General features: G+C 44.5%; 3 long non-coding RNA genes across 5 annotated transcripts; 1 reads left to right on the top strand and 2 right to left on the bottom strand.

Annotated features, from left to right (window-relative positions):
- The first annotated feature begins 32,495 nt into the window (after positions 1 to 32,495).
- On the top strand, positions 32,496 to 78,449 carry LOC309533639. Of its 2 annotated transcripts, none has more exons than XR_014220367.1 (4): positions 32,496 to 32,946; positions 33,075 to 33,252; positions 53,408 to 53,532; positions 78,287 to 78,449. It is a non-coding gene; the product is annotated as an uncharacterized lncRNA (long non-coding RNA). The 2 variants fall into 2 exon arrangements; XR_014220368.1 differs by lacking the exon at positions 78,287 to 78,449 and adding an exon at positions 56,064 to 56,812.
- Positions 54,859 to 69,405, bottom strand: LOC309533631. Of its 2 annotated transcripts, XR_014220351.1 has the most exons (4): positions 69,215 to 69,405; positions 63,169 to 63,236; positions 62,033 to 62,105; positions 54,859 to 54,973 (listed from the first exon to the last, which is right to left on the bottom strand). It is a non-coding gene; the product is annotated as an uncharacterized lncRNA (long non-coding RNA). The 2 variants fall into 2 exon arrangements; XR_014220352.1 differs by lacking the exon at positions 54,859 to 54,973 and having other exon boundaries at positions 61,594 to 62,105; positions 69,215 to 69,404.
- LOC309533638 lies at positions 75,929 to 106,775 on the bottom strand. Its single transcript, XR_014220366.1, has 4 exons — positions 106,670 to 106,775; positions 104,330 to 104,387; positions 100,266 to 100,385; positions 75,929 to 78,023 (listed from the first exon to the last, which is right to left on the bottom strand). It is a non-coding gene; the product is annotated as an uncharacterized lncRNA (long non-coding RNA).
- Between the last annotated feature and the right edge of the window lie 37,404 nt (positions 106,776 to 144,179).

Below are 144,179 nucleotides of genomic sequence, written 5' to 3'. Positions count from 1 at the left end.
GGAAGCACAGAATGTCGAGTGTCAATTACAAAAACACACACACCCTGAGATGGAAAGCATGACATGGTCTGCTTGAGTGCCTTGTAATCTATAATAACCTCAGCATGGACCAGGAGTTGGAACCCTCTTAAGGGCTATGGATGCAGCACAAAATTTTGCTGAATGTCCCACTTCTCTCCCCCCCCCATAGAAATCAAACCTCTCTTCTCCCAACCTTTTATTCCTCCACAATAGAAAATTTTGCTTTATTTTCGAGGCCATTAGAAACTAACATATATGTGTGTAAAATAACCATGTCCTGAAGGATCAAAACGGCACTTGGCTTTTTCGTATGTTTCGTGCAGACTTCAGGCTGTAGTTGCCTCCTAATAATAACCTCCTGTCATCTTAAATTATTTAATGAAGTCCGTTACATTGTCTTCAAGCTCTGCCTTGTGGTCATTGTGAAAAATTATCTCAAATATCTTCTGCTGCCTTAATTAAGCTGGCAACTCCATTCTTTTCTTTTCTTTCTTTTTTTAATGATATCCCAAATGTTCCTAAACTATGTGAACAATCTGGGTCAATCAGTGCACTTTACTCAGCACCCAACTAGAGAGGATGATACTTCTTCATGGTGCAGGCCCCTTTTCTGACAAACGGCATGACATTTATTAATGTGGGTTTCTCTATCACCTCTTTTAAGGTGACAGACATCACCCACTCATACAATAAGGCACTTAGCCACAACTTGGACCCACCAAGTCTGCTGTTCCCGGCTAGCTTGTTTGAACAAGCTAGGACAGGGAAGGATCAAGAGGACACATATTTGGCCAAACTGCTCCAAGCAACTCGTCCACAGTCTTCATAAGCTGGAATCAATCCCAGGCTAGATGGTTGATGGTTCATTGGCTGCTTAAGTGGGTCCTGTCATAACATGGGATCTAAGTCATTGTGGAGATGGGTGCTGTTCTCCTCAAACTGCCTCACAGATCTTTACAGGAGGCCTCCAAGGGATGTAACAGACCATCCATTGGTTTAAATTATAAGTAAACTTCTCCCTGATTTTATCAGACCCCCCCCCCTTGCAGGGAGTTTCCCCTGGGCTGTTGCTGCTTTGGCATAATTTTGTCCGACTGCTGCTTCCTCTTTAGTCCCACAGATTGACCTATGCAATCACAGGTAAATACAGTGCATGAGATGATGGATGTTGTGTGACCAATCAGATTGGCAATGTGATGGCTGTAGTCAAGAGTACAATGTTAGTCAAGAGTATAATGAACTGAACAATGGTCTCAATGTATCCTGTAGGTTTCCCCGCTTCCTGCAGCTGATTCAGGGAAGGGGAGGTGGCGATTAATCCAACTTGTTTCAAACTGCTGCAAGCACATTGTTAAAAACGTCTTCCAGCCTATCAATTTCTTTGACATCTGTCATATATCTTAAATCAGATCCGCATCCCGCCCCCGTTTCTGATGAAGAAAGGGAGCCATGCTGTAAACATCCTTTCATTCCTCATAGCTCATGTCAAAAAGAATCATAAACTTACTGCAACAAGCCTAATTCTTCATTCAAAAACTGCTTATAGTTATGCATGTATCCACCATGATATGTTTTACAAAGAACAAATCTAGAATCATCTTGAGGCTTCCTAGTAAGTTAGTGGCAAAGCTAAATGAAGCTAGACACTCCCTGGCTGAGAAATAGGTCTGACTTTGGGCAGATTCACACCATACATTTAAACCACATTCAATGCACATTTAAAGCATATGCTTCTCCACCCAAATCCTGGGAGCTGTAGTTTCCCTTTCAAAGAGCTACCATCCCCAGCAGAGCTCTTGGGGCCCCCCAATAATTGTGTTCTTTAAATGTGCATTAGATGTGCTTTAAACATATGGTGTGGCTCCCCAATTTTTTTTGTAGTAATCCACAGTTTAAAAGATAACCTACCATTATGGCAAGTTACTACTACCACTACTAATTTTTTTAAAAAACCTGCTGCCAGTAAGACAAAAGAGCCAAAATAGTCTTAAGAAATCAACACATGTGCTCTTAACTCACAGACATTCTGATAAGACAGCGCTGTTGGTATTGCTTCATGTCTTTCTGCAAGTGGACTAGTGGGCCCATTTTGGTTTTTGAGAGAGTGCTGGGGGCACCAGTCACAAAATGGCTGCCATCGAGGGTCTGTGGCGTAACACAAAATGGCTGTCGTGGGGAGTCTCCCCCTCCTGCTGTGACCCTCTCCCCCTGGTCTCCCAGAACACAGAGAGGAATGAAGAGGGCTGAGTAAAGAGAGACAAGATGAAGGAGCCTTAGGCTGCTGGGAAGGAATGGGTGGAGAAGCCATAGAGAGAAGTGGGAAGGTGAGGCCCTTCAGTCCTCATAACTACCTCATTGGGGGAAGACCTACTGGGAACAGTTGCTGGGATCACTAGGTCTGCATTGCGTTGGCTTCTTTGAAAAAAGAGTTGACTTCATAGACACCAGGTGTTTTATTGCTGACCTGTCCCTGACTCCAGCTCCTGACACCACCTGTCTGAAAGCAGTGTAGTCAATAATGTGTTACATGGACCACTGATCTGATCATGATGATGATGATATCCAGGGGGTTGGACTCGATGGCCCTTGTGGTCTCTTCCAACTCTATGATTCTATGATTCTATGATATTTTTTAATTATTTTATTATTATTTATACCCCACCCACTTGGCTGGGTTTCCCCAGCCACTCTGCGTGGCTCCCAACAGAATATTAAAAACACAATAAAACATCAAACATTAAAAACTTCCCTAAACAGGGCTGCCTTCAGATGTCTTCTAAAAGTCAGATAGTTGTTTATTTCCTTGACATCTGATGGGAGGGCGTTCCACAGGGTGGTTGCCACGACCGAGAAGGCCCTCTGCCTGGTTCCCTATAACCTCACTTTTCGCAGGGAGGGAACTGCCAGAAGGCCCTCGGTGCTGGACCTCAGTGTCCAGGCAGATGGGGGTGGGGTGGGGTGGGGTGGAGACGCTCCTTCAGGGATACTGGGCCAAGGCCGTTTAGGGTTTTAAAGGTCAGCACCAACACTTTGAATTGGTCTGACTTAGTATAAGGCACGGTTCCTGTGTTTTTCCCTAGTTTTGCTCGAGACAAGAGTGAAACGAAATTAACTGGAACAACAATGCTGCTTTGGAAGCATCACAATGTAGTTTCCACCAGGAGGTTCATTGTTGTTCCTGTTTTGCCACTTTCCTGCCTACTTTCCACATCGCCATCCAGAACCTGGCACCGTTCTCATTCAGATGTCAGAACAGGATTGAAGGCACTCCTTGGAGGACATGAGTTTCAACTGGCAGAGAGTAAATGATGGATAATGAACTGAAGCGTTTATTTTGTCAGGGCTTTGGCATATCATTTGTTAGAAGGCATCGTCTAATGAATGCCACCCACACCTACCAGCTGTGTCATTGGAGGCTATGCCAGTTTCTGACTACTATTGTTTAATTCCCGCTGTCACTCATTGAAAAGAAATAGATTGCCTCACATGCTCAATGCATGAGAGAGAGAGAGTACCTGGATAGACACAGTTTTAACTCCAATTATCACATGCATCTAGCTGCATGGGAATTTTATCAGATCTATACAATTTTATGAATGTTAGTAGCTTTTGTTTCCTCTAGGTATTTTTTATTTTATTTGAAAGAAGGAAATAGTGGAATAGCTTGTAACTATGGCTTGCTGGAGTAGGAAGAGTTTCCTTTAGGAGCTGAAATGGGAGTCAAAATGGGGGTTCTCATAGGTGTATATGCGTTGGATTTTACAGAGAACTAAAAATAAGTATTTATATTTTTTAAAAAATATGTTATGCCATGGAAAGGCTGAAACCTCACAATATTTGAAGTTATGTGGTTTTGCAAGACCTTCGCCTGGATGTCTTCTTCATTCCCCACCAGATCTGCCAGTTTGGGTGACCTGACTATCAATATTATATTTGTTTCTTGCATGCTAAAGGACTTGCTTTCCTAGGGTTGCAGCCTTTGTTCTGGCAAAATACAGGACAGGAGGGGGATTTTTTTCCACCTGGTTTTGAAATGACTTCAAAGCAATCCATTACAATCCATTGCAGCCTATCAGGATGGCCCCTCCGAAATTTGTCACTCTCTGTCTCTCACACACAAACATTTGTAACTGTCTGTGCCTACCCAGAGCTTAAATACATGAGCTTTCACACACATGTAGTACTGCCCTGCAATACATGCAGGGCGGAGCAAAAAATAAAGAAACAGAGGGGCATATTGTGATAAGGGGGCAAGCTTTGTTCCACATATTAAATTTCTGAAATAAAGAGAAAATATTTTGGGGTGGGGTGGGGATAAGCCTTGTGGGGAGCTACTTATTCCCCACCGTCCTCTCTCAAATATCATGCTGATAACTATGTTCAGAAATGGGGCTTCTGGGTGACACTGACACAAAATTGCTTGTTTCCAGAGCCTCAGAAGAATTGATACTTTTGAATTATGGTCTGGAGGAGACACTTGAGAGTCCCATGGACTGCAAGAAGATCAAACCTATCCATTCTTAAGGAAATCAGCCCTGAGTGCTCACTGGAAGGACAGATCCTGAAGCTGAGGCTCCAATCCTTTGGCCACCTCATGAGAAGAGAAGACTCCCTGGAAAAGATCCTGATCTTGGGAGAGATTGAGGGTACAAGGAGAATGGGACAACAGAGGACGAGATAGTTGGACAGTGTTCTCGAAGCTACTAACATGAATTTGATCAAACTGTGGGAGGCAGTGGAAGACAGGAGTGCCTGGCATGCTCTGGTCCATGGGGTCACGAAGAGTCGGACACAATTAAACGACTAAACAACAACAAAAGAGCTTCAGAATTGGTTGCTCTCTGAGGGACAGGGCCCATTGCTCCCAGGGCACTTCTCTGTGGATGGCTGCCTTAACCCAGCCAGAGCTGCAGGGAACTGGAAGGAACAACATGAAAGTCTTGCCCTGGTTTGCTCCTTCTTGGGGGCGGAATGAGGAGAGGAAGTGAGAAGGAAAGAAGCAACAAGCGGTTTCTCCAGCGGTTTCTCCAGCCAAGCCACCAATGCCTTTCCTGTAGGAGTGGGGGTAGACATTTGAAGAGGATCCCTAAACTTGGGGGGGGGGGAGAGAGAGAGAGAGAGAGAGAGAGAGAGAGAGAGAGAGAGAGGCAGCAGAGCAGAAACACAGAGCAAACTGTACATTATACAAGATGGGTGGCAACCGTATCCTTTATCCATATGGTCCTGACTACAGAGGCCCAACTCAAGTGTCCATAAGTATAATCATTTAGGCTGGCAGGCACTTCTTAGTGGTGGCCACACCACTGTGGAGCTCCTTTCTTATGGAAGTTCTGATGGAACTATGACAGGCCCCTTCATTACAGGCCTTCAGACATGCCCCAGAGACTCATTTGTTCTAGTCTTTCATTATCTGAATCTCACATAAGACTTTCTTTTTCAAGACAGAAATGGGAGTGAAACCTTTTTCTCCTCTACCACAGTTTGGAGGAGTTATTTAAATCATCTTACTTGACTCCCACATTTTCCTCTGGGGGGAGAAAAAAAATCATTTTGCCTTGGAGAACATACATTGGTTCTGCTCCTAGAGACCTAGAATAGTTGATTATATCCTCTCGTGAAGAATGGCAGAAGGACTGCTTCTTTTGGAAGCTGACTTTGCCTTCTGGGCGAGTCCATTGGGCTATCTACTGTTTATTTGGACAGCAGCTGCTCTCCAAGAATTCAAGCAGAATTCCCAGCCCCATCCTTTCTTTTGGAAGATAAACTGGGAAAATCCACATGGAAAGCATGTGTTCTGCCACTCCCCGTTCTGCACACCTTTCTTTTATGAAGGCTAACGCTTGTGCTATGTCACTTGTACTAGCTGTGGTACTAGCAGCACCTACTGACACAATATAAACACTACACAGCCTGAGGGTACGAACCAAAGGGGGGCAGAAAATGTGTTCCTGTCCCAAGAAAAAAAAGCACACGAGAAATAGAACCCACCATAGTTGTGAAGATAATTGGGATGGGTAGGAATCTGGGGTTAAAAAGGAAATATAAGAAATGAAGAATGAGCAGCAGTAGCCATGGGCCGTCTAGAATGGAGGGAAGTTTGGCAAGAGGTGAGAGAACCAAGAACCTCAGAAACTGTTCTGGATTAAATTTACTTGTAGGTGTGGTTTTGGTGATGCGGCTTAATGGCACGGGAATGCCAACGGGAATGGAGCAAACCTCTTTTCAAACACCCCTGGCCTGGGTGTTAGGAAGAGAGCGAGAGAAGCACAGTGATTCTGCAGATTTGCTTTACCAAGCTCAGTGAATTCCATATGCACCGATTCCATACGTTCATTTCCTGTGTTGATTTCATGCAGCTTTTGGTGCATAAGTGAGAAACTGGGTGGTAGATTATCCTTCTTTCCCCTGGTACCTTCCTTCTCCCCCCCCCCCCTTTACACTTTTTATGACACTACAAGTCAAGGGTAATAGCACCAAGAGATTGTGTAATATTTCCTGTATGGGAAGAGGGGGAGGGAACTCATTAGGCCTTGGTCTTGAGCTGCTGCAGAGCAGTGACTAAGACCCCATAAATACTTTCTGTTAGCCTGGCAGCTGCAGGAATAAGGCGCCCTCTCCTCTCCTCTCCCCCACCCCCTCAATCTTCTTCCCAGCCCTTCCTCTATCACTCTTTCTCCAAGACCGGTATTTAAAATGTAAATAAAAAGAAAGCTTTTAGGAGATTTAAGTGTTTCCCCTTGGTATTTAAATTATTCAATTATAACCAAAGCTATTAAAATACAGTTAATTAAAATGGTTAGCGTGTTTTCTTTTGCACTGATCGCAGCGCTGCCCGACTTCTCCCTCTAGCTGTTTTAATTCCTATTAAAAATGATAATGCTCTACTTTATTCATAAATGCGGCAACTTTTCCAACGTGCAATTCTTCAAGGGATCTCTTTGGTACGCACTGTGCTAGCTTGCTTCTTTACCAGCAGTCATGCGGAAATTTTGCTGTAGTCTTCAGCGGTTTAATCGAGGCAGTCGAAAAGGACTCTGGAACCAAAATGGGAGGCATTACCAAGTCACAAGGAGGAGCGGCAGCTTCCCCACCTCCCCACCCTGCGTAAATAAGGATGCCTTATTTTGATGCTGCATAATGTCGTTAGAAGCAGCAAGGGAAGCCCTGAAGTTTAATAAAAGGTGGAACTCTGATAAAGGTTTCATAACTCACGATATTGAAGTCACCAGATTGACACTTTAAATATTTTATTTGAGAGATTTCGCTGCATTCTGGGGGGAATAACTTGGGGCTGCAGTTCAGATGAGCAAGGAAGAGAGACTGACAAAAGAAATTCCTATTTTCCACCATTCTAATAACGGGCTAAAGCTCTTCTTGGTGCTCTGTGGAGAAACATTCTCCGTCATAATTTTGTGATTCTGAGCTAAATCCCTGTGAAGGCTTGCATCATGCTTAGAAGCACAGGAACAAAAGAAGCTGCTTTTTAGTGCTCCAGTGCTCCATCTATCTCAACAGTGTTTTTACATTGACAGGCAGTGGCTTTCAGACAGAGGTTGCCCCCAGCCCTACCTGGAGATGCTGAGGATGGAAGCTGCGACCTTCTGCAGATTCTCTACAACTGAGCTAGAGCACATGGCAATGCCAGATATTGTTAGCAGGTCTGACTGGGTTACCTAAGCCCTCTCCCAGTTGCCATCTGGGCCCTTGGAACCTCTTGCATGGGCCCTTTTTCAATCCTGCACCTTCTCTATCAGGCGTGTTAAATAGTCTGTGAGAGATATTTGCAGGCAGGGCCTTCCTGAAGTGGATGCCCCTGAATTCATCCTAGAATGCACCACTTTTCCTTAGGACATCCCCATTTTCATTGGAGAAATGTTGGAGAGGAAGTTTCTATTTTCATCAGAGAAATGGTGGGGGGTATGGATTGGGACGTCCCTATTTTCCTCTGAGAAATGTTGGAGGGTGTGTGAAGATGATTCCTGAAATGGTTAGAGGGGCAGAGATTTCTGCTCCATTTCATTGGTGCCTATCAGACAAGGAATGTGTGGGCAGTATGAAGAGCAGAAGCACAGACATGTCATTTTTGGTGTGGCCTATGGACACTTTTAAATTAAAATTGAATCGGTGCATTGAGGCTGCAACCCTAGTCACGTACCTGAGAGAGATCCCCTTTGAAGTCAGCGGAACTTACTTCTTAGTCAACAGGTATAGGGTTGCACTGTACATATGGGAGCAGGTGGCACTGTGGTCTAAACCACTGAGCTTCTTGGGCTTGCTGATCGGAAGGTCGGCGGTTCAAATCCCCACAATGGGATGAGCTTGCACTTCTCTGTCCCAGCTCCTGCCAACCTAGCAGTTTGAAAGCACGTCAAAGTGCAAGTAGATAAATAGGTACCGCTGCGGCGGGGAGGAAACAGCGTTTCCATGCGTTCTGGTTTCCATTGTTCCGTTGCACCAGAAGCGGCTTAGTCATGCTGGCCACATGACCCGGTAAGCTGTCTGTGGACAAATGCCGGCTCCCTGGTCCTGAAAGCGAGATGAGCGCCACAACCCCATAGTTGCCTTTGACCGGACTTAACAGTCCATGGGTCCTTTCGCTTTTTACCTTTGCACTGTAACATCCACCAACAAATGTTTCCCATCCCTCTAGCAATGGCTTGTGGTGAGAAGACTTCACCAACTTTGGCCTCTTTTCTTATGTCCAAATAAATGGATGGGATTCGTGTCACAGCCCTCTACTTTGTGAACTGTGCAAATGTTGCTTCTCATGAATAAGTTAAGCTTCATATTTTAGTATTCTTCTTTGGCTGAAGAAACTAAAAGGAGGTCAGGACTGTCGTGCAATGGCCGAGGATAATGTTGACGCTAAGATGACCCGGGTTGACAGATATAACGGGGACAGGAGAAGGCATCAGTACAGCGAAAGTTTTTTGTTTCATAATGCATTGGCACCTGCTGGGCTCTGAGTAGTGTTGCTAAATTCAGCTGGCCTGATGTTACTCCTCCAGCAAGCTGTTTGCAGATCCCCCCCTCCCATACATGTTCAGACTAGGACAATTTGTTCTCTAGAGAACCCTGAGTTCCACCAGGCTGGGCTTAGATGACCTTGTGCGGGCATCTCTAACTCCTCCACAACTTGTTCCCTCCATGTTCAGTAAAAGCAAGATATGAACTTCCCAAAAAATAGTCGCTGATGCTCAGAGCCTGAGCAGAAGCTACACAAAGTGTAAACTTCTCCCACTGCTTCTCTGCTCTGTAGCGTACAAGTTTAGCTCTGATGTTCTTGCCCAAGGGCAACCTGATCCCAACAGATTTCACCACGGACTGGGATTTATTGTTTGAAAGGACATTTGCTCATAGTTAAAACTTCTCTCAGTAAGGAAAGGAGCCTAGATGCTATTACACAGAACAAAGGTTGCAACACTAACCATGCCCACTCAGAAGTAAGTACTCTTAGGTAAGTGGGGTTAGAGTAGCAGCTTCAGTCCCACTGATATCAATAGGACTTCCTCCCAGATAATTAGGCATAGGATTGTGTCCAACATTGTGGTTCAATAGTCAGTCCTGCAGTAATTTTCTTCACATGGCTAGCTGATTCTGACACCAAACAAACAAGGTAATGTGCAAATTGGATGAAGTTCAGGCATATGGGGTGAGATCTGCCTCCACATGCTTGTTGTTATGGCATCTGTGCTTTATAGGTTTTCCAGTGCCCCTAATAAACCAAAGGCTGTAGGGTTGTTGTTTTTTTAATAAAAAAGTTTTGACTAATTTCATTTGTTGTTCAAGAGTATAAGCAAAGCCTGTCATTGCTCTAGGCTTTGTTGAATCAGCCCTATAATGGATATGGTATAAGCAAACTACAATCTGTGCCTTCATCTTTGTTCCCCAGCAAATCGTAGTTTTAAGTGAAGTGAGAGATCTAAATGTTTCACACCTCCAGCCTGGATATTTTTATGATTGGAAGGGATCGACAGGTGTATTCAGGGGTGTGGTCATGGGGAGTCTATGTCATTAGTTGTCATCTCCCAAAGTGGGAGCTACTGCAAGAAAACTGTGTATAAAATCGATTTCATTTCATTTTTATTCTATTATTTTAATTTTTCAATTGGAAAATGCATATTATGATTTGCGTTTACTTTCATTTGCAATCTTAACTGAGTATTTTGGGGGCTGGGGAGAGAAGCCAGTTCAGAATCTTTGTGTGTGTTTATGCATGTGTGAAATTTCAGTAGCCAAGATAGCTGCATTTTGAAAGGTGATATGTCAGGGACAGCAGGTTAGAAATAATATTCCAAGTAGAGCTATTTGAGCATTGTAAGTAATTTTCCATATGTAAGCACTGGAATTTGAAAGCAGCTTAGCTTTGAATAGTCCAGACTCTCCTTGCCTCTGACAAAGTGATCTCTAGCACACAAAGGCTAATGCCACAATACAGTTGTTTGTAGTTAAAGTGCCACTGGACTCTTCCCAGTCTCTCAGCATTTCAAAATTATTATATTATAAAATTATTTAACTGACCAAGGTTTCTACCAGAGGTGTGTGTTTTTAAGCAGACTGTAGCCTTTTTATGAATCTGAAAGTGGCCTTCATGAGTCATCAATCACATCAGTAAACAAAGACCTTCCAACATTTCACAGATGCAAACAAGGACACCCTCATGTACCTAGAACATCCCCCATTAACCCTTCAAGGTGCACTGCTTTACGCAAACATCCGATTATATGTTGCTGGAGGCTCTTCCTGCCTGTTGTACATTGTGCTTTTGGTATATTTTGCTCCTCATCTTGGGATTTGTTTGCCCTTTTTTGTGAGGGGGAGAACTTTGGTTGAATCCCCAAATGGAGAGGCGAGGTGTATCAAATAAGGCTTTGAATTTTGGGGAAGAAGAAAGCCATTAATGGTAGCATGAAGCTTCTAACCTACCTACCTCACTCTGAAAGCTACCATGGCGGAGTAGCAGCAGCAGAACTCTAGCCACTCCATCTTCCTTCCCAGAAGCACTCTGGGGAGGAAGATGGTGGCAAGAGGAAGCATCTCTGCTGACAGCACAGAAGCCTCCCACCATTTAAGTCCCCTGACAAATGTGGTTACCCCCTAATTCACCACCAGTGAGTGAGGCGATGAATTTGGGGTGTCTGTTTTCGTCCAGGCCTATGCTAGTGAAGATCTCCTGAGAGAGGCTCAGATACAAACTTTTAAAAGATCACCTCACATGAGAGGCAAGGTTCAGAAGCCCCTGAATTTGACAAAAGAAAATCTAATCCACAGAAGAGCTGCCAGCTTTCCCCCATTTCCACCTGTCCTTACCACTTCTAAAAGCTCTTTTGTGTTCAGACCCAGACACCTCCCCCCTAAATAATGACACATTTGACTCAAATTTTAGTTTTGGGGTTTGGCAGAATTTAGGCCACAACTTTATTGATTACAGAAAGTGAGTGGTTGTATAGGCTCTGGTTCAACTAGCTCCCTGCAACCTTGCAGGCAGCGCTGATCTAGGGCACCAGTAAAGGTCAGCCCCCCAGATGCTCCTCTAGACTCAGGCACAGGCACAACCCCCTCTCAGGGGTTGACCAAACCAGTTGAGTCCCTGGATTCCTTTAACAGAATACCCTTTACATAGGGATGATGAGACTGTTCTCCCATCCCTATCACCTGAACCAGAGCCTATCTGCAACCTTACAAATTGTGACGCTTTGCTACGCAGCAGGTGAAACCCAAATGGCAACAGCCACTCAGCCAAGTGGGGACAATTCCTGCCGTGCCCCTGTCCCAACGACAGACAACACACGACGGCATAGCAAGGTGAATTGCAAAAATTGCTTAAACCCTGTATGAATTTGCTGTATGAATTGTGCATTGATTTGTAATGATTTTGTCGGGTCTCTGGACCGTAATAAAGATTGATTGATTGCTTAAACCCAACATTGAGGGACCTACCAATCGGGTGTTGTGGCTATCCAATCTTACCCACCCACAACATAGGGTGTCGGTCTCCACGTCTCACCGCAACACGTGCCCTCTTTTAGGGAGGACACAATTTCCCAACAGCACCCTACCTTTCTGGATCTCTCTCTCTCTGCTTCTCTCTTTCTTCCTTTCTCAGCTGGAGACTTCCTGCATGCTAACCCCACACATCTCAATGGCTCTTGCTGTAAGATTGCTAGGTATTCCAGCCACACCACTGTGAGAGAACTAGGTTTATATCATGTGTGGGGATGGAGGAGAAATTTGATTCGGTTCATGTTTAAAGCCGAATCCACCAGATTTGGATGTTCTAAAATGCAGGCATCCTTTGAAATTTGCACTTCTCTGAATTGTACAATGCCATTCTCCAACCTAACAGCATTTGCAAAAATTCATATATTAGAAGGAAATGTGCATACAAGGAGTATACTAATGAATATAACATACTAAAATGCATTGTATTAGGAGAAAATGCTTGCAGAAATGTGTACATTCATCAGAACTGCATACAAAATGTGCTTTTATTATGACAAGTTTGCACTAAAATGTTGATGAATTTCCCCAAGGATTCCCCCCTCATATCCCCACAAATCGCTGTAAAATGTGGAGAGCCGAGTTTAAGATTGGGAAAATGAGAAACGAAGAGAACCAAAACCAAGAGATCTTTCCATCCCTAAGTGTGCCTATGTGTTTATCTGCTCTGCTCCTCCCAACAACTCCATTTTAAAGAGTTCGGAAAAGGCTACCTAATTTATCCACTGCAGCACGTAGCTCGGCACTGTGTACACAAGAGAAGAGTGTGACTAAAGAGCATCTGAAAGAGATTATCGTCGCTTGTCTAGGCACATTCCTAAAACAGCTAGAAAAAGAGAGAGAAAATCCCTTTCTGGAATGATCCTCTCAGCTAATCACTTCTGTTTTCAATTGAATACACACACACACACATATTTGGGGGGCCACTCAGTGACTCAGCTCTTGAACGAAGAATTCAAGGAAGTGGGAGACAAAAAAAGGAGACTGTGTCCTCAGCCTGCCTCCTCTGTTCCTCTCCAGACTGCGCTGCAAAATGTCAGAAGCAAACAGCCCCATGAGGGAGTTTGTTGACAGTTTCCCAAGAAAGCCTGGAGTCAGGAGAGGACGAGAGAATCCTCCATGTCCTTGTACGCACCGAAAAGACAGTTTGGGCTAGCGAGGGATCTGCACCTGTTGAGAGAGTGTAATGGAGAAGTTTGTCCCCTGCTCCTGCAGCGCGCTGAGGAGTGGGAGTCAAGAAGGATGCCCTTGGGATCTATTGATGTCCTCGTGCCTCTCAACTGAGCCCACTCATTCCTGCAGGCTGTTTCCTTTCATTCACATTTCTAGCCAGCTGTCTGCCATCGACTCAATGCGGCCCACCTCATTCGAAGGCAACAATCATGACAACAGTCGAGTTTTCTTTGTTTTTTATCGGCTATAATAAATAAACAGCAAAATAAAAGCCACCTTTCGGTGAGATGATATGGCGTTCACCCTGGCCATAGGAGAAATTAATAATAATAATAATAATAATAATAATAATAATAAGTTTTATTTATATCCCGCCCTCCCCAGCTGAGCCGGGCTCAGGGCGGCTAACAACATGAACTATCAAATTAAAACGCTGAATATGCATGTAGATGGTTTCAGGGGGAAGGAGTGGATTTGCCACTGTGCAATCAGAACAAAATAGAGGGAGCAGGGAAGGAGGACTGCAAAACATAGTTTTTGAATTCTGCCTAGTTATTGGCAGCAAGGGTTCTTTACAGAAATAATCACCTTCTTCCTCCCCCCCCCCAGAGAGAGAGAGAGAGAGAGAGAGAGAGAGAGAGAGAGATTCATCAAGTTTCTGAGATGTTTTGGTATGGAATGTTAATGAACACTATAATTGTTCAGGTGTTAAAACATTCAGCAGACAACATCTCGAAGCAGATTTGGCTTGTGTTGCTGGCGAAAGAAGGCCCAGAGAAGCCTTGAATGCCACAAATCAGAAAGATGACATATAAATCCACTTATAAATGAAATAAATATGGTAGGTTGGTGTGAGAGAGTTTGCATAGGGAATGGGGAATGGACACACAGAGAGGCAGCTTAAAATGACGTGCATTAACCCAAGCTGCTAAAAACCTAATGGAAGAGTTGTTGTGGTGGTTCAGAAGAATGGTTTGTCTAGCTTAGCATTCTCTTTATCAAGAATGGCTAATCAGGCATCATGGAAGCATAGAACTGCACAGTTGGAAGGGACTCTGAGGGTCATCTAGTCCAACCCCTGGCAGTTCTTATGCAGTGCATAATGAAAAGATGGCTTTGCACCAAATACTGGTGCTGTGTGGTGGCAAACAATCTGAGCTACATATCAGGAAGCTCCCACTTGCCTCTGCCACGGACTGCCAGTTGAACACAACCCAAACACGCAAACAGTAATTGTTGCCTTCTTGTGTCCCTCATTGTCACTCCAAAAATGTGCTCGATGTAACATTCACTCCTTTTCATGTCTTCCCTTCTCTAAGCCTCTTTTCTCTTCATTTCTTTCTTTCTCAAATATAGAAAACCAAGCATTGCTGCAAAGCTGTGAATCATTCTTCCCTGTGCAAAAATGTCTCTTTGGGTGGGCCTTTTTGGCTCTCATTTCTACTGCTCTCTTTATGCCCCTGGCAGACTTCCACTTATCCTCTGGATAGTTGCCTCTCGCCTTTGCCCCAGCCACAATTTTTCCATTACACCAGAGGAAAGGGTGTCATGTTTAATTATCAGTGGCATTGTGGTTCTGATACTTCTATCCCATAGATCAGTGTTTCCCAAACCATTCCCCCCCCCTTGAATTAAAATTGAAGGCAGACTTTCTCCTGACACACTGGTTAGTTAGTTCTCTTGAAGCATCCCAGAATATCCTGACTAGGGAAGAAGCAAGGAAAATTGGTTTGCTCCATATTTTGAAGTGAACTGATTTGATCTGCACCCACCAGAGCATTGTGTGGCTCAGACTGTCATAGAATCATAGAATCATAGAGTTGGAAGAGACCACAAGGGCCATCGAGTCCAACCCCCTGCCAAGCAGGAAACACCATCAGAGCACTCCTGGCATATGGTTGTCAAGCCTCTGCTTAAAGACCTCCAAAGTAGGAGACTCCACCACACTCCTTGGCAGCAAATTCCACTGTTGTTCCAAACTGTTGCTGTGGAAGTTTATGAGGCAGTCCAGAAATTGGCTTTCAAGTGTAAGTCTTTCTTTTCACAGGTGACAACCACTCCAGATGGCTGGAAAGTCCATCGGCTGCCATGGTTACCACGTACACATTCAAATTGGGGCTCCCAAAGCCCACAGGAAGTATATTCCATTGTCCCAGGGACTTGTATAAGAAATAAGATGGCTGCCACATGGTGGGCCACATCATCCCTCCACAGTGGGAGCAGCCATCTTTTCTTCCCATGATACACAACACCTTCTGCATTTGGAGGCCACATTTTTAATCCCTTCATGCTGATTGTGGTGGTGGCAGGACTTCCTGTGAGGAAAAAAGACTTTTATACTTCAAACCATAAAGAAGGCTGATCGCCGAAGAATTGATGCTTTTGAATTATGGTGCTCTCGAGAGTCCCATGGACGGCAAGAAGATCAAACCTATCCATTCTGAAGGAAATCAGCCCTGAGTGCTCACTGGAAGGACAGATCCTGAAGCTGAGGCTCCAATACTTTGGCCACCTCAGGAGAAGAGAAGACTCCCTGGGAAAGACCCTGATGTTGGGAAAGATTGGGGGCACAAGGAGAAGGGGACGGCAGAGGATGAGATGGTTGGACAGTGTTCTCGAAGCTAACAGCATGAGTTTGACTAAACTGTGGAAGACAGGAGTACCTGGCATGCTCTGGTCCATGGGGTCACAAAGAGTCGGACACAACTAAACGACTAAACAACAAAGTGCATTTTTTCAAACCATAAACCAGGGAGGGACCCAGAAATGATACAGGTCAGAAATTAACCCATCCAACCATCCCAATTACGCCAACACACAATTTGGGAATTCCTTGCACATATGAACACTGGCTGTGCCTAATTTTTTTTTTTAACAGAGCAACAATGATTGTTTATTTTCCTAACCCCAAATAATGAGCCCAACAAAAAGCCTTTTGATAATTTTATTGCTTTAGTTAAATCAATTTACTTATCAAAACCAAAGGATGACAGATAGAAGGTAAACAACCGGCTTGCCAAAGGAGCACATCCATTTATTAATAAGGCTGGGAGAGCACATGCCCCTTATTTTTAACTCAATTAGTACTAATTAGACAGCATTTGTTTATTTAAACCACGACTTTCTATTATATCAGACGGCATTTCTGAAATATGTATCATAGATTCCCAGTAAGTACACAGCCATCAGGTTGTCAATGATGGGGAGGCACCCACCTTCTGTTCTCATTACCATTGCATTAGATAAAGTAAAGCAGAAGGTGTTTACTTAATCATCGAACAAGAAGCAGGAGTCTGTTTAGGGTGGGACGGAACAGCTGCTGACCATCAGGACCACCAGCATGGGGAAATACAAACCAGGGGCCTTCTGGAGCTGCAACCTCTTTTTGTAAACCACCAATTTCCTGGGCCCCGAGCAGTCATCACAGATTCGCTCTGTCAGATTTTTCTCTACATCTGTATGAACTTCCCATTCCGAAATGTAAATGCCCTCTGGCCTTGTGTTATGGTTGCTGGGACCAGGGTTGACGTACTAAACATTGCAAAAACGGGCACACGCCTCAACTGGACAGCACAACTCTCCTCACAGGTCCACAGCAAAGCCAACTTGCTTGCTCCTTTAGAGGTAAACAGGGCTCAAGCCTGTGTGTGTCAGAAACAGTGTTAAAGAATGCAATCGGAGAGCAGCCTTTATGCAAAATATACCACATTTTCCCGTGTATAGGACTATATTTTCCCCTAAATTTTTGAAGTTTATAATAAGAGGTTGTCTTATACATGGATAGTGCATAGTGCATTTTCTTAATTTTGAGTTCCCCAAAATAGGGGGTGTCTTATACACGGGGGTATCTTATATACAAAAAAAATGGTAATTTGAAAATACCACAGTGCATGCCTAAGACATTTTGCTGCCTGCAAAATGGCAGTGACCCACACCCATGCACACCCACACACTAGATCCAATCTTTTTGGAGTGCTGCATCTTTCAGACACAAATCCATACCTCCACCTCTTACTTCCATAGTTTCTCCTTACTGCATGACAGACCAGGCCCTGAAACACACACGGGCAAAGCTGCATGAAAACGGGTCAGGCCATTCCCTGCTTGCATCCTTCTTCTAAAAGAAAACGTTCCTCCTCACCTTCTCACAATAGCATCTTGGGACTGGCCTCAGCTTGGCTTCTGTTAATTCGATACCTCAGCTCCTCCATTTCATTTGGCATGGTCCATCACCCAGCTGGACTATTCGCTTGACTGGCACAGTCCCTGATCCTGTGGATAATCTTGTTGGTTTTGGCAGAATTCGGGTTTCTTGTTCCTGTTGTCACGATCTTTTCTCATGGCATAGAAAATGCCCCATGGTACATTTTTGGACAGACTTTTTCCCATTTAAAATCATCTGCAGTTTTTATCATCTTTTTCAGTTTTGTGCAGTTCCACTTCGGCCTTAGAAAGTGTTTCTCTGGCATGCCGCCCCCTTCGGGATTGGCTCGGGGATGCAAAGCATCTTGTTTTGAATGAGGGGTGCGGTTTTGAGCAACCAACTTCGACCCCGTGTATTCCTGCTCAGAAGTAGGCTACCCTGAGTTCAGTGGAAATTATTCCCAAGAAAGTGTGGATCACATATAGCAATCCTAAGTGGGGTGTGGAGGTTGCGAAGTGGTGGGTGTGCCATCACTTCCAAAGTCCTGGTAGTTCCTTCCAGTCGGGGTGAAAGCATGAGAGAGAGAGAGAGAGAGAGAGAGAGAGAGAGAGAGAGAGAGGTACCATTTTTTGGTGCGCTGCTTCTTCTTTTAATCCTCCCATTGGCTCCATTGGGGGGAAGGAGAGAGAGTTATCCCAACTCCAGACTGGTGTAGAGGGAGGCTCTGATCCTCAGGCTTCTCCAACAAATAAAAGGGCCTTGGATCCAGTAAACCCAAGGTCTTCTTCCTCCTGGCCCTGCTCCACCAGCTACCACTGCTGAAAGAACTTCCAGTGTTACCTCTATGCCTGTGGGGAGACTTCCATGCGTATATCAGGGGCCTTCATGCTGGACACTCAGAAAAGCTCTTCTCCGCTGGCAAAGAGGCACCTCTGTTCCTTCATAACCCCCTCCAGCCAGTGAATCTGGGAGTTAAGGTGTCAGGCTTCAGGGAACTGGCTTCCTCCCCCGTGGCAGTAAACAAAGGATCAAACGAAAGGAACATCTTACCAGTTAGAATCTTTAATCATCACAGCAAGAGGCAAAAGAACAGGTCTGCATAGAATGGTGGTGCTCCCAATTAAGGGTCACACACCCCTCCATCCCTATTAATCTATGTCACACCTACATCTTGTAATCTGAGCTTGAAGCCTCTGTTCTGACACATTCTGAGCTCTCCGTGACTTTGGAGAAGGGGAGATGAATACTATCCAGAGACTGTGAATCTGTTAAGTCTCTCACTTCTAGTGTTTTTTATGATAGGTATTTCCCATCCAGTATTTCCCAGCTTCTGCCTTCTGAACTATGCCCCTCTGCAAACCACTGTTCCAAATCTATACTGTCCTGCTGCTCCCGGGAAAATTCGGGATCATGGAGAGGGGGTGACTCCCACGATTCTTCTTCAGTGCAGCCCTCCTCAGCACGGTCCCTGACATAAGGCTACACTGCAATCTATTACATGAATCCATGTACACACTATAATGGGCTAAAAAGATTCTCCCAATCAATTTGAGAGAGCAGGTTATGATTAAAAACAATAACAATACCAGTCTTTATTATTATTATTTTTAAAAGAAAGAACTGCAGATGATGAGCATCAACTTCAAAGAGGCATCATCCTTTCTCCTGCACACACCAGGAATGCCTCTTCAATGCAAAATATGTGTGGCTCAGTTAAACAGAAAGAATGTTCAGTTACTCGCTTCGGAAACATTGTCCTTGTTTGTATGCAAATATACACATATTTGATCAACAGTGCTACATCGAAACAAAGCATTAAATACGAGTTCTTCTGATTCACCCACTCAGAAAGCAAAGCTTAACTTCCAGGTCCTTCCAAGGTGTGACGCTATCGCAGTGCAACCTCAAAATCACACGTTTTCTGCTCGAAAGAGCTTAGCGATGATCAGTGTGGCAAAGTGAACTGCTATTGCCATGCTGACAAGAACCTATGTCACAAGAGTTGACATATCCGTGGATCACAAAGCAAGATGGGTGAGTGTGGAAATGAGAGGGGGGAGGATAGCCCACCCATGCAAAATCTAGCAACATTATCATATGTTATGCGCTAGAGCCAAGGATCCATTGCCCTGAATAGAAAAGTTGGGCTATGCAGGTGCCATCATCCCTGACCACTGGCTAGAATAGTTGGGGATGATGGGAACTGTATATGGGGTCCAAAGTTTGAAGAACACTTAGGTTCTAGCCCACTGTTTTCAATAACACCCAGCCAGATTCTTCAAGAACAGCACAAGCAGGCTGTGAAGGCCGCAACCTCCCCCTGTTGTTTTATACAGGTATACTAGTCTGAAGATGCATAGATTTCATAAATATTCTTGTATACCTGTGGTTAACTCTCATAATTACAGCTGAACGTCTTAATGAAGAGCCAGTCAGAGTTTGCAGTCCAAGTAAACAGTCAAGAACAGCTGTCAACAAAGAATATTAAGATGGGAAGCCTCTTGGGCAACTCACATAATCAGGTTGTAGGCAGGCGCAGATGTCTGGCATTGCTTTTTATTGGATATTTCCTTCCTATCTAGATCTACATTAGACTGAATCAGATTGTGTTTACTGCATCTGTGATAATCATCTTGCTCTTCTTATCACCCAGGATACTTGACTTGGACCCACAAATCATGGAAGATAAAATGCAATGCACAGACAACTCTCCCCTGTCTCTGTGGAAACAACAAATACTGTATTTAAAATTATTAGCAGAGAGCCTGTTTTCATGATAGCATCACTTGAGATGGTTTTCTTAAAACCGATAAAACCTATTTCTAAATGTGGTTGATTTGTGGGCAGAGGGCAGAAACTGGAGGGTCATGCAGATGGTCTTTGCCCATGGTAGAGACGTCCAACCATGGATGGAAAATAGAATCATAGAATCATAGAGTTGGAATAGACCACAAGGGCCATCGAGTCCAACGCCCTGCCAAGCAGGAAACACCATCAGAGCACTCCTGACATATGGTTGTCAAGCCTCTGCTTAAAATAATGTGTTGACCTCCCCTACTAGAGGTCCAAAATTATCATTTGTCATGCCAGGGTTTGTGGGAGTTTGGGCAAATCATTCAGATCAGATCCCAGCCTCACAAAAGTGTTGCAAGGCTAGCAGAGCAGTGTGAGGAGCCAAATGTGCAGCACCCCCTAGAAAAAATGTACCAAGGGCCATTGTCCCAGCAGCCTCCCCCCCCCCCACTACACCCCTGAGGGAGCAACTTCATTTTGTGCCCATTGGAGAAAAAAACATATCAAGTAGACAGGAACTAACTTATAGTCAACAAATTCACAGAATATAAGGCCTATCAATAGTTATTAGCCATGATCTCAGATGGGACCCTCCACATTCATTCTTTTTCCAATTGCATGTGATTTTGTATAAATGTATTTTGTATTAATATGCTTTTATGATAATGCATCTTTACTTATACCTATTATTATTATTATTATTATTATTATTATTATTAATACACCACCCATCTGACTGGGTTTCCCCAGCCTCTCTGGGTGACTCCAAACAGAATAATAATAATAATAATAATAATAATAATAATAATAATAATGCGATAGAACATCAAACATTAAAAACTTCCCTCAACAGAACTGCCTGAGAGCCAGTGTGGTGTAGTGGTTAAGAGTGGTAGTCTCGTAATCTGGGGAACCGGGTTCGCATCTCCGCTCCTCCACATGCAGCTGCTGGGTGACCTTGGGCCAGTCACACTTCTTTGAAGTCTCTCAGCCCCACTCACCCCACAGAGTGCTTGTTGTGGGGGAGGAAGGGAAAGGAGAATGTTAGCCGCTTTGAGACTCCTGAAGGGGAGTGAAAGGCGGGATATCAAATCCAAACTCTTCTTCTTCTTCTTCAGATGTCTTCTAAGTCAAATAGTTGTTTATTTCTTTCACATCTGATGGAAGCGTGTTCCACAGGGCGGGCACCACTACTGAGAAAGCCCTTTGCCTGGTTCCCTGTAACCTCACTTCTCACAGTTAGGGAACCGCCAGAAGGCCCTCGGAGCTGGACTATTTTTGTGATGGGACTCACCCTCATCTCTTTTTCCCCTCCTTTTTAAAGTACCAATGGCAGCCATTTCGTGCTGGCACCCACTGCTGATGTCAAGACCACAGTCTTAAAAGTACAGCAGTGCAACAGTAATTTAGTAACTTTGGAAATCTTATCAAACCATATTGGAAAAACTGGCTCTTGGCATTTGCAGGATTGGCAGGAAGAGCAGCTGGTATGTTCTATGGTTAGGATAATATTCTCTTCCTAATTGTGCTGTTTTAAGTGTGCATTTTATATTTGACTTCCTCTAGCAATGTTTTATTTTGAAATCTTTTAAGATAATATTTTAGTTTGCTGTTAATTGTTTTGCTTTAAATGTATTTGGGTTTCCTCTTTAATGTTTACTTTTGGAGCGTTTCATTTTATGTTTTAATGTAGGTTGCAAACTGCTTTGAGATTTTTTCCTTAAAAATATAAAGCAGTAAGAAATGAAATTAAGAAGAAGAAGAAGAAGAAGAAGAAGAAGAAGAAGAAGAAGAACAACAACAACAACAACAACAACAACAACAACAGTGACCGATCCATGACTGCTTTCCCATGTTGGGATTCACAACTTTTGTGAATGCATTTATTTAAGGATATATTTTTCCCTGCCTTTCTGGGACATGAGACCTCAAGGCAGCTCAAAATCAATAAGAATGTGTGTTATTGTTTTTTCAAAGTCGCCATAAATTATTAAGCTCAAACTAAAGCAGAATAAGCAGTTGCAAACAACAGAAATATAAAGCCACCCAAAATGCAAATAGGAAACAGATTACCTCTGATTTAAAAATGTGTTAATATTGAAAGTGTAGGCAAAGAAGATGAATTTAGCCTTTTTTTAAGAAGACAGTGGTGAAGAAGCTTGGGAACATGTGGAGCAAGGGAATTTTGCTGGTGGGACGCCACCAAAGAAAAGACTCCCTGTCTGGTCCACAAATATGGCTCACCTAGAATGATAAAAGCTGCCCTTCTTTACAGCTGAGCACATGATTCTTCCTTTCTCTGAGCCACCAGAGATTATTAAAATTTACTGCTGCTGAGTGAAGTGAACCGATATTACAGGAAAGAGGCCAAATGCAAAGCTCTAGGTGTCTCTATCCGGCCCTCAAGACTCTCTCCAGCCACACCCCTCTCTAGCTGTCTAGTTGGAACGTGTCCTTGAGCTGCGGTAATGCCTCTCATTTGCCTGGATGTAGAGAGATTTGTGTGTACAAAAACTCTGATGTGTGTGTGTGTGTGTGTGTGTGTGTGTGTGTGTGTGATTTGATGGTAAGGTAAAGGGACCCCTGACCATTAGGTCCAGTCATGACCGACTCTGGGGTTGCGGCGCTCATCTCACTTTCTTGGCCAAGGGGGCCGACGTACAGCTTCTGGGTCATGTGGCCAAGCATGACTAAGCCACTTCTGGCGAACCAGAGCAGCGCACAGAAACGCCATTTACCTTCCCGCCGGAGCAGTACCTATTTATCTACTTGCACTTTGACATGCTTTCGAACTGCTAGGTTGGCAGGAGCAGGGACCGAACAACGGGAGCTCACCCTGTCGCGGGGATTCGAACCACCGACCTTCTGATCAGCAAGTCCTAGGCTCTGTGGTTTAACCCACAGCGCCACCCGTGTTCCTTTTGATTTGATGGTAGACTACAGCAAAAAGGGAAAAAAGAAAAGAAAAGAAAAAAGAAAAAAAGGCAAGATTTGCATCTGTTGCTCCACTCATTTTTTTGTCCCTGGCCACATCCACCACTGGGGTACACCTTCTCCACCCCAGCAGAGTTTGTCCATGAGGGAATGTCGCCCTCAGAAAGATTCCCCTGAGTAGAAAGTCCAGAAAGGTTTGCCTAAAGTGGGGCTTGGAGAATGGATCCTTCTTTCCATTGGGAATCCAAGGCCCAATTCACACATCATGCTCAAGTCAGGGTTGATGTGATCAGTCGATTTGCAGTCCGTGTCAGTATTGTGTGTGCTCTTCCTTCCTAAGTATTATTTTAAAACCCACACCTCAAAGCATCCCAAATGCTTCAAGGACCTATTTTCTCACAAAATATAATCTCTAAACACATTTCCTCTCAGGGTCTACATTTCTAAACCAGTGTGATCCCAGGAAGGGGGTTATTATGCATTTTTATTATATGCATTTTGGCTCCTGCTATGATGAAACATCTGAGGAATTCCACAGCAGACCCAGAGAGTTTCACAAAAGCCAGCATAAGATGGTGTTGAAGGCAGAAACTGAAGACACCCTTCCCAGCTTTAACGCCTGCTCTTGATCCAGTTGTTGTTGTTGCTTAAAATAATAATAATAATAATAATAATAATTTATTATTTGTACCCCGCCCATCTGGCTGGGTTTCCCCAGCCACTCTGGGCGGCTTCCACAGAAACCAAAAAACACTAAAATATCATACATTAAAAGCTTCCCTGAATAGGGCCACCTTAAGATGTCTTCTGAATGTCAGGTAGTTGTCCATCACCTTGACATCCAATGGGAGGGCATTCCACAGGGCGGGCGCCACCACCGAAAAGGCCCTCTGCCTGGTTCCCTGTAGCTTCGCTTCTCGTAATGAGGGAACCGCCAGAAGGCCCTCGGCGCTGGACCTCAGTGTCCGGGCAGAACGATGGGGGTGGAGACGCTCCTTCAGGTATACTGGGCCGAAGCCATTTAGGGCTTTAAAGGTCAACACCAGCACTTTGAATTGTGCTCGGAAACGTACTGGGAGCCAATGTAGGTCTTTCAAGACCGGTGTTATGTGGTCTCGGCGGCCGCCCCCAGTCACCAGTCTAGCTGCCGCATTCTGGATTAGCTGTAGTTTCCGAGTCACCTTCAAAGGTAGCCCCACGTAGAGCGCATTGCAGTAGTCCAAGCGGGAGATAACTAGAGCATGCACCACTCTGGCCAGACAGTCCGCGGGCAGGTAGGGTCTCAGCCTGCGTACCAGGTGGAGTTGGTAGACAGCTGCCCTGGATACAGAATTGACCTGCGCCTCCATGGACAGCTGTGAGTCCAAAATGACTCCCAGGCTACGCACCTGGTCCTTCAGGGGCACAGTTACCCTATTCAGGACCAGGGAGTCCTCCACACCAGCCCGCCTCCTGTCCCCCAAAAACAGTACTTCTGTCTTGTCAGGATTCAACTTCAATCCATTAGCCGCCATCCATCCTCCAACCGCCTCCAGGCACTCACACAGGACCTTCACCGCCTTCACTGGTTCTGATTTGAAAGAAAGGTAGAGCTGGGTATCATCTGCATATTGATGGACACCCAGTCCAAACCCCCTGATGATCTCTCCCAGCGGCTTCATATAGATGTTAAAAGCCAAGGAAGGTCTAAAATGTGAACTCATGGCCTGCAATCAGAAGCCTCGATGTCCACTCCTCCAGATTTAAGTCTCCAAATAAGAGCCATCAGGATGATTTCTCCTTCTCAGTTGTCGGTTTCACCCTGGCAGCCTGCCTTTAAGACCTACCACTCCAGATGTGCAGCACTGACCCCGCCTGTCTGTGATTATGTGCTTTAAAATGACTGCTTATGTATAGTCTGTGTTTCACTGTTTCCAAGCTATATGGGAAGTGATGCTTTCTCCAGTAATGGACACCATTCACAGCAGGAGATTTCTTGTTTTTTATTAGAAGCCCTGGGTTACGTCTATAAAGTGCTGAAAGCAGTAGTTAACCATTGCCTCAGCAGCCAGTTCTTCCCAAATGCAGAAAAATGTGCAGGTCAGCATTCTTTGCTCTCTGGGTTTCATCTCTCATGCGCATGGCAAGTGTCTCATTTGGAGCATGTGTGTGTGTGTGTGTGTGCGCGCACGCACGCGCACGCGTGTTAATGTCTGCTAGGGGGAACTGGTAGGGTGATATACAAATAGGAGGCCAGCACACAGAGAAGGACCTCTGATTATGATCTCAGGGTCCAGGTAGGTTCATATGGGGACAGGCAGTTCTTGAGGTACGGCGGTCCTCAGGCTTTTCCCAGGCTTTTTAGGTATTGCTCTTGTTGAAAGTTTTCATGCCGTTTCAAATAATGGGATTATTGTTACTTTTATCCTTGCATTTGCATTTACATTCTGCTAACTGCTCTGACTATGCAAAAGCATTGACTATGCAAAAGCCTTTGACTGTGTCGACCACAGCAAACTATGGCAAGTTCTTAAAGAAATGGGAGTGCCTGATCACCTCATCTGTCTCCTGAGAAATCTCTATGTGGGACAAGAAGCTACAGTTAGAACAAGGTATGGAACAACTGATTGGTTCAAAATTGGGCAAGGAGTACGACAAGGCTGTATATTGTCTCCCTGCTTATTTAACTTATATGCAGAATTCATCATGCGAAAGGCTGGGCTGGATGAATCCCATGCCGGAATTAAATTTGCCAGAAGAAATATTAGCAACCTCAGATATGCAGATGACACAACCTTGATGGCAGAAAGTGAGGAGGAATTAAAGAACCTTTTATTGAGGGTGAAAGAGAAGAGCACAAAATATGGTCTGAAGCTCAACATCCAAAAAACAAAGATCATGGCCACTGGTCCCATCACCTCCTGGCAAATAGAAGGGGAAGAAATGGAGGCAGTGAGAGATTTTACTTTCTTGGGCTCCATGATCACTGCAGATGGTGACAGCAGCCACGAAATTAAAAGATGCTTGCTTTTTGGGAGAAAAGCAACGACAAACCTAGACAGCATCTTAAAAAGTAGAGACTTCACCTTGCCAACAAAGGTCCGTAAAGTAAAAGCTATGGTTTTCCCAGTAGTGATGTATGGAAGTGAGAGCTGGACCATAAAGAAGGCCAATCGCCGAAGAATTGATGCTTTTGAATTATGGTGCTGGAGGAGACTCTTGAGAGTCCCATGGACTGCAAGAAGAACAAACCTATCCATTCTTAAGGAAATCAGCCCTGAGTGCTCACTGGAAGGACAGATCGTGAAGCTGAGGCTCCAATACTTTGGCCACCTCAGGAGAAGAGAAGACTCCCTGGAAAAGACCCTGATGTTGGGAAAGATGGAGGGCACAGGGAGAAGGGGACGACAGAGGACGAGATGGTTGGATAGTGTTCTCGAAGCTACCAGCATGAGTTTGACCAAACTGTGGGAGGCAGTGGAAGACAGAAGTGCCTGGTGTGCTCTGGTCCATGGGGTCATGAAGAGTCGGACACAACTGAACGACTAAACAACAACAACAAACTGCTCTGAGCGTCTCCTTGTGGAGGAAAAAGTAGGATGAACGTTTTTGAAATAAATACAGTGGTACCTCGGTTTTTGAAAGTACCGTATTTTTCGCTCTATAACACGCACCCGACCATAACACGCACATAGTTTTTAGAGGAGGAAAATCTGTAGGCATGCCACCCGTAGGCATTTCCTCCATAACACGCACAGACATTTCCCCTTACTTTCTAAGAGGAAAAAAGTGAGTGCTATGGTGCAAAAAATACGGTAATCTGTTCTGGAAGAAAAAATTGTTTGAAAACCGAAAATTCAGTATGGAAGCCTCAAAACGGAAAACTCAATACAGAAGCCGTGTTTCCTGTTCAACTTCCGAGACGCGTTCGAAAACCGAAGCATTTACTTCCGGGTTTACGGCGTTTGAAAATCGAAATGTTTGTCAATAGAGACATTTGAAAACTGAGGGACCACTGTACATGCATTCGAGGTACCCCCTCCATACACCTATGTATTAAGGCACAAGCTACCATGAGCCATGTGAAGCTTTTCAACAGAGTTTGTTCCTCTGATGGAGTTGATGGACACAGGAACTCTCCAAGGTTGTTGCTGTTTTGCCCTGCTGCCTGATAGCCGTTTAACTGGAAGGTACCAAGGTCTTGAGCCTCGGACCCTATACCAGCAAAACATCTGCTCTGGTTCTGCATTGCAGTCCACTCCCCTAGGGGTGGGTGAGCAGCAGGTCCTGCAGTCAGGAAGCATTTCATTTCCCCCTGCAAAAGTGAATTGCAGCCACCATTGGGTTCAATCATAGTTATATCAGTTGGGAGAGACTGGAAGTGCTTCATGGCTCAGTTGATTCTTCCTGTCCATGTACAGCTTCTTGACCACTCGAATGAAATGGAGTGTTGGGAACTTAAGCTGCAATCCTTATCCCATTTACAAACTCTCCAACATTTCTCTGATGAAATAGGGTTGTCCTATTCCACTATTATTATTATTATTATTTCCTGCCCATCTGGTCATACATCTGCTGGGCAGCTTCCAACATATATAAAAGCATAATAAAACTGTCAGAGCTGCCCGAGGTCCCAGCTCACAAAGGACCAACGCCAGTCCATTGTTATATACAAAAGTCTTTATTGAAGTTCAGTTTCGCTTTCACAGCCGCAGCGTGCAGCTCTACGTCTGAAACTCTAGACCGCCGAAGCTCCGTCTGAATCTCCTCCCCCCAGACACCAGTTTAAGACTCTAGCCTTGCTCCACCTCTTCCTCTGCTCTTTCCTCCTCTGGTTCCGCCTGTCAGCTGGGGTCTCGCCCTTCCTAGACTCTTCTGACGCTGAGTCCCCTGAGTCTTCCCCCTGCCTCCGGCGGGCTTTAGGACCTGGTTCCCAATCCGGGTTTTCTGCTGTCCCACGCGCCTGTACATTTGAACTTGGCGCACGCGCCCAGCCAGCAACCTTCCTCCTGACTGTTACACTGCTCCTGTCACTGCTTCCCCCTTTGGGGAGGCTAGCTGGACCTGACCTCCCCTCCGTTCCCCCACTCTCTGATAGAGGCGTGGTCAGCCCTGACTCATCTTCTTTCCCTGCTGGAGGAGACGCTGGCCCTGACACATGGGACTCTTCCCCCCCACTACGCTCTGGTGGGGAAGCTGGTCCTGATCTCCCGCTGCTGCTTTGGGAGTCCCCGCTGGTCCCTTGTTTCTGGTGTGTCTCCCCTGGGACCCCCTTGTCCTGACCATCGGCGCCTCCTTCTGGGAATCTTCTGATTCGCTGGAGAAGCTCATGGAATCTCTCGGGCCACTGTCATACTCCCCTACGCTGCCCTCAGATTCTTCCCCTTCGCTCTCCATTTCCTCTCTCCCCTGTACCTCTGTTCCTGAGCCCCTGACAAAAACATTAAACTTTTTTTTTAAAACCCTCCCTATACAGGGTTGCCTTCAGCTGTCTTCTAATGGTTGTATAGTTACTTATCTCCTTGACTCAGGGGTCGCATAACTCCATACCCCTCAACATTTCTCTGATGAAAATAAGGACATCCTAAGTAAAAGCGGGACATCTCGGGATCAAATCAGAAACTGGGATGGCTTCTGCAAATCTGGGACTGTCCCTAGAAAATAGGGACACTGGAGGGTCTGCATTTACCTAGGAGCAAGTCCCATTAATTCAGTAAGACTTACATTTTAGGAGACACAGGGGGAAGCTTGCTTTTAAAACATTTAATATAAATACTGCAAGAAGGTTGGTTTCAGTGATGCATTAAACTGAGAGCTGGCCCCACCAAGGAGTAAGCAAAGAGTTTCCTTATTGCATCAACATTCAGTCCGTGCTTAGAAGTGAGTCTCTCTGGTGAAGATTGGCACTCCATTATGTCAGAGATAGAAAACTCTGTATCTTGATTGTGTGTTTTTCTTGCTCCCCAAAAAGCAGTCATATCTGTTTTCAAAATGTTTTCTTTTCCCTCTTTGACCTGTTCCTGGCAGTCTACAACTTAGCGGCTAAAATGTACAATGCAGCATTCATTAGGCTTTCTCTTTAAGGGCTTACCTTTAGGTTTACTCTTAACATTTGATGAAATGGCAACATGGAGACAAATAAGACTGAGAGCAGTTGAAAGCAAAGGAAAAATGAGGTTCATTTCGGAGGGGTCTTTTGTTGTTGTTTCCCCCATGAGGAATTGGTTGAATTGGACCATATATATCAGTGTGAATAAGTTGCAACGGCTCTTGTTGCAGGGGTCCTTGTTCTGGCATTGGCCTGGCCTGGTGTGCATGCAGGCCCACAGCCCAGGTGGGGCTCACTAGCTTAGGGAGTAGGTGTGTGATTCCTCAGCTGGAGTAGGTTCAGGTGAGGGTCAGATGCCTAGTCAAGCCCGGAAGCTGTAACAGGAAAGCCGTCCTGGCCAGGCCTGGCGGTCAGGGTGCCGAGGGCTCATTTTGTGGAGTGCCATGAAATGTGGGGTTTTCACCGCCAAACATTTCAGGGGGGGCTTGTGACAGCATTTGGTGCTGTTTTGGAGTTAATTAGACGACATGGGGTTTTAGCCAAAATTGTGACCCCTGCAGGTTAGGGCATCGAGGGCTTGTTTTCTGGGGCACCATTAAATGTGCCGGGTTTTCAGCGAAATCTTGACCCTGCGGGTTACGGCGCCATAGGCTCAAACGTTGCGGGGGTCTTGATTCTGGCATTTGGCTCTTCTTTAGAGCGAATTGGACGATGTCAGATTTTCGGCGACATCTTAACCCCGCAGGTTAGGGCATCAAGTGCTCATTTTCTGCGCCACCGTTGAATGTGGGGTTTTCATCACGAAACATTGTAGACCGGCTTCTGCAGGCATTTGCCGCCGCTTTGGAGCGAATAGGATGCAACAAGGTTTTTGGTGAAATCTTGCCCCCGCTGGTTTCTGTGCCAAGGTCTCAGTTTGTAGGGCACTGTGAAATGTGAGCTTTTCACTGCCAAACAGTGCAGGGGGCCTAGTGCCCACGTTTGGGCCCCTTTGAATTGAATGGGATGGTGTCAGGTTTTCGGCGAAATCTTGACATCGCAGGTTAGGGCACTGAAGAGTCGTTTTCTGGGGCTTCGTGAAAATTGGGGTTTTCTTCACCAAATGTTGTAAAGGCCCTGGTTCTGCCATTTGGCACTGCCTTTGAGTGACTAGTGGTTTTTTGAAGGACAGGTGTCCCCACTGTTCTTGGTCAGCCTTTGCAATCAGAGAAAGTTCTAGGGAAAGAGGAAAAGAAAATACAGATTTTGACTTAATTCATTGTAAACACACCTGGAATGCACCCAGCTCTGTGTGTCTGAACACAGTCAGGATGTGCATAATCACATTGTCAATTTCATTTCATGAAAAAATAAATGTACCTCAAATTACGCCATGGATTATTTGTGTAGGCCTCATATGCCCCCATAGCTGTAGTCTGAAGGAAAGCAGCAACAGCTTTGCCTAATTCTTGAAATAAGCAAAGCCGTTCATTAATTAGGCTGAACTCTTTAATAATTGCCAGCAGAGTTTACATGAATCAAGGAAAAGAGTTGATGCTGAGAAGTATGTGGCAATGATAACACATTTTCAAAGCCAGGAAAACATGCTGGTGATGTTCACATTAAATAGCTCCCTACATGCAACTTGTGCGATCATCTCTAAATAACTTTGGAGTTCAAGATGGATTCCCACAGTGCAAAAGCTCTTTGTTGACATTTAAGTTCTGGTGGTGGGGTGAAGGGTGGAGATGTAGAAATCCAGATGCTCCAACATTTCTCTGATGAAAGTAAGTACATCCTATTCAATAATAATAATAATAATAATAATAATAATAATAATAATAATAATTTTATTATTTATACCCCGCCTATCTGACTGGGTTGCCCCGCCATTCTGGGCAGCTTCCAACATATATAAAAACATATAAAAACACCAAACACAAAAAACTTCCCTATACAGGGCTGCCTTTGGGTGTCTTCTAAAGGTTGTATAGCTACTTATCTCCTTGTCTTGGAGGGTTTCATGACTCCATATCCTCCAAGATTTCTCTGGTGTAAATAGGAACATCCTAAGGAAAAGCAGGACGTTCCAGGATCAAATCAGAAACAGAGGTGGTTTCTTTAAATCCACAACTGTCCCTCGAAAATAGGCACACTTTGAGGGCCTGGAAATATCCTCCCAGTACCTGCATCACTGCAGCCAACCTGAAAAGGGTTGGGGCAGGGAAGTGGCCAGGTGAGTTCAGGGCTGCACAGGTGCCCCAGCAGAGTCAGTCCAATAGTCCATGCAGCTCCAACTTCACTTCCACCTTGTCCCACCCAAGCCCTGTCCAAGAAAACTGCAGCAAGGCTGGTATCAGAAGGGCGGTGCTGTGTCTTTTTACCACTCGACACCAGCCACTGCTGTTTTCATCCCTTGACTTTCCAAGTCAGAACACTTGTTCTCTTACAGAAACCTGAGACAACCTGAGGAGGCCTGTATTGTACAAGAGAGAAAGAAAGTGTGGAACTCTGTAGAACCAAAAGGAGCTGCCTTTGGTCTCTGGCTAGCTAAACAAATTTAGAGGATGAACATTAATTACTTGGCCATTTAACCGGTTAAATGCATGTCAAAATACAACCTTTACAAAATCAAATGGCATCCTGCAAAACGTCCAATTAATCATGTATAAAGCTGTATGGATATTCTGCAGCCCTTTAGTCATTGATGGATGAAATGGTCAACGAATAGGTTAAAGCAAAAGAGTTATGGAATAACTGGGTTCTACCTAATATTCTCCACTTCAGATTTTTAGACAAACATGGTTATTTCAAGGCAGGTGGCAATATAGCCTTAAAAACACTTCCAATTTCCAATCCTCTCCCAGTAACATATTAACATATAACATATGCAGGAGGCAGTGGAAGAAAGGAGTGCCTGGCGTGCTCTGGTCCATGGGGTCACGAAGAGTCAGACACGACTAAACGACTAAACAACAAAAAATGAGTTTGTGGGTACCACACTCCCCTAAATTCCTGGACCCAGTAGGGGTTGGAATTAAATCCACGCAAATTTTAATATATAAACCAGGCCAGTTTCCTGACCAGAAAATCTCCTGGAGTGATGAGCCAGTAGGAAGACAAAAGGAAAGGAAAGAGCCAATAGGAAAACATTTTCACAATTGCCCTACCAGTGCTGTAGCCTTATGAGGCTTTGCCCTCGGGTGGGAAAAATATTGCGCCTGGGAAAGGGAAGTGGGAGTCAACAGACACTCAAGGAATAGTTTTGGAGAAAAAGGTTTTATTTCTACCATCCATGAACTGGTAGAAGGAGCAAGTGTGATAAGTCACAAAAAGCATGCACGAAGTTCACAGACATGTGCACAAGCATATATATCCCTTTCCAGTTCCCTCCCCCTTTCTCCTCCCTCTGAGTTCCTCTGAGCATGAACAGAAAGCTGTCTTGGGACTCTTGGACTCTTGGCGCCCTTCCCAGGAAAGGGCGAATGAGAAGCCGAGGGGGTGGGTCGAGGAGCCCTGGTGGTTCAGCATGTCCAAGATGTTGCAACTGAATGAGATAAGATTCATTTCTCAGGCCTGCTATGAACAGAGCCTATTCATTAGCCTTTAAAAGTAACATTTTGCCTTTTGCCACAGCATCTTGTGAGAAAAGCAGAGAAGAGCAGAGAAAAGCTGTTTTGGATTTTTAGAAGACAAAAGGAGTTTTGGACAGTTTTGAGGCCTGGTTGATTATTGAAGCCTGGGGTGATTTCAGACAGGATTTGAGTATCTTCTTCCTTCAGTGCCAAGAGAGCTAAAGTTCATTCTTATTTTACCCATAACACAGGAGGTGGAACTATGGCTTAGAGATGAGAGCCCTGCAGAACAACCCCAGGTTTGCTGTTATACCTATTTTGCTGGGGGAAGAGGGGTAGTCCGAGTACTGTTATACATTTCAATGCTGAAATATACTCCACTATAGTTATCTGGTGTATTGATGGAGTGTTGCTGTTGTTGTTTTAGGGAAATGCAGTGCTGTTGGAAGGAGGGGTTGCTGCGGAAATGATTGTAACAGCAGAAGGGCTGCAGAAGATGAAAGGTGTTGGGGAAAGAACTGAAGATTTCAATGGTTGGTGGCCATGTATCATCTGGATACCAGGTCTACTTGTAGATGGGCTGCACATCTATTCACTGAAATAAGGTAAAGTACCCCTGGACAGTTAAGTCCAGTCAAAGGGAACTATAGGATTGCAGTGCTCATCGCGCTTTCAGGCTGAGGGAGCTGACGTTTGTCCGCTCCCTGGGTCATGTGAGCAGCAGGACTAAACCGCTTCTGGCGCAACAAAACACCATGACGGAAGCCAGAGCACACGGAAAAGCTGTTTACCTTCCCGCCACAGTGGTACCTATTTATCTACTCGCACTGATATGCTTTCAAACTGCTAGGTTGGCAGGAGCTGTGACAGAACAATGGGAGCTCACTCCATCATGGGGATACTAACTGCCAACCTTCTGATCAGCAAACAACAGAGGGGGAGATCTGGATTACAAGTTCCTCAGAGGCCAGGTCAACCTAAGCCTCACCATCACCCAACCTACCTGAAATAGTAGACCTATTCTCAGATGCTAGATATAAAAATATAAAAATATGCTGGCACAGTTGTTCATTTGGAGTATATTGGCTAAATTTGTATACCACCCTATACCTACAGGTCTCACTTGGGGGGGGGGGAATCTCATTTGGAAAAAAATATTGTGCATGTGCACAGATGAAAGAAGGATAATAGAATCGTAGAATTGTTGAGTTGGAAGGAATCCGGAGGATCATCTAGTCCACCCCTCTGCAAAGTGAGAATATGCAGCTGTCTCATACAGGGATGAAACCTGCAACCTTGGCATTATCAGCACCACACTCTAACTAACTGAGCTATCCAGCAAGTATAGTAATCTTTGAAGTACACAAACAAATCGAACACTTTGCTCCTCTCTCCCAGCAGCAATCAATGACGTGGAGCAGCAGTCAGAAGCCACCCAGTGTAATGACATCACTTTGTGCGTTGCCATTTTCACCAGCGCTCCTGTGTTTCAGCATCGCTTCTCGTCCTGCTCTTAACCCTTAAGAAGGCGGGCAGGTGGGAGAGGAGCCCGGCTCGTTTATTTCCCCCCTGCTGCTGCAAGACTGACTGGAGGATGGTTATCACGAGAAACAAGTTTTGCAAGTCACAGCACAGGCACAATATGGGCACGCCAGATGCCTTGGGATGATGGATTATAGATACAGACGAGCCGGCGCAAAAGCTTTTGCGTTACTCTCTGTGATCCCAAGTGACAACTCCACTTTCTAAACACACGAAACAGTTCGAAGTGGGCTAGCTGCGGAGGCTGCTTTGATGTCCTGCCATCACACTGAGCCGTGGAAAGCCTTGTTGTCTTCCGTAGCGAGCAGTTGAGGATATCAAAGAGAAGATGGGATGTTAAATTTTTATTGATGAATGTTTAATAGTCTGGGTTGTAAGCTGTCAGGAGTAATGCTGTAAAAGGATTCTGTGCGAATCTTGCTGTTTGCCATAGAGTGTCTGAAAGTGATTAGTCTTTTAAAGAGCCCGTTTCCACCCCCCACCCCCCAACAGCAGATGAAAAATAAATTTATTGTCATTATTAGAGGAAATGCAAATGGGCAATCAGGAGTTTGGCACACCTGTCTTTTTCTAGCGACTGGTGTTGTTAACGCTGTTTCCCCCTCCCCCCCAAAATTATTTATTCCTAGAGCAGCTTTAGCATTTTCTGTACATAATGATGACACCATCTAGAGAGAGTTCAAAGCAATTCACATGTAACAAGGGCACAGTGAGGTAGGACACATTACTGTCTGCACTTGTAGATGGGGAGAGTAAGGTAGTGGCAGACCAGAGGGGCTGGTCTGCCACTAACCCTGCAGCCAGGACCCCTAGGAAACATCGGGTCTCCCTTTCTGACATCCATGGCCTTTGCACTACTGACCCTGGACTTTGTGCAGCGGAGGGCAGACTGGAGGCATGCCGTGGGCAGACTTGAGAAATACACAGGTCTGAAAACGCCATTGCCTTCCCAGTTCCCCAACAACACCCCTACCAAGACAATCCAGAAGGAAAACGATTCCAGTCCTGCACTTAATGCAGTCAATTCCTCTTCCATAGGGAATGGTGGTGCCACAGAAGCATTGCTGTTCTGTAATCACGCAGTTCAAAGATGGAGTTAGCAAAAACACAATCTCCTTATGTGCCAGGCCTTGTGAGCATAGGAACTCCATGAAAATCAGTTGCCCAAAGTCCCCTGCTCCCCGCAGCCACCTAAGTCCCCTCCTCTCCAGGGCTTGTACCCAGTGGAAAAGGTATAAAGCCTTAAAGTGCTGGGGAATGGGGCAGATTATAGCCGTGTGTGATGCCAAAATTTGGCGCTCGCCCCATCGCCTCTTGCTTTCTACTCTATATCATAAGTGGGGTCCCTGAGGCTCCACGCCCAGTGCAACTGAACCGGTCATGCTCTCCTAAATCCACATCTGACCTGTTCATGGGAACAGCCAAACTGTGCCTGATGCCTCAGTGTGGAAAAGAAAACAAAGCATGGCCTCTCTTGAGATTTTTAATAAATATCAATGTACTGCATTATCTCTGATCCCTTTGTTGTTTAGTCATTTAGTCATGTCTGACTCTTCGTGACCCCATGGACCAGAGCACGCCAGGCACTCCTGTCTTCCACTGCCTCCTGCAGTTTGGTCAAACTCATGCTGGTAGCTTCAAGAACACTGTCCAACCATCTCGTCCTCTGTCATCCCCTTTTTCTTGTGCCCTCAATCTTTCCCAACATCAGGGTTTTTTCCAGGGAGTCTTCTCTTCTCATGAAGTGGCCAAAGTATTGGAGCCTCAGCTTCACGATCTGTCCTTCCAGTGAGCACTCAGGGCTGATTTCCTTCAGAATGGATAGGTTTGGTCTTTTCGCAGTCCATGGGACTCTCAAGAGTCTCCTCCAGCACCATAATCCAAAAGCATCAATTCTTCGGTGATCAGCCTTCTTTATGGTCCAGCTCTCTCTTCCATACATCACTATTGGGAAAACCATAGCTTTAACTATATGGGCCTTTGTTGGCAAGGTGATCCCTAGTGAGCATCTATAATAGCCCTCCTCCGGTGTTCAAAGTGAATAGAGGGGGGAGAGTGGTACACACAAGCCCCTGTTTCATATCTCGTGTCCCGGGAGAAGGTCTGAAAGGGAATCCTTAGCACATTCAGCTAAACACCTTTAGAAACCTCCCTGCCATCAGGAGTCCTGACAAGGCATCCCTCTCCAGATATTCCCTCCCAGAGCTGGCATGCAAGGGGTCATGGGGACGGGGGGCTTGTCTTTCCCCATTTTTAGCCCCCATACATTCAGAGCGTCACCTGGATCAGGATTTATTTCTCAGGCAATCCAATTTTGACCTAACCCACTCCTCTTCCTAGTTCTTTCAGGGGGTGGGGAATAGAATCCATCAAGAAGGCTGGTCCTGAGCATCATCACTCACCACCCCTGCCAATCACCTGATGCTACTGTGATGTTAGGTGGCTCATCTTCAAATGAAAGAACAGGGAGCACACACACACACACAACTACAGTGGTACCTCGGGTTAAGTGCTTAATTCATTCTGGAGGTCTCTTCTTAACCTGAAATGGTTCTTAACCTGAAGCACCACTTTAGCTAATGGGGCCTCCTGCTGCCGCTGCACTGCCGGAGCACAATTTCTGTTCTCATCCTGAAGCAAAGTTCTTAACCTGAAGCACTATTTATGGGTTAGCGGAGTCTGTAACCTGAAGCGTATGTAACCTGAGGTGTATGTAACCTGAGGTACCACTATTCCTTTGGAGGCATTGCATGACTGCTTTTGCAGAGGATCATGGTACTTAACGTATTATGGTGAGTATTAATCATGCACCAAAACTCATAGTCGCAAATAAACATGGAAGTATAAGTGCATGGCACCACTGATGTAAATCACCCTGACTAGATTCCCAGGAAGCCAGAGATGGCCAGTAGCTGATGTCCAAAGATGACTTTGGTTTGGAGCTCTGCTGAACTTCAGGATCTGTTGGCGAATCACATCCACTTACAGTAATCAAGGGGGAAAGAGGGCTTGCTGATTGCATTTGGAAAGCAAGCGGCTCAGCTGATGCTGCAGATTTTCCAGAGCACGTTCTACTCATTGAAAACATTTGAACCTTGAAATAGAAATATAGACCTCTTAATTAATTTCTCTGTTATTGTATAATGTGTAAAGAAAACTAATGCACAGATTTTTCCATTTTAATTACAAAAGGGGGGAAATGTGTGTGCAAGAGTGTAACGGGGAGAAGGGTGTGGACTGGGGCAACACAACATTGAATTTCAAAAGTAATTATGTAGGAGGGGAAGGTTTATTAGGCTTCAATAAGCCAGCATAGATGCAGATGGAATATATAATGGAGCACCAGCACTGCGTGCTGCTCTCATTAAGGCCACAGCAGAAGAACGGACACTCCAAACCCAAATGTTTTCGTAGCTTTATGCTTGGCCTAGAAATCCAAGTCTGTTGTGGCTGGGCAGCCTTTCGGCACTGAGAGCCACATGGCACTTTGCACAGTGCGTAATGTCGTAGCAGCTGGAGTTGTAGGAATAAGAATAAGAATATAGTATAGCAAAGCACATCAAGGAGTAGATTCCGTACCATTATTCTGTTGCGGACAGCAATCTTGGCACACACACATTCTAAACAAAGATAAGATGGCTAGGAAAGGGAAAGGGGTACAAAAGGCAGGGGAAGGAGAAAGAGAAACCAGATATTTAAGGGAGAGGAGCTCAGGCACTTGACCTTTTGCATTCACTATTAGAAAGAAGGATAGCGGGACAAAACCTCCCTCTAAATACCAGGTGCTGGAGGGTGGAGATGGTTGCCTTCATAGAGACTTTCAGGAAGCACTTTCTAGGTCACTTTTGGACACAGGGTACTGGACTAGATCAGCTTTTGTCAACCTTTGGATGTCTTAGACGACAATTCCCATTGGCCCAAGCCAGCATGCCAATGCAAAATAGGAGTGTTCTCTTAGGAGTGGCTTGTTGCTGCTGGTATAAAGACTTAAATGGGCATATTCATGTCAAAGCTTCCAAGCAAAAGGGGATTTATTTGGCCTATGCCAGTAACGTTGCTGTAATTATTATTCAATATTAATAAATGACTGCAGCAAGTGGACCACTTGCTTTCAACAATTTAAATCTCGACTTTATCCATGCACAATCGTCTGAGCAGGGCTGATGTAAATCTGAAAATCTCTTTTGAGCCCTTCTTCAGCGCCTGCTCTTGGTTTAGAAGGAAGTATTGCCGCAGCTTGAGATCAATCGATGAAAAGACCTACAGCGACAAAACGGATTGACAACTCGTGGGAAGTGTGTCCTTTGCGTGGTTCAGGGTTGGCACTGGGGAAGAGCAAGGCTCTGGTGCCGCCTGGCAAAAATTCAACAGGTTAAGCCATTTCTAGCATGTAAATCAATAATGAGAAAAGCTTCAGCTGCTCACATTGTATGTGTCTTATTACATGTGTGTGTGGCCATTGATTTATTTTGGGGGACTCTACTCCATCTGCAAAAGGGGACAGACATTTGCATATGACAGAGAGCATATGCAATTTTTATGCAAACCAGTCTCTTTTGCAAGTGGGGAAGAGGGCCCACTGTAAATATAATGCCCTGGGCCAAGAAAATCATGTTGGCATCTCTCTCTCTCTCTCTCTCTCTCTCTCTCTCTCTGTGTGTGTGTGTGTGTGTGTGTCCATGTCTTTAATATATGTCTTTGTGATTGAATTGCAGGGTGGTCTACCTTTGGGTGTGTCTTGTTTCTGGGTGCATGTTTATGCCTGTGTATGCGTATTTACATACACACTCTCACTAACCCATCCATATATATATATATATATATATATATATATATATATATATGCTTTCGTAGATTTTCACGGGTACAGGAATGCAGGTTTTGGTGTCTTCGGGTGTCTTCCCGAGTAAGAGTCGGGGTGTCTGTGCGACGTTTCGACGAGGTCTCACTCGTCATCTTCAGGCTGGTGCTTTCGGCTTCTTGTTACTGGAACAGAGCAGAATCTGGTGTTTGAGTTCCTATAAATACTGTTGAGGGGTGTGGTGTATAGCCTCCAACGTTCTGGGCAGAGAGGAAGTTCCTAGATTAGTGTGCCTTTTCTTCTTTTGTTCCTTAATTACTTGAGGGATATCTTGAGTGATTTCATGAGTGATATTCTGAATACCACTGGGTGGGTCATTAAGTGTAGATTAGTTGCTAAAGCTTTTGTGTCTTGACCTCTTGAGCTTGTGAAGAGTTTTTCTGAGAAGATGGCTGTGCTGCATTTAGTTGTGCTCTGGCTTCCAAAAATCTTCCAGATGCCCCAAACTCTACGGTCTCCCCAAGATACACAAAGAAGGAACACCACTCAGACCAATAGTCAGCTCCATAGGCTCACCTCTACAAAATCTCGCTAAATTTCTCGCTAAGCAACTTCAGCCCTATGCAGAATCCATCGCTTCACACGTTACTAACTCCTTCCAGTTCATAGAAACAATAAAGAAGCAATACCTACATCCCGATGACCTACTTGTGAGCTTCGATGTTGTATCTCTCTTCACTCAAGTGCCCATTAATGAAGCCTTGACAGCCATTCAAAACAAATACAACCCCCCCAAATACATCCTGGACCTGACCAACCACTGCCTAACCAACACGTACTTCATCCACAATGGACAAAGATACAAACAGATAGAAGGAGCACCTATGGGATCACCCCTCTCACCGGTCATCGCAAATTTGTACATGGAACACTTTGAAACCAATGCTTTAGACAAGTCAGAACACAAACCCAAACTTTGGCTCAGATATGTTGACGACACCTTTGTAATTTGGCCACACGGGAAAGAAAAACTAGATAGCTTCCTCACACATCTCAACAGCCTACACCCCAAAATGCAATTCACTATGGAAATAGAAGACAACAACCAACTCCCCTTTCTTGACGTCCTAATCTACAAAAAACCTGATGGCTCCCTAGGACACACTATCTACCGGAAAAAAACACACACCAACCGCTACTTACATGCACAATCACACCACCACCCTGCACAAATAAACTCCGTAGCCAAGACTCTCATCTCCAGAACCAAACGCCTGGCTGACAAAGACCACTTGACAACTGAGTTACAGAATCTCTCAAATGTGTTAATCGCCAATGGATACCAGAAAAACAGGGTTACGAAGCTAATCCAAAAAGAAACACCCCCCAAAAACCAAGACACAGAAGAAAACAATGGCATGGCCCTCCTTCCTTATATCAAGGGCACTACAGACAAAATCAGCAAAATCCTCCATAAACACAATATCAAAACAGCCTTCTGCACCAACCAAAAAATAGCCAATATCCTCAGAAACCCAAAAGACAAAATCCAGCTGGAAAACCAAGGGGTCTATGAAATACCCTGCAAAGTCTGCCCAGCCACGTACATTGGACAAACAAACAGACGAATAAATGCACGTATCGCAGAACACAAGAATGCCGTCAAAAAAGAAGAAAAAACTTCCTCTCTTTTCCAACACATGAAAGAAACAGGACACGAAATTAATTTTGCAGATTCCAAATTGCTCTTTAACATGGAACATCACCACAAGAGAATAATCATGGAAGCCATCGAGATAGAGAAACACCCTCACAACATGAACAAGCGTGACGACACGTCCCGCCTGCCAGACATCTGGAAATTAGCCCTCCCCACAAAAAAACCGACACCAGAACCAGAGGCACACAGAACGCCGTCACCAATCAACCACACCAGACCCAAACCCAGACCCTCTCCACAGACATATTACAGACTCCATCCAGTAGCCAAACTATAGTGGCACCTCCGGATGCTGCACCCCCCTGCAATCCCTACACAGATCTGGCTGGCACAAGGCACAAAACCACAGCTCGCCCCTATACACGAAGCCAAGCCAGAGCACAACTAAATGCAGCACAGCCATCTTCTCAGAAAAACTCTTCACAAGCTCAAGAGGTCAAGACACAAAAGCTTTAGCAACTAATCTACACTTAATGACCCACCCAGTGGTATTCAGAATATCACTCATGAAATCACTCAAGATATCCCTCAAGTAATTAAGGAACAAAAGAAGAAAAGGCACACTAATCTAGGAACTTCCTCTCTGCCCAGAACGTTGGAGGCTATACACCACACCCCTCAACAGTATTTATAGGAACTCAAACACCAGATTCTGCTCTGTTCCAGTAACAAGAAGCCGAAAGCACCAGCCTGAAGATGACGAGTGAGACCTCATCGAAACGTCGCACAGACACCCCGACTCTTACACGGGAAGACACCCGAAGACACCAAAACCTGCATATATATATATATATATAGAGAGAGAGAGAGAGAGAGAGAGAGAGATTTACTATTCTGGAAAAAAAATCTGGTGGATAATGCAGATGATTGAAGATGATGCCTCCCAGAAATATATTGTTCAGGCCTCCCTCATTTAAATTCAGCCTCTCATTCGCACTTGGTAATACACTCTGCCATATGAATTATGGATTCCTGTTTTTATCTCTCACACAACACATGAATGTTTGATAAAGATGGGCTCCAATATTATATTTGGTCAAAATGCTCCTCTGAAATGCAGTTTTAAAAAGAAAGAGAGAGAGAAAGAGAAGCTTTCCTAGTAATTATGCATGAATTTAACATAGGGAGGGGATTTCATTCCCCCCCACCCCACCCCGAATGTTTCTGCTGCACAAGTGTAGGAGACTGTGAGCCTTGGCAGCCAATATTCCTTATTTATGCTCATCCTGGAAACAGCATGGGAGAGACTGCAGTATGTTTTCCACGCTGCCCTACAAATGCCTCAGCCTTACCTTATTGTTTTCAGAGGGAAGAGGCTGCCTTGACGTTCAATTATTCATAATGCCTTTGTGAAGCCAGTTAATTTCCACAAGGAGTCTGGAGTTGTGCCAGAGGAGATCTCATTCATTCATTCATTTGCTCCCTCTGGGCATCAGGATGGCTTAGATGAGGGCCCATGGTTACGGCTGCTATTACTAGCAAAAAGCCCAGGTGTGCAGGAAGGTGTGTGCAGCAGTTGTAGTAGGTGTGACTCCCCTTTGGGCCTGCAACATTCATTTCTTTGTCCCCGTGCTCCCAAACCTATCCAGCATGTCAATTGTCTTCATTCCTTTCCTCCTCATAAGGGGTGTTCATTGCTGGACATGCAAGGAGGTCTGAGATTAGGGAAGGGGTTCTTGTAGTGGCTGCTGATGTAAGGTAAAGGTAAAGGACCCCTGGACGGTTAGGTCCAGTCAAAGGCAACTATGGGGTTGCAGCGCTCATCTCGCTTTCAGGCTGAGGGAGCCGGCATTTGTCCACAGACAGCTTTCTAGGTCATGTGGGCAGCAGGACTAAACCGTTTCTGGTGCAACAAAACACCGTGACGGAAGCCAGAGCACATGGAAAAGCTGTTTACCTTCCCACTGCAGTGGTACCTATTTATCTACTCACACTGATATGCTTTCAAACTGCTAGGCTGTGACAGAACAATGGGAGCTCACTCCTTCATGGGGATTCTAACCGCCAACCTTCTGATTGGCAAGCCCAAGAGCCTCAGTGGTTTAGACCGCAGCGCCACCCACATCCCCATCTGATGTACTGATGACTCCCTAAATCAAGGGATAGTGGAGATATCCTGGTATCCTGTTCCTAGTGGGAAGGGGCTACATCATATTTGTAGTGCATGGAAAGTCTGCAAGCGCAGACCGGGTCATGTGATCATGTCTCACATGAATGACAGCAGCCCCAATGGAGGAGGGAAGTGGACACAAGAAGGGTTTCTCACCTATTTTGGTCTAGGAATAGGTGGAATGGTTTCACTGCAGTCCAAGTCAGTTCTGCATGTGTTCATTGTTAAGTCCATTGCATCCTGTTAGAAGGAGACACCACAGACAGAATAATTGCCACACACAGGAAGAACAAGGATATAGTTTGAGTTCCTCACTTGTAGTTTTATAAATCATTTAATGTGTTGTCACGAATAGAAGTTATTAATATCGCAGTTGTTTATTATTATTATGACTAGAATGTAATGGAAATTAATAAGATTTTGTAAGATTTAAATAAAATAATCAAACCATCGAATCTAACATGCCACTTTATCTAAATTATATATTTCGTATTTGAACATTTGGTATTAAGAATTGTATTATAAATTGGTATTGTAATGATTAGGCTATTATTGGACTGTAATTGAAAACTAATACAAAATATTATTTGAAAAATACATAGTTTTGGACACATTTCTCAGAAAATGTGCATTTTGAGATGTATTTTCCCTCACAGTATACATTTCTAAACAGGGACGCCAAGAGCAGGTTCAAGACATGACGAAAAAAGTTGTTCAGGATCCCTCAGCAAGGGCGGGCGGACTAGCTAAAAATATTTTCATGCATATAACACCGTGTTGTGTTGGCACAGCGTTCACTTACAAAAACATGCAAATGTGGCTACACATAATAAGAGGAGACTGTGCTGCCATACTGTCAAAGCACAGAAGCGAATGTTTGCATAGCTCCGAAAATATTTGGAAAAGTTCTGGTTTGCAGCACAAGTTCGCAAGCCGCTATTCAGAATTGTGTGTGTGTGTGTTGAATATGGAATATATATATATATATTGTTACGAATGACATAAATGCAAGATAAGTCAGGCCTCGGGCTCGCTTTCAGATCATCGGGCCCCAGTAGTTTCTTCCAGCTTCCCTGCACTCATTGGCCCTGTTCCTAAATGTATATTACCTAAAACTTGTACAGTGGTGCCCCGCAAGACGAAAAACGCGCTAGACGAAAGGGTTTTGCGTTTTTTGAGTCGCTTCGCAAGACGAATTTCCCTATGGGCTTGCTTTGCAAGATGAAACGTCTTGCGAGTTCTTGCGAGTTTGTTTCCTTTTTCTTAAAGCCGCTAAGCCGTTAAGCCGTTAATAGCCGCTAAGCCGCTAAGCCGCTAATAGCCGCTAAGCCGCTAATAGCCGTGCTTCGCAAGACGAAAAAACCGCAAGACGAAGAGACTCGCAGAACGGATTAATTTCGTCTTGCGAGGCACCACTGTATGTTATATGCATTGTGATAATTCAGAGAAGTGCAAAATTCAGAGAGATGCAAAATCCCATGGACCGCAGCACTGTGATCCATACATTAATTTAGGAGGGGTAGATCAGGTCAGTTTAGCTCAGACTCGGCAATGAACAAATTCCTCAAGCATTCCTACTTTGATCTCTAAATGTGAAGCAAATCACACACACACACACACACAAAATCCTGGCTCAGTTCTGCCTTTAATAGATGACCTCAACGTTGGCATTTGAGTGTTACAAATTCCCCTTTTTTTCTTTTTTAAGGCTAAGACTCAAATCTTGTAGCCAAGCTTTGTGCGCTGTCAGACTGGCAAATAAGAAAGGCTAAAACTTATTTTAAAATCCTGTGCTTTTTACTCAGAACTTAAGAATCTATTTACAGTTTGGATTTTGACTTCATGCAAAAGTGGAAGTTGAGAAAATCTGGGTGATAATTGGTTCCCAACACCATCTATGAAAAGCTGGTTACCTGCTCCTGGTACAGCTGCCTTTCCTTGGAATCAAGGTGAAACAATTACTTGACTGGCTGATTCCAGGAGGATCACCATCTTCAAACAACATTCACCAGTATTCAAAATTAATTTCCAGTTTTGTCATCTAAAAAAGGCATTTTAGTCTGAAGCACGACAGCCCTCCCCTCAAATTTGAATAATTTTGACTTATTGCCTCTCTGAACTTTATGTAGATTTGCAGAAAGTCCAGTGTAAGATATCATAAGCTGTCAATATTCAGTGCCATTGCATGCAATATACAAACACTACCAGGTACTAATATTATTATTTTCCATTTAACAGTTATGCCTCACCTTTTAATAGATATCCAAGTGGTTTTGCAGTTTTGAATATATATACAAATTTGAAACCAAAACAATTGAAATATTAATCTGGAAAACCCCAGTAGAATAGCATCTTAATAATTAAACGACTTAAGGCAACTTGAAAAAGTATAGTGTCCAGATCAAGGGAAGTAATAGTACCACTCTGTTCTGCCTTGGTCAAATACTGTGTCCAATTCTGGGCATCACAATTTAAGAAGGGTGTTGATGAGCTGGAACATGGGCAGAGGAGGGCAACCAAGATGATCAAGGGTCAGAAAACTAATTGGTCCACTAAGGCAGAAATCCTAAGTTGTCGCAGTGGTCAAAGGAGTTTTCAAAACTCCCTCTCCAAAGATGGAGATGGTGGTCCAGCCTTGGGCAGGAAGAATTGACCTTGCAAGATCTTTTGCAGCTGCTATGAATGCCTCCATAGCTTTTACCTTACCAATGGCAGAGCTCTGATGCCAGTAGACAAGAAAGGTGGGTGTGCCAAGGTCAGATAGGAGGCATCCCAGGCAAAGTTTGGGGGAAAGTTTACATCCAAACCATGACAAATTCTCCCAACACAATCCTGAAATGACCGCTCTCCACATCAAACGGAGATGTGTGTGCCCGTGTGTGCCCTTTGTGTGCCCGTGCACAGCACCCCCAATCCTACGTGATTCCCAACAGAGCGCTCCTGGACCACCTCCCCAAGTCACGAACCTTGAGGTTCCCGCCAAACCTCAGTTCAAATAACCAATCATGACTGGGGAGGCAGAGCCAGGGGAGCGGACCAGGTAAGGGTAAGACCCGCTCTTTAAGCATAAAAGGGGATGGAGACAGGTTGGTTAACCCTGATATGCCCCAGTTCCCCGGGAGGGATAAATGCCCAATCCCTAAACCAAGGTCTTCCTACATCTGAAAGTTTAATAAAGTTGTGGCCAATTTTAATCCCATAACACATTGTCACATGTCATTATTCCACCCAGGTGTCGCCTGGGGTTGGGGGGTCTCTGCCTGGGCACGCAATAGGGAGCAGGGGCATATTAAATTCCTGGAGCTGGCATATGTATTTTGCCTCCCACTGAAAACAGAAAATATAAAATGGTAACTGGAAGAAGACCCAGATTGGGGGTGGGCATGAGAAAATGCTGCTGCTTCTTCCTTCCTGCCCTGCCAACATGCGCCTTGCAGGGCTTGAGAACATTCAGATCCTTCATTTTCCAATGGTATGATTGTTCCACCAGTTAAACAGTATCGTAATTTCCTCTCAGCTATCAGATAAGGAACATTGCTTCGTGCCAGCAGTCAGTTGCAGACAAATAACAAATACCATAGCGTGTCAACCATCAAATATTATCAAATAACAAATCCTAAATAGACACCAAATCTTCGATTGACGTCTGATAACTGACTTCTGTATCTGACACTTGAGTGCTGCTGGTTAAAAGTGTGTCAAGTATCAAATTGCTATGAAACTTTGACAGCCAAATATTAAACGTGGAATTAGAGCCGTGTACTAATATTGAGATCAAGTGTCATTAGATATCAAAAGATGTATTAGATATTTAGAGACTAGAGGAAGGCTTTGTAATCCTTCTGTGGGCGGAACAAGGAGAGAGGCAATTCTTCGCCAATTCCTCTTCCCATTGGAAGCCCCATCCCCCATGCATCCCACACTCTGCTCCAGAGGGTTGGGGAACGCTTTGGAACATCACAAGATGTAGTGCAGGGTGGGGGGAGCTCTGTCATTGTCCTACTGACAGAAGGTCCCAATGAATTAAAGACCCCTCCATCAGTGCATCACACTTGGAGTACTGTGTCCAGTTCTGGGTACCACAGTTTGTGAAGGATGTGGACAAGCTGGATGGAACCTGTACAGAGGAGGGTGACCAAGATGACCAAGGTTCTGGAAACCAAGCCTTATGAGGAACGGTTGAGGGAGCTGGGTACGTTTAGGCTGGAAAAGAGGAGACTGAGAGGAGACATGACAGCCACCTTCAAATATCTAAAGGGCTGTCACATGGAGGATGGAGCGAGCTTGTTTTTCTCCTGCTCCAGAGGATAGGACTTGAACCAATGGCTTCAAGTTACAAGAAAGTCAATTCCAACTAAACATCAGGAAGAACTTTCTGATGGTAAGAGCTGTTTGACAGTGGGATGGACTCCCTCAGAAGGTGGTGGACTCTCCTTCCTTGGAGGTTTTAAAGCAGAGGTTGGGTGGCCATCTGCCATGGCTGATCTAGTTGAGATCCCTGCATTGCAGGGGGTTGGACCAGATGACCCTCATGGTCCCTTCCAACTCTACAATTCTAAGAGTCACAATTTGATACCATCCAAATATGCAAAATGGTCAGAATGAATCCCAAAAATATTGGTGCCTGCTCCTGTCTGTGCCCCTGTTAGTTGGTCATCAAGGGTACAAATGAACATGTGGCGGAGTAGGGATGAGATTGCACTCACTGGATCTATCTCCATCTACCAAGTATCCAAGGACTTGCTTGGACAGGAGCTTACTTGCATATTTGAAAGGTTCATATTCATATTATTTTTATTATTTATTCAATTTGTATACTGCCCTCTAACCATAGATTTCACGGCGGTTCACAAAATAAAAACACAAGATAAAAAACATAAAATGCATAATAAAAAGAAGAAGAAAAACAAACCAATAACCCCCCCTCCCACAAACACATTTAAAAGTATATAGGGTGTTAGTCAGCCAAAGGCCTGTTTGAAGAGGAACGTATTCGTCTTGACCCTAAAGGTGTTTAATGGGGATTATGGACTGCCAATGGGAAGAGGAATTTAAAAAAAAATACCTAGGGGGGGAATATGATTTTTATTTTCCCACCCCAAAATGGTAAAGTCTGTCCTTGCAGAACTGCTGTGGCTAGACTTCTGACATTTGGCAGGCTCTATTGTCTTAAAGGAGTGGTGATGCCTGCAATCTGCATTCAATTCTGGCAAAAAAAATAAAAGTTAAAGACTTTTTGTTTTTTTAAAAAAAATATTTGAAAGGTTCCCTGCCCAAAAATCCCTTAATGGATCTGCCTGGAATTTAATAGGTTTAATCTACGCAGGAGGGTCTCCTTTGCCTGCAAATTTCATCCACTAACATGAAAAGAACAAACATTATAGCCATTAAGATCAGATTTGTACCCAAATAAGGAACTGAATCAGAACAATATAGAGTGGATCTGAAACAGACTGAGACCCATGCAAACACTCCATGTACCAAGTGAATACTGTGGTCTCTACAGACCCCTAATATTGATTAAGTGCCCCTTGTCTGTTCTTTAGTCAGACTACCTTAATAAAACTATGGACTGGGTTTAATCTGTGCTTTAACTGGTTTGGGCTCCAAACCCAAACACACGTACTAGATAGCAAGGTAGTAATCCTATACAATGTTCCCTGTGAGTAAGTCCACTGCACTCAGCAGGGCTTGTTTCTCTAAGTATACAGTTATAGGATTGCACTATAAATCCCACAGAGCATAGAGGGATTTCTGTCTGAGTAGACATCCTTAGGATGCAGTTAAATTACTGTTGTTGTTTTTGCAGAGCTTGTTTTAATTGTTTGAAAGTTGCCTCGAGAGCCCCTTAGGGGCTTTCAAGGTGGGAGAGAAGGGGGGGAAAGAAAAAGAAAGAAAACCTATTAAATAAATAAATGCAAACACAGATCTGAAATAAGCCTCACAATCCAGATTGGTCTCCCTCTCTGTGTGTCTCTGCTCCAGTAGATCATTATTAGTCGCTGCTATCTGGCATTTTCTTACTGTGGTTAAAGATGAGTTACTGCATGGTTTTGGTTAATGGAGGCATATTCCCCTGAGACATAAGTCCACGCTAGCTTTAAAGATGGGGCCGGGTACTTTATTATGGCATACGACCGATTTCAGCGCTGCTTTATCATCTGCCAGCATGCGCACACAAACTAATCAGCTATTCACTGCCTCTTGCCCCCCGAGGGCACCTTTCAATGAGGAAGACCATTGATTTTTACCATCAGACACACAAACCGTGAGCCATTCCATGCATTATGCTATCCCCAGTGGTACATTCTGCAGGGAAACCAGTCATTTCGGTTCATCACGTGCCCACCACACAGACAAACGAGCATGTAATAAAGTATCCCAGAAATTCAGCTGTTTACCATCTCTCTCCCTTTCCTGGGAGACAACACTTTCCCTTAACTTGGAGGCTCTTGAAGGGTCTTTATTAAATATATTATTCAATTCGGGGTGTGTGGGGAAATACGGTTTAATGGAGAGTTAAGACTTATGACTAAGGCAGTATAAAACACCACAACCAAGCAATTAATGTATTTCTCTCCACTGCAAAATGAGGTATTTCCCTTGAGATCGCATGTTGCTGCGTTCACAATGGACAAATACAAACTTTTTCCAGACACACCCGTATCACTTTATTTATTTATTTATTTTCCCTTTAATTGACCTTAAATGTCAGAGGCTCCAGGGTCTCATCCAGAAATATCGCAGCCTGAGCATGAGAATTTGCCTGATGACCAAACTGGGAACTCAGACTTCAGGACTCTTTTCAGATTCAGGAGATCAGACAGGAATTGGCAGTCAATAGGAAGCCTCTGGCCTTGTCAACACTGTAGTGTAGGTCCGCTATAAATCCGGAATTTCCGGGATTGGTTTGCCGAAAATGATGTGCGGGTGGAATTTTCGGGTTTAGTTTTGAGATTTTGCAAAAAAAGCTCTGGATTTTCACTTTTTGAAATATGGCTACCCTACTGTAGTGCCTTTTGCTTTCAGCACTTCAGCTCCTTCCTTGTACAGTGGTACCTCAGGTTACAGATGCTTCAGGTTACAGACTCCACTAACCCAGAAATAGAACCTCGGGTTAAGAACTTTGCTTCAGGATGAGAGCAGAAATCGTGCGGCTGTGGCACGGTGGCAGCAGGAGGCCCAATTAGCTAAAGTGGTACCTCAGGTTAAGAACAGTTTCAGGTTAAGAACAGACCTCCAGAATGAATTAAGTTCTTAACCAGAGGTACCACTGTATTTATTTATTTGTTTGTTTGCTTCATTTTTATATCACCCTTCACCCGAAGAGCTCAGGGAGGTTCACAACATGAAAATACAAAATGAAGCACAAAATGCATAATAAAAACAAAAATAAAACAATACCCCCCCCAAAAAAAAATTAAAAGGACATAGAGTGTTAATCAGTCAAAGGCCTGGTTGAAAAGGAACAATTTCACCTGGTGCCTAAGGGTGCCAAATGAAGGTGCCAGGCAGGCCTCCCTGGGGAGCTGCTGTGGAACAGGCCCATTCTCATGTTGCCACCCTCCAGACCTCTTGTGGAGGAGGCACATGAAGAAGGGCTTCAGATCATGATCACTGGGTCCAGATTGGTTCTCGAGACAAACCATTTGAAGGTAGTTTGTCCACCTATGTGCTGTAGACGGAAGTGAAGGGCAGGTGGGGCTTGTCAACATGGGAAGGTAGCCCACCAAGAAGAAGGAAAACTGATCCAGAGGCGGAGCTAGCTGCTCTGGCACCTGGAGCGGCACACATGCTGTGCACTGGGGGGCAGGACTAGCCATCCACGGGGGTGCCCCACCACCGAGTGTCCCGGGGGGGTGCGGCAGTGGTGAGCATCCCAGAGGGGCGCCGCCCATGGCAATGTCATCCCCCCTCAGGGATAACATCCAGGGCGGACCGCCCCCACCACCCCCTTTCTCCGCCAGTGCTCAGATCCTAACTGGTGCATTGTGGGATATCTTTGGGGGAAGAAAAGACTAAGGGGTTAATTCTAACCAATTCTGGAGCAGAGTCCCTAAAATTGTTGGATGTTGCTTTGTACATCTTCCAGCAACTGCTGCAGCCAACCTGGTGTCACATGTATTGCTCTGCTTTCCTTTGGCCCACATCAGTGAGGGTCTTGTCATCGAAGCAGCCCAGGGCCTCCATACACACTGACCAAACTTGCTAACACAGCAGTTTGATTTCACACTGAAATGTCTTGAATGTCTTGAGGGACATTCCATTGTCCCTCAAGACAGACCGAAACCATCTCTCTCTCTCTCTCAAATTTCAAGTAGAAATATGAGTAAAAATCACACCCATAGCTCATACAATTTGGGCACCTGTTACACACTCACACATTACAGGTTGACAGATGTCAAACAGTTCCCAGTGATCACCATGAGAGAAATACACCTTTATAGTGAACCATAGTCTTATCGACATCATAAAAAACCCTCCAGCTACTTTTCACACAGAATTAATTACTATAAAACTGAGCAACCACATTTTAGAAGAGCCCTAAAGTGATTTCCAAAATTTAATTAGGACAAACATTTCCCCCCTTACATCAGTATCACTTTATAATAAATGCAATCATTATTAATTCCTTCAGCATTGGCAGTAATAATGTTAATCATGACAAACTCTTTGGATAGTAATGCGTTTGTAATATTTTGTTCTAGTGCCTGTTAATGCTGATGTTAAATTAATTTATAAAAATATTGTATATGTATGACATGACATGTTGCAGTCTCAATAATGATGCTTGATAACAATTATGTGAGCTTCAAAACACACACACACACACACACACACACACACACACACACACCATGAGCTACTGATTCATAACAATTCTAAGGAAATATGTAACGTATAATACATTTATCACACAATGCTTTCTCAAATGCTGCTGTCACACAGTGACTAGGGACGGGTTTTAGAAGCCTAAAATCATACCCACCCACACCCCAAACTGGTAGTTAAATTTTTGCAAACCACATGATCCAGTTTTAGCCCACATCTGCAGTGTAAGTGGGTGTACAGAAGGATTAGGCAACTGTGGCTAAGAATGCTTTATATTGTAATAACTTCAGTGCAATATTTCAAAACTTGGGCTCTTGTCCTTGCTTTTCAAAGCTAGTTTTACACCTGAGATTTTGCCTTATGGTTGTTACAAAATCACATGCCTATGTAACTTACAAGCTACATGTACTGGAATAATTTCATTATGAGGGAGATAATTATTGGGGTGTCCTCCCACAGACATATGCAAGCTGATAGGGAACACTCATCTGTACAAAAATGCTGTCTGTTATAGAGGCACTATTCCCAGGCCCACAATGAATATTCAGGAGAGTTTTGCCTTAAAGGCAAGGATTCAACCATTTGATTATGTATTAATGTAGTGAATCCTCTCCACAAAAAGATTACAACCTGAGTATTGGAATAGGTTTTCTGAGAATTGCCAACAAATAGGATGGGTGTTGTGCATTAATTAACATCTAAATGGTTTCAGGTTTTATACTTGAATATCGGCATGCAAGTATTAGCATTTAAATTGTTAGGAAATAAACTTCTGCTTGGGATCAGAATTTTATTAATGCGTTTATTAACTGGTGGTTAAAAATGTACTAAGCGCTATCAAAACTGTTTGCTTTTTAAGGTCAAGTGGAACAGTTCACTATCTCCGGGGCTCTGTTATGAGGAAGTCTCAAGTTCTTTGGTATCTCACCAGAGGTACCCTGAAAGTCCTTCCACTACTGGTTCATCTGTAGGAGAATAGGGCTCCCCTGTCAACTCTCAGCACCCTTAGGTAAAGGTAAAGGGACCCCTGACTATTAGGTCCAGTTGTGACCAACTCTGGGGTTGCATTGCTCACCTCGCTTTATTGGCGGAGGGAGCCAGCGGACAGCTTCCGGGTCATGCGGCCAGCATGACTAAGCCGCTTCTGGTGAACCAGAGCAATGCACGGAAATGCCGTTTACCTTCCTGCCGGAGCAGTACCTATTTATCTACTTGCACTTTGACGTGCTTTCGAACTGCTAGGTTGGCAGGAGCAGGGACTGAGCAACGGAAGCTCACCCCGTCACGGGGATTCGAACCGCCGACCTTCCGATCAGCAAGTCCTAGGCTCTGTGGTTTAACCCACAGCGCCACCCACGTCCCTTACCAAACTACAATTCCCAGGATGCTTTGGGGAAATCGTGGGTGTTTAAAGTGTTCTGGCTTTAAATGTATAGTGCAGATAAGGCCCAGGGTTTTTGTTCTTTTTATTCTAGTTAACTTTTAACTGAGAAACAGTAATGAAGAATAGGCAGATTCGTAGTTCTGAAATTTCCTCTTCTCTCATAACTTTGCTTATTTGTTTGCTGCTATTGCTCTTTCTTGAGTGAGATGGGCGCACAAACCCCAGAGTCTGTCAAGACTGGCCCGTTCGGGCAGGGGTACCTTTACCTTTACCTTTATTGCTCTTTCTATTCTTTACCTTTCTTAATGTGAGAAGGGTCGCGTTGAGGCCTTACGTAGTGCCTGTGATTTTTGTACCATTTTTGTGCATAGGAGAGAAGGATGGGTTTTTCATCAGCGTCCGTTTTCCATCTAAACTTACCAGCGAGTCAACAGATTGCTGTCCAACATGAGTGTTAACTTCCAAGGCGAGTCCAGACGGCAAGAAGCAACACTCGGTAAGACGATGCCAACATTCCTTTTAACTTCAAAGCAAATTCCAAGTAACAAAAGGATGAAGCGCGGGATTGTTAGCTACTTAAATATTCATTTTCCTTCATAAGCAGCTTGCAGGGGCAGAGAGGGAGAGGGAGACAGACTTTGGATCCAAGTCTTAAGCAAGACCCCGATTCACCGCTGAAATTCCGCCTTCAGACTGATGCAGCTATTTGTAAATTCAAAGCCAGCTGTAGATAATCTTCTAGGACACAGATCCAAGGATGGAGAAAGCTTTCGGAATTGGGGTGTGGGGCGAGAACAGCAAGGAATTCACCCAGTTTGGAAATCCCCTAACCATTACAAGCCAGGCACAACCCCTCTTGACATTTCACCTTGGCTTGTAATGCTTGGCCCCAGCCCTCTCATCTGGCAGCTTCCCTCCTTTCCAGCTTTCTCATACTTTCCAAAACATACCAAGTTAAGGGGGGAAAGGGGGGAAGCAGCTATGGGGAAAGCTGAACTACTGAAGGCTGCTTCTAAGCTGTCCCAGATTCTATTGTTACATGCCACCCCAATGTCCACAGCAGTGCGAGGTTCCAGGGAGTTTCAGGTGCTTGCCCAGGGTCTGTGATTCCTTTTGGAAAAATGAGACACAGCAGGGACTGTGGTGTCTTTAGGATATACAGTGGTACCTTGGGTTACATACGCTTCAGGTTACAGACTCCGCTAACCCAGAAATAGTGCTTCAGGTTAAGAACTTTGCTTCAGGATGAGAACAGAAATTGTGCTCCGGCGGTGCAGCGGCAGCAGGAGGCCCCATTAGCTAAAGTGGTGCTTCAGGTTAAGAACAGTTTCAGGTTAAGAACGGACCTCCGGAACAAATTAAGTACTTAACCTGAGGTACCACCGTATATCATTTATATACAGATATAGACAACCTGATCCTACAGTGAAGGGGTACACAGCATCAACACCCCAGATTCGCTGCAGATTGGTGCAGATCAGTTTTTGCAAAGCTCTTTTGGTTGCCCTCCATCACAACTTGTAAACTTGGGGAAGTATGGGAAAGGGAGGAGAGGAGAGAAACTGGCAGTCAGGCGAGCTTCCCCGGGCTGGGTTTTTCTAAGCCCAGCCAATTCAGAATGGATATGGGTGAGTTTCACTGCTCTCTATGGTTGCAGAAAGATAAATGCTGTATCAAATGCAAAGTTTGAAATTTTGTTCTATTTTTACTTTTATGAATTATTCAGTAGCATTGTTGTTGTTGTTTTTTTAAAAAAAATGCAAAGCACCAATTTATCCCTGGAAATGGATAGGACTCAACAAAGGAGTGTGTGTGAGATTAATACAGGAAGTTATTCATTTATTTACATGTTGGTCTCACTTTTCCATCACAGAAGTGGTCCTCGGAGCAGCTTACAATCGCAGTCAGGAAATTTACATAATAGAACCAAACGTAATCTGTCAATAAAAAAGTTCGAAAATCTACATAATGCAGAAATAACAAGAGACTATAAAACCAGATGGAGAATCATTAAACATGTTAAGCAAGATGTAAGAGGGTTATCCCAAAAACCTTAGGAGAGAATGTTCTCATTTTCAGTCACCCTTATGTGCCTTTAAGTGACATCATCATATGGCCACATGATTTGACTACTTAATGTCATCCCATTCAGTATTGTTGGAGTACTCTGATTTGACAGAATCATGCATGGGACTAATTCAGGAAGGAGTTAAAAGCAGAAACTGGGAAACTTAATATGCTGAACCTACAGTTGCCAGCAAAACAGGATTATTTGTATAGTCTAAGTGTTTCTAGGGAGAGAGATTTACCTCATGAAAGCTCATTTTTGAATGCCACAAATAAAAAGAGAATATTTGACACAGCTGTATGTATGAACATTCCGTCTAATATTTAAACAAAACACTTTTCTCACACAATATTCAGAGATAAGGGTAGATGCTGATGAGATCAGGAAGCACTACTGTGATCAATTTTGTGTTTACAAACTCTAAATGTTTAGGTATGGTCTGTGAATGGTGTGTTCAAGTAGTGTGAGTGGTTGTTTAAACAGAGGAGCATGAAGGAGGAATTACCTGCAAAAACATACCATATTTTTTGCTCTATAAGACTCACTTTTTCTCTCCTAAAAAGTAAGGGGAAATGTGTGTGCGTCTTATGGAGCGAATGCAGGCTGCGCAGCTATCCCAGAAGTCAGAACAGCAAGAGGGATTGCTGCTTTCACTGTGCAACGATCCCTCTTGCTGTCCTGGCTTCTGAGATTCAGAATATATTTTTTCTTGTTTTCCTCCTCCAAAAACTAGGTGCGTCTTGTGGTCTGGTGCGTCTTATAGAGCGAAAAATACGGTAGTTCCAGGATTTTAAAAATCATTATCGGACTCAACTAGCTTTGGTTTTCAGAGTGACAAGAAATAAGACATTATTATTTCTACAATTGCATTTCCCATTATGGTATGATCTTGTTGTCTGCACACTTAGCTTGTGCGATTTCAGCTATATGTGGTTTAAGGCCTGCTATTCCACCAACAGTGCCTCCGAAAATTTTTACACACCACTTGGGAAGACAGGCGAACTAATGCCAGTGTACTGGAAGAAGCAAAGATCACTAGTGTCAAAGCAATGATTCTTCAACATCAACTTCATTGGACTGGTCATGTTGTTTGGATGCCTGATTATCGTCTTCCAAAGCAACTACTCTATTCTGAACTTAAAAATGGAAAGCGTAATGCTGGTGGTCAACAAAAGAGGTTTAAAAACTCTCTCAAGGCAAATCTTTAAAAATGTAGTATAAACACAGACAACTGGGAAACACTGGCCTGCGAGCGCTCCAGTTGGAGAACAGCCTTTATCAAAGGTGTCATGGGTTTTGAAGATGCTCAAACTCAGGATGAAAGGGAAAAACACGCTAAGAGGAAGGCACGCTTGGCAAACCCTCACCGTGATCAGCTCCTGCCCGGAAACCTATGTCTCCACTGTGGAAAGATGTGTGGATCCAGAATTGGCATCCACAGTCACTTACGGACTCACTGTTAAGACCGTGTTTATGGAAGACAATTTTACTCGGCTACAAGTTTTTGTCAAAGTTGAAAGTTGAATTCCCACAAGTTAAATGCAGAGCCACAGCATGGAGAGGACCTTTCTTGGGAAGCAGGACTGAAATTAAAAGAAGAAGAAGAGTTTGGATTTGATATCCCGCTTTATCACTACCTGAAGGAGTCTCAAAGCGGCTAACATTCTCCTTTCCCTTCCTCCCCCACAGCAAACACCCTGTGAGGTGAGTGGGGCTGAGAGACTTCAAAGAAATGTGACTAGCCCAAGGTCATCCAGCAGCTGCATGTGGAGGAGCGGGGACGCGAACCCAGTTCACCAGATTACGAGTCTACCGCTCTTAACCACTACAAGCTCTTTCTGTACCAGATTGTCCTGGCACAAAAAAGAGCTTCTAAGCTCTCTGCCTTGCTTCCCAAGCAAGGTCTGGGGGGCTTCCATGAGATCTCACAGGAATTTGAATGACCCTGTGAGATCTCGCGAGAGCATCTGAGATTTTCAGAGCTGGCACACCACTTCCCAAAGCCTAGATGCGCTCACATGGTGGTTCCTTTCCAAGTATTTGAGTATTTTTGCATATACACAGAACCCTTGGAACAGAACCCTTGCATAAGGCATGACTGTACTGTATTTTTAAAGCAGAATTATAACCATATGGCTTATAATAATTATTATTATTTAAGTAGAATTACCTTTATTTGGCTCATGGCAATTTGTTTGAGCAGGCAGTTCTGCCTTCGCAAATGATATGGGCATACTTTGTCCATCACTGGATTTTTCTATTTGTTGTGGACAGGCTTCCAGTAATATGAACAAACTATACAAAACATACGCGTGCAGAAGGTTCAGTAAAAGAGGCTAATCAAGATGTTTGTACGACATTGGGCTAGCCAGATTGGATGACCTGCTTTTAAATTATTAGGCAACCGCAACAGTTTTGCAACTGCAAAAGAGTTTCTCTTTTGGGGAAGAGGGCAGAATAACACTTCTGTGGTTGGGATGTTACAGAACGTTCATATTTTGAGAGTTCTGCTCATAATGCACAGTAAATGTAAAGCCTGTCCATATTTTTTATTGCTGTGAATTATTTCTCATAAGGATAATATCCCAGTGGAACACAGTAAATGTCACATAAATATGAAGCTGTTTCATGTTATGTATATAATTGTCAAATTGCACGCACGTATCCTGTACATTTCCAATACGTAAACATTTGATTAGAAAAAAGAAAATCCATAATGTTATGCAGTTTAGAGTGGCATTTTTTCTCCTGCACTTGTAACGTTTTACTTTTTGGCTGCATATTTTTAAAAATAAGCTTAGCTCTGTCGTTTTTAGAGGACTTTCTAGCGCCATGGTTTTTAGGAGCTTGTTTAGTGGCTGCCATGGCAACCGTTACCAACTGTTATGATTAGGAAAGATGATATCTTTGGAGATGATTTGGAGAAATTGTGAGGCATGAAAGACTCAGATGCATGGAGTCTCCAAATTCATGATTAGATTATCTGCTAAATCCAGGGGTAATCTTTCCAAGCCTGTCTCAGGAGACCAATATTATGGTTTTATTAAAATGCCTACATCTGAGCTGCCTTCACTGCCAGTTTGCAAACATTTTCGTATACATACAATACTATATTATATTAATCTACTACAACTAATAATAATAATAGTAATGTTACATATAAATTATTTTATGATGATGATGATTTATTGACTTTATATACCACTCTATACCCGGAAGTCTCAGGGTAGTTCACAGAACAAAATCAAAATATAAAACCACAAAATATATAATCAAAATAAAAACAACAACCCACTAACCCCCTCCCCCCCAAAACCCACATTTTACAAGGCCATAGGATGTGAATCAAATCAACCAAAGGCCTGGTTAAAAAGGAATGCTTTTGCCTGGTGCCTAAAAGTGTATAATGAAGGTGCCAGGTGAACTTCCATGGGGAGACCATTCCACCGATGGGGAGGCACTCCAGAGAAGGCCCATTCTCTTGTTGCCATCCTCTGGACCTCTTGAGGAGGGGGCACGTGAAGAAGGGCCTCAGAAGTTGATCTGAGGGTCCAGGTAGGTCCATATGGAAAGAGGCAGTCCTTGAGGTATTGCGGTCCTGAGCCATTTAAGGCTTTATAGGTTAAAACCAGCACTTTGAATTGGGCTCGGAAACTAATTGGTAGCCAGTGCATTCAGACCAGGATCGGTGTAATATGCTCAAACCATCTTGCTCCAGTGAGCAACCTGGCCACTGAATTCTGCACTAGCTGAAGTTTCCAAACCGTCTTCAGAGGCAGTCCTTGTAATGGTTGCCAATTTGTTTCCAGGCACAATTCATAGAATCATACATAGAGTTGTAGAGTTGGAAGGGCTCCCAAAGGCCATCTAGTCTAACCCTCTGAAATGAAGGGATCTTTTGCCCAAGGTGGGGCAAGAACCCGCAACCCTGAGATTAAGACTTTCACGCTCTACTGGCTGAGCTATCCAGCTATGCTTATTTGAAAAAATCCTATTTTGCTTGGATCCAGGATATTTGAAGGACCAGAATGCCTGCTCCATATTATGGAAGCCTTCTTCTGCATCCTGTGTGTGTCAGTTTCACAATTTATTGAGAGAAGGAAAGGCCCTCTTTGTGGAGGAATCCGGATCACAGTAATATTGATACAGCCTAATGCCAATATTTCTACCCATGTTTACAAGACTGAAGCAAGCTTCAATGCTCGCCGTGGGATTTACTCCCTTCTGCATAGGTTTGCAATCAAATACTTTATTCAGGAGAAATTCCCATCTAAATTAAAGCGTTTCAACCCCCAATCAAAAGCGTGAAATATTCAGAGCACTATTCGTTAATTCCCACCAGGCCATTCAGATATATTAGGCTGCAAGGATTCTTTTTTCCCCTTTACTGTCAGAAAAGCAAAATCAGATGAGGAAAAATGTGGTTTAGTGTTACTTGCAAAAGATCCAGAATAATAGTTGAATCATGCCTGTTCTTGTCTTCTCTTGCACAATTGTTCCTCGCATATCAAGTGCATCTCTTCTTTCCTCCCCTTCCCCATACCATTTATTTCCAGGAACCTCTAATGAAGTACATCTTGAGTTTCCTTTTCATGGCTAATGAGGAGACAACAAGAATTTGACTAATACTAGTACAATTACTGAAGCAGTGAAGCGTGCATCCCTGATTAGATGTGATAATTTGCAAGGCTGGGCTCTTCACATTAAGTTTGCAAACAGTTTAAAAATCGCTTCCCCCTATTTATCCAGCTAATCTCTGTTAATGACTCCCAACCCCAAAAAGGAAAGAGAAAATGTCTTTAAAATCCTATATTTCATTCAGGAAACTTGCAAATGGAGCAGAAGTGGAACTTGTGGGAAATCTATTTCTGAGGATTTTCCAGTTAAGGGACACAGCTGGCTTTTCACCAGGCTTCAATATTCATAACCGCTTGAAAACAACAGACATGCTCTCAGACACAAGCACATGGGTGTGCACAAATGCTCTTACATTAATCTTCTTCTGGTTGTAAAAATTACTTTATTAAATGGATATTGAGATGCCCCCAATTACAACATCTTTGTGTAAAATCAGATGTACCTGACATTGACTCCAGTTCAATGTAAAAAATATATAGGAAAAGATTATTGTCTGTAGAACAGGAGTTCAATTTTGTGAGGTGTCAGCTGGGATCTGTGAAGATCCTTGATGATAATTCTATGGGGTCTCTCAATCTCCTAATCTTTAACTAACAGGGATGCAGTGGTTAAGAGAGTTTGTGTACTGGTCCAATAAACGCTTCCGCTGCGCCACCAGCAACAGCTCTCTTTGCAGAGCATTAATTAAGTCCAGTGCAGAGATTCTTGTTGCAGTACAAGCTTCAAAGTCTCAGCAGCAAAGAAATAACGACACAGGGAAGCCTGTCTTTCCAAAGACAGGTTTATTGCAGAAAGATAACAGAAACACCTCCGGAGCTTTTGGACATTTTTGCTTCACGCCCCACACCACACAGAGAAAACAAACACTCTATATACTGAGCAACTTAACAACTTAACGAGCTTGACTACTTAAAGTCACATGACATTGCTAACTTGCCAGCGTCTTAGGTTTCACACCCTAACAGTGGTGCTGTGGTCTCAACCACCGAGCCTCTTGGACTTCCCGATCATAAGGTCAGCAGTTTGAATCTGCGCAATGGGCTGAGCTCCCTTTACTCTGTCCCAGCTTCTGCCAACCTAGCAGTTCGAAAGCATACCAGCGCGAGTAGATAAATATTATTATTATTTATTGAATTTATATACCGCCCTATACCCGGGGGCGCCGCTGTCGCAGGATAGTAAACAATGTTTCTGTGCACTCTAGCTTTCATCACAGTGTCCTTTTACACCAGAAGCAGTTTAGTCATGCTGGCCACATGACCCAGAAAGCTGTCTGTGGACAAACACTGGCTCCCTTGGCCTGAAAGTGGAAATGAGTGCCACACCCCATAGTTGAATTTGACTGGACTTAACCATCCAGGGGTCTTTTCCTTTTTATCTAGTCTTTAACTCACGTATATTTTTTCCTTCCAGCTGGCTGGGAAAACAAATACTGAATGGTTAACACCTTATCTTAACTTCTGCATAAAGATAAAGTGCTTATTGTGTCAATAAATGAGAATTTTTATCATATCAAAGACATTTAGACCCTCAGTACTGCAGGTATGCAGTGGTTCATTCCCTCCATTAATGTCTCACTCATCCTGCTACCCTTTTAGTAATACCTTCATTTAAAAAGCGGGGGACATGTGACTTTCAAACACCATTGAACAACCTGCCTCTTTTTGTAGAAAAATACATGGTGTGTGAAGTGGCATAGGTCAGGGAGAAAGTTGTGCATATTTTAATATTCATTTGATGTCAAAATACAGCAGGGGGGTGGAATCTTCTTTATTGACATTGAAGCCAACATTTATCAACCACTTGCTTTGATCTCCTGCAAAACAAAACCCAAAAACATTTTTTTAAAAAAACTTAATATATAGCCTGCATAGAAAACAAGGTGCATATTTGACAGGCAAGTGTGATACTGTTCCTCCCCGCCTCCCCCTCAGTCTGTCTGCATCTTCATGAGACAGGAGATTTTCTTTTCTTTTCCATGACAACTTTGCAAGACTGACAGATACCATTTTCAGATCTTACTTGCTTTTCTTCAGAGGCAACGTGTATGCTTTCAACAGTCACTCAGATCTGAAACAGGTAATTCACCCTCATACCTGCCAGGGAGGCCTTTGAAGCCTCAGGCAATGATTTGTGTCAGATTTCAAACACTAAAGCAGGATCAGATCTTGATGGTTGTGACTTGGGACATGATCTTACCAACATGTCTGGGTACATGGGCATATCGGGGCTTCTCTTAACCGCTTGGCTACAATAGCCATTTTTGCTGCCTCCCTTTCTGTTAACTGACCTTGCTCCTCTGTCGTTAGCAGCAACGGGTCAGCATTTAGCTGAGCAAAGACTTCACTGGCATGGAAATAAAGCTGAAGAGAAAATAGAATTCGTGTAATTTCTTCATTGCAGGATGCCATTGAGAGTACGGACATTGGAGCCAGAATATGCTGATTGCGGCAATCATAGCAACCGCTGGTGCTATTTTTTCTTTAAAAAAAGAGGTGCCAGAACTCACCATGAACACCTCCCTTGTTGTCTTAGAATGGCAATGGTGCCCACCTGAGAGGTGCCAGAACTGAGTTCAACCACACAATCACTTGGTTCCCTTCAGGTACTGGTCCCAGAGCCAGTTTCTGAGGGAAACAGGGTAGGTCACGGTAGCAGGCCATGTGGTGGGGCAGCGGCCTTCACGTCATCTCTTGACAGTGGAGTTGTTGCTGCTTCTCCAGGGAGTTAGGGGACTGCACCTCAACACTACCCTTCTCAATTAGCAAAGAATTACACCTGTTCCCTAAAAGTCGATGGGTAGGTCACTGGGGAAGCTGAGCTATAGGAGAGTTCTCGAGGGAAAGAATCCTATCATTGCTGCCTGGACAGGAACAACTAGGAAGACGAGACGCGTGAGCCACATCAACGGAATGGAATCCTAGCATTGCTGCTTGGTGTGAGATGTGCAAGGAAGAGATGTCAACAGAAGAAAGGAAAAATTGGTATGGGGTGATCCTGGTTTCAAGCACGAGTTTGACGCTCTTCCTCTCAGCTGTGCAGGGCAAGGAAGGCACTTCTGCAATCCTTCCTTTAGGAAAGGGATGGGGAATCTGTGGTCCTCCAAATATTGATGGACTACATCTCCATCATCCCTTGCCATTGGCAATATTGGCTGGGGCAAATCAAAGGAGGAGCCCAACAACATCTGTTTGTTCTCCCTGACATGGTCTTCTTCGAGTTTCTAAGAAGAAGGGGGGAAAGCCAGACTGCTTTCCGCTCGGTTAATGTGTAGCCTTACTTAAAATAACACTGAAACAACCAAGCCACAAAGGGGAGGGGAGGCATAGTATTGCCCCACAAAATCACGACTCCCTGGCCCCAGCCCTCTTAGGTACCCATTTATGTCTATGATCTACCCAGCCCACCTGGTAGAAAGAGACCTACTGGCCAGAGCTTTTAAGCACTTTGAAGTGCCAGCATGAAGTGGCATCCTTAACCGGTTACTTTGCCCGCTGTAAGGAAGAGAGGAAAAACACTTGACGGTTACCTAGCAACTGCCAAACACCCTCCCAACCTGGAACAGCAAGGCAGCTGGTTGCCAGTGCCATGCAGATTGCAGGATGCTGTCTGGCTCATTGCCCTCCAGTGTGTAAGGAGTGATGTTCTGCTCACACAGTGCTCCCTGCAGACCTTGCCCCCATGAACACAATGGCAAGGCCAGCTTCTTTCAAACGTTCTATGAGGGCTAAGTGTGCGCAAGTCAGGGAGTTTGCAAATTTGTGGTGGCAGGCTCTTCCTCAAATCCACACGCACTCATGGGAACATCTGTTTGCTCCACACCACCACTTTAATGCCCCACCCAAACCGCCCCACCACCATGTGTATTCCGTTAACTCAAATACAGAGTCTGAAAAGGGATTTCCCCTCAGGCAGAAGATCTCGAGGTGCAGCAAAGCACTCTGGGACAAAGCAGCAACAGTTAGAAAATGCAGTTACCATGGCAAGGCTCAAGAAGTAACATTACAGATGCCCTTTCCACAAAATCAGAAACTGTGAGGGGTGGGCGTATAGAGGGAGAGCAGGACCGCATGTACTGTAGAATCAGCACCTGCAGGCTTTACACGTCCCAGGTCTCTGCACATCCAATGGAAGCTTCCCTTCCAGGGCTAAAAGAACCCTCCCCCTTTAATGAGGAGGCCGTTTTTATTGGCACCAAGGAAGGAAAAGGGCTAAAAACTCACACAACACAGTCCTGATACAGGAGTAAACATTAATACGTTAAAAAGACCCAACCCAGAACACAACTTCAAGTGATGTAGTTAGCATTGTGTCTAGTGAGGAGCCCAATGAGAGGTGATCATGCCACATGGGTCCTCCCCACAGCGCCAGATTTAGGGCAATGCAGGCAGTTGCCCCACACAGGGCACTGAGCCAAGGGGCTGGAAATTGAGAAGATCCATTGTTGAGAAGATCCGTTTGGGGGCACCAAATTTTGACCTCGCTGAGTGTACCATATGACCAAAGATTACCAAAGTCTTCCCTGCCCCCCATTATTATAGGACAGAACAGCATTTGCATTGAATATGGTGGTTTAATTTTTCAAGGCATACTTCAGCTATTCTCATGGTGGGCTATTGCATCTTAGCACACACTTTGGAAATCCTTGATCTAACTTCTGCGTTCCTGTGTGTATTTTCCTTAGAAGATGTTCTGCTCAACAGAAAAGGGATTGGCTGTTGTCAGGGGTTCAGGAGCAGAGACGCAGAGAAGGGAGGAAGCAGAGAGCGAGGGGGAGGAATCCGAAGGGAAAATGAGTGATGATGACGACCCGAGATCTCCAAGCCTAAGCAGTGAGTCAGAGGACTCCCAAAAGGGAGCCCCAGTGAGCAGAGCAAGGGGGGGATCCGGGGGGACTCCCCAGGAGGAAGGGAACAGAGGAGATTCAGAGAGCAGCAGCTGGAAGTCGGGACCCACGCTCAAGACTGAGAGCAGCAGGGAGGAAGGTAGCCAGGCATCGGGTTCCGGAGGCTGTCAGCAGGAGGGAGGGCACGAGTCAGGGGTGGTCACGCCCTCCTCAGAGAGCGAGGCAACGGTTAAGAGGAAAGTAGAGAGTTGGGCGCGCGCGCCAAGTTCAAATGCAGCGGAAGCTGGAGCAGTAAGCAGCCCGGAGAGTGAGCCAGGTCCTAAAGCCCGCCGCAAGGAGGCAGAAGGATCAGGGGGGTCAGCGTCAGAGGAGAGTAGAAGGGAGGAGGCCCAGGGGGGCAGAAGGACCCAGAGACGTAGGGAGAGGCGAAGGAGGTGGAGCAAGGCTAGGGTATTAAGCTGGTGTGCAAGAGGCGGGGACTCAGACGGGTCTTCGCCGACCTAGGGCAGAAGGTGTAGAGCTGCACGCTGCAGTTCGGAAATGAAACCTGTAACTTAATAAAGACTCTTATAAAGTGAACACTGGCGGACTTGGTCCTATGTGAGCTGGGACTGGGTGGCAGCTCTGACAGCTGTCGTTTAAGCTTGTTTGGAATCCCTGCATCAGGCACCAGCTTTTGTTTATAAAATAGGCGCAAGATTCAGTAAGAACATTTGTGTCAACCATAGATAATTGCATTTGGCACATGGAAGAAGCCAGACAGTATACACTGGTGATGATATGCAATTATAGGGGATGGAATTCTTTGTGCATCTGGCGAGGAAGTTTTCTAATGTGCAGAAATTTTGACGGAGGTTGTTTGACTGAAGGCTGTTTGCAATCCAATGTGACATTCACATCAGTATGTACTCCTACTGGAGTACATAAATATGCACTCCAGCAAGAACACATACAGATGTGAGTAAAGGGACTGAACATTTGGAATGTTCCCTTGATTTTTCTAGGAATAGTGGCTGTTGTCTATCAGGCTTTGTTTACTTTGCCAACGGCTTGTCATGAGTTCTCACAACAAAGGTTTTAGTTATAACCAGACCCAATAAATAGCACCAATGGTGTAATGATTTATACAAGAGCTGTGGGCTTATCCTGCCTTCTTCAATGCCTTTCCCACTAACTTCTCTTGTACCTCTCTGTACCCGTCAGAATGACCTTCGTTTTTTCAAAATCTGGATCGAGTTATAAAACCTACCCAACTCCACAATCTGAAGTAGGTGTTAAGGAAAAGATACAATCATCAGAAGCAAAGACATCAGAAAGTAATCATTGGCCATTGATTAGGGTTGCCATACATCCAGAATTTCCCAGACATGTTCAGTATTCAAATGGTGAAATTAACACCCGGGGGGGGGATTTCAAAAAATTGACAAAATGTTTAGGTTTTTGCCAACAATTTTTGTGTTTAAGTATCACTCTTTGCCTCTTGTGGGTGAATTCCAAAAAGCTCAACAACTTTTGTGTCCGGATTTTTACTTTTTTAATTATGGCAACCCTACCATTGATAGAAGAAGAAGCGTTTGGATTTGATACCCCGCTTTATCACTACCCGAAGGAGTCTCAAAGCGGCTCACATTCTCCTTTCCCTTCCTCCCCCACAACAAACACTCTGTGAGGTGAGTGAGGCTGAGAGACTTCAGAGAAGTGTGACTGGCCCAAGGTCACCCAGCAGCTGCATGTGGAGGAACGGAGACACGAACCCGGTTCACCAGATTACGAGTCCACTGCTCTTAACCACTACACCTCACTGGCTATGATCAAGATTCAGAAATGAGACTTCCGGGTTGGTGCCTCCGGCAATGGCGGAATTCCTCTGATCGGGAGGAATTTGCCCCGTGGGAATTTGGGTCTGTACCACCACGGCGAAGGCGGAGACCCGTAAAAATCACAGGCGGGAGAAGCCTGTGAACGTGGGATTCGGAGGGCAGCTTTTGCGCCTCCCCTACTTGCAGGGAAACCCGGTTTCGGGGATCCGGAGTGATGTGGGGTGAGCGGCGCGGTGCTTCGAATCGTCTGCTTCTTCCACGGAGTGAAGCCGCATAGCTGTTGTCGGAGAGCACTGACTTTTTCCTGTGGACAATTTGACTCTAAAGTAATTACCCGTGAGTAGAGCTGAATTGGGAAGAATTGGATTTTTAAACGTTTAATCTGGCATCGAAACGGGGAGGTTCAATACAGGAAGTCCGCCTCCCCCTTTTGTAGATAAACTGAAGCAAGGAGGCTGCAGGCTAAAGTCTTGGAAAGCCTTTTGTAAAAGACTAAATTTCAATCGGTAAAGAACTAACCCCCCCCCCTTTTTGGAGACAGGAGAAGGGGGGGAGTGGTGGACTGAATATGCCTGTAGGAGAGAGTTAAGAGAGTTAAAATACCGTCGCTCTGACCCTGGAAACAGGCTGCTAGCAGGATTGATGTTTTTTGAAACGTCAATTGACAGCGTTTAGAATGTTCATTGACAGGTAGCTAAACAAGAGAATACATTGTTTCTACTGTCTCCGGTTGTTTTCAAAAAAAGGAGGAAAGTAACTGAAAATTGAAACTAACTTTGGATTATTGAAACTGTGTTTAAAAGAGGACATACTAATACAAATAGAAACTGTTTTCCTTCTAGCGGAAGCTTTTGAAATTGGTTACTTTACAGGAGCTGGGCTAGGGGAATTTCCAGCTGCAAGATAAAAAATTGTGAGACTTTGGAACTGACCTTGAATCTCTTAAGTGTTATGGCAAATGGAAAGGAAAAAACAGATGGGATGTCGACAGAAGAGGCTTAGTGGTTGCATTATTGAAAATAAACGATTCGCTGGAACAACTTCACAAGAATACAGACGTGATAAATGTGAAAATGGATGCTGCAAATATTGAAATTGACTTAATCGTAGAAAGTTTAAATAACTTGAAACAAAAGGTGAATACCAATTCAGAAACCACCCAGAAATTGACACAGGAATCTACTCTGATACAGCAAACTGCAGATGAAGTCAGGGGAAAAACCCTTGCTGCTGAATCTAAAGCGATACAACTGGAGAGGAGAGTCCCATCCATACAAAAACAACCTGATGAACAAAAGCTGACATTCGTTATGATTGAACTTAAAGAAGAACAGATGGATTTGAGGACCAGAGCCCTATCTGAACTGGAAAAGGAAAGCTTGACAGAGTTTCAGGAGGCGACAGAACTAACATCGGTTGAGAAAGAGAGGTATTTGGGGGTTAGTATGACCGCCAAAAATGTGAATCTGTTTAAGGATAACTGTGAAGGATGTTGGATTGAAGAGAAGGGGGATTTGGAAATATGGACAAATCAGAAGTTGTTACTGTTGGGCCGAGTTACTGTGGTGGGGATGAGGGCTGCTGTGTTGCTGGGGATGCTGCTTTTGTTTCAAACATTGCAAGCTTTGGATGGGATGGATTGTTTCAGGAGGTGGCAGAGGGATGTTTCTAGAGTTGTTTGGCAGGGCAGGAAGCCTCGAGTAAAACTTAAGATATTGACGGATGCCAAAGAGGGGGGGGAGTGGACTTGCCCTGCCAGACCTCTAAATTTCATTGTGAACCATCTGCTTTTTGCTGGTTGACAGAATGGCTGCTTCTTGGAAGCACTGAGGTGTTGGATAATGGCAGACGAAGTTGATGGACTATATGGAATGGGCGGAAATGACTGGCAAGATCCGAGACCAGGGAGAAGAGTCGGTGGAAGAAGATTGGAAAAAGTTTAAAGACTATTTATAGAAATATTGTAAAATTAAGGAATGTTAGAAAAATGTTGGAATGAAGTTATATGGCTTTAAAAGGTAAAGGTAAAGGTACCCCTGCCCGTATGGGCCAGTCTTGACAGACTCTGGGGTTGTGCGCCCATCTCACTCAAGAGGCCGGGGGCCAGCGCTGTCCGGAGACACTTCCGGGTCACGTGGCCAGCGTGACATCGCTGCTCTGGCGAGCCAGAGCCGCACACGGAAACGCCGTTTACCTTCCCGCTAGTAAGCGGTCCCTATTTATCTACTTGCACCCGAGGGTGCTTTCGAACTGCTAGGTTGGCAGGCGCTGGGACCGAACAACGGGAGCGCACCCCGCCGCGGGGATTCGAACCGCCGACCTTTCGATCGGCAAGCCCTAGGCGCTGAGGCTTTTACCCACAGCGCCACCCGCGTCCACCCCATATGGCTTTAGTATAAATGTTATAAGGAATTAAGTATAAATAGATTAATAGAAAATTAAAGGAAAAATAAGGCAAGAATGTGTTAAGATAATTATAGGATAGAAAACAGAGTAAGATGGAAAGGAATTGCTGAAACAATTAATAGAAGTGGAATACAAAAAGGGAGGTGTGAGGCGGTCGCTGGAAATAAGTGAATGAAATATAAGATATTGAAAATGTTTGAGGTGTTTTTAAATTGTTTTTGTTTGTTTTTGCTTTGTTTTGTTAGTCCATGTAGCATTTTTGTATTGTATTTGTATTGTTTTTTCTCTTTTCTTTTTTTGTTTGTAGTGTTGTGTTGAAAATGTTGAAAAAGTAATAAATATCATTTTTTAAAAAAAGATCAAGATTCAGAAATGTAAAAGAGAATGACTTGCCAGATACCTTTAAAGGTTCCAATGCAAAAACAATGTCAAAAACCAGGCAATGTGACTGGAGTCATTCAACCCATCCGTGTCTTGTCTTGTGAACACCATCTTGCTTCTGGATCCTATACCTTCCTGGAACTTTGCACCAGGCCACTGAGAGCCACTGCTACAGGCAATATAGTTGCCATTTCCTGGCTCTAAGACCTGTGGGTGTGACATCATTCTGATGCAAGAATGCAATTCCCCATGGAAACAAAGCATTCATGCCTACAATTGGTTCCATGGTCTGGGAGTAGGCAGACATCCATTGCCTGACATCGAAACCAGAACATTCAGAATTATTTAGGCAGCTTGGCACAATAATATTCAAAATAAGTTTCAGCAGTTTGTCCCAGCTCTTGAACCAATATAGATGCTGTCTGAGAGTTGAAAACAAACGGATAAAGAAAACCAGCTGCATATTGAACATGGTGATAAACTAGAGATTCTTCTGTCAACTGGCTTACACCAGTAAAATTTCAGCCTAGAGATTATTCATGTTCGCTTGGGGAAGATAATCCAGTCCAATGCCTTTGTTTATTATGGGTCTGCCTTGAGGTGGGAAATCCCCATTCACTGGTGACTGAAGAGAGAGTGTTATTCAAGCCATGGAAAAAGTCAGTGGGTGTGCCGCCCATCTGTAAAAAAGCCCAATTCCAGCTCCGTTACTTTTTTAATGGAGATCCTTAAAATTAATAGCAGGGTAAGCCCATTTGACAAGGCACTAACTAGTTGTTCTTAAAACATTTTAGTCTGTTGTGTTTTTGTGTTGATTAGCATGTGGGGAGCCGACGTAAATTGCTTGAACTCTAAAGTTAAGTCTCTTGCCTCAGAAAACCTTACAGCTTAGGAGTTTATTTTCATACTCAAACGTTTAAAACAATTAACTCATTCATGGGAGAGGACTTTAAACTGAGCTCATCTGAGTTAAAAAATATATATACAAGAGTGTTATTCATGAGTGAGCTTGTTTTCCCTCCAAATCGTGGGTTGCTTGAAACCAAAAGCTGAAGGAAAACATTGCTCTTAAACTTAATATGCTACTAGCCAGTGGAAGTGGGTGCAATGCCACCAGATTTATCTTCCCCTGTCATTTCAAATGCACGCCTCGCCCAGCCTATGCAACCCTTCCTGCCATTTCCATCCTGCTCTTTATTTATTTTTAAAATGTAAAGCCAGGTTTGTTTGTTTAGACAGGTAGCTTTCTGCCCTGCTCAAAATTATTATTATTATTCTGGTGTATTGGGATTTGACAGGGATGAAGAAAAACGTCAGCCATTTCTTCCCGTTGTCCTTACCTCATCTTCAGGGGAATGTTTGCAGCTGTCTCTAGCGCCATTCGAGGCAGTAATTCATCTCCAGATGCAGGCTAAGGCCTAAAAACCTGCTGACACAGACACTTGCAGTTGCTGATACCTTGACTTCTAGACAGGCATGTTTAATTTGTACAATAGCCTCAACTTAAGACGGCTATTCCCTTCTATAAAACCCCCAAGGCAAATTCATTGCAGGGTAGACTTTACCATCGGGGGCAAAAACAAACAGTAACACTCCAAAGTCCCTGCCCTGGGTTTTTCTTTTCTCTTTTCTAGGTAGCCAATTAAAACAGAGGAAGAAATGATTCATGAATTAACAAGAAGTTGACAGGGTGGGTAGGACTTGAGCCAATGGCTTCAAGTTACAAGAAAGGAGAGTGCAACTAAACCGGGCCTAGGCAAACTTGGCCCTCCAGATGTTTTGAGACTACTGTTCCCATCATACCTAACTACTGGTCCTGTTAGCTAGGGATGATGGGAGTCGTAGTCCCAAAACATCTGGAGGGCCGAGTTTGCCTAGGCCTGGACTAAACAAAAAGAAAACCTTTCTGACAATAAGAGCTCTCCCTCGGGAGGTTGTTGACTCTTCTTCCCTGGAGGTTTTTAAGTAGACATTGGATGGACATCTGTCATGGATGCTTTAGCTGAGATTCCTGTATTGCAGGGGGTAGGATTAGATGACCCTTGGGTCCCTTCCAACTCTACGATTCTATTATTCTATGACCTGAGACATTTTGCTGCCTTAAGCAGAGTCCAAATGACACCTCCATGCTGCTATGGTCAACACTTTCAAAAGTCTTGCTACCCCATTCCGATACCAATTCTTGCTTTCATCTATCCCTCTCCACCATCCCCACTACTGATGCTGCCGGAAGCAGGTTGAGTCACTTGGCTGTGTTCAGTGCCAGATTTATGTATAAGCTAAGCAAGCTATAGCTTAGGGCCCCACTCTCTTGGGGGGCCCCAAAAAATGTAAAGGAAAAAAACAAGTGGATGTGCATTTCCAAAATATAAGATAAAAAACAAATGACTTTGATAAAATACATGTTTTGTTATGTGCAAATGGCTTTAGATACCTATTAGGTCCATAAATTACCATATAGCATATATTCAACACACACAAAAGCGACAATTTGTTGTTGACAAAGGACAGCTGGACATATAAAGGGCCCCATTACTTTCACTCTCTTAGGGCCTCATCAAACCTAAATCTGGCCCTGGCTGTGTTACAGGGCTGGCCCTAGGAGTTATATATTTAAACATAGGTTTATGTGATGGTACACGGTGTTTCTATCCTACCTTTCATCACAGAAGATCTCAGGGCACCAAACAGCATTATAAAACACAATAAAAAGTAACCAAGAACATTCCATTAGAACAGCGGAAATAATAATTCAGTATATCACCCATTGGGACACAGGTGGCACTGTTGGTTAAACCACAGAGTCTAGGACTTGCTGATCAGAAGGTCAGCAGTTCGAATCCCTGTGACAGGGTGAGCTCCGGTTGCTCGGTCCTTGCTCCTGCCCACCTAGCAATTTGAAAGCACGTCCAAGTGCAAGTAGATAAATAGGTACCACTTCGGCGGGAAGGTAAACGGCGTTTCCATGTGCTGCTCTGGTTTACCAGAAGCGGCTTAGTCATGCTGGCCACATGACCCGGAAGCTGTAGGCCGGCTCCCTCGGCCAGTAAAGCGAGATGAGCGCCGCAACCCCAGAGTTGGCCACGACTGGACCTAATGGTCAGGGGTCCCTTTACTTTACCTTTTATATCACCCATCTGTCTCGGTGTGGGCTTATACCAGTAGGCTCATACCTGAAATGGCTGATGGGGAGAGAAAGGTATTCAGCTGGTGCCAAATATCAGGAAGGTGAGCAACATCTTGCAAGGGTTCCCCAAGTGTGCACCCAACCTCCTTACGGAGGAGGAAGATACCAGTTTGTGTTGGTGGCAAGGGGGGGGGGAGTATAAAAGGAGAATTCCCGGATGCTGAGATCCAAGTTTGAAGCAGGTACTCTTTGGTGAGAGAACTCCAGCAAGTATTTGAAAACACAAAACATGCAGCAAAGTAAAGCATGGACACATAGGTTGTTGGACCTTTAAAATATGTCTTCCCAAGCGAGTTCCAAAATAGTGCCCTCTTCCCCCACATAGGAAAAGACCACCAGTTTAGACAGTTTGAAATGGTTTACTTACAAAGCCTTAAAAAGTCAGATTCATGTGCTTTTACATACATCAATCAGAAAAGCCACATAGGCAGTAAAACTTGGTTTAGTTCCAAAGTGGTGAAAATTTCCAAATTATTCTTATCGGAATTCAAGAGAGGCTTGTTAGAGCCATGTGGTCTGAGCAGCAGCAACCAGCTCAGACCTCATATGTGGAGCTTCTCAGATAGACGGAGGTACAACAAGAGGCTTGATTACCTCCCTCCCAAGGCGGGGGGGGGGGAGTGACCTAGCTAAGCACGGCAGGACAGTTTACTCTATGGCATTAACCCCTTCGTGGATTAATTAGACTTAAGCATGTTGGCTATATGAGGCTGGTTATCCCACAGTTTGTTCCCTCCAAAGCAGTGTGTGTGTCTTGACCTTTTGCACATGACACATGCCTCTTAAAGAGACAGGCCACTTTATAGTACTCTGTGTAAAGCTATAGGTAAGCAGGCTGACATCATATTGGTCATAATACAATCAGTGTTCCATCTGCCTACCTACTCAAATTCCTGCAGCAACTTCTGCTTTTCTGAAGAGAATGGAGCAAAACACGAGCCTGTGTAAGGAAAGTGGAAACCCATCAGCAAAGGATGTTTCCAAGCACAAACATAAATGTGCTTGGAGAGACCCCGGTGTATCCTTTTAACGACTAGCTGTAACTCACTGCTTTTACTTTGACTTTAGTAAAAAAAAGGGGGGTACTAAACCAGGGCAAGTGGCAGGAACAGCTGAAAACATACTTGCCCACTATCCCTACGACCACCTAAGGGCTATGAACATCTGGAACAATCTGAAACAGAGGGAAAGTGGGTGCATGCTAATGTTTTTCAGTGATGTATTCCGCTTTTTATTACCATGGAACTTTTGAGACCGGGATGTGTTCCTTCACAAACAGTGGTTGCTATATTGGAAATGGGTCACATTATTTGAGATCTGGAATGATTTGTGTAATGTTAATCCAAGGGGGTTTAAACTTACTAAGTGTTCTTGGCAATGTATAAGAACCTATGAGCCATCATCTGATCTGGGATTTCTCTTTTTTCTTTTTGGGAGCATGTGGTGGTGGGGAGTTAGGAAGAGGCAGTTTTGCACCTATGGGGTGCTTGGAGATCATTCCCCTGCACAGAACCGTGTTGTCAGCCACAGATCTCTTTCCAATTTCCACGCTTCAATCCTGTCTATGTTTGCCATCACATTGGCTAAGTTTTAATCTCTTTGCTCTCCAGAAAACAGCTCTTTGTCTCTGTCTGTACTGTACAATAGAAGCAAGTAGCAGGATTGGAGATGACGAAATATGTCCCTTCTTTTCCCCCAATGATATTTTATTCAGTTTCAACATTAATACCATATATAGTCAAAAAACACAATTTCGTCTTTTCTCTTATTTTTGTCGTTTTCCCATGGAGTTGTTGTTTCTCTTCTTCTGATGCACCCAGTCTTCTACCTACCAAATCGTAACAATATTATAATCTGATCACCGTATTCTTCGCTCTATAGGACGCACCCGTCCATAGGATGCACCATAGGATTGTTTTAGAGGGGGAGAACAAGGGAAAAAAATTCTCCCCTCTCTGCGCAGTGCCCCTTCAGTGAAGCGGCAGGAGAAACGGAACCCCTTCCATTTCCCCTCCCACTTAGCTGAAGGGGCGCTGCACCTTAGCTGAAGGGGCACTACCCTTCTGCAAAAGGAACCCGAAGCCTCTGGAGTGCAGTGGGAGCTCCCACCATGCTCCAGAGGCTTCAGGTGGCTATCCTTGAAGCCTGGTGTGCACCGACCCTTCTCGCTCTCCAGGCTTCAGCGAATAAATGCGAAGCCTCTGGAGCACGGTGGGAGCACTCCCACTGCAATTTGGAGGCTGCTCATTGCTTCTGCTGAAGCCAAGTAGCCTGCATTTGCTCCATAAGACGCACACACATTTCCCCTTAATTTTTGGTGGGGAAAATGTGCGTCTTATAGAGCGAAAAATACAGTACTTCTATTGCTTATAGCTCAAATCCTGCCTGCGAGTTCATCATACTATTTCTTGAAATAGTTCAAAAAAAGGCATCCATTCTTCCATAAAACACTCATTCAATTAATTTTGCTGTTAATTAACCCCCCCCCCCAAAAAAGGTCCCTTCTGATACCTGGGTTCCAAGCCATCCAGGGCTTTATATACCAGAATCAAAACCTTGAATTGGGATTGGTAGCAAACAGGCAGTCAGCGAAAATCATATGGTCTCCTACAGCCAAGACAGTCTATATAACCTGGCAGCAATATTTTGTTCTAGCTGCCATATCTCAGCTGTAGTCAAGGGTAGCCCTATGCAGAATGCATTGCAGCAGGATAATTGGGAGGTGACTAAATGATGGATTACTGTGGCCGGGATATCGCTGTCCAAGAATAGCCATAGCTGGTGATGCAGCTGGAGTTGGAAATAGTTGCTCTGTGCAATTGGTGGCACTCGGGCTTCTAGGGACAGAGTAGAAGCAAGAAGCCTGCCCAGCCTGCAAACCTCATTCTTCCGGGGGAATGCCATCTCATCCCATCCAGGACAGGCTGACTAACTAATTCATGGACCCAGAATGGCCATAGGATAACAGCCAGAGTGCCGTAACGAAACTGAGCTATGCACATGCAACAGTGAATGCATCCCTTTATTTAAAAACACACAGACCTCCCATTCATAAATAGTTTGACAGGGATAAGGCTGGCTAGGAGGCTTTCCCCTGATATACTGGGGTTTTTTAAATATAGAATATTTTTCTCTATATAGGGAATATTCAAACACAAACTCCTATATTTGCAGCCTGTTATGGTATAACCCACGAAGAGGCAATTTAAAACTGCTCTAAGAGGGTACGCTTTCACTAACAAGAAATGTGGGAGAGAGACACGAATATAAAAGCCTTTTTTAATTTTAATAGAATATCTTTTAGCCAATAATGTGAGGTCAATCTGTAATGGGACACTATTGAATAAAGCAAGCAGGCATAAAGATTTGACTATCAGTCTTAATGATGGCACATTGTCAGCTTCAGAAGCCATAATGTACTCTGGCCTTTCTCTCCCTGCTTTAATGCAAACGTTCATTCATATCAGCTCGCCATGTCAAACTACACAGCAGTTTAGTCCCTTGCTTCATGGGTACACTATTGAACAGAACTGACTTGCCAGACCAGAAAATATATGTTTTATTTATTTACGTAGTAGATTTATGCACTGCTCTTTAGTATAAATATTTCCAGAGTGGTCCTTCCAGTGCATTATTACGTTTCCAACAGTAGCCAGATGAAGGTCTTTCACAGCCTACAAAGAGAACATCATAATGATAATCATCACCTCTTGTTTATTATTTCTGCCCCATAATTCTGGCAGCTAGCACAACCAGACGCCGTCCTCTGCCCCAGCTGCAACAAAACACGTCTCTCCCATATCGGTCTCTACAGCCACTGCAAGCGCTGTAACCTTCCAACAGTTTGACTTTACCCCACAAAATGCACTCCTCCATTGTCTCCCGAGCCAGACGGATGCCAACCAAACATATTACCTTAGTTCACAAAGGCTCCATTTCGCTACAATGGCAAATAAGTGATAACACTACAGATAGGGAATCGTAGAATAGAGAACTGAGATTCCTACATTGCAGAGGGTCATCTAGTCCAACCAAAAGCATCCATGACAGATGACCATCCAACCTCTGCTTTAAAAAATCCCAAAAAAGGAGAGTCCATCACTGTCAAATGGCTCTTACCATCAGAAAATTCTACTTTGTGTTTAGTGAGTTGTGGAACAGTCAAGTTGCCAGCTGCATTTGTTTGTTCCTGTGCCTTTAACAGCAGCCAGAAACAAATAAATTAAGAGGGTGAATATTTTCCTGGCAGAGAGATAAAGGATTGAGGAAAAGAAATACCACAATTTCTGTGCGTTTGCCAGTTTGGATAAGATGCCCCTAACTTCTCCACTTCCTTCTGGAGCCAATGCTCTTATCTCCTGCTACAGTTATAGGATAACTCATTGTGGTGTCTGAATTTTGTTCAGCCCTATCAGGAATTCCAGGAGTCCAACCTGCAGTGTGAAGGAATATTACAAATTATTTTGATTCCGAAATCTTATCTGTGTAGTCGAGTTTTTCTATTTTGATTTCTGGTTGTCTGTTCTCTTCAAAGAATTCCATGAGATAATAAACAATAACAAAATAAAGAAAAATGATGATTTGCTTCTATCTTTAGACATTCAAAATATCACCCAGTGTTTTGCAGCCAGTGCCATCTTTAATAATACATTTGTTCCATCAAAGGTTCAGAGATCTTTTTTCCAATGCTGTCGAGAGTGTGCATTAATAGTTATTAATGAATTTATGAACATGCTTGCTAAATGCCATTGTGTTCACATAGGAACTTAAAAGCACAGGTATGAAGTGGTGCTGAATTGCCCAAGAGCTTTCATTCAATTCTCAATTGGTCACGTATTAATTTAGCAACCTGATATGCATCCTCAGAGCAGCTTCAAACACTATTGAAGGCACACTGTCAGCCACATGGAAAGTGGTGCTTCTTGAAATGTTCAAATTGCAGAGATGGCTTCCCTGGTCTGATATGCAAGAGATGGCTTGATGCATATGAGGTTGCTAAATTAAATGCACTACCAATTAAGAATTGGCTGCAAGGATTTCGACAATCCAATGACTCTTTATAGTGTTTTAAATCCCTCTGCAAACTGGATGATTCACATGTTCACTGGAGATGCAAGTTCGTCAGCACATAAGGAGGGCACCGCTCAGTCATGCTTACAAATAGCTTGGCAGAGAACTCAAAGCATGGAAGAGCCCATAGCTCAATGGAGCACAAATGCATTATGTTATGTACTGAAGTTCTCACCCTGGGCCAGCAGGGGGATACTGTAGATAGTTTTCACTCAGGTCCACATATGCAAATAAGGGATCAAAAGTGACGTTCAGTGATTGGGTAGTTACAGAAAATGGTTACTGTTGCGTTGTAGTGGAGCTCTATATAAGCAGGCTGGCTGAACCCTTCAGTTCAGTTCTGTTCTGGCCTGTGAATAAATAAGAGCTGTTTGAAGAATCGCTGTGTCGTCTGATATGTTCACCCACAACTTAACACGTTACATGCACAAAGCCCCAGATTCAGTCCCAGACAAAAGAAATGAAATTTCTGCCTCTTGCAACCTGATGCAAAAGGGAAACAGTCTGGACCAGGGATCACTCAACTATTTTGGATTCTGGGCTGGCAACAGTGCTTGAAGAACCAGTATAGCTGTAAAGCAGGACAACAAAGAATCTATTTGCAGTCATTGTTCTTTCTTAAAAATAATAAATCTGGCTGTTAGCAGAAATGGTAAAGCTCACTAATTATATAAGAATAAGCGATGGGCTACAAGATGATACATTCATTGAAAACCAGATAATATTTATTCAGTATTGGACCAACACACATAATGAGTCGGTGCAACCATTATTTTGTTTTCTTTTCATTATGTGATCATTACTGTAATTACGTTTTGTTTTCTTCCCGCAAAGGAAATATCAATTCAAGCCAACTATTTAAATATTCTATATGAACGTATGTGAAAGACTCTGCATGAAAAGAATCATCTGAAGAAAAATTAAAAAGAAAGCCAGCAAGCCTTCCTCTTAGCCCCTTAAGTTATCATTACAAATTAACAATTCTGGTTTCCAGTATCTCCAGCTGATGTATGTAATATCACTGTAATATTACTATAAATAAAATAGCGGTATTTTTATTTGACTTACTTTCATTTCATGAGTTAGTTTCAGGAAAGTTTATAAACTATGCTATATTAATAGAAAATCTCCTGGCTTTCCCTATACCGTTGCTGCTTTTATTTACCATGAGATTTTGTCCATACTTTGTCCCTCCACAAATTGTATGTTGGGATAGTTGCTCCTTTTCAGAACTTAGCAATTACAACCTTCGCTGCCAACAAATCTGTTCGTTTGTGGATTGTTGTTGTCTTTCTCCCAGTTGTGCTTAGCTTTGAGCACTCTGATATCAGAGCAGGAAAAGCAATTCATAAAATTGCATAAATCCATAAATTGATAGAGCAATGTGATTAAGCTCCCCAGCGTGTAAAGGAGCCGACACAACCCAGAACAAGATACTTTCTCGTCATGTGGCTTTCTGAGTGTCCCAGAAACAAACGAACATAAAAGCATCCCACAACTCCCTCGAGATGATGAAATTATTTGTTGCATATTACCGGGGTCAGAAATTTCAGGCATCGCCTTTCAGGCAGTCGTATTTGATATGTCCAGCCTTATATTCATATTGTGTAGGGCTCTGCCTTTTCTTAAAACATACAGACGGGAAACAAACCAAACCCTGCTTTATACTGAAAAAGCTGCTTTTGCCTGATGGCAAAAATGCATGTAGCCACAGCTGCCTAAAATTAATTCCAATGTCTCCCCACACACATACAAAGGCTTCTGGCTGCTTCCTCTCTGAGTAGCAAACAAGCTTCTATTTTGTCCTCCACTCTAATCACGATAGGGGGCTTCTTCAATGATTACATTGTTTTGGTGTGGTCAAAAGGTGAATACAAATGTTCGGTTTTTGGAAGGCGTATTGCTCATTGGGGATCGGAACTCATCATCCATATCAGAAACAGTAGTAAAACTGGAGGCCATCTGGCCGATTTACCTGTTAATGCAGAAGCAGCGGTCCCAGGGCCAGCTGGAGCAGACTTGCCAATGTTTCAGAAGTCCCCAATGCTCAGATTAATGGCCAGATGTTTCTAAAAACTCAGCCTCGCCAGTCTCCACTTTGTGGCTCCCACACCTTTTGTCAGGGTTATGCTTGCTTCTGAGTGTTCAGGATCATCTCATCACAGCCTAAACTCTTTCGCCGAGACCATGCTTGGTATTATTTTTCCCACTGAATGAAATTGGTGTTTTTGGTTGTTGTTTTTGCACTTGTAAGGGGATCCTGGACTGCATCAAGGAAATAGAAGTGGACGAAATAGTGTGTAAGTGGGACTATATAGGCCCAGGATCTTGCTATCAACCCATCAGCTTTCAGTCTGAAAATGGACTGAGACGAAATATAGGGAATAATGGAATTTGCTTGAAGAAGGGGCATCAAGATAAGCTCTCTTACAATCAAATGAAATCATAGTCAGGACGGGAATATAAGCAAAGGAATGAGAATGATAAAGGAATGGAATGTAGGAGATATATATATTATAGAAATAAGTATTACATTTAAGGCAGTAGATAAAGGATTTGAACATCATGGAAATAAGGATGGGAAGTCAAAATAAGGGAATATTGAACTGAAACTGAATCAAATTTGTTGAATTGTTTGGATTTGTTAAATTGTAGGAAAATCAATAAAAATCAATGGAGGAAAAGATAAGAAATGAAGATAATTCTTTTATTTATTTATTTTGCACTGGAAGGTTGGTCCTTTGTTGGTGGGCCAAAATATAATGAATCAGGATAGGACTAAGGAGAATGGTGGGACCTAGAGGAATGTTGGAGGCAAAGGGTGAATAAGGTTTAAATGTGGCAGGTAAGGAGCTAAGCCTGAGATATTTTGAGAGGTGTGGATGGAGGCAGAAAGGACACTGGTTGATTCTGAGTCAATCCCTGCAGATTCTGGCATTTACTGGCCTTTCAGGGGCCTCTGTCCCAAACCAGCTCCTTGAGAGGATTACTGGTTGCACCAGTAAAATGCTGACCAGTTGAAAATCCAGGGGAACAAAGACTGAGCTGAAACAAAATGACAGCCTTTCACGAATGCTCTCGGCAGTGCCAAAAAGCATCTCCCCTTTTCAGCATTTCTTCAGCCTTCCTTGTAAAGAATGTTCACATAATAATCTACATGGTCCACAGTTGCCTGTGGTGACGGAACACACAGTCCAATATGAGCAGCAATGCAGCATTGTGATGTCATCATTTTCATTTAGGGATCGCTGATAGGATGCAATCCATCCATGTGGCCAATCCTTTGATGGACAAGAAGCAACAGCCAAAAGAAAAAAGGGTGCCAGGATCAGCAATAGGCCAGACTGCTGATGGTGCAAAGTAGGACTGGAAAAGGGGGAATGATCACACAATTTAATTATGGTGGAGAATAATCAGTGCAGTTCGCTGGTATACAATTTTGCTCAAATGACTGGGATAAGCAACAGGAAAAGAGGAATATGAGTCAAACACACACACACTACTGCCCCCCCCCCTTTGGACTATTTCTTTCCTAGGAAGCTGCAAGAGGCAGCACATTCAACAGGGATCATTCCCAAAGGCTCAAAAACATATTTAGAGCTCTAAAAAAATGGTTGGTGGAGCAGGTGCACCTCCAGGTTATGAAGCCCCAGTGACTATAATGGGACTTTTGTTAGCACAGAAATGTGTGTTTCACAACCCAAGGGATGCTGCTCTTATCCTACACTTGCTAACTTGGGTCCCATTTGAAATCCTTTTGATGGCAGTGGGAGCTTTGTCTGGCACCAAAGAAACAGAGATTGGCTCTTTGGCTGCCTCTATATTTATAGCAGCAGCTGCCACCAAATCTAAAAACAGAGCCATTGCCGAGAAAACAATGGGAGCCGAGTATATGGGCCCAGAGAATGATCTAAAGTAGCTCTCCAGCAAAAGCCAAGCAGATCTGGTCCTGCAAGCCACCCAAGAACCACACACAAGCTACAGGTTGCTTGTGGCATCTTAAAGCTGGTATAGCCCTCCAAATATTGCTGGACTACAGTCCCCATCATCCATGATCCCTGCCGTTGGTGGCTGAGAATGATGGGAACTGTAGTGCAACAACATCTGGGGTGGGGGCACAATGCTGGCTACCTCTGCCATAAAGACGAAGAGTTGGATCTAGACATAGACAGTTGAACGTAGGTCTCATTGAAATTAGTAGAATGGGTTATTCATGACTTAAGTAGCATGGATTTCAGTGGGAATAAAGCTGAACTAACTTAGTCTGGATCCAACCCTAAACATTTAATTGTGGCATAAGCATTCAGAAACTTCTTGAGTTGCATGAAGTATTACTTCAAATACTGAGGTTGTCCTGATTTGCCGTGGGCATTGGAATAATTTGCTTGAAACACCCGTAATTTGCTTGACAACCCAGGAAATGCCCTTATACAGTTCATCTAGCTCAGTATTGTTTGCTGGTGTCAGGGAACTGACATCGGAGGAAAGGGAAGTGGTAAGGCTCCCAGAGACTGGGAGAGAGTCAACAGCCAAAGCAGGGACCAGCAGGGGGAGCGCGGGGTCTCTGGAGGAGGATCTCAGTAATGCTGAGAGAGACGCAGCAGCCCAGGCAGGAAGCAGCAGGGGAGAGAAAGGGGTGAGAGACACTTCGAGCGAAAATAGCGGGGAGGTGTCAGAAGCTACTGCAGGGAGACCCATGCTTCGCCGGAAGCTGCCACGTCGTGAGTCCAGGAGACGCGTTTCCGTTAAGGAACTTCTTTGCTGGAAGCGCTTCCGCAGACAGCCACTGTCAGACTCTACTAGTGACTAGAGCAGACATGTCTGAGGAGCTCTGTCACACACAGAGGTTTGTGGGGTCGCACAAACTCTGAAGGGGCACAATTTTAAGCACAAGCAGCTAACCATCCCCTGACAGCAGTCTGACAGTCTCTGTACGCTGCCTGTGCAGGAGAAAGCATCATGAGCAACCCAGTCGGAACCGGAGACGCAGGGGTTGGAGCTGGTCCAAGCTTGGAAGAAAGGTATCAAGCTCTGGAGGTCCAACTTGCGCTGCAGACGGCGAGGCTCGAGGAGAGAAGGGCTCAGGATGCTGACAAAAAGGGGAGAACCACTCAGTTCCCCAGAAAGGTACCAGGATTGGTGCAGAAGTTTGGGGGGGACCCCAAGGATTACCATGCCTTTAGGACTGAGATGCAATATGCTCTGAATGTGCAGTTTGATGAGTTCCCTGATGAGGAATCGCGAGTTGCGTTCGTAATTGGGCATCTTGAGAAGGGGGCGCGGGTCTGGGTTCGACCCCTGATGGCAACGCACAACGATATCCTAAAGGACACTATGAAATTCTTTCGTGCAATGGATATCATGTTTTCCAGCGATATTGAGGAAGGGTTGGTACGCAGACAGCTAATGGCTTGCAAGCAGGGAAGCAGATCTGTCCGTGAGTACTGGACTGAATTTACCATGCTGATTCACAGATTGGGGTGGGATTTATCGGCAGCACCCATTCAGATGCTATTTGAAGAAGGTCTTTCTTCAGCTGTGAAAGACGAGCTGGCCAGGAGCCCCAGGGCGGGGTCTATGGATCAGCTGACCAAATCTGCGCTGACCATTGGAGCGCGCCAGGAGGCAAGAGCCTTGGAGAGGCGGGAAGGGAGAGGGGAACGTTGGAAGGAGTTACGCATTCCAGACATTCCTGAGCCAGCTTTCCCGCCGGCAGAGCCGATGGAAATCGGAACAGCCCGCGCGCGCGCAGTTTCAAAGCCCAGTGAGGGGGCGAAGAAGGAGGGAAAGGGAGCCCGGAAATGCTATCTCTGCCAACAGCCAGGCCACTTTGCCAGAGTCTGCCCCCAGAGGAAGGAATGGCAAGGGATGGTGGGAGCTGTTGAGGGGGAAGAGCAGGGAGAAACGGAGCAGGTAAAAGCCAACGCCTGGTTGCCAGCAGGGCACTGCAGCCAGGCCAAAGAGCAGTGAAAGTGCCCCTTCCCCAAGTGCCAGTGCCAGAAGCTCCTCGACCTGCTCTAGTGCTTGAAGTGTCTCTAGAGCTGCAAAATGGACACCCCCTAAAAATAAAGGCGCTGTTGGACTCAGGCAGCTCCTGCAATTTCATGAGCAAGGAGTTTGCTGCTGAGCACCAGATGCAGACTATCCCTTTAAGCAACCCCCTGCAGGTGACCACGATTGATGGCAGGGAACTGTTGGGAGGAGGCGTCAGCTTGCAGACCGTCCCAATGATAATGAGGGTGGCAAGACACACAGAACTGATAGCGTTTAATGTGGCCACCTTGGGAGGCGCTCCCATTATTTTGGGAATGAGCTGGCTAGCCCTACATGATCCGCTGGTGGGCTGGCATCAAAGAGTGGTTTCCTTCGGTTCAGCACATTGCTTGGAACACTGCAGGGGGGAAAAGGGGTCAGCAGGGGCCCAAGCCACCCTAGCAGGGACGGAAGTGATGGAGAAGGGGAAGGTGCCACCACAGTATGCTGATCTCAGCGACGTGTTCAGCGAGAAGGAAGCGGACCAACTACCCCCGCATAGGCCCTTTGATTGCCAGATCAATTTACTCCCTGGAGCACAGCTTCCTGTAGGCAAGTTGTATGCCATGTCAGACAGGGAGATGCAGGAGTTGCGAGCGTTCATTGACAAGAACCTGAAGAGAGGCTTCATCAGAGAGTCCAAGGCAGCGGGGGGTAGCCCAGTGTTTTTTGTGGATAAAAAAAACACGGACAAGCCGAGGCTGGTATGTGACTTTCGGGCCCTAAATGCAGTGACAGAGCCGGCGGCTTTTCCTATGCCCAGGATTGATGATATTTTGACCAGGGTGCGAAAAGGAAAGATTTTTACAAAGCTGGACCTAAGGGGGGCGTACAACCTGATACGTATAAGGAAAGGGGATGAATGGAAGACCACCATGTTCACCCCTTTGGGGGCATTTGAATACCTCGTTATGCCTTTTGGATTACAAACAGGCTCCGCGTGTTTTCAAGCCTTTATGAACCATGTACTGGGGCCTTTGCTCTACAAGAATTGCGTGGCCTTCTTAGATGACGTGTTGGTGTATTCGGAGAATGAGGAGCAACATGTGAGAGACGTCAGAGAAGTGTTGAGCAGGCTGCAAGCCAACAGATTGTGGGTGAAACTGGAGAAGTGTCAGTTTCATACCAAGGAGGTGGAATTCCTGGGGTACCGCTTGTCAGACAAGGGGTTGGCCATGGACCCCGGCAAGGTTCAAGCGGTGCTGGAATGGAAAACACCCAAGACCAAGAAGGATGTGCAGAGGTTCCTAGGGTTTGGAAACTTTTATCGTAAGTTCATCCGAAACTTCGCCCACCTGACGGCGCCCATCACGGACTGTCTCAGCAGCAAAAAGAAGTTTGTTTGGACGGGGGAGGCGGAGCGAGCGTTTGAGGAACTGAAAAGGGCCTTCGCCTCTGATGAACAACTTCTACATGTGGATTTACAAAAAAAGCTGAGGGTCGAAACAGACGCTTCTGACAGAGCCATAGGGGCGGTGCTTCTTCTGCAGCCGGGGAAGGAGGGGTCAGAGTGGCGACCGTGTGCCTTCTTTTCGCGAAAGCTGAACAAATCTGAGAGAAACTACACGGTGCACGACCGGGAACTTCTTGCGATTTATGAGGCCTTCCGGAGATGGAGGCACCTACTAATTGGTGCACAACAGAAGGTGCAAGTGTGCACGGACCATAAGAATCTAGAGTATTGGAGAACTGCGCGAGTGCTCAACCAAAGGCAGTTGAGATGGGCCCAGGAGTTCTCCAAATTTAACTTTGAGATTTGTTACGTACCAGGCCCGGAGAACGTTAGGGCGGACGCTCTCTCACGCAAACCTGAATATTTGGAGGGAGAGGGTGCACCCGAAGAGACCCATGTTATTCCCGAGGACCGCTGGGTGTGTGGGGCGGCTTTGGTGGGGCAAAGGGAACTGGTAGAGGGAACGGTGCAGGATGAATACGCCCAGGACAAACTCAGGGGTCTCAGGAGGGAGGGAGACAAACCCGGGGGTTTTGAGGAGAGAAACGGGGCGTTGTACTACAAGGGAGCGTTATACATACCTGAAGGGGAATTGAGGGAAAAGGTACTCAAGCAACTGCACGATAGCCCCACAGCAGGGCATTTTGGGCAACACAAAACCATGTGGCTGGTTACCAGGGAATTCTGGTGGCCCAAGGTCAGGGAAGATGTGCGGGAATATGTGAGAGGGTGTGACCGATGTCAACGAGCCAAGGGGGAGAGGCGGGCACCGGCAGGTTTATTAGAACCACTACCCACGCCGGAAAGACCATGGGAGGCAGTGGCAATAGATTTCATGACTGATCTGCCCAGGTCCAAAGGGAAGACAGCCATTATGGTTGTGGTAGACCTGTTAACCAAGATGGCCCACTTTATAGCCTGCTCACATGCGGTCACAGCAGAAGAAACCGCTAAATTGTTTGTGGAAAATGTGTTTAGGTTGCATGGTGCCCCCTTGAGGGTGGTTTCGGACCGAGGGAAACAATTTACTTCCAGGTTCTGGAGGAAGCTCATGAGCTTATTGCACGTAGAGGTGAATTTTTCCACTGCCCGTCATCCAGAAACCAATGGGCAGGCGGAAAGAGCTAATGGTGTCCTCCAGCAATATTTGAGGTGTTATGTGAATGACAGAGAGAATGATTGGGTGGAGAAGCTGGCGTTGGCAGAATTTGCCTATAACAATGCAGAGAACGTGTCCACGGGGATGAGCCCTTTTTTGGCCAATCACGGGTGTCATCCCCGAGCCTTCCCAGGGGGGGAGGGGGAGAACTGGAGCGTTCCTGCCGCAGAACAGTTCGTTGAAGAAATGGAAGCGATCCATCGCCAGCTCCAACTTAATTTAAACAGGGCGAAGGAGGAATATAAGAGGCAGGCAGACAAAACCAGAAGGGAAGGGGAAAGCATTAGGGTGGGGGACCAGGTGTGGCTGTCCACCCAAGGGTTACCATTTAAAGGAGGTTGTAAGAAGTTAAGACCCAAAAGACTGGGCCCATTTGAAGTCACGCAACAGGTCAACCCAGTGGCTTTCAGACTCCGGTTACCGAACCACATGAAGTTGCACCCAGTGTTTCACAGATCATTGCTGTCACCGTATATAGGGGACAGAGAGGGGAGGGTCAATAGGGGACCAGCTATGGAGGAAAAAGAACACAGCTACCATGTAGCGGAGATTCTCGATTCCAGGTGGAGGGGAGAGCAAGTAGAGTATTTGGTAATGTGGGAAGGGGAGCCGGAGTCGGAAAACACCTGGGTCAGGGCAGAGGATGTAGATGACGAGGTTTTGATTGAAACTTTTCATCAGAGATTCCCTAGAAAACCCCAGCCAGTGGCAAGGTTCCGGAGGGAATACTTCGCCACCACCGACGACGAAGAAGAGTTGGAGGGGTTCGCTGATTCCGAGGTGGAGGAGGATTCAGCGAGTCGGAACGAAGACCGATGGAGGGAATTGTTCGAGACGTCTGAAGATGAAGAGGATTCTTTTAGGGGTTTCAGCTCCTCACCGCCCAGAGGAGAAAGTAGGGGCGGGGGAGAGGGGGGCCCTGGAGGGGAGGTGGATGTCAGGGAACTGACATCGGAGGAAAGGGAAGTGGTAAGGCTCCCAGAGACTGGGAGAGAGTCAACAGCCAAAGCAGGGACCAGCAGGGGGAGCGCGGGGTCTCTGGAGGAGGATCTCAGTAATGCTGAGAGAGACGCAGCAGCCCAGGCAGGAAGCAGCAGGGGAGAGAAAGGGGTGAGAGACACTTCGAGCGAAAATAGCGGGGAGGTGTCAGAAGCTACTGCAGGGAGACCCATGCTTCGCCGGAAGCTGCCACGTCGTGAGTCCAGGAGACGCGTTTCCGTTAAGGAACTTCTTTGCTGGAAGCGCTTCCGCAGACAGCCACTGTCAGACTCTACTAGTGACTAGAGCAGACATGTCTGAGGAGCTCTGTCACACACAGAGGTTTGTGGGGTCGCACAAACTCTGAAGGGGCACAATTTTAAGCACAAGCAGCTAACCATCCCCTGACAGCTGGCATCAGGATTTCAGGCAAGCATCTTTCCCAACCCAAGATGGAGATGCCAAGGATTGAACCTATGTCCTTTGACATGCAGAGCTCCGAGAGCTGGCTCTCACCGAAAAACAGTGATCGCTTGAAATGTCTGAAATGGGATTTTAGATTGCCGCTTCAAAAGATATGGCAATACACATACCCAATGCTATTTTTCTAGAAAATGAGGTGCCAGAACTCACCATGAATGCCTCCCTTGTTCTCTTATAATGGCAATGGCGCTGACCTGAGGAGGAGGAGGAGGAGGAGGAGGAGGAGGAGGAGGAGGAGGAGGAGAAGAAGAAGAAGAAGAAGAAGAAGAAGAAGAAGAAGAAGGGAAGAGTTTGGATTTGATATCCCGCTTTATCACTACCCTAAGGAGTCTCAAAGCGGCTAACATTCTCCTTTCCCTTCCTCCCCCACAACAAACACTCTGTGAGGTGACTGGGGCTGAGAGACTTCAGAGAAGTGTGACTGGCCCAAGGTCACCCAGCAGCTGCATGTGGAGGAGCGGAGACGTGAACCTGGTTCACCAGATTATGAGTCTACTGCTCTTAACCACTACACCACACTGGCAAACTGAGTTCCAGCCAGTTCCAGCTGGAAAAAAGTCCTGCACATACCCATAAATAGTTATGCCACTTAGTATAGGTTAAAAAGCTACATTTTGGTGCAGAATATGCCTCGATTATTAGAAAAGTCTAAAGGGGGGCATTTGTACCTCTGCCCCTCAAAACAAGTTCCGTCAAGTGTGCCCCATATTGACGTTTCAAGTTATGTAGCCGTCGTGTCACACAAACACACACTGACATGACAATACACACTCGTTAGTCAGCAAGTCTGAAAATGGGATATCCCTACATCTGACAGTAAAAACAGCAGGCATTAAGTCTACATAATAGAGCAGTCCAACTCAGAGCAAGCAGAACAACTGATGCTTCTTTCATAGCTTCCTTAGAGAAAGGAAAAGTGAAAAAGTATAAGCAGCTCAGAGGAAGAACCACCAGTGTCAGGTTGCTTTCAGGACTGGCAATGCCAACAGTTCTGTGTTGTGGACCTCAGGAGGTGCCTGGCAATGCCAAACCCTGATGCCCCAGCACCCATCTGATGTGCATGCCACATCGGTCCTGTGGGTGCTGTTTTCTACAAACAGGGCCCTTTTAATGTTGATCTCTGTGTGCTAAACCTCCAGTGCTCTGTCAGCACTTCGGCACAGTTGGGGAAGGTTACCAGGTAACCAGCTGCACACAAAACAACTGCACCTGGCATCTCAGAACAGGAAACCCCTGTACTTGCAAATTGAAAGCCGGCCTATGAATACAAGCACTGCAGAGAAACACCCTGACCGGAGTGTTTCAGCGTGGATCCAATTAAAGTCAGCTGCTTTTTTTCCTTTTTTTTAAAGAGTGCATTGTAAAGTGACTGTCAAATCACAATGAAAGCATCTGCAGGAAGCTCTGACAAAAAAAATAAAAAAATAAAACCCGCCACATTTCCTTCAGCTGTGCAGGGAAAGCTAATTACAGGCAGGTTAGTACTCTGCATATCAAGTGCACCTACAGAGGTTGCTCCCAAACAGAGCTGCTAATCTCCTAAGGGGCGTTTGAGCACCATATTTGTTCATTTAACTCATTCAAAGCATTTTGACCAAATCGTCTGCCTACACAGCACCCATTTTTAGGCATACCTGAGTGAATCTTTGTCCGTGGAGTTTTCTTGGCAGGGATACTGGAGTGGCTTGCCGGTTCCTGCTCCAGGAACCTATCCATTATGAAGGAAATCAGTCCTGAGTGCTGACTGGAAGGACAGATCGTGAAGCTGAGGCTCCAATCCTTTGGCCACCTCATGAGAAGAGAAGACTCCCTGGAAAAGAACCTGATGTTGGGAAAGATGTAGGGCACAAGGAGAAGGGGACAACAGAGGACAAGATGGTTGGATAGTGTTTTTGAAGCTACCAGCATGAGTTTGACCAAACTGTGGGAGGCAGTGGAAGACAGGAGTGCCTGGCATGCTCTGGTCCATGGGGTCACAAAGAGTCAGACACGACTAAATGACTAAACAACAACAACGAGTGAATCTTTAAGTCATTCCCTGTCTGTCAGATTCCTCAGATTCAGCCTATGGGACAAAAGGGTACTCCCCTCCCTCCTGCCCCATTTGCAATGCTCAGCACTGTTGGCTCCCAGCATTTCTGATCCTGAAGGGCACTTCGACCTCTGCTTGGCCTTTCTGGTCTCTGGGATCAGGGAAATGGTAGCACAAATCTCGGTTCCCACACCAAAAAGAGGTGTGCCCCAAGGAGAAATAAGAGCACCTGTTCTCCCCATCCCACCCCCAGCCAAGGAAGACACATGATAGTTATTGACAAAGAAGCACTTACAGTAGCTCCCATAGTGCTCTGGACGCACACACACACATAACAAACACACGTCTAGCCTCTAGGCAGATGTCACCAGATTTGTGCCCTGCAGGGCAGTTGCAGCAATGGGGGACCACATTCCCCCACCAGTTTAAGCTCCACCCACATGAAATCCATCACTGTTCTTCCCTGTTCAAGCCCCTCCTTGTTCTAGGAGACAGCTGTGCAGAGGATGTTGAGGTGTCTACTGTTTCCTTCCCTTGCCTGAACAGTCTCTTCTTCCTCCACCACATCCTGCATGTCTCCCTCTGTCTTGGACTGCCCTGGTTCCTGCCTTGCTGGTGGCTCAAAAACCCATAGGTCGCTGGCCCTCCCCTCCTGGGTCACTCTCCTGGCCTCTGCCTCCACCCCACACTCTTCAGAGTCCTGCCAGTTCTTGACAATGCCTCACTTTCTCCAGAGATTGGAAGCAACCAATTGTGTGTGAAGCTGCTGACTTGGTTAAACTGAGACAAAGCTCACTGTGGCTTTAAACAGTAGGATCTGCAGAACTTTGGACAGCTCCACAAGTAACACAGATGTTGTTCCAATGGTGGGAAAATCTCATCCAAGCGGTTACTTCCCAATGCAGGCATTTGAATGCATCACATTTTGTTTTGAGTCTTACATTGGAGCATCAATGAAAGGCCTTGAGTTGAGCTTCTGTGGTCTCAGTGGAGGGTCTACATGAGAGCAAACAGTCTTGAACAATTGGTGTGTTGATTCAGATGTTTCATCTGCAAGGACTGTGACTTACTTGTCCATATTGCATAACAATTGTGAGCTATTTCTACCGCTTCTTTCTCTGTGGGCTGCGTAGATGTGAGTTCTTATTGAAAGCTAGGCCTCCTCTTTTCAGCATAGCGTTATCTCAAACTTTAGAACTAATTCTAGCCTAGCATTTGAACTTTGCAGGTGCAGATTGAAATGCATATTCCTTCTCCCTCATGTATGAGGTGGTTTATTAAAAGGCATGCTCATTAGTACCTGTAGAATTATATTTAGCAATTCTGCCTCGATATATCCACAATGGATCTTGAATCCCTTTACTCACTCATTTTTTCAAGCCTACATTGACAAAGCTGTCCTCATGCAACATAAAACTCATGACGGTGTTTAACTTTTTGCTAACAAAGGAATTAATATTTATGACAATGCTCACCAAACTTACATGCCCAAATGTATCTTCCTCATATGACCGCACTTCCCACAGGTCTACTTTTGTGATGTTTTATATTAGCAATTTAGAATAAGGGTTTCCAGTTTCTTTGATGGCCCCTTCAAGAGGAGACATAAATGACTGCTGATCTTTCTTTCCCCCCAAAGATGAACATAAGAACATCATTTGATTGTACAAAAAGGTTGTGAATCAACTTCAATCGGAGCATAAAGGCGTATGTGTCTTTTCAGTTCTCGCAAATTATGCATATTGTTTTCTTGCATTAAAACAAGCTGTAATTTGCCCCTTTGAGAAATTCTCCTTGATATGCCTTATCTAAGGAGATGTGTCTCATATCACAATTTGAAAGTGCAATAGTGCCAGAAATGATGGGCAGAAGAAGGGTTACGTGCAGCTTCCAGATTTTTGAAATCACAGGTATGGCTCTTGCCACAATTAGATAAAACTACAGATCTGGGTCCCTTGAATTAGTTAAATGTCAAAGTTTTATGAACCTCACCTCAGTATTGGTTTGAACTCTGTGAAATATAGAACTGTCTGCAGTTGACACAAACCGGATTGTAAAAATCTATGCCTGCAATTCTGGAGACCGAGACCATATAACACCAGTCCTGAAAGACCTACATTGGCTCCCAGTATGTTTCTGATCACAATTCAAAGTGTTGGTGCTGACTTCCAAGGCCCTAAATGGACTCAGCCATGTATACCTGAAGGAGCTTCTCCACCCCCAGCGTTCAGCCCGGACACTGGGCTCCAGCTCTAAGGACTTTCATGGGCAGCTGTGAGTCCAAAATGCAAAAATACATTTCATAGGTTTCCAAGATACTCCTGGATCCCCCCCTTCCCATCTTCTGTAACTATCTACAAAGAAAGAGTTCAAATAATTTTATATGTAGGTATGTATGTATAACAGGAGGACAAAATTGCCTTTATTAGGGGAGAAATTATATAGATCCATTAATTACACCAGGAAGAATGTTTAAACTGGCATGTGTACAGTCTCGAAGGAGATGGCACTACAGAGCTAGCCCAATTCCCCCTCTCCCATTATTACATTTCTCTTTAAAGATAATTTGATTTTCCTGAGGTCAGCCATCAGAATGTAATTATTGTGCACCAAACGTGTTCTTCCCAACAGCTTGTTTACTACAGAACAAATCCGCTTTCACCGGTATGTGAAAACCTGTATTTTGGTTAGGCAAAATTATGCACAATATTCATCACACGATTACTTACGTAGTTATAGAATGCCTGATAATAAAAGAGCCTTGGGGGAAACCTAGATACTTGCACAGCATACTTAATCTGCCTCAAAAATACCTTTATCTGTACAAAATGGGAAGGAAAAGGGAATGCTGGGAGGTAAATTCCAACACCAAATATTTTTTCCTGTCTTTTATGCCAGATAATATTAGTATAAATTTGCTTAACTCTTCCCCCAAAAAGGAGGGCTATTCTCAGATCTTTTACTTGAACTCCCTAAAACTATATGCCTTTTTTGAGACTTTCACATTACAGAGATTTACAGGGGTTAGAAGTGAGCTCCAGAGGGGTTGCAATTGTAAGTATTAGCCTTGAGGTTGAGCTGATTCACACATGCATGCTCATTGTTTGGTGACTTGCGTGTGTGAATGGATCCTCACAAATTTAACCCTGGAAGTAAAATCTGCATATCACTCACATTGCAGACTGTGCTCAGACTAGGACAGCATGAGATGGGATGTAATCAGACAGACTTATAACCATCTCACTTTTTAAAGGTGGACATTTAGCCTTCTCATTTTCATCCCCCCCCCCCGCTGTATTATACCAATGGGGGCTCCAAGTGGGAGACTATATTTGAATGCACCTGTATGTTACCCTTCCCAGCCTCCTCCCCCAAAACAACTCACTACACTTAGAAAGCTCATATATTAGAACTTACTCCCTCATGTGCTAATTTTGAATCTTTGGAGATCTGAATAAGTTAAAAACTAAGGTCTTAGAGAAAAATTTAACACCGATTGAGAGAGAGAGGTTTCAGAATGAGACAGGTTTAACAGTGGTTAAGAAAGTGAAATACCTGGGGATTAATATGACAGCAAAAAATGGGAATTTATTTAAAGACAATTACAAAAAATGCTGGGCTGAAGTGAAAAAAGATTTAGAAATTTGGTCAAATTTGAAGCTTTCACTGCTAGGCCGTATATCGTGCTGCGATAAAAATGAATGTATTGCCTAGAATGTTGTTTCTGTTTCAAACATTGCAAATTTTGGACAACATGGATTGCTTCAAGAAGTGGCAGAGAGATATCTCTGGATTTGTCTGGCAGGGCAAGAAGCCTAGAATAAAATTTAAAATACTAACAGATGCAAAGGAAAGAGGTGGATTTGCCCTGCCAGACCTTAAACTTTATTATGAATCAGCAGCTTTTTGCTGGTTGAAAGAATGGCTGCTTCTTGAAAACACAGACATTTTGGATTTAGAGGGTTTTAATAATGTATTTGGATGGCATGCATACTTGTGGTATGATAAGGTCAAAGCACATAAAGCATTTAAAAACCATATTGTCAGGAAAGCATTGTTTAATGTTTGGATAAGATATAAGGACCTACTGGAAAACAGGTGGAAAAATCAAAATTAGAAACAGAACTGCTAGAACCCAAAACTAAGATTTTGTCAAAGATGTATAACTTGCTGTTGAAATGGAATACACAGGATGAAACGGTGAAATCTGCTATGATTAAATGGGCACAAGATGTTGGACATAACATAATGATGGCTGACTGGGAACAATTATGGACCACAGGTATGAAATTCACGGCATGTAATGCCTTAAGAGAGAATATTATGAAAATGATATACAGGTGGTACATGACACCAGTCAAGCTTGCAAAAATCTATCATTTGCCTGATAATAAATGTTGGAAATGTAAAGAAACTGAAGGTACATTCTTTCACCTTTGGTGGACGTGCCCAAGGATTAAGGCTTTCTGGGAGATGATTTATAATGAAATGAAAAGGGTATTTAAATATACCTTTCTGAAGAAACCAGAGGCCTTTCTCCTGGGCATGGTCGGCCAAATGGTGCCAAAGAAGGACAGAACTTTTTTTATGTATGCCACAACAGCAGCAAGAATACTTATTGCAAAGTATTGGAAGACACAAGATCTACCCACTCTGGAAGAATGGCAGATGAAGGTGATGGACTATATAGAACTGGTGGAAATGACTGGCAGAATCCGAGACCAGGGAGAAGAGTCGGTGGAAGAAGATTGGAAGAAATTTAAAGACTATTTACAGAAATATTGCAAAATTAATGAATGTTAGAATGATGTCAGAATGAAGTTAAGTGGTTTAAGTAGCAATGTTATAAAGGTGTATGTAAAAATGGATTGTTAACAGGTGAGAATCCAAAGTTATAATATATTATGTTAAAAGACTAAGATAAAAACAAAGAGGGAAAGAAATTGCTGAATTAACTAACTGAATTTGAATACAGTACAAAAAAGGGAGGTGAGAGGAGGTCAGGGAAACAAGGACATGAATGTAAGGTATGGAAAGACTGATGTATTTTTTAAAGTGTTTTTTATCTTTTTTGTATTTTGTATTTTTTCTTTTCTTTTTTATTTTTTCTTTCTTTTTCTTCTTTTTTATTCATGTAATTCTTTTCTTTGAAACCTTAATAAATATCATTTTTTAAAAAATGAATCTTTGGAGATGTGGGGGATACAATAAAACATTTAATTCACTCACTTGTAATATGCGTACAATTTGAGCAAATAAATCTCCCTGCTCACAGGATGAACAAGACAAGCTTACCTTCAGGTGTACATTCGCTAGAAAATATGAATCATAGAATCATAGAGTTGGAAGAGACCACAAGGGCCATCGAGTCCAACCCCCTGCCAAGCAGGAAACACCATCAGAGCACTCCTGACATATGGTTGTCAAGCCTCTGCTTAAAGACCTCCAAAGAAGGAGACTCCACCACACTCCTTGGCAGCAAATTCCACTGTCGAACAGCTCTTACTGTCAGGAAGTTCTTCCTAATGTTTAGGTCAACTACTCTCGTAATAATGTGTGATTTGGCGGGGGAGTGCAGCTAGCTCAGGTGTACATCAGTCATGCAAACGCTAATACTATAAAATAATATTGTTAATTTGCTAGGGTGATGGCTTTCAGACTGGCTTCTATTGAACCCTAGGGGTCTGCAGAAGCTCATTATCAATAAGAAAAAAGGAGGACTCTGCTCCTAAGGGGTGGCTGGCCTCTAGCCAATGATGACAAAGCTGTTGATCATGCAGACGATCTTGCATTGATCACTGCAAGATCTATGGCTTATTTCAGATGCAGGTGGTTTGCTTTCATGTGATTACTGTCATGTGATGGGAAGAGTGGGAACATCCTTCCTGGCTCCTGCCCCTCCATCACATCCCCACCACCAAGTCCCATTGCCTTCTGCTCTTTGGAGAAGTAGGGCTGCAGGAGGGAGCCTGCTTCATTCGTGAAACCTCATCATACAGTTTAGAACCCTCCAAACAACTAAATGGATGGCTCTTTTATTCTGAAGGCATTTCAATAAATAATATTTTTTCGGGGGGAGGAGAAATATTGCCCTCTCTTCTCCAAATATTTATCATTTATTCCTTAGATGCGGCAAGAACCTTGAAAAATAAAAACCTTCATAGCTGCAGCAAATTCAATAGACTTGGTTGTGGTTTTTTTACAGTTATTTAGGGTCCTCGTTGTGAACAGAGAGAGCACCTTAGGGTGTTCACCAGAATCTTCTGTAAGACACACAAGTTCTGTTGTGGATGGTGCAAAGGAAGATTATAAACCACTGTGTTTCCAAATAAAAACGCCCAGACATTTTCTTGTAGATATGTACTTCACTTTAACCACATCTTCTGAAATGGCTGGTTCTTTTTAAAATCCACATTCCTTGGAAATTTGGCCCGGAATCGCTACATGGAGATTTATTTCTTAGGTGGGGATATGGACAGCTGAAATGTCTGAGAGCTTTTAGATGTTTTCATCTAAAATTGTGCCAATGCGGGAAGGAGACTAAATCTTCCAAAGGCTGGGATTTATTGCCATAGTATAAAGAGGCTTTCTGCTTCTTCTGCTTCTACTTCTTCTTTTAAAAAAAGATGACTGCAGTTGTGATGGTTCTAGGTAGGTATTTGTTTTTGCATAGGGTACATCCCTGTTAATCTACTGCAGTCAGAGAATCCTTTAGCTGGAGAACATTGTCTCCTAGAGCTGGGATAGGCAAACTGTGGCTTTCCAAATGTCGCTGAACTACAACTTTCATCATTCCTGACCACCAGCCATGCTAGCTGGGGATGATAGGAAATTGTATACAACATCTGATGGGCCGTAGGTTCCACAAACCTGCCCTATGGTGCTTGTTTTTTCCTAGAACTGTACGAATGACATTCAATGTCAGGACACTGCTGCATGGGAAACCACATTCACTTAAATATCTATATTTTGCCGAAGAATTGATGCTTTTGAATTATGGTGCTGGAGGAGACTCTTGAGAGTCCCATGGACTGCAATAAGATCAAACCTATCCATTCTGAAGGAAATCAGCCCTGAGTGCTCACTGGAAGGACAGATCCTGAAGCTGAGGCTCCAATGCTTTGGTCACCTCATGAGAAGAGAAGACTCCCTGGAAAAGACCCTGATGTTGGGAAAGATGGAGGGCACAAGGAGAAGGGGACGACAGAAGATGAGATGGTTGGATAGTGTTCTCGAAGCTACCAGCATGAGTTTGACCAAACTGCGGGAGGCAGTGGAAGACAGGAGTGCCTGGCGTGCTCTGGTCCATGGGGTCACGAAGAGTTGGACACGACTAAACGACTAAACAACAACAAAATATTAAAGAAGCCTATAGGGTATATACACTCCAGTTCTGAAGAGGAAGATCACACATTTCAAAGGAAAATGAGGTGTGTGTACATTTTGGTCTCTCTGTATTAAAGATTGGGTTCGTGGTGTGGCACTGTCTCTAGGATAAGCTGATTAAAAATGATCCCTGCACACCTACAGTTTTATTAATTGTCCAAGAAGTGGAAAACCATCTGGGAGCTTTTCAAGAGATGCCACTGAATGCTGCTGCTCATGGAAAAGAGGAGCATCCCACCAGGATTTGATGGAGAATATCATAGTCCATCTGGGCAGAGCTCCAATGGCATTGCCCTTGCCACATTCAGGACTTGTTCCTGGCCCACCCAAGCCAGCCCTCTCTGCCATATATTTTCAACAGGCTGTCACTGGGCCCCTGTCTAGCTGTAGAAAGCAAAGTCCATTGGGTAGCTTATTTGGAAGGCTGTGAAAGGTGAGGGATGGTATGTTTCTATATTTTGAAAGGTTGTATGAGGTATGCAGCAGGGAGTGGAGGAGACAAAGTCAAGTGAGGTTGTGTGTTAGCATTTATAAGACTATGCAAGAGTGTGGGGATGTTCTGGAGGATTGTCTGCAAGAATATGGCTGTGGGTTTAATTTTCTTATTCATCTTTGTTCTTGTTTTTTATTCATTTCAAACATTTTTATCCTGCCTTTGTCAGGCTCAAAGGGGTTAACATAAAAACAGAATAGTTATAACCCAACGATTCAACAATAAAACCAACAAAACCATAAGCCATTGGATTACTTTTTTAAAAAATACCAATTGCAAAAACAAACAAAAATGGTTTGTTTTATGTTTGTATTAATTTGTTTTACAGAAAACGTTTTCAGCATGTCCTCCCTCAAATGATCTCAGGGTTGGGTGCAGCCCGCAAAACAAAACAGCATAGAAATGCATGAATGATCCCACAAAAGCAATAAAATAATGACAACACAACTTTTTACACCAAAATCTAAAATGATCTACATAAAGCTGACTAGAGTTACTAAACCAAACCGGCAAAAGCCACATGAACAAACAAATGGGTTTTCAGTTGGCGCTGAAAAAGAACGGAGCGTTGGCGCCGTGTGGAGCTCTGAAGAGAGCGAGTTCCAGAGACAGGGGGCCACACAGATAAGGCCCTTCCCTGCATAGCTAGACAGTGTATCTCACAATGTGGCAGCCCACTCAGAAGAGCCTCAATGCACACCATTCCTCACAGGTGATATTCTTCCCTTACAAAACAAACACACTTGAAGAAGACCCAATGCACAGAGCACACCTGATCAGGGGATTGGGCCTAACCTCCTTAATCACTTTTTTAAAATGATATGTGAATAAAGCATAATTTTAATTCTGCTGGCCTCTTTATCCCCCAAGCCCTCTAATTATTACATTGCTTACACCGTGAGCCCTTGTGGGACAGAAATGTGCACATCCAGAAAGTTCCTGTAATCAGCTCTGAGCCTATGAGACTTAGAGCTCTATGAGCCTAATACACAAATAAATGAGTACCCTTGGGACAGATTGGGTTCACATACAGGTAGCCCGTCTCTACTGTGGTTCATAGGAAGTGAAGAAAGGGTGGGATTTCTTTTAAGAAATTCTGAACCTTCACACCAAAGTTACTGATTTAGGAGTCATATTTGAGAGATACGGATAAATGAAGTGGAGGCTTTTCTGATTGCTGAGGTTAGAGATGGACACCCTGCTTTCATTCGCTGTTAATTTTGCATGCATTCAGTAGTGAGTCCATTCTGCCCTGTTTTCTGAAGATTGGGGTGTTTTTCTTTAAGATTCCATTTAAATTTTATGCATTTTTGTAAGCATTTTCCGGAAAACAGAGTTGCATACATTTCCCACTAAAAAGCACCCCCTCCAAAAAAAGAGAGATGCATTTTCCCCACAATATGTGCATTTTTAATGTGTTTACATGCAAAATTTGGAGAAGTGCACAACCTGTTAACTGTGCTCCAATCATCATAGGAATCTGGGCACTGCAAATTAGGATGGGTTTCCTTTACTTAAGATGTGGACCAAATGAAATTCTCCTCCATCCTTGAATGGGAGCCTGGGGCCAAGCAATGCTTGAAAGGGGTGGATTAAAGTTTCCCGATAGAAAATATTGTTGTTTTTCTCAAACCTAATTGAAAGAAGTTCTTTACTTCTCAGTAATAACATTACAGCATTCAGATTTCTAGCCAGAGCAGACCCAGCACTTTAAAGTTGGAAGATGCTTCTTTGTTTCATCCGAACATGGAGAATGTTCATTTATTTACTGCTCTCAATTAATAAAAAATAGTATGTACATGCTTCAGAGCATCTTATCACCACTGCAAATGTGGGACTTCTAAGTTGTGAAGTCACTTAAATGCGTAATTGCTCGGTTCAGTGATGACCTTGTTCAATGTGTCATGTCTGGATGTATCACCAGTCGGGCATCATGTCGCCAACAGTTTGTTTTCTGGCTCAGAATATAGAACAAGTTCCTGCGCATGCGTGATCAGTTACTTTTCAATAGCCACTCCAAATTTCATTTACTTGTTAATCCAAGTTCTGGTCACTGATCGCAGTTTAGGCAGAGCTGTGGAAACCCTTCCAAAGGCTGATTTTTAAGACTTTGGAGAATGGTGCAGTTCTTGTATTGCCGGCACATGGCATAGCTCAGGAAAGCACCCAGGTCTTGAGAATAAGAGAGCTGTGCAGCTTAAGCGAAGCTCCTCAACTAGGATAAAGTGACGTTCAAGCAGAATTCCTTTATATTCTCTCTGTAAACCAATCCACGAGGCTGTAGTTAGTGCTAGAGGCCCAGGTGGGGCAGAGCTCTTACCAGTCAAGCGGGCATATGATTCTCTGCGAGTTCTCTGAGCGGAGTTAAAATCCAATAATTATCTTGAACGGAGTGGTTAGATCTAGTTTCATGGCTTCTCTTCCTTGATTGCTGGTTTGCTTGTGGGGTATCCTGCCTTCTCTTCAAATTAGTAAGCTATGCACATGACCTCACAGGCACTGGAAGAACATTGCATCATGCTGGATGCAAACCCAGAGCAAGAAGGATCCTTAATTCACACAGTCCTTTTCATGTGCCAACATGGACTTCAGTGGGTTTTGGCACTCAGCTCAATAGGAATTTGCCTATTAGCTGATGTCACGGCGAGGCACTCGCTGTACTACTTCACCACAAGCAAAAATTGCAGCATGGATCATCGATCCAGCTGAGATGTGCTAAAAGGCCTGTGAAGGCCAAAACATCCATGTGTTAATAAAAGGTTTAGCTGGAAACGGTTAGCTAAATATGCCACCTACCTTCATATCATGCCCCACTCTGGTGATCCCTCTGGATGATTGGGGGGAAATGCAGAATAAGCTGGTGGGGGGGTGTAATAAGAGGAGCCGCTCTGCATATATATTTCAATTCTCATACATCTGTAAACAGCAAAAACAATAAACAAGTAACTTATCTGACAACAGTGTTATATTGATCCCAGTTAAATAATCGTTTACAGATTAGGTGTGTTTCACAGTTAGGTGTGTTTCTGATTTATTTATTTTTAATAAAATTTTTATTGGGTTTTCAGATTTTATATTGACATTACAAACACAGAAAGACAAAGACAAACATGCATAATTTCAAGTCCTTACTTTCTTAACCACAATCTTGGACTTCCCCACATCACCCCTTTATACATCCTAATTCCAATAGTTGGCTCAGCAAGTTCTTACTTTCATCTTCAAAATATTATTATAGTCCTTTTTTTTAACTTAGTTCTTCTTAATTAACCAATTTCAACTTATACAACAATTATAGTCTTAACATCCTTTTCTAAGGTCGACCTAAGTTCCCTTTCACAAATTTCCCAATTTTAAATATTGGTTACTAAACACAAAAATTGAATATCATAAAATTCTCTTCCTTTTGGATTCAGAAGCTCTCACCCCCCCCCCTCTTTCCCGGTTACGATCCCCAAAAGATGTCCACAATATCAGTTCTTAGCCTGAGGTGTGTTTCTGATTTGATCCTGGAATGTCCCTCTTTTCCTTAGGACGTCCCTAATTTCAACAGAGAAATTTTGGAGGGTGTGGAGTTATGCAACCCCCAAGCCAAGGAGATAAGTAATTATATAACCTTGAGAAGACATCTGAAGGGAGCCCTGTATAGGGAAGTTTTTTAATGGTTAATGTTTGATTATGTTTTTATATATGTTGGAAGCCACCCAGAGTGGCTGGGGCAGCCCAGTTGAATGGGGAATGATGGTGATGGAACAGGGCATCCCTATTTCCATCGGAGAAACCTTGGAGGCTATTTGAAATTGTATTGGGGGTAATAGCTTATAGCAGAGATGTACAATAGCATGTGGAAGGTATCTAGGAAATGCAATGACCCTCAGTGTTCTTTCCTATTGGTTTTCACAGACCACTCAGATTTATACCCTTTTTCCTTTCCTGAAGATGTGTAAAAAAAATGCCGACTGGTTAGTACCTTCTCAACAGATGGTACTTCTTCAAATTAGCTGTTGCCTTCTCTGTTCTTAAATATGTTTTTGCTATGCTGGAATCGTTCAGAGCCCCAATGCCATGGGCATGCAACAGTTCATGCCACCACCTTCAGTGAGGCCTAACTGACCTCAGAGAATTGGGGGGGGGCAACCTCAAATTCTAAAATATGGACACATGCACAAAGGAGGTCTAGGTTTGAAACACCTCAGGAAATGATTCCTTTAAGGAAATGGGAAAGTTTACATTTTAAAATACTTTCAGCATCAGTAATGGTAAAGGTTAAGTCCAGTCAAAGGCATGCAACACTCATCTTGCTTTACAGGTCAAGGAAGCCAGCGTTTGTCCACAGACAGCTTTCTGAGTAATGTAGTCAGTATGACTAAACTGCTTCTGGTGCAACAGCACACTGTGACGGAAACCAGAGCGCACGGAAATGCTGTTTACCTTCCCGCCGCAGTAGTACCTATTTACAGTGGCACCTCGGGATGCGAACAGGATCATTTTGACCGTCTGCGCATGCGCGAGCAGCGAAACCTGGAAGTAACGCGCTCTGTTACTTCTGGGTCGCCGCGGAGTGCAACCCGAGAGCGCTCAACCTGAAGCATATTTATCCCGAGGTATGACTGTATCTACTTGCACTGGTGTGCTTTCAAATTGCTAGGTTGGGAGGAGCTGGGACAGAGCAACGGGAGCTCACCCTGTCTCGGAGATTCGAACCGCCAACCTTCTGACTGGCAAGCCCAAGAGGCTCAGTGGTTTAGACCACAGCGCCACCCACGTCCCACCCATCAATAATGACCTCCTGTGCGTAGGAGGGTTGAAGATCATTTCAAATGTGACCATACGTCCTCCCTCCTGGAGTCAGCAGCACCAGAAATAATCAAATGAGATGCCTTCAAAAAGCAGGGTTTTCTTTTTCTTTGATGACACTACAGTTTTTGGCATGGGGGGACACTTCTGATGCTGTCGACACTGCTCCCGCCCCACATTGTGCAGATGGATAGGGATGGATGTAAGGGACTGGCAATGGATGGCGGTGTTGGCAGACCCTGCCTCCAGAGAGTGAACTGATGTTCCCTAAAGCATGCCTGCCCACCGCCCAATTCAAAGTCACCTACGTGGGCACCAGCTTACAAAGCCTGTAGCGCTGCAAAAACATGACTCAGGCTTTGATCACCCTATTTTATTTGAGGAGCAGATGCCTGGCACAGGAAGCATGGTTTTAAGATAATTAATTAGAGTGGTAGAACGAGATAAGTACAGCTTGATGATGTGCATTGTTTGTATTAGAGGAGACATGAATTGATTTGACATTCCCGGAATATGGTGGTTGGAAGATGGTGAAGTGTGATCCTGCTGTGATGAGCAGGTACTTTCATATGTTCCCTCCATGTTCCCTTGTTCTTTCAGAAGAATCTGTTTGCAATTATAGTTTGCAGTTCTGCTTGCTAGGTGGAAACATTTTTCTCAGTAGGTTTCATGATAATGTATCACAGAAAAACAGTATGCTCATTCCATTTTATATAATCCCCCTATCATTTAACAGACTTTTCTTGGATTCTTCATTTAGGAAGTAAAGTGGATGTACTATATGAATATTCAAAATCTTTCCCCTTGAATTTTCTTCCTCTTAAGAACATAACAACTTAGGCACTGCCTCTGCTAGAACAGACCAGCCAGGTACTCCTAGGAAGCTCACAAGCAAAGCATGAGATAGCCATGTTTACCTTTCCAGTAACTAGCAATCAGAGATAGAGTGCCTTTGAATGTGGAGGCTGAATTTTGCAATCAGAGCCAACACCCACTGACCTCCATGAAGTTGTCTAATCCACTTAGAACATCAAGCCACTCCTCAGTTTATCCCCTCCTCCAAGATTTGCTTCATAGCTGAATGTTTTTGAATTTAAACCCCAAGTCTACAAAGAATCCCTGGTGTAGCCTTTCTCCTGTGTTGTCCTCGCAGTGATGTCATAAAGCCACTTATGTTCTCCAAGTCTCCATATATGCAGGTAGATATGGAGCAAACAGGTCTGAGACACCTGACCTGAATGGACAGTGGTTATCTGATGTACATTGTATGCACATCCAGCTCCAAACCTGTGTTGAAATGACCCCTTGAGAAACATTTGCCGGTATTTAGCCTAAACTGGTATTGCTGACACTTAAACCCATTCTTCTCATCTGAAAATTATATTAAGGGCTACTTGAAAACTGCTCTTATGCTTTCCTTTATCAAAACGTCTGTTTATGTAGGAGATTGGTTACTGGCAGAGAATACAGTTCTGGTACAGTCCTCTCCCTGACTTTCTGGCTTTCTACATATCAAGATTTGTTTATGTTTTTGTCATGGAGGATTGTTGGAACCTGCAACTCTCATCTGCACTGTGAAATGGCGCACTCCAAGAATAGCTGTACCTGGTCTTTTTGATTGGTTTTCTTTTGTAAAAAAAAAAACAACCCATGAGGTTCCCTCATATATCATATATTGATAAAAATGCCATGGGTGCCAGCACAAAATGGCTGCCATGGGCAGCAAAACAAGAAGCAACAGTAGTCCATACCAGTGAGTACAGTCACAGGGACTGTACCACCTCACCTGTTCCTTGTGTAGACCAGGCCTAGTTGCTTCTTCTCCATCATTCTAGAAATACCAATTTGGCTCCAAGGCTGCACTTCTGGGATTTGCAGGCAGCAGTGCATTGTGAAGGGCATGACCAATGCTTACAACTCTATCCATACAACAAAGAACCCCAGAGCCAGACTGTTTAAAAGCATACTTTAGATGACTCAGACTTCACAAGGAACACTGCTCTTCATGGAATTTCTGCTGGTGTTTTCCCCATGATATGATCTTAAAGAGGGAGAATACTTACTTTGTTGAAGTATTTGTTATCCTCTGAGCCCTCAGAATGTGCAATCTTGTTTTCCTCCCTTAAACAGATTTAATGTGGAATAACAGACATCTGTTGTTATAAAATTTACTACTCACACAGGATGTTATAAAAACAACAAGTGGAACTGCCTGGAAAATGTAAGTTCTTCTCTTCTTCCTTTAAAAAAGCATATCCATTTTCTATTTTTGCTCACAGAAAGGGAAACATTTGAAAAACCACTTCTTTCCTGATATTTTGTTGGAGGACAGCTATTCTTCCAGTGAGATAATGTTCTGAGTTTTATAGTATTAAACTGGAACACACAAGAAAGAGGCAACAGTGAAATAAATCTAAATGAATGAGGCAACAGAGTGGTTTCACGTCTAACCTCAGAAGCTTTATGTGTTTCTTGTGTAGGATGTGATTTTCTGAACGCCCATGAAATACATTTTCCTTCTCTTCTCCTGTACTCAAGTGTCTGTGCTTGCAGCTGGAGACGATCCATACTGCAGGGGCTTGGATTAAAGCTGTGTGTGCCTCAGGTCAAATCCAGACCAAGCGATGCTGCCATTCTAGTGCAGGGACCCTGCCGAAAACACGGATTTTTGTTCAAACTCTCCCTACTAAGCCAAGGGAATGGACAAGAATGAAGTGGTTAGAGAGCAGGCAGGAGAGTAAGCCTTCCTCCGCTGTTCAGGAGTAGCACAAACTCCTGCTGCTCATTGCATTTCATAGATTATACTCAGAGGACATAGTCCAGTCTCCTCTGCTCCCTAATTTTCTTGGACATTGGAGGGCCAGGCCCCCTCCCAAAAAATATTGGTGGGGGGCAGAAAGGCTCGCCCCCCCCCCAGGAGTTGGCACTCCTGCTCACATGCTTGTTGGTAAGGTGGGCTCTAAATGCATGCATGCATTAATTAATTAATTAATTAATTAATAACTCACTTTGACCTTGTCATGCCAACATGCAAGTGCTCATTTTACGCACCCAGTCTCTCGTTTTCGACTATACTGGCACAAAATTCCCTTTCTACACCAGGGTTTTTAAGTTTGAAAAAAGTTTTATTCCTCAAAGGGATGTCCTTAGCAACTGCTGATAGGCACTTCTGAATAACACACATGGAAGTGTTCTGAGAGAATGGGGTTTACATCCCACTTCTGTGGCTGAATTCTAGGCCCTTGTAGTTCCTAAGACCATCTGCAAGTGGAATATGTGGCAGACCCATGCTTACGCTTTCGCGTATGGATGGGAGGCTAAAGCAACCTTTGCTAACCTGGTGGCCTCCAAATGTTTTGGACTGCAATTCCCACCATCCCCAGCACAAGGACAATGTTCTTTTTTCACGATTAAGTGCAAATACAAATAAAACATTAAGGAAGTTTCTATCATCCACTCTTCTGCTACAGCACAAGATGAAGTCTCACTGGGAATCACAAGTGTGCTGTTGCTTTTAGTGAGTTTCAGAAAGTATGTTCGCTTTTCAAAAATTCTCAGTGCTTTCATTACAAGTGTACCCCTGTTGTTTCAATGCTGCTCCTTGTGGCATTTTCTTTCTCCAGTTTCCCTCCTGTTCTTCGCCACATTTGACTTCCTTGTCATTTGATCCTGTGAGATGGGATCCTTCTTAATGAGGGTCCTGGTTGCGCGTGGGCCCCTAAGCCACCCCCAGTGGGAGGGTTGTTGCCAGGCGTGGCCCAAGCCTCAACCGTTGGGCCCCGGGATCGCGCCAGGCTGTTTGGGCCAATCGGGCCAGTTGGCGCAATTCCTGGGGCTTATAAAAGTGGCTGCACAGCATAACTGGGGGAACTTGCATCGCGCTGCCGAACACCCGCCCTCCCTCCCTAATTTTAGGTGCTGCTGCTTTGGCCTTGCTTTGGATTGGGTCGCCTGCTTTGGAGCAGGGGCTGGGTAGGAATTTTTCCATTTGGCAGATTGGATGTAGCCACTTGGTTTTTGCCTACCCCTTTAGCAATCGTCACAACTTTGTAAGGTTTGGCGGTTAGGGATTGGCTTATTGAAGTGTGTGGGAGGGGAGGTGCGGCCATCACCTGCCCCTCCATGAATAAGGGTATTCCGGTAAAGGAATCTGGGGGTCCTGGATCTTGCCCAAAGTCCACTTGAGGGGCTAAGGCCATGCCAGGACCACAGGAACCCCAGAGTGAGCTTCGTTGGTCTTCATCGATGTTGCTCCCTCGTTTGGTGTTTACCCTTACAGACTCCCAGACAGAGAGGCAGGAGTCAGTTATAGACTGTTGCCAATGCCTAAGCCAACACCACTCACTTTGCTGTAATCAATAAAGTTTGCCTAAATTTTGCCCAATAACTTAAACTAAAATTACATGTCAGTGTGAAGTTATTTTCAGGGGAAGGGCTTGAGGCCCTCAGGGCGCAACTAGGTGACGCGTATGATGTCTCTCAATGACTTCACAGTGGCATACTTGTGACGGCACCAAGGACAGTCTGATTGGCTGTGGTGACCCATGTGACAATGTTTATGAGTGTCCATGGCGCCATCACAGGTATACTACTGTGATGTCATTGAGACCAAAGGGGCTGTAAGGTCAAAGACAAAGAAGGCAGCAGCCTGTGGGGCGGGAGAGAGAGAAGAGCAACGAACAGCAATGAAACACTGAATATTCAGCAAAGTGATTCATTTTTCAGTAATGCATTTGGCTGAGTTGTGCCCCTTGCATGGTTCAACAGACAAGCTGAAGCTGAACTGAAAAGCGGCTTTCATGGAAGCAGCCACAGGAAGGACTCCAGAGGCACCTTCAGCCGTGTGCCAGGTTTGTATTCTTGTAGCTTTCTGGGATTGTAGTGCTTTGTCAGTGGGAGCCAGACATAGACAATTCTCTCTGTTGCCATCAGTCATGTGAGCTAGCAGTCAGAGAATCCAGATCTTGAGGATATCCACCAGTCTGGCCTTCAGCTGTAGCCGAACTCACGGTTGCTTCGCTTCACTTCCATTTACCCAGACATTTTAGTGTTATTGTTATTATTACATCACTAGAAGGTCAGTAGAGTCGAATTTTGGCAGGATATCAAAATGTGCTTTTTATAAGTGTCTCTAGACCAGCTAGCAGGTGTTCTGTGTGCCAAATGTCTTTGTGCGTTGCCAGCATCATAAAATATAGTGAACTGACTCTGACCCTTAATTTCTGTTTCTGTTTCATCGTGAACTGAACATTAAGGTGAGAACCTTGAAGATGAGGTTGGTGGGACCCAAGCCAAACATGTGAATGATCCAGTCTAGTGGTTGCCTTGGGCAGTTTTACCTGAACGACTTCTGCCTGAATCCTGAGAATCTCAGCTCTTTAAGCTTCTTGCTTTCTGCATTATTGGAGCTTCGGTCCAGGAGAGAAATCCAGTTGACTTCTTGACTTGTTGGTGTTGCAGAATTCTAGCCATGTACTCCCCTCCCAAGTATGGTTGTATTGTCCAGGGTGTGGATATGGGAACTGAACCAGCAAAAAGCCCCAGCAAAGAGTAGACAGGTTGGAGCTGTTGATGAAGATGTCAGGTCCAGTTCAAAGAGGACAACTGATGGGAAGAAGTAGAAAGAAGGAAAATAAAGCTACCTGGGGCACAAAAGTTAGGAAAATACAGGCAGAGAAGATGGGCAAGGCTGCGGGAATGTGTTTTTTCCCCCTGGGGGTACGCAGGGGTATGCATATCCCTAAACATTTTGTGAAACTTTGTACTTTTGTCCATTTACTGTATTCATTTCCCCCAATTAGAACTATAAAATGGTGGTTTTCTTGAGTCAAAATGAGAGTACCCCTAAACATTTTTAAGGGGGGGGGGGAGCATTGGTCATATGAATGAGGAAAATAGGAAAGAAGAGCTGATTCATATATTACATTCGAGAAGGAAAGGTCCCTGTGAAGTAGCCTTGCAAATAAATCCACAAAATTACTAGCCGTTGGTTTTACTTACCCATTTGTGCATACTTGGCAATGTTACAGATATGAGTGTATCTGAAGAAGTGTGCATGCACACGAAAGCTCATACCAAGAACTAACTTAGTTGGTCTTTAAGGTGCTACTGGAAGGAATTTTTTTATTTATACTTGGCAATGTAAGTCGTTGGTGTCACCAACAACCTGAAAAGACACCAGGTGCCAGAAAATGGATTTAGCAAGTTAAAATCAAGCCAGGCTGGCTTCCCATGCTCTGGGGATCACCTGGGATGAGCCATTAAGGAAAACAAAAGGAAAGTGATGGGTCGTTAGGAATCCCACCAGAGAGAGGGACACTTCCTTCAGGTCTGAGTTAGAGTTTGGAGCTTTTAGCCTTTCAGTTAGCTGTGGCTTGTTCTAGGGGGGAAAGGTTCATCCGTCTGTTAAATGCAGCAAGCTAAGCCAGGGGTCTGCAACCCGCGGCTCCGGAGCCGCATGTGGCTCTTTTACATCTTTGCTGCGGCTCCAGGGCGGATACTAGCAAGGGGAGGAGGCGCATTGTGCACCCCGACACTCCTCACTGTGGCGGGCGCTGTACTGGCTGTGACGTTGCATGGGGGTGGTGCGTGCGTTAGTCACGCACCGTACCGACGTCACCTTCCCGCCCGCTGTCAGATCGTGGCTCCGGAGATATATTTGTTTTAAATGTCGCAATGGTTTTGCGGCTCCCAGTTGTTTTTTCTTCAGAAACGGGTCCAAGTGGCTCTTTTTGTCTTAAAGGTTGCAGACCCCTGAGCTAAGCAAAGGGACAGAGAGCCGTGTTTGGTTTCTTTTTGGAGCAACGGCTGTAGCAATGGGAGAAACAGGACCCTCTTGGAGTGTAGGCTCAGGTTATATATGTGTGTGTGTGAATAAACCATATACCATAAAGGCACTACAGTTTCCATTGTGCCTCATTTCCAAAGGAAACATGAACCCTGGTAAGCGCCTGGAACTCCTGGGATCTTGCACCACAAGAGGCGTGTAACAGTATATTGATTGATAATAAGAAAGAGAAGCACACTATGAATGTAATTTCTACAGCTACCCACAGGTGTTAGGCAATGGGGGGCAGAGGTGGGAGTTAGCTACTTCTTGGGGGACTGTTTCACCTGACTCAATTCTACTGTTCTGAGAAATAAGAGCACCCCCAAAGGGAACAATTGGTGCACCAACTTGTTCTCCAATTAATTTGATTCAGAAACAAAGTACTTATAGGGTAATTTGCAACCCAAAAACTGTTGTGTATATAGAACACTATTCTTTTTAAGTCATTAGGCATAATTTGCTTTGCTTACAAGCACAGAGAGTGTGCTTGTAAGCAAAGCAAATTATGTTTTGCATTTTGCCTTAGCATTTGGAAGCTTGGAGAACAGAAATCTTATTTTGCATTTTTTTTAAAAAAGATGGCTCCTGTAGGTTTTCACTCTGTGATACTTTTTTTTTAACCTTTTTACTTCATCAGTTCTAGCACTGTGAAAATACTAGTATAGGTTGATTAATGCAAGTGAGAATTTCCTTCTTTAAAAAGGGCAACTCCTGGAGCACAAAACAGTTAAATACAATCACTACCAGCTTCATAATACTGTTTAATCAAGGCTGCAATGATGGTATTTTTCTTCATGCAAGATAAAGCGTTAGTTAAGGGGTAATCTCATTGTTTTACATGCTTTCTGGTTTTAATAAGCATTAAGTCTCTAAGATGGCTGCTTTTCAGCATGTCTTAAGCATCTCAAGTGGAAATTTCTAAGGGTACTTTCAGCCATTTGGATATATATATATATCCATGGCAGCTCCCTAGACTTGTCATCCTGTTTTTTCCCTCCTGGCTGCAGCTGAGCTGGGTTGTTTCCAGTATTGCCAGAAACAACTTAATTTGTTTAAAAGTGACCCCCGATGTGTCAGTCTGAAACCTGGGTTCAGCAGGGTAAACTGCTAGAGTTTGTTTTGAATGGCTGAAAGGGCTGTTTCATGCTCCTAGGCTATAGAGGCAGCCTTTTCACAAGCATAGTGGCAATTAATGCTGTTTTTATAATGTCTGTTTATTTGCAGGTATATGCAAGTCTTCAAAGCAGCAGAAATTTTCCCCAACCCGAAGAAGCGAAGAGGGACTCCACCTTACCCAGGGCGCCTTCTTGCAAGCTAGCAGCAAAACTCCAGCTTGATCCTCCTTTGCTGGCTGATCGGTCTACATCCACGGAGTAGAGCTGTGTTGCATAGTCAGTAGCTACCAGACAAAAAGGCTGTCCAAAGGTCTAGAGTGGGTGCGTGGGGTTTAGAGGACCTCTCTGCTTTGTCTGAACCTCTTTGGTGCAAGAGCAGGATCCACAGTAGAGCAATGGGTAGAAGCAATGGGCACCATGGAAAGGAGAGCCACAGGAGAAGAAGCAGCCCTGTTGCGGGAGTGGCAAGCTGCTGGCTTCCCCTGGTGGCCAGTTCCCTTGGTCCTGAGTGAGACAACCAAATTAGTGATAGCCTGGTCACAAGTCAAGGTATCTAAGCCTCTAGTATCTAAGCATAAGGAAGGCAAAGGAATGTAAGGCTTCGGGGAATTGGATCCCTCCCCTGGTGGCAGTAAATAAGCAGATCAAATGAAAGGAGTTTTCTTACCAGTTAGTTTCTTTAATAATCACGGTGAGAGACAAAGGAATGCATATCTCTCTAGAAATGGCGTTGCTCCCAGTAAAGGTTCACTCCATCCGTTCCCATTAATCTATGTCACCCCTAGAGATGGGAAGGACGGGGGGGGGGAATGGGGGGGACCAGTTTTTTTCCGTTTTTCCCAGAGAAAAATGGGCAGAGGGGAGTGTGGGGAATATTCAAACTATATCAAACTGTTTTTTTCAATTTTTCCAGGATTAAACGGCTTCGGGGGGAAACGGGGAAAGTGGGCGGAAACCTGGTTTCCCCCCATTTCCCCCCCAGGTTTTCCCATCTCTACCCCTACGTTGGGTGATCTGAGCTTGTTGCTGCTGTGCTCTCTGTTCTATCACATCTAGTCTTAGGCAAAGGGTGTGTGTGTGTCAGGAATGCAGTCCTGAATCTGCTAGCTGTCTCTCTCTCTCTGGGTGTTTCCTCTTCTAGCTGTTCCTCACCCAGTATTTCCCAGCTTTTGCCCTCTGGGCCATGCCCCTCTACAAACCACTGTTCTAAATCAACACTGTCTTCCTGCCCTTGGGAATGTTCAGCCGAAAGGGGGTGGGTGGCCCCACTATTCCTCCTCAGCCCAGCCCCTAACAGGGAAGCAGGAGACAGGTGAAGCTGGAGAGCGAGATAAGAAAGGCAGAGGACAAAGGGGTTTTTGGCTATGCTGTATGGAGCTGATGGGAGTTGGAGTTCCATAACTTATGGGGGACCATAGGTTCCCTACTCCTGCAGCAGATCCTTGCACCATTCCTCCCCTGCCTCCACCCCAGCAAAGGAAAACAAACATACAAACAAACCTGCATTTGTAAATTGGGAGCATCCAGTGTTAGGATGAGACCCCCCACCGCATTGCCACAGACAAGGGGTATCTAAATTGTCAAGCACCTTTCCAGCAATTGATCCTGACCTGCATGAGTCTCGGCTGACTTGAAACGGGTTGCGACTTTTCAGACAGCTCCCCTCCCCAGCCCTGCAATTCATATGCTTGCCCCCTCCCTCACCCTTAAAGAGGCTCGTCGTCTCCAACGCAGAAAGAAATATTGTGAAACCGAATAAAGGCTTCTTTGCCTTCTGTGCTCTTCTGGGAAATAATACGTCTCTGAGGTCTGCTTGTGGAAAGAAAAGGCTTAAGAAGAAACAACAGAATTGGCAGCGGTTGTGAATCCTGGAAAGTTTGTCTCAGTTCCCAGACAGAAGGAACTGATTTACATCTAGGTGACCAGAAGCAAAGCTGCAGTCCCTTGAACATTTGCATTTTGGATGGTGCAGCTTGTCTTGTAGGGGGAGAGAAAAGCTATACCTACTTGAAATCTGGGGCAGATGGGGCTCATCAACCTGGAAAGGTGGCCCATCTAGGAGAAGGAAAACTCTGGTCCTAAACCTCTGCTACCCTTCAGCTATACTTATTCATGAGAAAGGCTTTGGGAGTACAGTGGTACCTCGGGTTACATATGCTTCAGGTTACAGACGCTTCAGGTTACAGACTCCGCTAACCTCGGGTTAAGAACTTTGCTTCAGGATGAGAACAGGAATCGTGCTCCAGTGGTGCGGCAGTAGCAGGAGGCCCCATTAGCTAAAGTGGTGCTTCAGGTTAAGAACAATTTCAGGTTAAGAACAGACCTCCGGAACGAATTAAGTACGTAACCAGAGGAACCACTGTAAACTGCAAAAACCTGTACCTGCTGCCTTGCAAGGCATCTTCGGGAGAAGAAAGGGCAAAGGAGCAAGCCCTACACAAATCTAGAGTAGAGTCCCTAAGAAGGTTGGATGGCGTCTTGTACACCTCCTTCTGGCAACTCCTGCATCCAAGCTGGTACCAAACATATTGCTGTGCTTTCCTTTGGACCACATCAGTGAGGCCGAAAGGGGGTTCTTGTTGTCTGGGCAGGACCTCCATACGCACTATGCAGGTTCATGTGCCAGGGAAGTCACTTTGGTGCTGCTAACCAAATACCAGGGAGGGACAGATCACTCTTGCCAGAGGTCTGACTTAGTCACTTGTACAGGGTTCCCTCCTGCTTTCTTCCAGCGCACCTTCCACTTCAGGTTCCCTGTCCTGCTTTCACCCTCCTTCCTCCTCCTCTTCTGGGCCCACCTCTATAAATTTGGCTACATGTAGCACCCAAAGCTGTATGTTGCCCAGTCCTGCCATAACTGATCACCATAGCATGATGATAAGAGACACCACATTTAACACAGACCATGCAAACCCACCCTTTTAAAGGTTGAATGACACCCTAGTTTTATTGCAATGGCATTTTGGTCTCAAAATTACCTCATGGATGAGAGAAAGATCTCACACACCCGTTTGCATTTTATTGGGGCACACAACATGGGGAAAGCAGTTTCTATAAATCACAAACTTGAGAAGCCGATCCTAGAATGTATGAACGCACTTAATGTACGTCCAAGTTCCTAAAACTATGCCAACAGTAGGAGAAGCACACACACAAAAAGCCCACCAGGGGAGGCAATGAATAACCTGATCTTTGCCTATTTTATCTTGCAATGTTAGGTTAGTCATTATTTCACTTGGTGCTCTTCCAGAAAGAACTGACGCCATAGATTTGGCTTCACTGTTGACATCTGTGGAATCAGTTGTACTATCAAATGCAGGCGTTGTTGTGGCACTGAAGGAGGCAATTCTGGCAAATGGAAGGTCCCAGCATCACATCATATGGGCTTCCGGTCTTAAACAGCTGCACAGTGTTAACTGCGCCTTGCCCAACAGTTACCACGTCCAGTTCAGGGACAGCCTCATTCTCCTGGAATGGGGAACCACCTCCATCAGTATGCAGGAGCCTTGCTTTCTATGTGAGAGGGACATTATACCTGTAGTTTTCAAATGTTTTCCTAATGGATTCCCTCGGTAGCATTTCCGTGTTTGATTGGAACCCACCCCTCAATTTCTATGGAAATTTACACAACCCTTAGGGATCTATTCAATTCTGCTAGCAAGAGCCTTAATTGTGAGATGTGATCTGAATGAGCAACTCTTTCCAGGGTCTTCACTGGAAGCCAAAAGTGTTCCAAAGTGGAAGTGTTCCCTACAGGGGAAGAAACACGTCTCTGTCTTGAAGCTCTGCTAAAACAGACAAGAGGATAAAAGAGATTTTATTCACAGCTAGCTAGGAAGTATTTTCCAAAGTGCATTGTGAGATATATTTTCCAGAGAGTGTGTTACTGATCTTCAATTAATAGGTTAAGACATCTAGGGTGGGTTGCACCCCTGACGTCACCGGGACTTTTTGTTTTGTGTTGTCTAACAGAGGAGAAAAGAGAGAGAAAAGCAAAGGCGAGAGAGGAGGAGAAACAAATTTGGGCAGGGGGAGAAATTCATAACAATATCTTTCTTTCTATATAGTAAAAATGCAAGAGTGTCATCATGCAGCCCCCATTGGAAGATGTAGTGCCACATCACAATCACTGCATGAAGTCAGGGCAGTGTAGGTGAGCAAAAGGGAAGGCAGTGGCTGTGGCAATGGAGTGAGAAGGGAGAGATAGCCGATATAATCTACCAGATCAGAGCCTTGGGCGGCCACACCCATATCTACATTTGGAGGGCTGGAGCAAGAAGCTGGCGGTGCAGAAAGCAGAATAGAATCTCCTGTATGGAATGATAAACATGAGCATTCCAGAGGCCTCGTGCAGCCTGCCAATCACGTAGACCGGTGTTGCACACCTCCTCTCAGACCTTGAGGATCCTCAGAAAATGGCGTTTCTGCTGGTTCAGACTCAGGTGTCCTTGAAAATGGAGCATAGGAAGCTGTCTTATACCAAGTGAGTGCATGGTTCATCATCTGGGCTGACTGAATGAACCTGGGACCTCCCAGATGCAAAGCATGTACTCTACCACCAAGCTCTGGCCTTCACTCATGCCGCACTCCCAATGCCACACACAAAGCCATGCTTAGCCGTTAGTCAGGCATTAACAATGATCCACCCAAATTCTTCACTTGATTGGCCTCTGTTATTGCTCTTAGTCCAGGGGGGGAAACCACCACATTCTGTTCCCTTCCTAAATTGCATTCTAGTTCTCTTTCTTTCTGTAGCTTCTGAACCAACAGGGAGACATTGTGTGTGCTGCCATGCAAAGCCTTGCCTCTGAGGAATTGATGTTGACCTCGTGTTTCTCCCTCAGCTTGCACAGGGCCGCCACAGAGAAGCGATAAAGCTCGCAGTGAGAGCTTAAAAGCTGGGGAGTTTTCATTGTCTGTCTGCAGTACGGTTATCTCGCAAAAGGCCAGAAAGAAAGGCAGCCTCAAAAGTGCACCTCATTAAGGGAGAGAATGTGAAGAAGCATATTTCTTGCCTGCTGCGAGAGCCAGTGGGGTCAGGGAAGCAGGGCTAGGAGACAATTCCATCCATAAAATGGGAAACAAAACCAAATATGTTGCGAGGATTTGTTTCATCACTGGATAGCTGGAAAACATTTTCTAATGACCAATTAGACTTGCCTCTGCTGTTGCCAGATCTCTCTGATAGTGCCACTATCTATTATAATAGCATTCATTCATCACAGGGATGACATTATACATTTTTCCTCGCTGCGTGGTGCTTATGCACAGATACTTTGGAAGTCAGCAACCTCTACTCTCAGCATATTGGCCATCCGGTGGCATCACTGTTGTCAAGCTTGACAAAGTGAAGCCCATAAGAGAGGTTGTCCAGAGTTCTGGAGTCAGGTGCCATCAGTACATGGATGGCCGCAATTTCCATCTTTCTTTCTTCGTCAGATCCTGGTGCATATCAAATCCAAACTCCTCTTCTTCAACATTTGGCTCAAAATTCGCATGAGCCACGATCTAAAAGGTGGGTGAAACCCAATGTAATTATGGTAGCAGTGGCAGACCCTCCAAGTGTCCCTACTTTCCAGGGACAGTCCCGGATTTGCAGATTTCCGAGTTGATCCCGGAATGTTCCGCTTTTACTTAGGACATCCCTATTTTCATATGAGAAATGCTGAAGGGTATAGTTGGACGTCCCTATTTTTATTGAAGAGTTTGGATTTGATATCCCACTTTATCACTACCCGAAGGAGTCTCAAAGCGGCTAACATTCTCCTTTCCCTTCCTCCCCCACAACAAACACTCTGTGAGGTGAGTGGGGCTGAGAGACTTCAAAGAAGTGTGACTGGCCCAAGGTCACCCAGCAGCTGCATGTGGAGGAGTGGAGACATGAACCCAGTTCTCCAGATTACGAGTCTACTGCTCTTAACCACTACACCACACTGGCTCTCTGTTGGAGAAATGTTGAAGGGTATGGAGTTATGCAACTCTCGAGCCAAGGAGATAAGTAACCATACAACCTTTAAAAGATATCTGAAGGCAACCCTGTATAGGGAAGATTTTCATTTTATTATGTTTCTATATATATGTTGGAAGCCATGTGGAGTGGCTGGGGCACCCCAGTCAGATGAGTGGGGTATTATTATTATTATTATTATTATTATTATTATTATTATTATGGCCATCCCTATTTTCAGCAGAGAAATGTCGGAGGGTATACATTGGCAGTTTAGGTACATAATTCAAAGAGGGCTTACTGGTGACTGATGGCAGAAGCAATGTTCTCTCTTTTTCTCTCTCTCTCTAATTTCTTTTTGTCTCACTTGTTGTTGTTGGAGGAGTGATTCACAATATCTACTGCAGGAGGTTTCCCCCCAAACATAGGGCACCAACGAGGCTTGCGCTTTCTTCCACAATTCAGGCTCCCTCCCCAAGTTTAGCCCAGCACTAACTTAAACTCTTCTGGACCCCTTTGAAATTTCTCAGGTATTTGCCTAGGCAGAAACCCGTCCAATTTGCTTTGAACTTCAGTTAGAAGACATTTCAGTGGCAACACTTAACACATTTTTTTCATTTTGATCCAAGCAAAAAAGAAATTACAACAGTGATCCTAATAAGGGGCATCAAAAGATTTAATCAAATGTATCAAATCCAGTCAGTTTTGAATGAAACTGTTCCTCCTCAAGGGATATTAGAATTTAGGAACTTGAGGTTTGGGGAGCAGACAAAATCTAATTTATTAAATGAGGAGACAGTAAGATTTGTTTCTAATATCATGTGTGGTAAAGGATTCCCACCTGCCGCCAAATGCATCAGGATTTTATGACTTCAATTAAGCCTTGGCTATAACTACCTGAATCACTTTTGTCATTTTTAGTAAGATCATGTTTTCTGGCTGCTCTGAATTATTCAATATTAGCTTTCAAGAACCAGTGTATTTTAAGTTTGCATTTTTGATATCTTCCTCATAATAATTATGGCAATTTTATCAGCACAGGTCAAATACTCATCCTTTTCCATGGAGAAAGGTTTTCAGCCTTTGACAGGTATTGTGAGTACACAGGCTCATTTCTATGGTCTCTCAACATATAGACCCAATGTACCCACTAAGCAATATCAGTGGTCCTGGAAGATATCCATCTGTGGTCTGCAAGAGAAATGGAAACAGAAGAGAACTGTTGTGATTCAAGGACCTGCCACCCACTTGGGGATAAGAAAGACACAAGGACACAGTATATTAGGTTAAGGGGCTAAAAAAAGGCCACAACTTTATTGATTACAGCATGTGAGAGGTATTGGATAAAACAACAGAGCGTGACTCCACCCCCTCAGGGAGGGGTGAGTCTATCAAGGGTTAACCACCAGTGGGAGGAGCCTGTTGATGCAAATACAACGGAAAGCTTCCCCCTGATGTCACTGGGGGTCGTGCCATGGCCCTAGCCACCAGCAAGGGCGTCAGACAGGATCCACGACCGCCGGATTCCTTTACTGGAATACCCATAAAGTGGAGGGGTAGGCGATGGCCACACCCTGCCCTCCAATACACAAACACATTCCAATGCCTAATCGCCACCCGAGCCCAAGAGGCTCGCTGCCAATACCCTCACAGCTGCAACAAATCCCTAAGGCTTCTGATGATGTCGGCCAGCCAAATATCATTGCTGAGATCCGAAAAGTGAACACCGTCATCACGAAACAAAGACAACTCGCTGAACCGGATGTCAGCATGCAGAATCGCATGGCCATACATATAGTGCAATTTGCGCGCCGCCACATGGTTTAAGAGTTTCCTGGGTTTTTCAATGGCCATAGGGCTATGGGAGCCTCACCAAACCCTTCTCTTCAGAAGGTTGGACCAAAACGACGTTCTCCAGCAACGGAATGAAAGTTCTCCAGCAACGGAGTGCTGCCGCAGCCACATGTGAGCGGCAAAACCCCGCCCCCAAGCCTCCACCTGATTGGTTGGCTACCTGGGGGTGTGGTGCAGCAGCCAGTCCAGCTGGGCAGGGGCTGGAACACCCCCTGCCAACGGAGGGATGGCTCCTGCTCACATCTCCTCCCCTCTGTAAAGAGGAGAGGTTTTCCCATACCTGCCCTCCCTAGATAGCACCATTCCCCGTTTGTTAGAATTTCACTGCCTGAAAAAGACTTGTCCAACCTGAGAGTTTCCCTTCGGTTACCTTTCCCCCCCCAATAGAGACGGTGGTGGCTTGATGGAGGGATGCTGGCTCCTTTTTTCTGACTGAGTATATCTACCCTGCAAGTTAACAGTTCAGGGAAAACCTTTGGGTGTCTGCAAATAACATATGGTTTTCATAGAGCTGCTGTATCAAAAAATCTCCTGGCTGCTCAAATCGCCATCACATATATGTCAGATGACAGCCTGCCCTTTCCAGGAAGACACTTAAGAAAAGAAAGAGGGAAAGCATTCTCAGAAACCTACTCACAGATTAGGTACCACCTGATTTACACGCAGACATGGGTCTTGCAGCCAAATGCATGTGTGTGCCCCAGTCCACTCTGATGTTCATTCACATTTTCCTCTCCATTCCACTGCAACTTTTTTATTTTGTATGAGTCTCTCTTCCATTTCGTAGCCCACTGATGCAAATATATATATGTCTTTGTGTGTGTGTGTTTTAAGATATTGCAGACATGCATCTTAGTCATAAAGCCACTTCCGACTATCAGGAGGAGGTGGGGTTGCGGGCTTCATGCCCCCAACCCAAGCGTGGGGGCTGGCCCCATGCGATCAGGGGAATCCTCGGGCCATGTCATCCAATTGGCTGGCTCGGGGTGTGTGGCTTGTGCCATTTAAGGCAAACGTGGCCCCGGGATCTCCCTCTTTGATCGGCGCAGCTGTTCGTTTTGCTCAAGTGGCGGTTAGGCATTGGTAGGGGTATGGGGGGGGAGAGATAGTCTCTGTTCATAGTACTTGACCTAAAAGATGGGCAGAAATATATTAAATAAATGTGTAAACAGAGGCTGGTGACCTAGGAGATTTTGGGGTGTACTGAATGTGAAGGATGCTGAACTTTGAGGGCAGCTGTTTACTCACATATCCACTTAGCAGCTGAAGCAAACAGTACAAACAGTTCGTCCTCACTTGTAAAGCCGATAGGACCGAGCTGCGTGACTAGCATTGTTTCAACATTCATAGACTATTTGTGGGAGCGTATTCAACCCCAATGCATCAGTGGCCATTCACCAAATGGTGTGTGAGAGAGCGATTGCGATCAGCTCGTTGTGTGCACATTGATGGCCTCATTTTCATCATGCAAGCAAATTGTGCATCGTCATTGCGAAATGGCTGCAGATGCAAATACAAGGGATTTACAAGGGAGTGTCTGGAGGCGGTTGGAGGATGGATGGTGGCTAACAGATTGAGGTTGAATCCTGACAAGACAGAAGTACAGTTTTAGGGGGACAGGAGGCGGGCAGGTGTGGGGGACTCCCTGGTCCTGAATGGGGTAAGTGTGCCCCTGAAGGACCAGGTGCGCAGCCTGAGAGTCATTTTGGACTCACAGCTGTCGAGGGAGGCACAGGTCAATTCTGTGTCCAGGGCATCTGTTTACCAGCTACATCTGGTACGCAGGATGAGACCCTACCTGCCCACGGGCTCTCCCGCCAGAGTAGTGCATGCTGTAGTTATCTCTCGCTTGGATTACTGCAATGCACTCTACGTGGGGCTACCTTTGAAGGTGACCCGGAAACTGCAACTAATCCAGAATGCGGCAGCTAGACTGGTGACTGGCAGTGACTGCCAAGACCGCATAACACTGGTCTTGAAAGACCTACATTGGCTCTCAGTACGTTTCCGAGCACAATTCAAAGTGTTGGTGCTGACCTTTAAAGCCCTAAACAGCCTCGGTCCAGTATACCTGAAGGAGCGTCTCCACCCCCATCATTCTGCCCGGACACTGAGGTCCAGTGCCGAGGGCCTTCTGGCGGTTCCCTCACTGCCAGAAATCAAGATACAGGGAACCAGGCAGAGGGCCTTCTCAGTAGTGGCACCCGCCCTGTGGAATGCCCTCCCACCAGATGTCAAAGAGAAAAACAACTACCAGACTTTTAGAAGACATCTGAAGGCAGCCCTGTTTACGGAAGCTTTTAATGTTTAACAGACCACTGTATTTTAATACGTTGTTGGAAGCCGCCCAGGGTGGCTAGGGAGACCCAGCCAGATGGATAGGTTATAAATAAATTATTATTATTATTATTATTATTATTATTATTATTATTATTAAAAATTAAATAAATAGAACAGCTCATTTCTGCTTTCAGCCTGGCCTCCCTGAGAGCCTGGCTTGCCCCACACCCCTAGCGCCTATGGGAAAGACGGCCCTATGCTCAGTTCAGCTGTGCCCCTAATCAATAGCCCTGGAAACTTTCATAGTTCACAAGCTCTCCCTCCACACTGTCAAGGAGTGGGCAGAGGAGGAATGGTGGAGACCGCCTCCCCATCCTGAACCTTCCAGGGAGGAGGAGGGGGAGGAAGACAATATAGATTTACAACAGGGGTTTGAAGGAGGTCACAGCTCAGAGGCAGGTGAGGGGGAAAGTTGGGAGAGCCAGAGCAGCTGGCTGACACGTTGCCATTAGGAAGCATCCCAGACCCACCATCTCCCAGAACCTGGTGGGCCTTAAAAGTAGGAGAGCCAAGAGCTCAAAGACAGAAGGCACATAGCAGCACCCATAGAGGAGGTGATGATGATGATGAATGAGGAAGTGGGAGAGACAGGGGGTGGAGATTCACTCAGGACAACACCATTATCCAAGAGGTTGGGTTCTATAGTTTCTCTCTGTAAAGTTTGAAATACAAAAAGACTGTAAGAAACTTTTCCTTGTCTTTATACGTTCCTAGGCAACCAGCCAAGAGTACAGTATCCTGACACACACAAAGAGATCAAGCTCTTTAGAACAACTAGCATTTTGCTGGTGTGTTAAATAGTAATCAACTCCTCTTCTTTGTATTTCTTCCATGCAGAAATATCCAACAGGTGATCTCTGGGCAGAAGGTGTGGTGTTGTTCAGGGGTACTGAGAATGACAAACAGCCAGAACATTCTCCAGGAGGAGAGGCCTTCCGTGTGTTGAGAAATCACTACAGCCTGCATTCCCGCAAGGGATTAATCCCAACCACGGGGTGCATTTTAGCTGTAAAGACTGAAGTGACAATGTTCTCAGCTCCTGTAAGCAAGCTTCAAAGATTATATATGAAGACAGATTCAGTATAAACCACACCAGACAGTCCACAGACGAACAGGTTTGCCTTCCTTCTCCACCCCATCTCAACATGCGTCAACTTTTGCTGTCACTATATACGTCAGCAATCCGGTGGAGCTTAGTTGTGTTCAGAGAAAGCCTCGCTTTAAAACTCTGCTCATAATAGAAATTATTATTTATCCAGTCTGCTATCAGACAGATGGCTGCCATTTTATATCTGCCCAGCTCAGTGGACACTGGAGTTCAATTTAGAAAGTAGAAGATCAGGAAGTGGGGTTCATAACTAGATTTGGGGGAAAGAGGACAATTGGGGTAGGATTTTAACCAAAGATTCTGTGTCTCTCACACAAATATTCCTGTACTCCACGTTCTGCAACAAAACACAAAACTCAATGCTTGTGGGGAGGGCTCTGTGTCATAATAATAAAATTTAAAATGTTGTGCTAAATTCCTGAACAAGAAAAGCTGGCTTTATTTGATAGATACACAGACCAAGGCTGAATTTTGTTTAGTATTTCTGAACCTGCATAATTTGCTCTCCGGTTTTTACTATTTTACATAATTTACTCTGGTTTTGCCACTCTTGGGGAAGGGCAAGGAACTATACACCTAAATGAAGCCCTACTGTTAGATATCTTATTTAGACCTTGCTCTGACCTCTGAGTGTTTTCCAGAAGCCACTTTCAGTCCTTCTTGTGTATCTTAGAATCACAGAATTGTAGAGCTGGAAAGGTTCTCAAGGGTCATCTAGTCATTGCTCCCCTTGCGATGCAGCAATCTCAACTAAAGCATCCAGGACAGATGGCCACCCAACCACTGCTTTTAAACATCTAAGGAAAGAGAGTCCACAACCTTCTGAGGGAGTCTGTTCCACTGTCATACAGCTCTTACTTTCAGAAAGTTCTTCCTGATGTTTAATCTGAATTTCCTCTCTTATAACTTGAATCTGTTGGTTTGGGTTCTAGCCTCCACAGCAGGAGAAATCAAGGTTGCTCCATCTTCCATGTCATGGTCCTTTAGATCTTTGAAGATGGCTATCATATCTCCTCTCAGTCTGCTCTTTACCAGGTTAAACACACCCAACTCTCTCTACCATTCCTCATAAGGCTTGGTTTCCTGACCCTTGATCATCTCGGTCACCCTCCTCTGCTGTGATGGCCTGGGACTCGGGCTCGGACTCAGAACCAGAGGAGACTCAGTCTGCACCGGATCCTTTGCCTCAGGCATCATCTGAACCAAGTCTGGGGCCTGATCCTGAAGAGTCCCAGTCTGCACAGGTTCCCCTGCAACAAACACCAGCTGGGCCGAGCCAAGGGCCTGAGCCTGCCCTGGCTCCAGATGCGGGGATTACCTCGTTGCCTTCAGCTGGGCCATCACTTAGATGGTTTGGTCAGGGGAGGCTGAGGCGGCCCCTGGGTCTAGTAACCCACCGATGTCTCCTGAGCTGCAGAGACGAAGGTCTGAGAGAAGGAGAGACCCGAGTACTCGCAGGAGGAGTGCTTGCCTTTGGGCAAAACAGGGAGGTGAGTCGCCAGGGGATCAGGACTGGCCACTACCCCAACAAAGATAAAAGGCTGTCGGACCCCGCCCCAGGTTGTGGGAGCAACATTGCTGTATGCTAGATCCTGCCTGAGATCCTGTACCTGTCCTTACCTGGTCTCCTGCCTTGGCCCTGTTGGACTGACTCCCAGTGGAACCTTTGGATTCTGGACCGGTCCTGGACTGCGTTTCACAGGTTACCCCTGGGCCCAGCACATCTGCACACGTTCCAGCTTGTCAATATCCTTCTTAAATTGTGGCACCTAGAAGTGGACACAGTATTCCAGGTGAGGTCTGACCAAGGCAGAATAGAGTGGTACTATTACTTCCCTTGATCTGGACACTATACTTCTGCTAATGCAGTCTAGAATAGCATTAGCTTTTTTTTGCTGCCGCATCACACTGCTGACTCATGTTAAGCTTGTGGTCTCCTAAGACTCCTAGATCCTTTTTTTTTCATGTACTACTGGCAAGCCATCTTATATTTGTGCAGCTGGTTATACCTGCCTAAGTGTAAAATCTTATATTTCCCAACCATGGGGGCTATAAACTTTTTTTATCACACTTTTTAAAAAAGATACCTTCCAGCTTATGGCAGTAAGAAGCAATTACAACAGTAAAGCGAGGAATATTAATTTGTATTCCGTCAGTCCTACCCAGGGCAAACCCAATGCAGGACTAATTCAGGGCCATTAACTTCAATTGGTCTACTCTGAGTAAATCTTCATTGACTACAACTCAAGTGAGATTTGGGGGATTTTGGAAATTATTCCATCATCTAAGGGCCAAGTTAAATATGTCATAATTTGGATTCTTCTTATTTCTTTTGTAAGCAGTTACCCCGAGAGAGGAAAAGAAACATGTTAAAGAGATAGCCGTACACAGCTGTACTGAAAATTATTTATATAATGATTTTATACAGTAACAGAAAAATGCTTTTAGTTCATTGAGTAGTATTGTAGGCTTGATATATCAGAGTATGTTCATCCTTTTTTTGTCATAGAATGTGGAATGAGTCTTAAGCTAATGGATTTCTATGTACATGTATTGATGTATATGAAAAGGATCCTTTCATGGATGCAAGAATGAGATGTTACTGCATTTCTTAACATACTCCAATGCCTTTGTTTAAAACACACACACACACCTTTAATAAGTATTACATTAAGCCAATCGAAAAGCCCTTGAATACAAGGTTCTCCTTATTTAAGCTAGAGCTGCATTCTTTCTGCATAGATGAAATTCCCTAGAGTTTATTCCTGGGAACCTGAACCGTTTCTTACCCTCACAACCAATTTTCACAAGTAGTTTCCAGAGAGCTAAATCTGAGGGTGGGAGCAGTCAGGGCTATCCTGTGACAGCTGATAGATATAAATTGTCCCAGTTCTGTTTACACAAGCGAGGCGATGCCGATTTCCAACTCACCAGTATCTGATTCATTCTTTTAAGTACACAAACAACAGTGAGCTCACCACTGGTGAGTGTTCAGGGTTCCCCATCCACCCACTCCTCTGAATACAAACGACTCACTGTAACGTTCACAAAAACAAGCCAAGATGGAAAGAGAAAATCTTGCCATATGCCTTTTCCCCTCCCTTTCAGATTTGTTTTCTTCCTTTCGAGGGGAAGAGGAGCAATTTTCCAACAACTATGGAGCCAGGCTTCCAGAATAAATACAGCGTTGGACACAAATACAATATTGGGTAATGTTATTTACGGGCCCTGTTTCAGAATAACCTGATATCAATCATGAGTGCGGTAAAATGATGCGAGTTACTTAATGCTCCCATTTGTCACACTTTCCTTGTGAAATAAATGACAGCTGGTTAATGCAGGATTCTGAACATTTAATAAACAAATGAGGACGCTGCCAGCGCCTGTGATGTTGATCCCCTTTTTTGCTCGAGGGGGAGAGGAGACGTAGTGCAGCCCAATTAGTGGAGTAATGAATGTAAAATCTAGCCTGAATTCATGGGCTTTCTCTTGGTAGAACTATACATTACACAGTGCAGGGCTACCACCCAAACCATTTCAGGTTCTCTCCATATTTCTCCCTTAAAGCATAATCACATCTACCCATACTGCGGCTTCACCCCTTTGGGCCCCAGCTACTGGTGAGGAATGGGTGCTAGAAATTCCCTGATGTCATGAGGTGGACCCTTGCATTACAGAAAGAAAGGGGATGGAGATAAGGTTTAAACCAAACTTAGGTTCCTCAGGTGTCCTTGGAATACAATTCCAGTCACCTGTGACCATTAGCCAGGCTGGCTGGAGATCATTCATTCATTCATTCTATATACCACCTGTCAGGGAAATGCCATCGGCTCAGGGGCGAGAGGGGGAAAACCGGATGGATTACAGAGAGTCCCCAAAGATCGTGGGAAGCAGCACCTCCTCAGTGGAGGAGAGTAACCATGCCTCCAGTGGAGAGGAGCTTCAGGGCTTGGAGGAGGCAAGGCGGTGCCAGGACACCTTGCCTGAGCAAAGCGGGGAGGAGAGAGTTCCTCCGTTACCCATGCCCTCCCTGTGCAGTAGGCTTCCACGCCGAGAGGGGAGGTGCAGATTGGGCGTCAAGAAACTACTCTGCTGGGGAAGGTTTAAGGACCGCCCGCTCACAGATTCTGCCAGTGAATGAGCGAGCCACGGAATAGTGGCGCTCTGCATGGTGAAGGGTTTTTGTCACCAATAACGAGGCTTTACAGCCGACCAGAGAGGCATTTGCCTGATTGCTCTTGAGTAACCCCCTGATATCCTTACACCACCTTTATCTTCCGAGGATCTCAAGATGGTGGACATGGTTCTCCTCCTTCCCATTTCATCCTCACAACCTTTTGAGATAGGTTAGGTTGAGAGACAGTGACTGGCCCAATGCCACCCAGAGAGCTTCATGGCTGAGTGGGGACTCGAACTTTGGTCTCCCAGATCATAGTCCAACGCTCTAACCGTTATGCCACACTGCAAGCCCTCTGTGATAGGGCTTGTAGTCCAACAATATCTGGGAACCCAAGGCTCAGCGGGGGGTGGGATAAGTTTAGATTGGCCTTCAACAACCTGGTGCCCTTTATATGGGAACTGAAGGGCAGTGATGGACTTTGGCATCTCAAATTTCAGTGGCACCAAAATCCTGCGTCCTTCCCCACCTCTTGCCTTCCATTTGACACCATATTTATGGCGCATCTTGCAGCACCCCAGAAGCTCTGTGTCCACACTCCCATAGATCTGCCTTTGTGAAGGGAGTCATAGTCCCAACACATCTGGTTGGCATTATTTTCACATTATTTTTTGTGGCCTAAGAGTGGAGTCCTATACACACTTACCTACGGGGGGGGGCAACTTGAATAAAATATTGGGAGGGCAGGTAAACCCCACCCCACATAATCACAAGATGTGGCCCACATATACCATTTTAATGGCAATACCCATCAATTTGGGGGACTGCCCCCTCAAATATTTTATTGGGGGGGGCGAAGGGACCTCAGCCCCTCGGAGTTGGCTCCTATGCTTACCTGGGAGTAAACCCCATTGACTTTGCTTCTGAGTAGACATGCATAGGATTGTGCTGTTTCAGCCATAAAGTTGAACCATGTGGGCATGTCGACCATTTGGGTTCTTTCTCCTTGGTTACTCAACATTTGAGGACACAGAGGGCTCCTTCACACTTCATGCGAAGCAAACCTGTGTCTGATCCTGACTCCTTGAGAAGGATAAACTCTGTTCACTGATGATGGCATATTTATGTTAAATATCTGCACATGTATTTTTCACAAGCACACATTATATTTAACATGGTCACATAAATCATCTTAGATGTACATTTAAAGCGTAGCGTTGGAGGCAGCCCTCAGCTGGAGGTGTACTTAAAAACAACAAAAAACCACCCTGCAACATCTATATATAAATATAAGAGGAACACCGAGCCCTATATATTTTTGAGGACCCTATCATATTGCAATACTGGAGAACTTACACTGGTTAATCAAAAGAAAATAATACAAGAATCATCCCAGAGTCCATGGAGGCCAATCAGAGCAACACTTTTATTTGCATAATCAATAAAACCAAAGCATGTGGCATAAAAACTGTCTGTCTCTGCTTGTCTTTTGGGCGCCTGTATTTGTTTAGTCAGTTTTTCCAATAAGGCTATAGATTTGTTGATGCCATCGTTCAATAGATGGTTCAGTCTTGGTTTTTACGGTTTCTTGCTGTGATGAGGTGTGCTGCCCCCGCCACTAAAAATGTTAATAGTTCTTTGCATTGTAAATTTTTATTGTTTCCCTCAAAAACAGAAGGCAGAACTAAATTCAATGGCCAGGTCTGCAGGATTGGCGTGACTGAGCAGCTGAGCTGTACCATTTTTGCATATGCCCAGTTATTTGTTGTGTCCAGTTCAATGTGTGCATGTGCATTGAATGGTCTTATTTTAACCCTTTGGTCTCTACCTGGCCAGCAATATGCCCAGTCCGACAACAAAATGGGTGTTTTAGTTGCCAATATTTTGCTTCGGCAGCTGCTGTAGCTCTTCCTCCATGTTCCTCTTTGTTTGTATAGCAGAGAACATGTGATAACAGCCAATCAGAGAAAGATGCATCATGACACACAATGTTAAGATACATGGACCACCATGTTGTTTACAAAGCTATTGTAGTACCAACCTTACTGTATGCTTGTGAAACATGGACCACTTATAAACACCATCTCCAACTCCTCAAAAGATTCCATCAGTGGTGTCTCCGAAATATTTTTACACATCACTTGGGAAGACAGGCGAACTAATGCCAGTGTACTGGAAGAAGCAAAGATCACCAGTGTCAAAGCAATGACTCTTCAACATCAACTTTGTTGGACTGGTCATGTTGTTCAGATGCCTGATTATTGTCTTCCAAAGCTATTCCAAACTTAAAAATGGAAAGCGTAATGCTGGTGGTCAACAAAAGAGGTTTAAAAACTCTCTCAAGGCAAATCTAAAAAAATGTAGTATAAACACTGACAATTGGGAAACACTGGCCTGTGAGTGCTCCAATTGGAGAACAGCCTTTAGCAAAGGTGTCATGGGCTTTGAAATATATATAAAAATAAAAATAAAAATTGTCCAGTAGCACCTTAGAGACCAACTAAGTTTGTTCTTGATATAAGCTTTCGTGTGCATGCACACTTCTTCAGATACACTGAAACAGAAGTCATCAGACCCTTATATATAGTGGGAGGGTGGGGGTTTTCTCAGGAGGGTAGTAGGAGATGGGTGATTGACTCAATGGGTATGGTAAACCTGTTGACAACTGTTAACAACTGCAATTAGTCCTACAGGAAAAAGCAATGGGTAGTATACAGGTGATTAGCATATGTAATGAGGCAGGGCTTTGAAGACTCAGGATGAAAGGGAGAAACATGCTAAGAGGAAGGAACGCTTGGCAAACCCTCACCGTGATCAACTCCCACCCGGAAACCAATGTCCCCACTGTGGAAGGACATGTGGATCCAGAATTGGCCTCCACAGTCACTTACGGACTCACTGTTAAAACTGTGTTTATGGAAGACAATCTCACGCAGCTACGAGTGATCACCAAAGAAGAAGTCGTTGTGCATAATATGGAGGACGCAAATGCACACAAATTGTACTTCCAAAAACCTTGTAGCAACAGAGAACTTCCATCCATGTTTATATAACATTGGATTCCTGACTCTATGAGCACATTACAGATTATGAGTGACAGTGAAGCACAAGAGGCCTGGCCAGAGATTCTGGGAACTAAATGTGCTCCTTCAAGACTTTCCTTCAAGACTTTCCCTGTGCAAACATGCAGGGATTTCCTTGTCAGAGAAGGCAAAGCCAAAACGTGTGAAAACTATTGTTTAAACCTGTGTGGAGAAGCCTGGGCTTGCAAGGCAAACTCATTCCCTCCCTTCGCTTTTGATAAAGACAGTGGGAGAGGTATGGATTAAGCTGTAAGTGTAAGTGAGGCAAAAATTTTTATAGGTGGAACTGCCTCCCTGCTTCTCTAACTAGCAAGAAGCCACAGATAAAGGCAGAACAACCTGGCCTCCTGAGGAGGACGGTGCCCCAACCAGGGAGGTCAGCCAGAAATCCTGCCATGTGCGCATATGGGTGTATACTCTCCAATTGTACCTGCTCAATAGTTGCAGCCTTTTTCTCTCTCACACACTGTGTATGGGATGCTGGCATTCATGCAATGTGTGCCTAATCCTGCTGCTTACTTGCCAAGCGTACATCTTGTCTGGCTGGCATAGCATCGCCCGTAGAGACAAGAGAAATGTTCCTGTTTCATGTGAGCATGCTTCCCTTGGCCGATAAGGCTATGTGTATTATTTTGAAGTTCATCATTCAAAAATTCTTTGGCAGGGGCTCATGGGAGCGGCCCACACATTTGGCTTACTCACACTCTCATACTGCGTAAGCCTTGTTCACTTGATATAAAATAAGCATTTCCCTCTGACGAATGTTGAAGAAAGGGATATAAGGCAGGGAGTGGCATTAAGACTCCCACCAACAATATCCCTCAGTTCACTCATTTGCTTTTAACCATATGAAAAGGTTGTGATACTAAGATTTAGATTAGGGTAAACCTTTGAGGTTCACTCTCAGATCCGATCCATTCCACCACAGGGCATCCATCAGAGATGATTATTAGCTCCAGCATTGTTTAATTCATGATTTTATTTTATTTTATTTTATTACTGCTCTTCATCACAAGATCTCGGGGCGTTTCACAGGATAAAAATACAAGGTAAAAGTACAAGTAAACAGTTAAAACAAAAACAGCAAAACATTTATGTCAATCCTTTAATAACTAATTTAAGTAACAATAATAGAAGAAGAGTTTGGATTTGATATCCCGCTTTATCACTACCCTAAGGAGTCTCAAAGCGGCTAACATTCTCCTTTCCCTTCCTCCCCCACAACAAACACTCTGTGAGATGAGTGGGGCTGAGAGACATCAGAGAAGTGTGACTAGCCCAAGGTCACCCAGCAGCTGCATGTGGAGGAGCGGAGATGCGAACCTGGTTCCCCCAGATTATGAGTCCACCACTCTTAACCACTACAGCACAAAAAATGGGAATCCAAGAAAGTTGCAGTACTTATGTATGTTAATAACACTATTTTATTTTCTCAAACCCAACAAGGGTTAAGAATACTTTAGAAATCTCTTCATCAATTGGTAGAGCAAGAAAAACTAAACATTAATTAGGAAAAGACAAAAGTTTTCGTTTTTGCTAATAGATTTTTTAAAAACACAAGCGGCAAATTGATGGGCACCCCATTGAGCAGGTGAAATCCTTTAAATATCTGGGTTTATGCTTTTCTTCAGCTGGGAATTGTAAGAAGCACTTTGTGAATACAATTAAATTGGCTACTAACCCTGTGAACTCTTTATTGAGGTTCTGCTGAAGTAAATGTGGTAGGCAGATTCCTCCAGCCCTCAAAATTTATGAAGCCAGAGTCATCCCACCAATCTGTTATGACACACAAATATGGGGACCTACAAGCAGGCAGAAGCCAGAGAGAGAGAGAGAGATCCTTGATTTCTGATTGAATCCAAAACCCTCTTGGGGTGTTAATGCTGTGAGCCCCTCCATCGTAGGCTAAGGTTATATATCCGTGTGTGTAAATAAACCATACCTGGTGAAGTCATCACAGTATCTGCTGTCCCCCATTCTGAGGAAACTGAACCCTGCGTAAGCGCCTGGAACCACTGGAATCTCACACTGCTCGGAGATTGGGGTGGCATGCAACAATATTTTGGGTGGGGAAGGGAGATGAAAGGCAGGCAAAGGGCAGGATGGATTGCACCGGATTAGCTGCACAAATTCCACCCAGCCACCCTCTCCAAGAGGCAATCAAATAAACACCGAATTGCACTTGAAAGATTTCTGAGTATTTATCAGCTGACTAGCTGCCTTGCTTCCAAAAAAACATTTGCAACGAATGTTTTCGGTTTCAGGGCACACATTTTCCCCTTGTGTCATTTTTTTAAAAATACAACGCTTCCCCATTTGAACAGCCTGTTAACTCGTTTTCTTGAACTTCTCTGGTTCTTGGTTTCTGTACACAAAGAGTTCAGTCCAAGCCTGAAGTGAACTAAATCTTCCATATGTTCTCTTCATTACTTCTTTTCTCAAATATCGCCTATTCCTTCAGTTCTATTATCTCTCATTTGGCTTGAAAGCCTCCTGGAGACGAAAAGTGTTGCTTCTCTCCTCAGCCCAGCTCTTGCTACAGTCAATAACCATAGTACAGTCAATAAATCTTCAGTACTCCTTAGAGAGGTAGTAATAGCTCAAAGTGCATAAAAGAGTCCCCGGATAATGAAGGACTCTTTCCCTTGCCTCCGTTTCCTTTGTCTCTGTCTCATGCTGCCCTGTTTGGGTGACATTTTTCTCCTCTCCAAAAGAACCTTCTCACAGGAGGGTATACAGTATGTCATTTGTCAACATTAGGCAACATGTTAACAGCAGCTCGCCCTGTGCAGTTAGAATATTTATGAACGTTCCATCTGGAGGGACACACAGACAAATCAAGTGTGCATCACTCTCTAAATACAGTAGAGATCTCAAAGATCCTCTATGAAAAGTGTAATGGAAGAGGGCAAAGAATGTTTTGATCTTGTCTACAGCTGGCAGCATCCAGCTTACCTGTCCTTGGAGACCCAAGCAGCGTGTTTTTCTATGCCAGACCCCAGCATAGGCACACAAGCAGCATGAAACCAAAATGGTCTAGCCACATGAGAAGAAAAGTCCCTGAGAGTCTGGAAGAAATGCACATAAGACCCCCCAACACCAATTTTATGACAGGAGGAAAAAGGTAAAAGTAGAATGGTACTTAAAAATGTGGGGGGGGGGAATCAGGTCCAATTGCAACGGCTTACAAAAAGGTTCCTCACATATACTGAACTTTATGGTCTGTTGAGAAAGGTTGAAGGACAAATGGCTATGTGGCAGAAGTTCACTTTTAAGATTCTTGGCCGAGGTGGGTCTTGATTGACAGGTGACATTGCCCAGTCACTCACAAGGCAGTCAGTAGCCAGGAGGGTTAAATATGCTCTCTGTTCCTGTTTTTGAAAATGCAAATAATTTTTTTTTAAAGATGAAGGCCACTATGGTAGACATTTGGCTGGCTGTCCTGTATTGACCTGGCAAATTGTATTTTGGGTGTGCCTTGGGGGAAATGTTTTGTTACTAGGTCTTCTGTGCCATGGTGGTCTTGTAGAGTAGAGCTGTGGTTATCAGACTTCCTATCTTACTGCTCCACTGTACACTGAAGGGTTTACTATGTAGCCCCAGCCCATTACAAAGGTTTGAGGATGTGTTCTGAGCTATTGTGAAGTCTTATTCGAGGTGGTGGGAGTGGATTGACAGGCCATAAACTAGATGAAATGTCATATGGACCACAGACTAGGACACATATTAAGGCACACGCTCAATTTCTGGATGGCACTGGCCAAGACTCTCAACAACCTGTGAGAAATGAGAGTGTTCCTTTGAGCACCTCCCCTACATTGCACAAGAACAACCCCCTGCAGTCCTTCATTGCAAAGGAAGATCAACAGTCATGGGCAATCTGTCTTTCGTGGACTGTGTTCACCACTGCTCTCCTTCTCACGGAGAAATCTCTGAGAAACTTCCAAGGAACCCTGGGATCCCCCAAAAGCACGGTATGAAAGCAACTGCGTCTGTCTAGAGGAGGGAAGATGGGATTTTGCACTTCTTCTAAGCTCCTTCAGCTGTCATTCAATGAGCTAATCACCACCGGTCTGCCTGAATGTAAATATGCTTTCAAACATTAGACAGATGAGCATGCTCTATTGTCTCTTACTTAATTACCTGTTTAAAGTGCCACATAGCTCAGAGGGAAATAAACAATTAAATGATGGCTGGCCATTTCTCTGTGCCTGCAGGAAAAGAGAGGTTGCTGAGGAAAAAATTAGATAGACGCAGTTGAAAGCAAATCTTTTAAAAGCAGTCACATATAAGGAAGCAGAATAGCTTCGAAACAGAGTCAAGAGGAAGATCTAAGATGTGTGTGTGCTCATTCATGTGCAGACTACGTCTTCATCTTTCATCTTTGCGGAGCACTTAGCAGAAGTGCAATTTTCTTGGGCTGAAATAATTATGTAAAGATTGAAAATGTGGATCACCCCTAATCTTCCTTCCTTAGAATTAACTGAAGCATTATAGACAAAATTTCGAAGTCGGTGGCATCTTCACCCTGAAAATGATGCTGCAGTTCTAGAATTCACACCATAATATAACAAAATGCAATATGAGAAATAAAAGCAAGAAAATACAGAAACATATATGAATATTTAATACAATGGATATGCCATCTCTCATCTTCAACCACAAGTCCATATGCAAATGCAGACCACCATGAGGCTGGTGGATCACAGTTTGGGGACCACTGCAATAGACTATTGCAATAGACTGTCTACCAGCTCCACCTGGTACGCAGGCTAAGACCCTACCTGCCCACGAACTGTCTCGCCAGAGTGGTGCATGCTCTAGTTATCTCATGCTTGGACTACTGCAATGCGCTCTACGTGGGGCTACCTTTGAAGGTGACCCGGAAACTGCAATTAATCCAGAATGCGGCAGCTAGACTGGTGACTGGGAGTGGCCGCCGGGACCACATAACACCGGTTCTGAGAGATCTGCATTGGCTCCCAGTACGTTTCCGAGCACGATTCAAAGTGTTGGTGCTGACCTTTAAAGCCCTAAACGGCCTCGGTCCTGTATACCTGAAGGAGCGTCTCCACCCCCATCGTTCAGCCTGGACACTGAGATCCAGCGCCGAGGGCCTTCTGGCGGTTCCCTCATTGCGAGAAGTGAGGCTACAGGGAACCAGACAGAGGGCCTTCTCGGTAGTGGCGCCCGCCCTGTGGAACGCCCTCCCATCAGATGTCAAAGAGATAAATAATTACCTGACATTCAGAAGATATCTTAAGGCAGCCCTGTTCAGGGAAGTTTTTAATATGTAACGCTGTACTGTTTTTAACACTGATTGGGAGCCACCCAGAGTGGCTGGGGAAACTCAGCCAGATGGGCGGGCTATAAATAATAAATTATTATATTATTATTATTACTATTCAAAAGTTCTAATCTGTGCTTTAAATTAAAAAAAAGGTTGTGCATCTACTGCACATTTTGACTAAGGGTATGGTCTGGACTAATTAAAAAAAAATTATCTTAATCATCCAATCATCCAAGACGCCACTCTTCCTCTCCTTTTTTCCAGGAAACCTTCCATTCATTTCTGTACACAGAGCATCTCAGTCCACAAAGGAGTTTTGTTTCATTCCGAGAAAGTGAAAATATATAAAGAAACTGCAGCAGTAGTTTTAGACAGCACAATTTTACGTATCCCTTTTCTAGGACACACATCTGAACACTAAAGAGAAGGAGAACAGTCCTCAGTCAGTTATACTTACAAGGTAAATCATCATAGTTTTTAGCATGTACACAGTGCCCAAAGCACTTGGCAACTATTACGTTGCTAATCTTCTAGTTCTTATAAGATGCTTTTCCCATATTAAAGAAAGAGGTCACAGACACTGAGCAACAGGAACTCCCCTAAGGTAAACTTGTTGTGAACAAAGTGAGATTTCAGCTAGAGGTGGCACAATTCCTTAGGGCTACACTAGCCAAGATATTGTTTATTTAAAGAACTTATAAACTGCTTAAAGGAAAATATCTAACTGGTGAACAAGGCAATTGAAAAATACAAGAGATTTTTTAAAAGTAAAAAAAAAACCCCACAAAATTATATGTATAATAAAAATTATTCATTGTAGATTGCATGGGCTGCAGACTAAAAACTAAAACGTATTGGTAGATACAAAGATGACGAAAAAAAGAGGGTTTTCAGAAGAGCCACACTACGAACATTCACTTTGATTTAATGGAAATAGAATTTGCCAAATGGTTTAGGGGAAGTATTGATTTATCATATACAAAAGACTAGTTTGTCTTGGGGTTCATTCATAATTGTTACTTGCTTCTATGGAGTGGATTGTCACCAGACCATGTGATCATATAGCTACATTCACTCAGGGATCATATAGTTACATTCTATAGCAAATAGTAATTCTATAGTAATTTAACTTTAAGACCCATAGTTGTCATTTGGCATTCCTCAAGCACAGGGATCTTCTGCCTTTTAGGCCACCTTTAACCCCAAACTTGCATATGGGATTCCTGTTTCATGTTTTCTTCATCTTCTCCCCCATCCATATCTTTATTCCTCTCTCTTATGAACTCTACTTCACCTTAGCCCTTTCTGCCCCCCAAAAGATCCCGATGCTGATAGGACAAGCCACCTGAACTAAGGTTGCAGGCCACCAGTTGCAGGTCGATGTTTGCTAGTTAATTATCTATAGACATCACTTAGAAGTAGGCTTGTGGTTGTGAAGAGGTAATCAGAAGAACACAGGAATAATATGTCCCAAGTGTATAAGCCCTCTGTCTTAGTTGACGTTATCCACACAGTTTAGTACAAATGGCACTACAGTGGTACCTCCGTATAAGTCCGCCCCATCCAGCGTCCATTTCGGTGGATGTCCACGGCAAACCTGGAAGTACCAGAACGGGTTACTTCCAGGTTTGCTGCTCGCGCATGCGCAGAAGCGCAAACCACTCCACGCGCATGCACAGAGCGGCGCTTTGTCGAGCGTCCTTTTCGTTGAATGTCCAATGCTCCGGAACGGATCCCAGACTCCAAACAAGATACCACTGTAAATCCTTAACTGCTCAAGGACATATTGTAGCATGAAAAATGCTCCGTTGGTTAGAGCATGGTTGCAGGTTTGATCCCTGTATGGGATAGGTGCATATTCCTGCATTGCAGGGGCTTGGACAAGATGGTCCTCAGGGTTCGATCCAACTCTTACAATTCTATGATTCAGAAGCAAGATCTATTGTGACCATATAGAAGGTGGACTGGCAGCTGAATTTTATTCCATTGCTGGCAATGGCACAATCTCCTCCACTGCATCTGAGGTCTGCAAACTAGCTCATAGGGTACAGGGCAGGCCGTGTGGCTCACATGGCTGTGCTCCAATGCCTCACTGCAACTTGCTCACTACTCTGCATGGCTACAGTGCAGCATCTGTGGCACCAGTGTGTGTCATGTGAGTGGAGCAACGCATGACCAAGCATCACTGCCACTTGGGCACCGGTTCCGGAGGACAGGAACATGTGCAGGACTCAGAGGAAACAGCTTGGGGGACTTCTATCACACAGAGACACTTCCAAACTTCCGCTGCCTGAGGCAGCTATCTCAATCCACCTAATGTTAGGGTTGACCTTGTCAACAAAGCCAGCTGTAACAGCAGCCTCATCTGAGCGGTCATCCAGTTTCTGTGGACACTGTGAAAGAGATGTGCTCACTGCACATTTGTATAAATGCTCCAAGGTCATTGTACTTGCAAAATTGGAATATCACATTGCCATGCAAGGCAGTGAAGGAGCATGGTAGTCGTTCCTTTGAATTGGCTATAACATTTATATCTCATAGATGGTGTGTTTAAATTTAAATGCCCAAATATTCCTTGCCGATCCAAAGGGGTATGTGTATGTAGATAGATAAACAGAGCCTGAAGCTCTTTTCATTGGACTGAACCCTGCTCCAGATATCCAACCAATGAAGAAAATTAAATTGCAATGTGAAGAGAATGGAGAAATTCCTAGCAAAAGAAAGCAAACACTGTTGTTAGGTTGTGAGTCCCTTCTAACGTCGGGCACTCCTGATAAGAGAGAGCATATATCATGTACAGACAGAGGACAGGAGAGATTGTTCTTGTTCCTGAATTCAATTAGTCTGAATGTTTGTTTTTAAGCAAGTGTGAAACTCTTCTTGTTGATTTTGCAAACAACCTATAAGGGGCAGGTTGATATCAATTTCACTGTGGCTGCAACAGGGCTGAGTGGAGGGGGGGAATGCTTTGGGGAAATGCTGGGCGAAGCAAGATTTTGAATGTTAGAGGAACAGCTGTGTCATTTCTATTTCTTTAGGAACATTTCCATTGGCCAAAGAAAATATCTTCCTGGTTTTGTTCTTCTTCCACCCCACTGTTTTCCCCTCCTCTTCCCCACAGATTCCAGCACTCCTGGAATTTAATTTAATTTTTATCCAGAACCTAAAGGTCTTCATTTCTGCAGTTCTTGACCTTTCTAACTAACTGGTGTGGTGACCTTTACAATGTTTGGCTCCTGGGAGATCTGCCCATGCCACATTTGCCACAGAGACTTGGCACTGTGCTGACCTCAGACCACTAATTCTTGGGGACTGAATCCTTCCATGAAAGTAGCTCTGAGGAGATGGATCAATTCCATGGTCTGTCCCACGAGGAGCCATGAGCACCAGAGCCTGAATCTCTTCTCCTGAACCCCACGGATACACCTCCACTGCTGAACTCTGATGAACGGTCCACAGATTCCTCAGAGAACCAAGTAAGCCCTTGAGGATGTATCCCCACTGCTTGAAACCCCAGGGCCTAGAAGAAGCCAACAGCTGCAGAGGAAGTCACTGACCAAATTGAGTATTTAGGAGGTGGAGCCTCTGGTCTATGAATTCCTACTCCAGGCTATAAAGATCTGCCAGTTGCTCCAGGATGCTGCTGAGATAACTGGTATGTTCTGCCTCATGGGGCAGAATAACTAACTCTGGTCCTGTGACCAACAGCCTGGTCCCTGTCCAGGGTGCTGATCCTCACCTTGCCTCCCTGGATCTACTGACCTCCCTCTTGCTTGGGCCATCATCTTTCCTGTGTGATCAGGATCTTCACCAGGACAGGCACGTTGCTGAGAATTCGTTGCTGTAATTTACCTGCAGAACTAGCCACGTACATCAAGCATTCATTGTTATTGCCCTTAAATTGAGTGCAACCCGGAACACACCCAGCATTCTCTGGCAGCTGCACATTATGGGGGACAGGACTGATAGTGGTAAGCAAGCTTGCCTTTCAGAGAAGCTTGTTTCCCATTATTGATCTGCTCATGGAGAAATCCCTAATAAGCTTTCAAAGAACCCTAACATTCTCCTGAGCAGTTTGAGAACCTCTATAATAGGGGAGTGACTACTGAAGAACAATAATATTCCCTCCACCAGCAACAGACATCCGAGTTCCATGGATTGTCCACCAAGCACCCTTGACAATTGTCCCAGCCCACACTATTGGTTTAGTGCCTAGGATCATATTTGGGAATCAGTAAGGGGGAACCATGGTGGTCATCTTGTGTGAGAGCTGTCCTACTTTTCTTTTCTTTTCTTTTCTTTTCTTTTCTTTTCTTTTTTTTGCAGGGACTGACACTACTGAGTGCTCCGTTACTCAACAAAAACAAAGCACATATGTGAAGGACAAGGTTCTTGGCCTAGCCTTCATTCTGACATGCTGGTATTCTATGTGTAGGAATTTATTTATTTTTCTTGTAGTGGCCAGGAGGGAGGTAACAGTTCCATCCCATGACCTACAATTCAAAGTGGAACAGCCCAGACACAAGTTTACCACTTCAGTAAGATCTAGGCCTTAGACTAAAGGACTTCTCAATGAGATTTTTCAGACTCTGGAGGAGCACAGGCTGGAAAAAGATTCTCTCCTGCAAGGAATCCTGCCAACAAAGGCACCTTGTAAGCACCAGGTGCAAAAAGCCCAAGGTAATTGTCTCTAATTGTGAGCTTCTTGTTAACGCTATAGTTAGCTCAGCCAGAGTTGCTCACAGCATCCTTTCATGTCAATGGGAGTTACATGCATGAATTGCGTGGAGAATGGGGCCATTTACGCTACACTCCCTTGATGCACACCGTATTGAGCTCATATGCTGGGAGGTGGCTGTTTTTAAACAATATCCAACATTTGCATGTGTTAAAATGTGGCATTAAGAGTTTTCTTTCTGCAAGTTGTTAGAAGTCCAATTAGATTTCTACAGAGCTGTACCTCCTTGGAGATAATTTCCTATTATCAGAGGAAGATGCATACGATGAAATATTGGTTTTCATATGCAAATTATCTCACCTACTTCCCACCCACCACCCTTTTTACTGCTTTGGGACTAAATGCTTTTGCAAACCTAGATGTTCCCACTAGAAAAGTTTGGTGTGATGGACTTTATTTAATTCCTGTGCAGCCTTTCAATCCAAATGGATCTCTGAGGTAATATGCATAAAATAGCATTAAATCGGATTGGGATGTGGGTGGCGCTGTGGCTTAACCACTGAGCCTCTTGGACTTGCCGATCGGAAGGTTGGCGGTTCGAATCCCTGTGACAGGGTGAGCTCCCATTGCTTGGTCCCTGTTCCTGCTAACCTAGCTGTTCGAAAGCACATCCGGTGGGAAGGTAAACAGCATTTCCATGTGCTGCTCTGGTTTTGCCAGAAGCGGCTTAGTCATGCTGGCCACATGACCCAGAAAACCGGTCTGCGGACAAACGGCGGCTCCCTCAGCCAGTAAAGCGAGATGAGCACCGTAACCCCAGAGTCACCCGAGACTGGAGTTAATGGTCAGGGGTCCCTTTACCCTTACCTAGCATTAAATCATACAGTGGTACCTCGGGTTACAGACGCTTCAGGTTACAGATGCTTCAGGTTACAGACTTCGCTAACCCAGAAATAGTACCTCGGATTAAGAACTTTGTTTCAGGATGAGAATAGAAATCGTGTGGCAGCCACATGAAAGCAGCAGGAGCCCCCATTAGCTAAAGTGGTACCTCAGGTTAAGAACAGTTTCAGGATAAGAACGGACCACCAGGATGATTTAAGTTCTTAACCCAAGGTACCACTGTATTTAAAATAAGCAATAAAAATAAAACCCCAATAATAGTTTTTAAAAAATAAAATATGCCCATAATAGAGAGCGCACAAATGTCAGAGTTAAAATAGCAGCATTTAATCCTGAAAGCTTTACAAAACAAATGTGTTCAACCAGCTTCCTAAAAACTAGGAGAAAGGTAACTTGGCACTCTTCTTTGAGCAAGGCATTTCATCTTGAAAGAGCCACAACTGAAAAGGTCCTTGTTGCTTTTAAAGCCCCAAAGGCGCTTACAAGGGAAGACCAGTGGACTTTAGTGACAGGCAGACCAAACCTGTGGGTCCTGGTATAGTTGAAAAGAGTAGTACAATGAGGCACACAACAGATGAGAATGAGAGTTGGATCCCATCTCTGGATGATGGAAATACTGTAGTCCCAATAAAAGCAAAGCCTACCTTGTGGGTGTAACTGAGGACAATAATAACCTGAGATGAAGATAGAGGACTAGCACCCAGATCATTCTCTTTGAAAGGTGATACCAAACCAGGAGAACAACCAAAAGAGAGTCTCATGAGCGGGGCTTTTGAAGCCCATGTCAGTTCAAGGTAAAAATTCCAGCCAGGCAAAAAAAAAAAAAAAACCACTTGAGGAGGGTGCAGAGCAGGACTAGTAAGGGATGAAACCTAGGAGCCTAGGAGGAGTCCTGAAAGGCAGATAGAGGTGTCTGGAACCCTATCTGAGGCTCCACATATCTGCAATGATCCATTGTGGAGGCTACCAAAGCATGACGTACAGCAGTCAAGTCACCTGGGACTAGGATGGACCATAGTTGCCAGACCAGCTGTAGCTGGAAATAGACCATCAAGGTTACATGTGATCCATGAGTACCCCAAATTACACAACTGTTCCTTCCTCACCCTTTCCCAGAATCAGAATCTCAGAACACCTAACACCTCTGTCTTGTTCTGATCCAGTTTCCCATTTTGGGGCCCACCTCCAGCCTGTTACTGCCTCCAGACAATATCCTGTCTTCAAGAACAGCTACGGAAATCCAAAGTTCACACTGATGAGACAGTTACTGCTCAAAGCTATTGGCCAAAGCACAGGCAACTGCTGCCGCCCAGTGCCACCTATATCTGGTTGTTGTTGTTGTTTTTGACTCCTTTCCCACCAACAGCACAGTGGTACCTCAGGTTACATACACTTCAGGTTACAGACTCCGCTAACCCAGAAATAGTGCTTCAGCTTAAGAACTTTGCTTCAGGATGAGAACATAAATCGTGCTCTGGCAGTGCAACAGCAGCGGAAGGCCCCATTAGCTAAAGTGGTGCTTCAGGTTAAGAACAGTTTCAGGTTAAGTACGGACCTCCAGAACGAATTAAGTACTTAACCTGAGGTACCACTGTATTCCATTGCTGAATGTGCTTTCCTGTGTTAGGCTGCTGCAGACACAGGGCCAATGAGAAACAGCAAGTGTGCCCCTGTGTCAGGGACCATGCTGAGGAGGACTGCATTGAGGAGGAAAGATGGGAGCCACCCCCTCCCCCTGAATCTTCCCAGGAGCAGGACAGTATATATTTGGAACAGTGGTTTGCAGAGGGACATAGTTCAGAAGGCAGAAGCTGGGAAATACTGGATGGAGAACAGCTAGGAGGGGGGGGATGGGAAGAGAGAGGGTTAACAGATTCACAGTCTCTGGACAGCATCCCGCCTCCTTCTCCAAAGTCACAGAGAGCTCAGAAAGTGGCAGAACAGAAAGCACAGAGGGTACAAGCTCAGACTAAAAAATGTAGAAGTGACGTAGATTAATAGGGACAGAAGGGGGTGGTGTCCTTAATTGGGAGCACTGCCATTCTGGGAGATGTGTTCGCTGCGATTATTAAAGTTTCTAACTGGTAAGAAGACTCCTTTTCCTTTGTTCTGCTTATCTACTACCATGGGGGAGGAAGCTGACACCCTGAAACCTGGCACCCTGTGTACCAGGCCTGCTGCCCTCAATCAGACTCTGAGTAAGCTGCTACCAGCTTTTCACTATTCCATTTTAAAAACTCACCTGACTGTTCCATACTGAAATGCATGCCACATCATTTAGCATTGTTTTAATATCTGGGGACATGCTGCAAGATCTTACATGTCCACTTTTGATGCCTCTGCCCAGATTGCGACCAAGGAAGATGCCCCTGTAACCTTACCCTATTCTTGTTATCACTTCTAGGGCTGAATTGTGGTTGTTAACCTCATTTCACTACTAATAAAAACAGAGGGAGGGGGGAAGGAGGAGGGGAGAGAGGGGAGGAAGGAGTAAAAAGTTGTGTTTAATTCATCTACCACTGCCCCACTGAAGGCAATATCACAGATATCCGCCAAGAGCTTCGGCATAGCAGGGTGAGTTCAGGACAAACCAAGAGACTCGATTTGCAAGTTCCTGGATTTTGTCAGCTTTAGGGAAGACTCAGACACACACTCACATAAGTGTAAAGCGGAAGGAAGGAAGAGAACAGGCAGGCAGAAGAAGTGCCACTGGTCATATCACCTCAGGCTGCGATCTTGTCAGCTCTCATAAGTTAAGAAGGGTCAGCCCAGGTCAGTTCATGGATGAGAGGGTGCCCGTGATTCTCATCTGTTCAACCCAGACTCAGAGCAAAGAGAGCTGTAGCTTTCCTGCATGGGACAGGATGCAGCTTTCAGTGAAAGCAGAGCCAGCTGCATTTGGGGGAGAGTCTAGACAAAACACCCTCCATAAGCCCCTTTCACTTGGAAAAGGGGTTTGCATACAAACTAATCATTCTCCCACCAGTTTTCTTGGGCCCTCATGCAAAGATTATTCCATAAGTATCCATAGGGCTGCAGCCTTACAATTCTTATGTCTGCTTTTCAAAGGCATCCCCACACACGCCAACATTTCTCCAACGAAAATTATTATTATTATTATTAATTATTATTACTTGAGTTTATACACCGCCCTATATCCGGAGGTCTCAGGGTGATTCACAGAAAAGATCACAACATATATAATCAGAATAAAAACAACAACCTAATAACAACCCCCCCCCGAAAAGAGCCACATTTTAAGAGGGTATAGAATGTCAAACAGATCAGCCAAAGGCCTTCTTAAAAAAGAATGTTTTCACCTGACACGTAAAGGTGTGTAATGAAGGCACCAGGTTAACTTCCCTGTGGAGAGCATCCCACAGACGGGGAGCCACTGCAGAGAAGGCCCCATTCTCATGTTGCCACCCTCCAGACCTCTCGAGGAGGGGGCACATGAAGAAGGGCCTCAGAAGATGATCTCATGGTCCAGGTAGGTTCATATGGAAAGAGGCACTCCTTGTGGTATTGCGATATAGGGATATCCTATTCAATAATATTATTTATACCCCACCCATCTGACTGGCTTGCGCCAAACACTCTGGGCGGCTTCTAACATATATAAAAACATAATAAAACGTGAAACTTTTTTTTAAAAAAACAACAACTTCCCTACACAGGGCTGCCTTCATGTCTTCTATAGGTTATATAGTTATTAATCTCCTTGGCTTGGGGGTCACAGAACTGTTGGCATGCGGAGGGTTGAAAGGCTAGCTGATTAACCCCCAGCTGAGCCGTCTCCTTCCAGCCATCGCACTGCGAAGACCCATCAGCCTCTGCTCTGATGTAAATCAGCGACCCAGGCTTCAAAGCTAGGGCACACTATGTCAGCAGAGCAAACTGCGCACACAGAATAGGCGTGAGGCTTGTAGCATACTACAACTATGGATTTATTAATCATAAATCAGGACACACACAAAATGTTGTCTCTCTCTTTGTCTTCTCTATGAGACAGTGGAAAGCAAAAGCTATATACACTACGGAAGCTCCCAGCAAGCTGTGCTGATATGTAAACAGACATGTGACATGCAACAGTTCCATGTCTACAACTAAAGGTGGAATAGAATTTTCCAACATCCTCCCCCTTTCCATGTAACCTATGGCACAGTATTTCAACCCAGCTGCAACCGCTGTACATATACCTGAAGTTGTTCTCTGTTAACAACCTTAGACAACAGATCTGCAGGAATTTCGTTTCCTGGCATGTAGGACACCTGAATGAGCCCTTTCTGAACACACTCTCTTGCATGATGTAATCTGATCTGCAAGTACTTGGTTCCTTGCTTGAAACTCTCTAAAGCTAGCAAAGCCAAACAGGACCTGTTGTCTTGATAAACCTGCATAGGACATTTCACATTAACCCACATTTCTCTGACAAAAATAGGGATGTTCTACTGGATTGACCTTGGCACTATTGGCCTTGCAGTAGCAGGAAGCCTTCCACTCATGCAAGGCAGGGCACCTACAAGAGTGTTCCATATCATCTCTTATACTGTTCTGGAGGGCTGCCACCCCCATCTTGGATCCTTTGAAGAAACCTTTTGGGGAATGGGCAATACACATTGGGACCTACAAAACTGGATGCCCCACTG

This window comes from Podarcis vaucheri, assembly GCF_965113315.1.
Source record: "Podarcis vaucheri genome assembly, chromosome: 5".
NCBI classification, from domain to species: Eukaryota; Metazoa; Chordata; class Lepidosauria; order Squamata; family Lacertidae; genus Podarcis; species Podarcis vaucheri.
Note: the sequence above shows the minus strand (reverse complement) of the source record. Positions and strands in the feature narration are given on the sequence as shown.